The 119,325-nt window shown below is 49.1% G+C and overlaps 1 protein-coding gene and 1 pseudogene across 7 annotated transcripts; one reads left to right on the top strand and one right to left on the bottom strand.

The window, feature by feature from the left end:
• Window positions 1-11,739: 11,739 nt before the first annotated feature.
• Window positions 11,740-115,398, top strand: RAP1GAP (RAP1 GTPase activating protein). Of its 7 annotated transcripts, XM_053401187.1 has the most exons (26): window positions 24,044-24,152; window positions 31,727-31,762; window positions 59,398-59,497; window positions 71,381-71,416; window positions 73,754-73,801; window positions 74,991-75,029; window positions 76,632-76,817; window positions 83,442-83,545; window positions 85,697-85,775; window positions 86,694-86,747; window positions 87,811-87,894; window positions 92,037-92,137; window positions 92,319-92,448; window positions 92,704-92,859; window positions 94,692-94,763; window positions 96,354-96,440; window positions 96,610-96,750; window positions 98,783-98,914; window positions 102,724-102,801; window positions 105,269-105,378; window positions 106,526-106,639; window positions 107,763-107,886; window positions 109,143-109,245; window positions 112,530-112,633; window positions 114,050-114,098; window positions 114,594-114,694. In XM_053401187.1, the coding sequence occupies exons 1-25, from the start codon at window positions 24,109-24,111 to the stop codon at window positions 114,056-114,058; spliced, it is 2,271 nt and encodes a 756-aa protein (XP_053257162.1). In that variant the 5' UTR covers window positions 24,044-24,108; the 3' UTR covers window positions 114,059-114,098; window positions 114,594-114,694. The 7 variants fall into 7 exon arrangements, with proteins under 7 accessions (XP_053257164.1, XP_053257163.1, XP_053257158.1 ...); XM_053401189.1 differs by lacking the exons at window positions 24,044-24,152; window positions 114,050-114,098 and adding an exon at window positions 11,740-11,813 and having other exon boundaries at window positions 114,594-115,398; XM_053401188.1 differs by lacking the exons at window positions 24,044-24,152; window positions 114,050-114,098 and adding an exon at window positions 11,822-11,902 and having other exon boundaries at window positions 114,594-115,398.
• On the bottom strand, window positions 64,697-65,211 carry LOC128419913 (iron-sulfur cluster assembly 1 homolog, mitochondrial-like; annotated as a pseudogene).
• Window positions 115,399-119,325: the final 3,927 nt, after the last annotated feature.

The following is a 119,325-nucleotide window of genomic DNA, read 5'->3' as shown; positions in this document are numbered from 1 at the left end:
TTAGCACACTGAAGCTTTGGTTTTGTTAACATTGGAATAAAAATCGCAAAGCCTAGTAGTGAGTTAAGTGTGAGCTGCCTTCTCCAAGAAACTGCAGGCTAGCTTTTTGAAATAGTATATTGTTCAGAAAAGCGCACCCGAAATGGTCAAGGGAAGGGGGCGACACCCCTATGCGGAAAGGTTGCAACATTTTGGACCTTTTAGTTTAGAGAAAAGATGAGTAAGAGGCAACATGATAGAAGTTTATAAAATTATGCATGGCCTAGAAAGAGATAGAGAAAATAAAGTGAATAGATAAGAGTTTTTCTCCCTCTCTCATAACACCTAGAATTCATGGACATCCAACAGAGCTGAATATTGTAACACTTCACGCAGTGTAAACTATGAAACTCCCTGCCACAGGAAGCAGTGATGGCCACCAACCTAGATGACTTTAATGGCTATGCTCTGCCTCTGTGGTTGGAGACAGTGATGCTTCTGAATACCGCTTGCTGGAAACCACAGAAGAGGAGCAGGCTCTTGTGCCAGGTCCTGCGTACGGAGTTCTCCCCATTGGGGTATCTGGTCAGCCGCTGTGATAAGATGATGCTGGACCAGATGAGCCACTTGCCTGATCCAGCTGCCTCTATTATATGTCCCTGTATATGATGCAACCAAGACTGCATTGCAAATATGTCTGCAAACACGACAATGAAGTCTTGGCAACATTAACTCTCCTGTATGAGAATCCCTTGCAGACAACTGCAGTGCCTGGAGACAGGCAGTCAGGTTGTGTATCCACAACTGAATAGAGGAAGAATGACTCCTAGGAGGGGCGTAGAGAGAAGAAATGGCATGGTGTACCTGTAGCAGCAAAATTCTCCCCACCTGCAATAAAACAGGTCTCTCCTGCATCGGTTTCTACAGCCACAGCAGCCGCTGTAACTCTCCCAATGGTTTGACTTCGCCCTCAAAGGACCACTCCATTGTCTCTTGAGACGGATGGAGGCCAACAATGTCTAGGCCTGGTGGGAGTTGTACTCAAACATTGAGGGAAAGGCTGATTTCATTTCTGCTTGTTGGTTGTAGGTGACAAGGCAAGCCTCTTAATCACTCCATCCTAGTAGTGGATTGCATGCATGAAGAGTGGCTCATGTGCTGCCAAGATGCTTGAGCAAAAATCAAAATGACACGACTTATTCTGGTGGCTGTTTTGTGCTGCTGCTGGGAGTGCAAGTTTGCCTTCTGCCAGGATCTGTCGTACCTTGCCGATTGGAGTTACCGTAACTGGTTTGTGTTTTGTGCACTTTCCTGGAAAACGTTTTGGATGTTGTAAGCATCATGCATATACATACCCAAGGCAAAGATCACGCCTGAAAGGCGGAAGGAAGCAGCTTCTCTCATCCCTGTCGTCCTGCCTCAATGGTTTTATCAGCCTGAGTTACAAACTGCTGTGTGTGGATGAAGCAAAAAAGCTGCCTCTTATACTATGAAGGCCTTTCCTAGCATGAAGGTCAATTGCCCCCCTCTCTGTTACCCACAGTAGCCACAAGTCAACAGCAAAGCCCCATCGAGGGGTGGGGTGTTGTGTGGCCAGGATTTGGCACGGATTGATAGGAGTAAATGCAGAAAAATGTCATGCTGTCCCTTTTTAATAAACAGAACAACCTCCAGCACCATTTTGCTGTCTGTGATGCTGAAAGATTCCAGCCTCTGGCGCCATTATTTCCTCTTGACATTTGCCCTTTCTAGATGGTACCTTCTCAGAGCCTGCTCTCTTCATTTTCCTCTCTCCTCTCCTGCAGTAAAATTCCACTGCGATAGGTCTTCCACAGATGACCTGCATGATGTCTTTTTTTGTTCTTGCAGGAGCTGGTTTTTATTTTGGAGATTAAAAGGGGGATATTTGAATCATTGTCTGTGTTTGCCTGTACGAAAGTCCCCAGCACCAAGCTGAAAAAATGACAGTACTATTGACTGGCAGCAAGTGGTTCTCCGGGGTTTCAGACGGAATGGGATCTTTCCTCAGCCCTACCTGCACAAAAAACCAGGGACATTCTAGATGCAGAGCAGGTGTTCTGAGCTGCAGCTTGCCCTTTAAGACAGGAAATCCCCGTATACTGAATCAAGCCCACTGTACTGTTTACACTGGCTGGCAGCAGCTCCGCTGGGTTTCTGGCAAGGGCCATTTCCAGCCCTCCCTAGAATCATAGAATCGTAGAGTTGGAAGAGACCACAAGGGCCATCGAGTCCAACCCCCTGCCAAGCAGGAAACACCATCAGAGCACTCCTGACATATGGTTGTCAAGCCTCTGCTTAAAGACCTCCAAAGAAGGAGACTCCACCACACTCCTTGGCAGCAAATTCCACTGTCAAACAGCTCTTACTGTCAGGAAGTTCTTCCTAATGTTTAGGTGGAATCTTCTTTCTTGTAGTTTGGATCCATTGCTCCGTGTCCACTTCTCTGGAGCAGCAGAAAACAACCTTTCTCCCTCCTCTATGTGACATCCTTTTATATATTTGAACATGGCTATCATATCACCCCTTAACCTCCTCTTCTCCAGGCTAAACATGCCCAGCTCCCTTAGCCGTTCCTCATAAGGCATCGTTTCCAGGCCTTTGACCATTTTGGTTGCCCTCCTCTGGACACGTTCCAGTTGGTCAGTGTCCTTCTTGAACTGTGGTGCCCAGAACTGGACACAGTACTCCAGGTGAGGTCTGACCAGAGCAGAATACAGTGGCACTATTACTTCCCTTGATCTAGATGCTATACTCCTATTGATGCAGCCCAGAATTGCATTGGCTTTTTTAGCTGCCGCGTCACACTGTTGGCTCATGTCAAGTTTGTGGTCAACCAAGTCTCCTAGATCCTTTTCACATGTACTGCTCTCAAGCCAGGTGTCACCCATCTTGTATTTGTGCCTCTCATTTATTTTTTTTTATCTCAATAGGCCAGAAGTCTCTGCTTTTGCTGAAACGGTGCAGTGCTTAGCATGTTAGACTAGGCCCTGGGAGAGCAGGGTTCAAATTCCCACGCAGTCGTGAAGCTCGCTGGGTGACCTTGGACCAGTTGCTGCCTTCTCTCAGCCTCGCTTATCTTGCAGGGTGGTTGTGGGGAGAGAGGAGGGGGCGAGCCATGTACACCACCTTGGAGGAAATGTTAAGATCAAAATGCAGTGGAATCGTCCTGGAGGTTTTATTAAACATGATTAGAGGGGACCAGCTGGTTAAAGGGATTCAGGTCGGAGCTAAACAGTACAAACTGAGAGCATTTGCAGATGATCTAGTTTTAACTTTACAAGAGCCAGACACTAGTACGAGAAGAGTTTTAGAGTTAATACAAGTATTTGGTCAAGTAGCAGGCTTTAAGCTGAATAAACAGAAAACGAAAGTATTGGATAAAAATTTAACAAGTGTAGAAAGAGAGAAATTCCAGAATGATACTGGTTTATTGATAGCAAAGAAGGTGAAATACCTGGGGATAAATTTGACATCTAAGAATGTGAATCTATTTAAAGATAACTATGAGAAATGTTGGGCAGAAGTGAAAAAAGATTTAGAAATATGGTCAAGTTTGAGACTTTCCTTGTTAGGCCGAATTGCTGTCATTAAGATGAATGTCTTGCCGAGAATGTTATTTTTGTTTCAAACATTGCAGATTGTGGACAAAATGGATTGTTTCAAGAGGTGGCAAAAAGATATATCTAGATTTGTCTGGCAGGGCAAAAAGCCCAGAATAAAATTTAAGATACTAACTGACGCAAAAGAAAGAGGGGGGTTTGCCCTGCCGGACTTAAAATTGTACTATGAATCAGTGGCTTTTTGCTGGCTGAAAAACTGGCTGCTTCTTGAAAATACAGATATTTTGGACTTGGAAGGGTTTAATAATAGATTTGGCTGGCATGCATATATATGGTATGACAAGGTCAAGATCCACCAAGGTTTCAAAAACCATATTGTTAGAAAAGCCCTATATAATGTATGGATTAGATATAAAGACTTGTTGGAAAACAAAACACCCAGGTGGTTGTCACCGATGGAAGCTAAGGAAGTGAAAAAATTAAACATGGAATCTAAATGGCCGAAATATTGGGAAATTATAGAGTATGAGGAGGGAAAAGTTAAATTGCAGAGTTATGAGAAATTGAAGTCCAAAGTAAGAGATTGGCTTCATTATTACCAGATAAATGAAGTTTTTAAACAGGACAGGAAAATTGGCTTTCAGGTGGAAAGGTCGAAATTAGAAACAGAGCTTTTGGAACCCAGTACCAAGAATTTGTCAAGAATGTATAACTTGCTGTTGAAATGGAATACACAGGATGAGTTGGTTAAATCAGCTATGATTAAATGGGCACAGGATATTGGACATGACATTATGTTTGCTGACTGGGAACAGTTATGGACCACCGGTATAAAGTTTACAACATGTAATGCCTTAAGAGAGAATATTATGAAAATGATTTATAGGTGGTACATGACCCCAGTCAAGCTTGCAAAAATTTACCATTTGCCCAATAACAAATGCTGGAAATGTAATGAAACTGAAGGTACTTTTTATCACCTTTGGTGGACATGCCCAAAGATTAAGGCTTTCTGGGAAAGGATCTATAATGAAATGAAAAAGGTGCTTAAATGCACTTTTGCGAAGAAACCAGAGGCCTTTCTCTTGGGCATGGTAGGCCAATTGGTGTCAAAGAAAGATAGGATGTTTTTTATGTATGCGACAACAGCAGCAAGAGTACTTTTAGCAAAGTACTGGAAGACACAAGAACTACCCACACTGGAAGAATGGCAGACGAAGGTGATTGACTACATGGGACTGGCTGAGATGACCGGCAGAATCCGAGACCAAGGGAAAGAGACGGTGGAAGAAGACTGGAAGAAATTTAAAGTTTACCTTAAGAACTGTTGTAAAATTAATGAGTGCTAAAATGTTTTGAGTAATGCAAAATAGAATTGCAGCGATAAACAATTGGACATGGGAAAAAGGATTTAAAGGAAGTGCCATAAGTAAATAAAATTAGGGGTTGCTGGAAAAATTTAAAACAAGGATGCAGAAAAAGGAGGTATGGGGAAGTCGTTGAAAGAAGGTTTAAGGAAAAGAAGGTTAAGAAATTATACATGTGTATATGTTTGTTTGTTTTTGTATTGTTTTGTATTGTTATTTAATATGTATTGGAAAATTAATAAAAATTTATTTAAAAAAACAAAAAAACAAAATGCAGTGGAATCAATAATTTGCATGCAGAAGGTCCCAGGTGAAATCCCCACAAGCACAACCAGGTAGAGCTGGGAATGCCCCCTGCAGGAAACCCTGGTGCGCAGTTGCTGCCAGCCAGCGAAGACAGCACTGGTCTAGATGGGCCACAGGTTTGCCTTAGTATAAGCAGCGTCCTGGGTTCATTCCCAAGTTGGCCGGCAGATGGTTCAGACGGGGAGCAGCTGGCTGCGTGCCGCAGGGGTGACATGTTCACCCATTGAGGGAGATGAAATGGGAACAGGTCCTTCATCCTGTTGATTTGGCCCAGCAGCTTTTTCTGCTTGTGGGTGCCGCAGCTTCCTTGCTTCGAGTGGGGCTTGCCACCCCTTCGATGCAGCATATTGAGATCAGATGCTTTAGAGTGAAGCAGAAACGCCGCACAGCTGCCTTGGGAACAGTTGAAAGCGATCTGCCTGCGATTTGCATCTCATGAATAAACCAGCGCTCGTTTGCATGTCCCCTCTCCCACCTGACTGTCTCCCTTCAAAAGCGCCTCGCATTCCCATCCTGAAAAGCTTTGAAGCTGTTTTTTTCTTCTTCTTAAGCCTGCCAAGTGCTCTCCGTGTGGTTTTGATGGCCCATCCAGGCATCTTTGAGAAGACTGCCAGCGAGCTTAAGAAGAGGCAGGAGGATATATTTGGCCCCAGCGAGGCTTTGGTACAGGATGGAGAGAGGAGGAGACAAATTGACCATTTGCTCAAGAGGAGCCCTTTGATCTGAGGCTGCAGTTGCTGTGGATCGTTGCAAAGTGAGCACCTGCTTCTCCTGAGAGCATCAGGAGGGCCTGGCTGCAACCCACCCCCATCTATCTTCCCTCCCTCCACCCCCTTTTTTCTTTTCTTTTTTTCCTTCTCCCCCTAATGTCTCAACAAATTTTACAATCTGTAAAAATGTTACATGGAAAAAATACGAGGCATTACACTTCTGTAAAACAAGAAAATCCTTAATAAAATATACAAACTAACTGGGTCACCTCAAATTGGGGACCACTTAGCCCATGGGCCTAGTCAATCCGGCCTGTGAACGGTCCGGGAATCAGTGTGTTTCTACATGAGTAGAATGTGTCCTTTTATTTAAAATGCATCTCTGGGTTATTTGTGGGGCATAGGAATTCGTTCATTTCCCCCCCAGTATATAGTCCGGCCCCCCACAAGGTCTGAGGGACAGTGGACCAGCCCCCGCTGAAAAGGTTTGCTGACCCCTGACTTAGCCCAACCTCCTGTTCTCACAGTGGCCAGCCAGATTCCCCAATTGGAAACCCCCATGCACGACCTGGGCACAACAGCAGCAACTCCCCAGCTAAACCAAATGGCTGGGAGATTGCCTGCTCTTGATAGTGTTATACTTTCTCTCAAGGAGCAAATACATAGCTTGGGGGTCCTGGATCCTTGGCTGTCACTTGAGGTCCTGAAAGACCTACATTGGCTCCCAGTACGTTTCCGAGCACAATTCAAAGTGTTGGTGCTGACCTTGAAAGCCCTAAACGGCCTTGGCCCAGTATACCTTAAGGAGCGTCTCCACCCCCATCGTTCAGCCCGGACACTGAGGTCCAGCTCCGAGGGCCTTCTGGCAGTTTCCTCCCTGTGAGAAGCAAAGTTACAGGGAACCAGGCAAAGGGCCTTCTTGGTAGTGGCACCCACCCTACGGAACACCCTCCCATCAAATGTCAAAGAAATAAACAACTACAGTGGTACCTCGGGTTACATACACTTCAGGTTACATATGCTTCAGGTTACAGACTCCGCTAACCCAGAAATATTACCTCGGGTTATGAACTTTGCTTCAAGATGAGAACAGAAATTGTGCTCCGGTGGCAGCGGGAGGCCCCATTAGCTAAAGTGGTGCTTCAGGTTAAGAACAGTTTCAGGTTAAGAACAGACCTCTGGAACGAATTAAGTACTTAACCCAAGATACCACTGTATCTTACTTTTAGAAAACATCTGAAGGCAGCTCTGTTTAGGGAAGTTTTTAATGTTTGATTTTTGATCGTGTTTGTAATATTTTGCTGGGAGCCACCCAGAGTGGCTGGGAAAACCCAGCCAGATGGGCGGGGTATAAATAAATTATTATTATTATTATCAGCCATTGTGTAGTAAGATTAAAGCTTACTGGGAAATGATATACAATGAAATGAAAAGGATGTTTAAAATAACCTTTGTTTTAAAAAAAAACATACCAGAAGCTTTTCTTTTGGGAATTATACGGACAGAACTACCCAAACTGTACAGAAACTTATTCATTTATGCAACTACAGTGGCAAGAATGTTACTTGCCTCAAAATGGAAAAGAAGCAGAAGTCCCAGCAAAGGAAGAATGGATACAAAAACTTACAGAGTATGCAGAAAGGGCAAAAATTACCAGAAAAAAAACAAGAAATCAAGATAACAACCTTTTTATAAAAGAATGGAAATGGTTTATTGAATATTTACAGACAAATTGTAAACAGATAAGAACATTGGCAGGATTATTGTATTAACCTGCCATTTCATAAGAGTATATATTTAAAGATGTATAAATGAGCATATTAAGTTAGTTTGGATATGCAGGAGATATTAAAAATAAGTTTAAGGAACCGCAGAAGGAGGGGGAAGGAAGTCAAGTTTTATTTTATTTTATTTTAAAAAGAAAGAAACAGGTCAAATAGCTCAGTGGTGGACCTCAAAAAGTTCCAGGTTCAATACCTAGCACCGCCGAGGGAAACTGGGAAGGAGAGAGAGCTTCTGAAATGCTGGACAGCTCCTGGCAGGGCGGGCAGAGCTTAAGACCCATTAATGTGTGCTACGTGAGGACATTTCTCAGCAGTGAGGGCTGATGACCACTAGAGCAGGGATCAGCAACCTTTTTCAGCCATGGGCCTGTCCACCGTCCCTCAGACCATGTGGTGGGCCAGACTATATTTTGGGGGGGGGGGAGAGGGGGAAAATGAACTAATTCCTATGCCCCACAAATAACCCAGAGATTCATTTTAAATAAAAGCACACATTCTACTCATGTAAAATCACCAGGCAGGCCCCACAAATAACCCAGAGATGCATTTTAAATAAAAGGACACATTCTACTCATGTAAAAACATGCTGATTCCCGGACCATCCATGGGCCGGATTGAGAAGGCAATTGGGCCGCATCCGGCCCCTGGGCCTCAGGTTGGTGACCCTTGCAGTAGTGCTTGTGGGACTGTGGGCAGGGCAGCTGAGGGTTGGGGGACAGAGCTAGGAGGGGGTCATTTCAGACAGAGTCTGCTTATTCTGGTTTTCTCCCTTGGAAAACACACACACACACACACACACACACACACACACACACACACAGCAATTCTCAGATCTAGAGGAGAGAAAGTGGATACGCAGAGACCTCTCAGGTATCTAGGAATCAGTGTTGCGGGGGGTTAGAATGGATGACCCTTGGGGTCCCCTCCAGTTTTAGGATTCTAGGATAAATGCCTACACACAACTGTAATTTGATTACTGCTTATCTGAAGAGAGGTGGACAGGAAGTGCCCCAAGGAGTCTCAATATGACTCTGGGTCCACGTAGATTGGTGTTGTCAGTGCTGACCTCTGGCAACCCTCCAAGATATCGATATAAATATTATTATTATTATTATTAATAATAATAATAATAATAATAATAATAATAATATTTTATTTATATCCTGCCCTCCCCAGCTGAAACCAAAGTAACACAGCATTCTAAAATCAATTCATTTTAAAATCAATTCAGAATCAAATTAATGGCAACCATTGGGCTAGAGTTCTATAAGCATTACAGAAGGAGGGGGTCAGACTGTGCCTTGGCCAAAGGCCTGGTGGAACAGCTCCGTCTTGCAGGCCCTGCGGAAAGATGTCAAGTCCCGCAGGGCCCTGGTCTCTTGTGACAGAGCATTCCACCAGATCGGGGCCACAGCCGAAAAAGCCCTGGCTCTGGTTGAGGCCAGCCTAACCTCTCTGTGGCCCGGGATCTCCAAGATGTTTTTGTTTGAAGACCGTAAGGTCCTCCGTGGGACGTACCAGGAAAGGCGGTCGCGTAGGTACGAGGGTCCTAGGCCGTACAGGGCTTTAAAGGTTAAAACCAGCATCTTAAACCTGATCCTGTACTCCACCGGGAGCCAGTGCGGCTGGTATAGCACCAGGTGAATGTGACCCCATAAGGAGTCTTGCCACGGCATTCTGCACCCGCTGGAGTTTCTGGGTCAGTCTCAAGGGCAGCCCCACGTAGAGTGAGTTACAATAATCAAGTCTGGACGTGACCGTCACGTGGATCACAGTGGCTAGGTCAGGGCGAGAGAGGTAAGGAGCCAACTGCTTAGCTTGGCAGAGAAGTCTTCACAGCTCAACTGGCAGATACTGCAGGTGCGTGGGTGGAACTGTGGAAACACAACCCGAGCAGGAATCAATAGCCCAGATGGTGCCTGTATAAAAAGCTTAATGGGGTTCATTATGATTGTTAAGGCAAGCTAGACTTTGTCCCTATTATAAACCTGCCATGAGATGAAGTGGAAGGAAATCTGGGCAAAGGCCCATCTAAAGGAGCTTCAGGTTTTCCAGTGGTGGAAGCAAAATAATAAAATTCGGGGGAGGCTGGTCACAAGAATGTAGTGGGTCAGAGCCCCACGCTTGTTTCCTTCTGTCCCTTGCTACTTTTGGCACCCCTTTCTATCCCCGAGGAAAACCAGAAAGGTTCAGAGCCTTGGCAACTTATTCATACTGATATTTGTGGTCCAATTTAACCGATGTCTCATGATGGGGAAAAACAACAAAATGGAGAAACAGCTTTTTTGCCTGTATATGTTGCTGGTATAAATTTGGTTATGGAGAATAAGCAAGATTGTACAAAACTTGTCAAATATTTAAATGAGAAAGTTTAGAGCGTTTACATGCTAGATGAAAATGGATTGATTCAAATTGGGCACATTGAGAAGGGTATTGTAAGTAAAATACCCTATTTCGAATAGTAGAGTGCTTGGGGCCGAGTGTTTCTTCTTGTTTCTTGCCTCAGGTTGCTGTATTTCAGGGGTCAGCAAACTTTTTCAGCAGGGGGCCAGTCCACTGTCCCGGAGACCTTGTGTGGGGCCGGACTATATTTTTTTGGGGGGGGGAATGAACGAATTCCTATGCCCCACAAATAACCCAGAGATGCATTTTAAATAAAAGCACACATTCTACTCAGGTAAAAACACCAGGCAGGCCCCACAAATAACCCAGAGATGCATTTTAAATAAAAGCACACATTCTACTCGTGTAAAAACGCACTGATTCACGGACCGTCCACTGGCCGGATTTAAAAGGCGATTGAGCCGCATCTGGCCCCCAGGCCTTAGTTTGCCTACCCATAGTTTAGGCACTAGGCAGAACTGAGCTCAGGTCCCCAATAAAATATTTGAGGGGGCTGGGTCCCCCAAAGTTGATGGGTGTTGTTATTTAAATGGTGTCCGTGTGCCCCATCATGTGAACGATTGTGCAAGGCAGGGGTTACCCCCCCCCCAATATTTTATTCAAGTTGGCAGCCCTGCTGCCTAGCCTACCTGGCAGGGCTGCTGTGGAGATTAAATGATGTGGGGAGAGGAGAACCATCAACTCCACAGTTGAGTTCCTTGGAGAAAAAAAGGTGAGGTATCACAGCAGTCACGAAATTAAAAGACGCCTGCTTCTTGGGAGGAAAGCAATGACAAACCTAGACAGCATCTTAAAAAGCAGAGACATCACCTTGCCGACAAAGGTCCGTATAGTTCAAGCTATGGTTTTCCCAGTAGTGATGTATGGAAGTGAGAGCTGGACCATAAAGAAGGCTGATCGCCGAAGAATTGATGCTTTTGAATTATGGTGCTGGAGGAGACTCTTGAGAGTCCCGTGGACTGCAAGAAGATCAAACAGATCCATTCTGAAGCAGTGGCGTAGCGTGGGTTGTCAGCACCCGGGGCAAGGCAAGTAATTTGCGCCCCCTAACCCGTGGATTTGCGCCCCCTAACCCCCAGATGTTGCGCCGGTGCGGCCGGCCCCCCCCCCTGCACCCCCCACGCTATGCCACTGTTCTGAAGGAAATCAGCCCTGAGTGCTCACTGGAAGGACAGATCCTAAAGCTGAGACTCCAATACTTTGGCCACCTCATGAGAAGAGAAGACTCCTGGGAAAGACCCTGAAGTTGGGAAAGATGGAGGGCACAAGGAGAAGGGGATGACATAGGACGAGATGGTTGGACAGTGTTCTCGAAGCTACCAGCATGAGTTTGACCAGACTGCGGGAGGCAGTGGAAGACAGGAGTGCCTGGCGTGCTCTGGTCCAGGGGGTCACGAAGACTCGGACACGACTAAACAACAGCAACAAAAAATCAGTGCAATCCAATGCAACAAACGTGCGCGGCTGCTGTTGCTCGAAAGTGCGCGCATCTCCTGATTGCCGCCCGCGATCTCGGGATTTGCCTCCCCGCCTCCCCGCCTCGCCCTCCTTCCGCGGGCGGCCAATGGGAGCGGCGCACGGGCTGGTGGGCCTTGTGACGCCTCGCCTCGCCTCGCCCGGCGCTCACTCGGCTCGCCAGTGCGGCGGAGGCGAGCAGCGGGGAGGCGGAGAGGCGCCGCTCCGGTAAGCGCATCTGGGAGCGCGGGGGAGGCTCGGACGCCTGGGTCCTGCGGTCGAGGCGGCGGCTTGGGCCCCTGGCTCACTGCGCACAGGTGGGCTGGGGCCGACCTTGCGGACGAACGGGAGACACCCCTTACCCGGTCTAGCTAGCTCCGTCGCTGTCCGCGTTCACACGTGCAGTGGCGAGCGTGTCCCGCAGTCTCGTGTTTTCGAGGGCGAGCGGGGACTTGCAAGGGGCGCCCCTCCCTCTCTCATCTGGGATGCTTCCCTGCACGCCTCTCCTGGCCTTTGCCAGCGTCACGTCGGAACGCGCGCTGAGCGGGTCCGGTCAAGGAGACAGGCCCGCCGGCCTCCCCCCACTTCCCCGCTGCCTTTGAGCAGGGAAGGCATCCACTCTGCAGCACGGGGCTCATGGTTCCAGGATGGGGTCGGAGGGGGAGTTGGGCGAGAGGGTTCCTGAGCTTGTGCCAAGCGCCGCGGTTGGGGGTGTCTCTGTCCTCGAGGCCAAGACTGGCAAGGGGTTGCACCCCCCTCCGAGTGGAGGCTCATTCACTCCAATAGGTCTACTCTGAGTAGGGCAGGCGTCGGGTGCCACCCAGGGCCTCGCACCCCCCGCCCCTGCTAGCGATGAGCTCTTGGCCGCTTTCCCATTTACAAAATTGCCGAAAACCAGCTTAAGACAATGTCTTGCGTGCAGAAAGGTCTTTCCGAAGCTGGAAATGCGCCAAATGAATCAAATGGCTGGCTGTGACAATGGAGGGGTTGCTTGGAGGGAATGTTTCTATTTTATGCCCCCCCCCGCCCCATCCTTCCTCGTTTCCCCCCCTCCGCCCCCACCTTCAAGTGGTCCTCAAAGTCTGTCAAATCTCGTTAAGGCTGAGGGGAGGCCTTAAGAACGAAAGCTCTCCCCCCCCCGGCCCAGCTCCTTCTAAGCTGCAGTCTCCTTGCTGCGGGGAAGGATGGAGAGTGCTGGGAGGGATGCGTTGGGGGGGGGGGGTGAGAAGCTGGCAGGATGGCAAGCACTTCTCCATCCCCTATGGGGGTCCTGGGGGGGGGCCCGACTGCGCCTGACCTTGATTTGCGGGCCGACCTGCCGTGCTTTTCCAGTCGTCTTTTGCTTGCAGTGGGGGGTCGATGCTCAGAGGGAGACGTCTCCTTCTTGGACAGGAAAGCCCCCCCCAGCGTGACCTCCCTTTTGTGGGGGGCGGGCAGCTGGTGAACCAAATGGGGTCTGTGGCCAGAGAAGAATATTTGTTTTGGGGTGGACGCACCTGTCTTGCATACAGTTTTAATCCCAGGTAGGGGAGAGACTCCCTCCTGGAAACCCAGAGAGATGCTGCCAGTCAGTGTAAGCAGTATTAGGAGGACCCAGTGGCCTGACTCTGTATACGGTAGCTTCCTGTGTTGTGGTGATGATGGGGCAAATGTCAACAGAAGCAGGAGGACTTTAGTTCAGTGGTCTCTAGGTGACAATCTTACATGGTTAGGGACAACTTCTCTATTCTGCTCGTTCTGCAAAGGACCCTCTTGCTAGTTTTTTAAAAAATGTATCACATTTCTACCCCATCTTTTTCTCTAAGGCGGCATACGCTGTTATCTCCCTCCTTGTTCAAATTTACACAACCACCCTGCGAGGGAGGTTAGGTCAAGAGGGGCAGCTTCTGGCCCAAGGTCACACACCCAGTGAGCTTTGTGATAGTGGGGGACATAAATCCTGCTCTCTCCCAGGTCTTTGTCTGGAACTCTAACCACTATGCCATCCTTCCCTTTTGCTCTTCCAGCTGCTGGAGCTCTTCCAGCTTCTGGTGGCTCTGGAAGGAGGCTGTTGGGTTGCGGAAGCGGCGGGAGTGGCATGCGGGATTCTTGCTGGCTCATCAAAGCCACGTGTGGTTTCTGGTGGTAGCTGCTGGCGCCCCGGGTCTCGTGAGCCTGTGCAGGCCGAGGTGGCAGAGAGGACAAGCAGGGCCAGCTGTACCAGCAGGTCTCTTGCAGCTGACTCTTAGTGTCGCGACTGGGCAGCACAATCAATTCATTCTCATCATCGTTCGTTGCATTGGCTGCATTGACTCCCTAGGGCGCATGGGGAACCTGTGGTGCTGAGCATTTTGAGGTGCATGCAGAATGACCCAGGTTATCCCCAATGACAGCATCTCCATGCAGGGCTCCTGTGCATGAAACCCTGGCGAGTCATCGCTGCCAGTCAGTGCAGACAATATTGAGCTTGGTGGACCAATAGGAGGCAGCTTCCTTTCCTCCCATTCTAAGCAGCCCGTTAAAGTTAAAACAAGGATCTAGTTCTCAAGGTTCTGCACAAAGGGCTGATTTTATTAGAAAGCTGGAAGCTGTACCGATAGCTTATCATCGTCAGCAACAATCTGCAATGTCTTTCTGGGTTTGGGGAGGGGTTTTTACCCCAGCCCTACCTGGGGGAGATGCTGCTGGCCCTGTTCATCCCACACTTTCTGCCAAGGTCAGGACTGTATGCTTTCTGCTGCTACGGTTCCCCAAAGAGAGCCGTTTCCAAACAGGTTAGGCTGGGAGCAGTATATGCCTCTCATATCAGGCAGGTAAAGGGGCTTTGCTACACGTGTTTGTGTGTGTCCATTGCATGCGGGCAAGCACACGCCACGGGCATCAAAGCACGTACAGCCTATATTTGGCTGCATTGTTTGGCCTGGGAATGGCAAGAGTCCCCAGTGACTCATGTCTACGACGTGGGCAGGAGTGGGAGAGTCAGGGAGGGGGCAGGATGGCGTTTGTTCCAGCCGATGGCTGTGGATGCGGGAGAGATGGCTCATGTGAAAGAGAACTGTGTCTTCCTCTGTGTGCGTGTGTGTCTCTCCATGTCTGGGTTTGCTCTGCCTTCTGCCACGATTTTCAAGTCCCCTGCCTCCAACAACCAATCACGTGCCTCTCCAAGGGCTCAGCTCGCTTTCAGGCCACTGGTTGGAAGGCACAGAAGAGAGGCTCAATAGGTTTGGGGGCTCCAGAGCTCAGACAAAGGTCTGGGCAGAGGCACAGTGCTCCATTTCTAAATGGGGGTTCAGACCTGCGTCAAATCCAGGCAATCTGAGCCAGGGGCCTGATTCTTTAGTTTGCAACACCTTGGGAGGAGGAGTTTTTCAGCAGCAAGGGGGAATGCATTCTGCACATGCACAGAAGCCCTGCTGTTTTTTTTACTAGGACATATTGTAGGGACTGATCTCGGTGCCGGAATAAGGGGTGGGCTACATCTCTGTGTGTGTGTGCCTGAGGCCCCTTGGCAGTCAAACAGGAGGCAGTGCTTGGCCATAAGAGTCACGGGATTCTAGAGCTGGAACAGACCCCCAGGGGTCATCTAGTCCAACCCCCTGCAATGCAGGAATCTCAACTGAAGCATCCATGGCAGAAGGCCACCCAACCTCTGCTTAAAAACTCCCAAGGAAGGAGAGTCCACAGCCTCCCAAGGGAGACCATTCTGCAGTTGAGCAGCTCTGACTGACAGAAAGTTCTTCCTGACGTTTAGCCGGAATCTCCTTTCTTGTAACTTGAAGCCATGGGTTTGAGTCCTATCCTCCAGAGCAGAAGAAAACAAGCATTTGCTCCATTCAATTTTGTCTAATGCTCTTTTAAAGCTGGACAGGTTGGTGGCCATCACTGGATCTGGTGGGAAGGAGTTCCATAGTATAACTACGTGCTGCGTGAAGAAGTCAAGAAGTTGCTCTTGGTGAGAGCAGTGTTGCAGCCTCGTAAGAACATATCAAGCTGCTTTGGATCAATTCTGAGCCCTGGTCTTGCCATCTCAGTGTTGCTCCTTTTCCAGAGTTTCAGGCAAGGGAGCCTTTCCCAGACGTACCTGGAAATGCCAGGGCTGGAACCAAGGGCTTTTTGAATACTAAAGATGAGTAATGCTCCTTCCTTTTAAAAATAAACCAAGATTCTAGTCCACATGTTTCTGAACAAAGAGCTGATTTAAAGAGGAACAGGGAAGGTGTGTTAAATTGGGTCACACGTCTGGCCCACCTAACACAGGGTTGTCTACTGTGATTGGCAGTAGGTTTCAGGCACAGGGGCCATTTCCAGCCCAGCCGGTGGAGGTGCTCCCAGGGACTGAGCCTACAGCCTTCTGCATGCAAAGCACATGTCCTGCCACCAAGTCACAGTGGCACTTTCCCAAAACGTTTTGGCATTGTTGCCATTTGTAAGTGTGTGGCAAGTCTACCTGCGTTGTCCCTGGCTCTTGGAAATGACTGATGTCGCAAGGACCGTGGCTCAGGCGTGGTGGCTGCCTTTTCCCTCGTCGTGTGACTGGATGGCTCGTTCATTGCAAATGGCTTCTCCTGGAGGGTTGGCCACTCTACAGCATGACTTCATCCTGGCATTCCATCTCCCCTGCCTCTCCGCTGTCTGTTTGTTTATTTCAGCGCTCGGGAGTTTTTCTCCCCCTCTGAACTGCACATTGCAACAGCTGATGCTGTAATTAATGGCTGGATCTCTCTCTAGCTCCCAACTCTGCCAGATTCCAGAATCTGGCGTCCGCCTTAGTGCCTTTGCACCTCCCACCCGCCATCCAGAGCATGACAAAATCTTGTTGGCAGGTTTTCTTTTTCGGAGAAGCTGAAATATCTGTGCAAAAGGAATTGATGCGGCACAGTTGCTCTGCTCTGCGCGAACAGAGAATGAGTGGCATCTCTCTCTGCACCTCGGTTATTCTCATCTGTGATATGGGAGCGGCGATGCTAGCCTCCTTTGCATCGCTGCTGTAAACATGTGGAAGGGTCATGCCGGAGTAGCTGGAGAGAGCGGCGATGCGGGTCTTGCATCGCTTTGGCATTCGCTCGGGGATCCATGCAGACCAGGGGAGATGGCACTGTGTTTGAGGAGGTTAGCAAGGGAAGTAGGGTGAAACTGCTCTCAGGTTTAAGGTGCTGGTTTTAACCTTTAAAGCCCTATACGGCCTAGGACCCTTGTACCTTTGGGACCGCCTCTCCTGGTATGTCCCACGGAGGACCTTACGGTCTTCAAACAAAAACATCTTGGAGGTCCCGGGCCACAGGGAGATTAGGCTGGCCTCAACCAGAGCCAGGGCTTTTTCAGCTGTGGCCCCGATCTGGTGGAACGCTCTGTCACAAGAGATTAGGGCCCTGCAGGACTTGACATATTTCCGTAGGGCCTGCAAGACAGAGCTGTTCCACCAGGCCTTTGGCCAAGGCACAGCCTGACCCCCTCCTTCGGTAATCCTCACAGAACTCTAGCCCAACGCTTGCCATTAATTTGATTTTGAATTGATTTTAGAATGAATTGATTTAGAATGCTGTGTTACTTTTATTGTTGTTAGCCGCTGTGAGCCCGGCTTCGGCTGGGGAAGGTGGGATATAAATAAATTAATAATAATAACAATAACAGTTATTACTGCCTGACTGGAGAAACAGCTTGCTATCAGTCCCAGATGGGCTGTGCAAGCACAAATATATATAAAAAGTAGGGGGACTGAGCCGGCAGCAATAAGCAAGGCCACCAATAGCCAGGAAGGGTTGGGTTGGCAGCAAGCCTTCTTAGTGTATGTAATGCCCTTAGTATGCCAGCCTCTGCCCCTGGTCCTCCCTTCCCATCTGGCAATGGATTTAAAGAGTATGATGCCTTTGCCTGTGGTCTTAGATCAGACCCTCTTTCCAGAGAGCTGAGTTGTCTCTTGATGTTCCCCATGCTCTGTTAACTTGCTCTGTTAACTTGCACAATATGCACAGGATGCTGCCTTGTTTTTCACAATGTGGTTTCCTACAGCCAGTGGTTCGAAATTAGCCAGGCGCTAGGCGCATTTTGCACCTGGCTTTCAACTGCGTGAAGATGCCTGGGTACCAGGATGGCGCCTGATATCTCCATCATCTGGGGATCACTGGATCTGGACCGTTTTCACGTGCTAATATCCCAGAATTCTATCAGTTATATTTTATCGGAATGAATTTCTGGAACCAAAATGCTTTTTTTCTGTGCAAGCTGAGCAGGAGCGATCACCATTAGGAAAAAGTGGTCAGAACAGGCCAATAGATATGTGGACTGTCCCTGGATCAAGTGACTTTTCTTCTTTAAGTTCTCAAAACTCTTAACCTATCTCAAGGCAGTCATCTGAACTAGCCAGATGTTTAACAGAATCAATCACAGTTAATCCATCATTTGAAAATAAGACTTTAGAGCCATCTTGCCCCAAAATAGCAACTAGACATTCTGTTTTGGCAACTGTAACCTTGGTTTAAGGAGCCATTTGGCGCCTAGATTATATATCTGAGTTTCTAACACTGCCTCCAGCCCAGCTTTAGATGCTTTTTGACTAATTAGCCCTCCATGGAATACTACCCATTTTTCTATGCAAGGTCCTCCATCACAGCTGTTTGCTGGTGCTCTGCAGATATTTTGGACTACACCTACCAACAGCCCCAGCCTGTGTGACTGGAAATTGTGGGAACTGCGGTCCATAACACTTGGGGGCATCTATCAGTGGCTGTACAACTGTTTAGGCAATCATCTTTCTTTGTCCTTTTCCCAGAGATGTAGATGCTTGGACCTCCAGCATGCAAAGCATCTGTGCATCTGCTAAGAACACTCGTACGCTCTGCTGCGTTAAACCTTTGAGTCCATTTGGCTCTGTGTTGTTGGCACTGACTGGCAGCAGCTGCCACTTTCCATTGTCTCAGACAGGGCCTCTCTTCCCAGCCCTCCCTGGAGAAACTGCATTGGGGATTGAACCTGGGACTTCTTGCAATACAAGAAGGATTCTTCTCTTGAAGATTCCGAGCCAGATGTCTTGTCCATCTAGCCCAATATGGTCTACACTGACTGGCAGCAGTGGAACTTCAGGGTTTCAGGTGTTGCCAGCCCTAGCTGGAGTTGAAGCCAGGATTGAACCTGAGACCTTCTGCCTGCAAAAACAGATGCTCCAGCCCTCAACCCTCCCTTACTGAGAATTCACCTCCCCGTGACGCATAGCATTTGCCCATCTAGCCTGGCACTGCCTGCTTTGAGTGGCAGCTGCTGCCCAGCAGAGAGAGCCCTTCTCCCTCTCCCCTACCTGAAATCCTTTTTATCTGGAAGTGCTGAGAATGGGACCCATGCAGCCCCCTCCCCATTAAAAAAAGCGGCTTGCTTGGTTTCCTAGTCAACGCGGATGCAACTTGACCTTCCAATATTGGCAGTTGAGCAGATGGTTGCGTTTTGCTTGCCTGTTCTTTTTTCATCTCTCTCTCTCCCCCCCCTCCAGTCTCTGAGAAATGCCCAGAGTTGCAGCATCACTCATGGAGCCCACAGCATCTGAGAGGATGGCTGTGTGTTGGGGTGTGTGTGCGGTTCTGTTGGGTTGTGCGTGTCATCGCCTTGTGATTTATTCTAGGAGGACCAGGCTGTGTGTATGTGTGATGTACCCCAGCCATCTGACTGCGTTGCCCCATCCCAGTCCTTTTTTCTCAGTGGCCCCACAGATGCCCCATTGGGAAGACCCCCAAGCAGGACATGGGGGCAACCAAAACACTCTCCCCTGAAGGATTCAAGTGGCAAGGAAGGAGATTCCAATAAAACATTGGGAACAGCTTTTCTGATAATAATTTTTATCATCATCATTTTTAATTTGTATACCGTCTTTCTATCTTACAGCGCTCAAGGCGGTTTACAAGCTGAAGAAACAAAAAATGTACATCTTATAACAATCTAATGCAATACAAAAATGTGACAATGAAACATAACTTTAAAATAGGCAACCTACGTCAAAAGAGTAACATTCAGCAATCATTAGAATAGTATTAAATAATAATGATAACATAAGTTAAACAGAAATCCACTCAACAGTTTCAATAAATAATTTCTAAACTATAATCAATAAAACAGCGACATAAAATAACACAGTACAAATTGAGAAGCAGAGACTTGAGTGAGGCAAGGCAGGTGGAAGGAGGCCTTGCCTGACAAAGTCTCTCCCCTTAGTTTTCAATTACAATCCAATAATAGGCTCATTATAAAAATACCAATTTATAATACAATTATTAATACTAGTAGTTCAAATACTGAATTATATAATTTAGATAAGGTGACCCCCCAGGTGCTAGAATAGGGGCCTCCTTATCTAAATTATATAATTCGGAATTTGAACTATTGGTAGGAATAGCTTTTCTGAGTGTGAAAGCCATTTGACAGTGAAAGAGATGCCCTCAGAAGGTGATGGACGCTCCTTCCCTGGAGAATTTTTTTATATTCCAAAAAAGGTTGGATGTCACCTGTCATGGATTTTTTTAAAGCTTTGACTCATCCATTGCAGGGTGTTTGGGGTCCCTTCCATCTCTACAGTTCTATCATTCTTGTGCATAGCTGTCAACTTTTCCCTTTTCTTGCGAGGAATCCTATTCGGAATAAGGGACTTTCTCTTTAAAGAAGGGAAATGTTGACAGCTATGTTCTTGTGACACCCACCACAGTGAGCATAGGATGTGTGTGTGTTTTGCAATCCTAAATTGGGACACAGATGGAGCTGTAGTTTAAACCAGTGAGCCTCTCTTGGGCTTGCCGATCGGAAGGTCAGCGGTTCAAATCCCCATGACGGGGCGAGCTCCCGTTGCTCTGCCTCAGCTCCTGCCAACCTAGCAGTTCGAAAGCACACCAGCACAAGTAGATAAAGCGGTACCGCTGTGGAGGGAATTTCTGTGCACTCTGCTTTTCATCATGGTGTTCTGTTGCGCCAGAAGCTGTTTAGCATGATCCAGAAAAGCTGTCTGTGAGCAAACGCTGGCTCCCTCAGCCTGAAAGTGAGATGAGTGTGGCAAGCCCATAGTCGCATTTGACTGGACTTAACCGCCCAAGGGTCCTTTAAGGTAAAGGTAAAGGGACCCCTGACCATTAGGTCCAGTCGTGGCCGACTATGGGGTTGCGGCACTCATCTCGCTTTATTGGCCGAGGGAGCTGGCTCACAGCTTCCTGGTCGTGTGGCCAGCATGACTAGGTGAACCAGAGCAGCACACGAAAACGCCGTTTACCTTCCCGCTGGAGCGATACCTATTTATCTACTTGCACTTTGACGTGCTTTCGAACTGCTAGGTTGGCAGGAGCAGGGACTGAGCAACTGGAGCTCACCCCGTCACGGGGATTCGAACCGCCAACCTTCTGATCGGCAAGTCCTAGGCTCTGTGGTTTACCTTTACCTTTTTACAGTTCTGTCATTCTTGTGACACCCGCTGGGGATAGGATAGTGTGTGTGTTTTGCAACCCTAAAAGGGGAACTCCCACGATTGCTGTCCAGGGTGCTGAATGATTCCTACTGCCTCTTGCCCTGGCGAGGTTCCTGCTGAATGCTGTCCGTAGGGGGCGCTTTCTGACCACGGCTCAACCACCCATCCTCTCCTGACAGACCTCTCTCACCCTCCCTGTAAATGAGCAACCAATCCAATAGGCAAAGCTACTTTGCTAATCAACCAGGCATCTCCAGGCGCTCATGTGTGTTTGGGGGCTAAATTGGACCACCATTGGTGCATGATGGCAGATGTTCTTGGCTGTTTGCAAGGCTTGGAGATATCTCTGCCAGTCCACGACAAGCTTAATGCCAAGGAAGCTGGTGGCAGTTCAGAGTTGCATCACCTGTTAGGTTTGGCTGAAATTCTTGGCTGCTCAGTTTAGCCACAGGCTTGAATCAGGACACCTGTTATTATCTCATTTTTGGGTGATGCTCAAAGTTGGTGGCAGGTCCTGATTTCCTGCAGTAAGTGGCACAGGGGCTATAGGCTGCTTAGAAGACATGCCGCCTGCCATCGTCTAGATCAGGCATAGGCAAACTCGGCCCTCCAGATGTTTTGGGACTACAGCTCCCATCATCCCTAGCTAACAGGACCAGTGGTCAGGGATGGTGGGAGTTGTAGTCCCAAAACATCTGGAGGGCCGAGTTTGCCTATGCCTGGTCTAGATGCACCTTTGCCAACACTGGGTGCTCTATATATACTTTGGACTGGAGCTGCCTTCAGTTTCAGCCAGCACATGAAGGGAGTTATAGAATTGTAGAGTTGGATGGGACACCTGAGGGTCATCTAGTCCAACCCGCTGCATTTGAGAAATCACAGTTGTTGCTGGTAGCCGTTCAATGACAGAGGAAACACAATTTGTGCATTGTCAGAAAACACTTCTGAGATTTTTCATATGCCTCGATTGAATCCTGGTAGTAAACATGAGCTCTTTGAGCAAAATCCTGATCTCCTCTGACTCCAATTAGGCCCTGTGTAATGTTGTTTTACTTATTTGTTTATTGCATTTGTATCCCACTTAAAAAAAATTTTAAATATAATTTTCAGGTTTATGCATTTCAATAATTTTACAGTATTTTAACATCTAAAAACTTGACTACCTTCCCCCTCTTTCTGCAGTTCCTTAAATTTATTTTTAACACCTTCTGCATATCCAAATTAACTTAATTTGCTAATTTATTCTTCTTTAAATATATACTCTTATGAAATGGCAGGTTAATACAATAATCCTGCCAATGTTCTTATCTGTTTACAATTTGTCTGTAAATATTCAATAAACCATTTCCATTCATTTATAAAAAAAGGTTGTTATCTTGATTTCTTTTTTTTCCCCTGGTAATTTTCGCTATTTCTGCATACTCCATAATTTTTTGTATCCATTCTTCCTTTGCTGGGACTTCTGCTTCTTTCCATTTTGGGGCAAGTAACATTCTTGCCGCTGTAGTAGCATACATGAATAAGTTTCTGTACAGTTTCTGTACAGTTTGATTGCCTTTTCAATTCATTATATATCATCTCCCAGTAAGCTTTAACATTTGTATCCCACCTTTTGCCCCAAAGGAGCTCCAGGCGGTATACATGGTTCTCTCCCTCCTCATTTAATCCTAAAAACAAGCCTGTGAGGTAGGTTTGGCCAAGTGTGAGCGACTGGCCCCATCCAACCAGTGAGCTTCAGGGCCAAGTGGGGGATTTGAACCCTGGTCTCTCCCACGTCCTAGCCCCACACTCTCTAACCACTATGCCACATTGTGTCCTACTGGGAGTTAATAATAAACACAACTACCTTAAGTTTTTTAAAATAGTTTCCCTCCTCCCTGTTTTATCCTCCCAACAACACTGCGAGGCAGATTAGGCTGGGAGGCTGAGTGACTAGCCCAAGGCTGAGTGGGGAGATTTGAACCCAGGTCTCTCCCAGCTCTGAGTCCAGCACTCTAACCCACTACACCGCCACTGGCTCCTCCTAATTCAGGGGTGCCCAAACTTTTTAAAGGGTTTTACCCCAGGACATATACTGCCACAGAGGCTGGATAAAATCGACCAGCGGGCTGGATTAGGCCCCTGAAATGGACTTTGGACATGCCTGTCCTAATTGCAATGAATATACTCCGAGTAGAACTTAGTTGGGTGGCGGTGTGGGTTAAACCACAGAGCCTAGGACTTGCCGATCAGAAGGTCGGCGGTTTGAATCCCTGCGACGGGGTGAGCTCCTGTTGCTTGGTCCCTGCACCTGCCAACCTAGCAGTTCGAAAGCACGTCAAAGTGCAAGTAGATAAACAGGTACCGCTCCAATGGGAAGGTAAACGGCGTTTCCGTGCGCTGCTCTGATTCGCCAGAAGTGGCTCTGTCATGCTGGCCACATGACCCAGAAGCTGTACGCCGGCTCCCTTGGCCAGTAAAGCGAGATGAGCGCCGCAACCTCAGTGTCAACCACGACTGGACCTAATGGTCAGGGGTCCCTTTACCTTTACCTAGAACTTAGTTGGATCCACACGCCTCCTTTGCTGTGCACAGATTGCTTTTCCGGGGCGTAGAAAAGAGGCAGGCCTTTGGTCTGCAAAAGCGACATTTTGGAACATTTCAGTGAAGAGTCTCTGCCTCGCTGTGCCCACCTGCCTGGCACCTGTTGGCACGCACTTGCAGTCTGGCACCATGGCACTAACTAACCTGTCCCTGAGCCGGGCGCTGGCACCAGCACTGAGTGCTGCTCCTTGCACTGACCTGTTGCAGATGATAAGGCAGGCTGCCTGGCAGTCAATTTCCTGAGCTGCCCGTGCCAGCTTGTGCCCCTGCAAGACCCACTGGGTTGCTGGGAGCTACCCAAGTGCCCTCTGGGGCCTTGCTGGAGGAGTTTTGCTCCAGCCTGTGCTGGTTGGACAGGTTTGGTGGGGAGGAGGCGGGGGAAATGCAGGGCCCCTCCCTCTTTTCCTCCCTCCTTTTCTCCCCAGCCAGATTCTGCATGCTTTTGCTCCAGCCAGGCATCTGTGTTTCTGCTCCATGGCTGGCCTGATCCGCAGGCGCCTCTTCTGACTTCCCCTGCCCTCTGTTGCTGCCATGGGTTCCAGGAAGAGGAGCTTCACCTTTGGGGCCTATGGAGGGTGAGTGAGTGGCTGGGGGGCAGTTCTGCAGGCCAGTGGGAGGGAGCTGGGGGGTGGCTGGGGGCCAGTGCCGTAACTGGGAGAGGATTGGAGCAACACAGTGCAAAAGTGCATCTCAGTGTAACCTGCAGTTTCCTAGTAGTATATATTTAAAGTAGATGAATAAATGAGCAAATTAAGTTCATTTGGATATGCAGAAGATATTGAAAATAAATTTAAGGAACCGCAGAAAGAGTGGGGAGGAAGTCAAGTTTTGAAATGATAAAATTATTGAAATGTATAAACCTGAATATCATAATTTTTTTTAAAAGTGCATCTCAGTGTGACGTGATGGAAACTTGTAAAATGATGCACAGTGGATAGAGGAAAGGTTTCTTTCTCCCTCTCTTTTAATACCAGAACCTCCCGCAAAGCTGAACCGTGGGAGGTTCAGGATATACTTATTAATGCAGCCCAGAGTTAAACTGTGGAACTCCCTGCCTCAGGAGGCCAGGGTGGCTTTCAAAGAGTATGGGGCAAATTCGCAGAGTAGGAGAAGGCCATTGATGGCCACTACTTGCAATGGCTGTGCTTTGCCACCAGCAGCCCCCTTGCTATCTCAGTCTCTAGTGATAGAATCATAGAGTTGGAGGGGACTCTGAGGGTCATCCAGCCCAACCCCTCCAATGCAGGAATGACAGCTCGGTAATTCCTGACAGGTGGCCCCCTAACCTCTGTTTGAAACCCTCCAGTGAAGGAGAGTCCATTCTCTTTTGTTCCACTGTCAAACATACTCCTTCCTTTGTCAGCCTGGAGTGCAAAATTGTTCCAGGTTGCTGGACTAGAAAGAACACGGGGCAACATGTCTGTGTGGAGACTGACCACTTTTTTTGCAGGATGCAGCAGGTGCTATGAACGGGGGCAGGTGTGTGCTCAGGTGCGGCTGTGCTGGGGACTGAGTGCGAGTCATGACCTCCACAGAGTAGTGCCCATCTTCATGTTCCTCTTTCCAACTGCCCTCTGTTTTGGGTGAAATGCAGGCTTGGCCGTGTGAACGAACGAAGACTGCCTTGCACTAAGTCTGTTGCTTTGGTCCAGTGGAAGGGAACCTGTAGACCTCCCCCCCCCACAGGTGTTAGGATCATGGAATTGTGGAGTTGTAAGGGGTCCCCAGTGGTCATCTAATCTGACCCTGGCAATGCAGGAGTAGAATAATTGAATATGTTGAACTCCAATTCCCAGCAGCCACTGCGGCCAGTCGTCAGAGATGGTGGCAGTTGTGGAGAGTCACAGTTTCTTTTTCTCCACCCCTTCATTAAAGGAAGGCAGAGATTCCTACACTGCAGGAGGGGTTGATTCTATGAAATATGTTGGCTTTGGATTTCCTGATGAGAGTCAGATGGATGGGGGGGAGGGGTCGTGGGTTCTAATCCCACCTCTTCAATGGTCTTCTTGTGTGGCTTTAAGTGAGGTCTTCTCTCTTGCCTCCATCAGTAAAATAGACTCTCAGCTCACAGCTTCATCGAGGTGGTTATGTTTTGTTCTGTTGCCTTCAGCCTTGACCATGTCTTAGAAACCAGCTTTATACCAAATCAGTCCGTCTTGGTTTATGTAGCGCCGTCCTATCTACCCTGACTCACAGTAGGGACTTTCCAGGATTCCAGGAAGAGAACGTTCCTCCCTGGAGATGCCATTGGGAATTGAACCTGGAGCCTTCTGCATGCCAAGCCGAGACCCTTCCTCCTTTTTTAGGGCAGAGGGACTATTAATTCTTTACTGGCAGCCAACTAACGAACTTATGTGTTATTGCTGGGGTGAGCAGGAGCATCTGAATGCAACACCCCCCTTATTTAAAAATAGAATTTATAAACTACTTGATTGTCAAAAAGAAAATTCAGAGTGGTTTCTAAAGAAGAAGAAGAGAGTGATGAAATAAATACAAAGAAAAAAATAGCAATAAGCTGTATAAAAAGTTTAAGACTAAAACTCACATCGACTTGACTAAACATCTTTTTAAATACCCCTCCCACAAGCCTTTTAAAATTGCACACAGAGATATATGCATTTTGCAAGCTGAAAGTCTGCATTATTCTCCATTCTGCCCACCCTACAAATCTCCCTCCTCTGCTCAACTACATCATGGAAACATTCCCCTGTCTCCACGGCTGCCTTGATCCTTCTGCCCACTGAGTGTGGGTCACACTCTGCTCCTCCTCTGTGCCCATGGACACTGCCTCCCTCCTGTGGCTGCAGTTGCCCCTCCAGGGCAGGGACAAGGCTGCTTCTGTCCCCCTGGCCTTTAGGCTCCCAGCTTAGGTATTTCCCATGTGGGAGGAGGTTGTGACCTCCATGCCGCTGCAGCAGAGCCGGGAAGGAAAGCCCCCACCGCCCGGGAACTGTGGATGTGGCCTTGTCCTGGGAAGGGGCCAGGAGCACCTTCTAATGATGCTATCTGCGCTTTTGCAGCAAAAATTCCTGCATCATGGGGGTTGGAGTACCTTTGGGGTCCCTTCCAGCTCTACAACTCTGTAGCACAGGAGGAAGGCAGGGTCCGCATATATAAGCAACAGCAGCAACAAAGGCAAAAGGCAACCATGAAATGAGAGTGATTTATCGGCTGCCGTCCAGGAAATAATTCCCTGGTTTCTGAAGAAGTACAGAGCGAGAGGAGATCCCGGAGATCTCGTCAATTATCATCGGCATTGTTTTGCAGAAAGGAGACACAGCTTGGATTAATTCTGCACTCCGCGCATGTAGACCCCCCAGCTGTCCCCATGGATGTTTCAATCATCACTTTCATTGTCTCGCAACCTCACTTTGTCTTTCTGTAACTTAGACCTGCAGCCAAAGTCTTCTTCTGTCAAATGTTTGTATTTCTTGGTTGCATTTATATCCCACATCCCCCCCTCCCCCCCGCGCTGCAAGGAGTCAAGCTGCTGTGCGCACAATTCTCCCCTTCCTCATTTAAACCCCACGACAACAATGAGATTCCTGTGTTGCAGGGGGTTGCATGATGCCTTCCAGGGTTCTGTGATTCTACAAAGTGAGGCAGATAAGGATGAGTGGCAGCCTCATGGCCCAGTGAGGATTTGAAGCCTGGTCTCTCCCAGGTCCTAGTCCCACGCTCTAACCACAACACCATCAGATCAGAGCTGGATCTTCCGCCTCTTTGCACACCCATGACTTGTGGCTCTCATTGCCTGCTCTGCATTTTAGATTTCATTTGCAGAGAATTGCATGGGGAAGAAGGGTTTGTTGTTTTTTTAGCAGGGGCCGGAAAGAGTGCAGCAAAGGTGTCAATAGCATAGCTGTCAACGTTTTCCTTTTCTTGCGAGGAATCCTATTTGGAATAAGGCAATTTCCCTTAAAAAGGGGGGGGGGGAGTTGACAGCTATGGTCAATAGGCAGGGAGTTCCCAAGATTGGGTGCTGCTGCACTAGAAGATCCATCTTGGAGATGCATCACCACCACTGAATCCTTGACTTTCTCAATCTGCGTCGGGTATCTGAAGCCAGGCGGCATCTTGCCACCCTGCCATTGCACTCAGAATTTAATCGCTAAAACCGCAGCAGGTGGGAAACAAAGAGTCACAGAATGTAGAGTTGGACACGATCCCATTGAGAGAGTGTGTGTGTATGTATGGGGGAGAGCTGGGCTCCTTCTGGGCTTCCATGGCCGCTCCTCCTTCCCTCTGCGAGGCTGTTTGTTTAGATGGAATAATTCAATTAGGGACTGGGCAGTACGTGCCTGGCACCAGGCTGTGGAGAGAGCCTGGGGAGGAGGAGGTGGGGGAAGCTAGCTTCAGAGCAGCCCCAGCTCAGCAGCTTCCCAGCAAAGACTCCCTTGGCGTGATCTGATGGTTGAGCCTCTCCTCTCCGCATCCCTCCTCCGTCTCTCTCCACCTTCTCCCCATCTTCTTCAACACTAGCAAGTGGTTAAACTGTGAGATTGACCATCATTGCCCTTCCTGACATTTGCCTTTTGCTGTAGCCATCTTCCTCTCGAGTAAAGATGTAGGAGCCAGCTGTACCTCATCTGGCCTGTGTGACAGCTGTGTGACGTTAAGCCGGGCTCCTCTAAGTGCAGGGAAACCCATGCCTGAAACTGAATTTGCTCTGTGTTTGTGCGCTTAAGGGTTTTGTAAATATCGAATTTATTCTGCGTTTGCCAAATCGTTGATTTTTTGTCCTTTTCGGATTTGCTGGCTGTCATGGGCTGGCTGGATGCATCAGGTGGGGAACCCTCAAAGGAAGAAGGCTCAGAGCGGGGGATTGGTGATGGGGCAATGATGAGTAGTCACAGGGAGAAGACTGGGAGGAGGAGGTGTCAGAAACTGCAGAGGTAACAGGGTTTAGTGAGCAGGAAGAGGCTGTGGCAGAGAGCAGTCTGGAGACAGAGGCAGTAGCAGAGGCTGGAGAGGAGGGGGACCATGAGGCAGGCTGCTGAAGAAGCCAGGAGGTCTCCCACCCCTGCTGCGATCAGTTCCGTTTCCCACTGGTCTCTTGGAACGCATAGAGAAACGAAGAGGGCAGAGCGAGGAGATACAAGATGAAGGAACCTGAGATTGCTTGGGAAGTACCCAAGGGAGCAGTAGTCTTGGAGAGCTGTGGGAAACTTCCTCACTGGGGCAAGATCTACTGTGCTCACTAGGCCTGCACTGTTTTGCTTCCTTTGAAGAAAGAGTTAACTTCACGGACTCCGGGTCTTTTATTGCTGACCTACTCCAGACTTCAGCTCCTGAAACTGACTTCAAAGCTGGAATCAGCCGGTCAGGATGCTAAAAGGTCCCCCAGGCAATTGTGATTAAGAACATGGAACAAGCCATTGTCAGTCAAGCTAAAGAGGGTCCATTTATCCCCAGCCCACAGCCAGTGGGGTGTGAAGGCAACAGTCCTCCCCTGTTTTTCCCTCCTTGTCCCCTAGCGGCTGGCGTTCAGAGGTAGACTGCCTCCATAAAGCAAGGCTCCATTTGGAAGCGCCATGGCTAACCCAGGCGTCTCTGATGGATCAGCCCAAAGGCCTCTCCAGCCCAGCTTCCTGCTTCCAACAGTGGTCAGCCATGTGGAAGCCCCCAAGCAGAGCACAAGGTTGGGGGGGGGGGGAGAAGACTGTTTTGTCGTTGTTGTGTCCTTGTTATCGGAGGTAGACTGCCTCTGCACATGGAGCTTCCATCTCACTAGCTTAGATTCCACAAATTTGACCCTTTTCATAGGAACCTGATGAATCAGGCAAAAAAATGCTGCAAGCCAACCATCTCATTCAGGGAAGCTTGCAAACTGGCAGCCCTCCCTCTCCCAGCGACTGAGAGGCTGCCTGAGGGCCACCATCGCCCATCCTCCTGTTCACTGCAGACTAGGGGCTGCTGCCCCTAGAAATGGCTACATGAAGGCATAGGGGATGGGGGCTTCTTTTGTCCCCTGGAGGGCCTAGAGGAGCTGTGGGTGATGCTGGCTTGACCTCTCTCTCTGGTGACGAAGTGACCTGCTGCACAAGACTTGCTGCACAAGCCTTGTGTCAACCCCAAACACAGCAACCGGTTCCCCGGCCAGACAGACAGGTTTTGGACGGCGCAGGGAGAATCCCAAAACAAGCCTTGTTTTTCAGTTGCTGCTCCTCACATTTGGCCCACTTTGGGGTTGTGGCTGTTTTTGGTGGGGGGGAGGGGGGAGTTGGAGGCAGGGAGAGGCCAGGGAGGAGCAGAATTTGTAAACAGTAGGCCAGAGCTTTCCAAACTGTGTCTCCGTGCTCCTCCCGGGGCTGGAAAGGGGCACGTTTAGCCTCCGGTTTGCTAGTAAAAGTGAACCGCCGCGTCGTGAAATGATGCACGTCTAAAAAAGCATAGCTGTCAACTTTTCCCTTTTCTTGCGAGGAATCCTATTCGGAATAAGGGAACTTCCCTTAAAAAAAGGGAAACGTTGACAGCTATGCTAAAAAGCGTGTCACCAATATTAAAAGTTTGGAAAGCTCTACTGCAGGTCTAAATTCAGGACAGATAAGAGAAAGTACTTCTTTGCTCAGCACAGAGTTAAACTGTGGGACTCTCCCCCTTTCTGATAAGACTGTTCAGGTCTATTTAGAGTTGGAAGGGACCCTGAGGATCATCTAGTCCAGCCCCATGCAATGCAGGAATATGCAGCTGTCCTATGCGGGGATCGAACTTGCAACCTTGGCGTTATCAGCAACTAAGCTTGCTCTAACCAACTGAGCTCTCCTAAAAGCTTTCCCTCTGGCTTTGACAGAGGATCAGGCAAATTCTTGAGGAGGATAAGGCTCTCAGTTATGAAGGACAACTAGTCACAGTTGCAAGGGGGGGCGCAAGAGGGGAGAGTACAGTGGTACCTTGGCTTACAGATGCTTCAGGTTACAGACGCTTCAGGTTACAGACTCCGCTAACCCAGAAATATTACCTTGGGTTAAGAACTTTGCTTCAGGATGAGAACAGAAATCATGCTCCGGTGGCAGCGGGAGGCCCCATTAGCTAAAGTGGTGCTTCAGGTTAAGAACAGTTTCAGGTTAAGAACAGGCCTTCAGAACAAATTAAGCACTTAACCCGAGGTACCACTGTATTGCTATTCATTCATTCATTTTATTTGCTGCATTTATCTCCCACCTTGAACCACAAGTTCAAGAGTGCTTCTCCCCTCCCCCCTCATTTGAACCCCACAACAACCCTGTGTGGTAGGTGTAGCTGAGACAGCGACTGGCCCCCAAGATCACCCAGTGGAAGCTTCATGGCCAAGTGTGAGGTTTTGAACCCCTGGTCTCTCCTGGGTCCTAATCTGGCGCTCTAACCACTATGCCACACTGTCTCTCCAGGCGGTCCTGTGTGGACTTGGTGCTCATGCTGGACTAAGATGGGCTGCTTTTGGCCTGATCCAGCTGCTGCTGAGCCCTTCTGGTATTCTCACCTGTTCACACACTGCATTTCCTCCCAATGAAAACCCAGGACTGTGTGCAGATGGGGAGAATAACTGGGGGCAATCATATAGCCCCATACAACTTGGGACCTGTTTACCTATGAAATTGCAGGTACCTCGTTTTCGTCCGCTCAATTGCTTCGATCGGTGGAACTGGCCCTGTTCCAGGTGCCACAAAATACCCGCTCCACATGTGTAAAAACTCGACTGTTTGGAACTTTGGAACTCCCTGCCCACTGACACCAGGCAGGGGCCTTCACTGTGCTTTTTCGGGTGCCTGCTTAAAAAAAAAAAATTATTATTACTTAGGCAAGCCTGTCAAGATGCTTAGAAATTCTGAGGTGGTTTTTAATCTGGTTTTTAGTGTTTTGACTTTTTGTACATTTTAAAGTACGGTTGTGATTGTTTCTTGATTTTTCTTTTTCTGAGTCTCTCTTTTTTGCATTCTAGTGGTGTATCCATTTTATGAAATTATATACACACATGCATAAACAGGCACACTTTCAGAAAGACATCAGGCAGGAATCATGTGGCCACCCACCCTTGTCAGCCTTCCCCGAAAGCTCTGACAGAGGCAAAACTGTCTTTAACTGTTGGTGACAAGGTAAGATATGCCTGCCTGGTTACTAATCTGCCTGTGTCTTTTCTGTTTCCCCTTTCTCCTCTGTCTGTCTCCAGGGTGGACAAGACAACCGTCTATCACCGGAGCCTGCGGTGAGTGCAAATTTTGCCTTTTGACAGGTGGGGCGGGTTGGGGAGCTTGCCGGTGGAAAGTCACTGCCAGCCAGACAATGCAGAACTGCATGGTCTAACTCAGTCTAAGGCAGCTAAGGTAAAAGTAAAGGGACCCCTGACCATTAGGTCCAGTCGTGGCTGACTGGGGTTGCGGCACTCATCTTGCTTTATTGGCTGAGGGAGCCGGCGTACAGCTTCCGGGTCATGTGGCCAGCATGACTAAGCCGCTTCTGGCGAACCAGAGCAGCGCACGGAAACGCCCTTTACCTTCCTGCTGGAGCAGTACCTATTTATCTACTTGCACTTTGACATGCTTTTGAACTGCTAGGTGGGCAGGAGCAGGGACCGAGCAACGGGAGCTCACCCCGTCGCGGGGATTTGAACCGCCGACCTTCTGATCAGCAAGTCCTAGGCTCTGTGGTTTAACCCACAGCGCCACCCGCGTCCCTCCAAGCCAGCTACCAACATCTTAAAGGCTGCAGCTTAGTGGCAGGGCACCTGCTTGGCATGCAGAAGGTATTGGGCTTAGTCCCCTCCGCCTAGCACCTCCAGGTAGAGCTGGGAGAGACCCTCTATCAGTCCTTACCCCATATAGTTGAACCAGTGGTCAGACTCCTTATGTTTCTGGTTAAACATGAGGACTAGAATCTTAAGCTTTGATGAAGGTGTCGCAGGTCAGCAGCAGAGCACCTGTCTGGCATGTAGAAGGTCCCAGGTTCAGTCCCTGGCAGCAGCATCTCCCAGAATAGAATCAAAGAATTGTAGAGTTGGGAAGGACCCCAAAGGCTCCTCTACTCCGAACCCCCTGAAATGCAGGAATCAGAACAAAAGCATCCTTAGCAATGTGCACCAGCCTTTTGAATGGCCCCTGCCTGAAATCCTGGAGAGCCGTTGTTGCCAGTCAGTGCTGGCAATAGTGAGCTGGGTGAACCATGAAGGTCCGACTCTGTATATAGCAGATTTCCTATGTGTTCCAGGCTGGTCTCTGAAACTGAGGACTCTGCCCCCCTCCTTGGCACATGACCCGTGACTCCCGGGCACCCGGCTGCAAAACAATAGGAGCCACTCAGAGTCCCTCCTGGCACCGTGCCCGCTTTGCTTGCCTCCGCCTGGCGTGCTTGCCAGTCCTGGTCTGAAAGGAGCATTTGTTGGCACGCAGGGCCCTTGCGTCTGGAGGGCTCCTCGCCTTTCCCTCAAGGGCTCTCCCACCCCAAACACTGCCGCGTGTGAATAGCAAGGCAGCAATCCTCCTCCACAGATTTAATTTTGGGCGGCACAATCCAGAATGCTGCTGCAAGAGGCCCCCGCAAAGCCAATGAGCTCCTGGGTGAGCAAGCCAAGCCACGTACTCAGGGAAGGGGAAATGGGGAAGCTTCCGGGGGCAGAGAGACAGTTCCTTCCTGATCACCTATCATAGAATTGTAGAGTCATACTTCTGCTCCTGCCAACCTAGTAGTTCGAAAGCACGTCCAAGTAGATAAATAGGTACCGCTTCAGCGGGAAGGTAAACGGCATTTCCGTGCGCTGCTCTGGTTTGCCAGAAGTGGCTTAGTCATGCTGGCCACATGACCCGGAAGCTGTACGCCGGTTCCCTCGGCCAATAAAGTGAGATGAGCGCCGCAACCCCAGAGTCGGCCACGACTGGACCTAATGGTCAGGGGTCCCTTTACCTTTACCTTTACTTCACCGGATCTTAACCTATTATACCTCATGTTATGTTTGCTTCATGTTACGTTTTTTCAGGTTGCGTCCTGCGGCGACCCGGAAGTACCGGAAAGGGTTACTTCTGGGTTTCGCCACTCGCGCATGCACAAACACGCAAAATGATGTCATGCGCATGCGCAGAAGTGGCGAATCGCAACCTGCGCGTGCGCAGACGCGCTGCTGCGGGTTGTGTTCTTTTCATGTTGTGAACAGGCCTCCGGAACGGATCCCATTCACACCCAGAGGTACTACTGTATTTGTAAGAATGGATTCCAAATATTGTTGAATTTGTCCATGGCAAGTCTGCATTTATATGCAAGTTGTTCCTATGTTGCGAGTTTGTATAAGTCTTCTCTCCAGTCATAGAAGGGAGCTGCATGTTTATTTTTCATCTTTTTGCTGTGGTAAGGGCACAGAGAGTCCACTCATAGTGTCCTTTGGTAAGGTTCCATGTGCCAGGTACATACCGTAATTCAAGGTCAAGTACAATAACAACCTTGTGAAATACACAGTTTTGGGTTTTCCCCTACCGCCCTTTGTTTCCCCTTCTGCACAGGTTCTGTTTCTCTCTTACTCTTTTTTTCGTTTGCGTCTCACCATGTCTGGTGCACATATCGTTATGTACTTTTCAAACTTTCAACAAAGATGTTAGGGCAGCTAACAACAAATTCAAAACACTTAATTGATGCAACAAATAACAGCATAAAATACAGTATAAAACGTGAATAACAATAAATTCAGAATTCAAAAATCAATTTGGGGGGAACTCCATCCAATAAACATTAGATGATCACCAGGGCTAGCTGGCTAAATTATTCCTCTGTGTGAGAGTGCAGTTCAGTGGTCAAGCACCTGCTTTGCATGAGAAACGTCTCAGGATCAGTCCCCAGAAGCATCTCCCGGTAGGGCAGGGAACGTCCCCTGTGCTCAAAACCCTGGAGAGATGCTGCCAGTCAGTGCAGACAACACTGAACTAGGAGGACCCTCAGTCGAAGGCAGCCTCCCATGTTCCTCAAAGGCAGAGAGGCTACCTGGGCCAACTGGATAGTTTGATGCCCAGCTAGGAAACTGCCTTATATTGAGCCGTTCTGCAGTGGAAAGGGGTTCTCTCAGACTCCCTTCATTGGAGTTTTTCAAACATCTGACTGAGGTGCTTGAGCTGCGTTTTAGGAAAGTGTCGCTGTGACTTGGCGGCAGGACACGTGCTTTGCATGCAGAAGGCTGTAGGCTCAGTCCCTGGGAGCACCTCCACCGGCTGGGCTGGAAATGGGCCCTGCACCTGAAACCTACTGCCAATCAGAGTAGGCAACCCTGTGTTAGGTGGGCCAGACGTGTGACCCCAATTTAACACACTTCCCTGTTCCTCTTTAAATCAGCTCTTTGTTCAGAAACATGTGGACTAGAATCTTGGTTTATTTTTAAAAGGAAGGAGCATTACTCATCTTTAGTATTCAAAAAGCCCTTGGCATTTCCAGGTACGTCTGGGAAAGGCTCCCTTGCCTGAAACTCTGGAAAAGGAGCAACACTGAGATGGCAAGACCAGGGCTCAGAATTGATCCAAAGCAGCTTGGTATATTCTTTTTGTTGTTGTTTAGTCGTTTAGTCGTGTCCGACTCTTCGTGCCCCCATGGACCAGAGCACGCCAGGCACCTCTGTCCTCCACTGCCTCCCGCAGTTTGGTCAAACTCATGCTGGTAACCTCGAAAACACTATCCAACCATCTCGTCCTCTGTCGCCCCCTTCTCCTTGTGCCCTCCATCTTTCCCAACATCAGGGTCTTTTCCAGGGAGTCTTCTCTTCTCATGAGGTGGCCAAAGTATTGGAGCCTCAGCTTCAGGATCTGTCCTTCCAGTGAGCACTCAGGGCTGATTTCCTTCAGAATGGAGAGGTTTGATCTTCTTACAGTCCATGGGACTCTCAAGAGTATCCTCCAGCACCATAATTCAAAAGCATCAATTCTTCGGCGATCAGCCTTCTTTATGGTACAGCTCTCACTTCCATACATCACTACTGGGAAAACCATGGCTTTAACTATACGAACCTTTGTTGGCAAGGTGATGTCTCTACCTCTCAACACTGCTCTCACCAAGAGCAACTTCTTGACTTCTTCACGCAGCACGTAGTTAAACTATGGAACTCCTTCCCACCAGATCCAGTGATGGCCACCAACTTGTCCAGCTTTAAAAGAGCGTTAGACAAAATTGAATGGAGCAAATGCTTGTTTTCTTCTGCTCTGGAGGTAGGACTCGAACCCATGGCTTCAAGTTACAAGAAAGGAGATTCCAGCTAAACATCAGGAAGAACTTTCTGACAGTCAGAGCTGCTCAACTGCAGAATGGTCTCCCTTGGGAGGCTGTGGACTCTCCTTCCTTGGGAGTTTTTAAGCAGAGGTTGGGTGGCCTTCTGCCATGGATGCTTCAGTTGAGATTCCTGCATTGCAGGGGGTTGGACTAGATGACCCCTGGGGTCTGTTCCAGCTCTAGAATCCCGTGACTCTTATGACCAAGCACTGCCTCCTGTTTGACTGCCAAGGGGCCTCAGGCACACACACAGAGAGATGTAGCCCACCCCTTATTCCGGCACCGAGATCAGTCCCTACAAGATGTCCTAGTAAAAAACAGCAGGGCTTCTGTGCATGTGCAGAATGCATTCCCCCTTGCTGCTGAAAAACTCCTCCTCCCAAGGTGTTGCAAACTAAAGAATCAGGCCCCTGGCTCAGATTGCCTGGATTTGACGCAGGTCTGAACCCCCATTTAGAAATGGAGCACTGTGCCTCTGCCCAGACCTTTGTCTGAGCTCTGGAGCCCCCAAACCTATTGAGCCTCTCCTCTGTGCCTTCCAACCAGTGGCCTGAAAGCGAGCTGAGCCCTTGGAGAGGCACATGATGAGTTATGGGAGACAGGAGAGCGAGGGCAGAGGACAGGGACCCCGCTCTGATGCCCGGAGGCCAGCTGCTGTGAGCAAGAACCTCTTCCTCCTCTTGGGATAAGAATCCTGCCTTTGCAAAGCATGATGCCCTGGGGCTCAGCTTCTGCCCGGGGGCTTTTGCGGGGGGGGAGGGTGTCTTCTGGCACAGGCATTCCTCTCCTTTCAGGTTGGGGAAGGGAGAGTGAAAAAGGCAAAATCCATGCGAGGGATCATTAGGTAGGGAATTGAAAATAAAACTGCCAGCGTTATAATGCCATACCTCGCTCGAAATAATGCGGTGTGCAGTTCTGGATAAAAGGTAAAGGGACCCCTGACCGTTAGGTCCAGTCGTAACCGACTCTGGGGTTGCGGTGCTTATCTCACTTTACTGGCCGAGGGAGCTGGCGTACAGCTTCCGGGTCATGTGGCCGGCATGACTGAGCCACTTCTGGCGAACCAGAGCAGCACACGGAAACACCGTTTACCTTCCCGCCGGAGCGGTACCTATTTATCTACTTGCACTTTGACGTGCTTTCGAATTGCTAGATTGGCAGGAGCAGGGACCGAGCAACGGGGGTTCACGCCTTCGCGGGGATTCGAACCGCCGACCTTCCGATCAGCAAGTCTCTGTGGTTTAATCCACAGCAGATTGTGGAGCTGTAAAAGGTTCCAAAAAGGACAATGGAAATATCAAGGGGGTGGAGGGACTCCCCTGTGAAGGAAGGTTGCAGCATTTGGGGCTTCTTAGCTTAGAGGAAAAGTGACTCGGAGGAGGCAATACAGAAGTTTATACAATTGTGGACTGGGAAAAATGGAGAATAATAATAATAATAAATAATAAATTTTATTTATATCCTGCCCTCCCCAGCCGAAGCTGGGCTCAGGGCGGCTAACAACAATAAAACAATACAAAAGTACAACACAAACAACACTCTAAAATCATTCATTATAAAATTAATTAAATTCAAGCCACTGGCCACCATTGGGCCAGAGCTCCGCGAAGATTGCCGAGGGAGGGAGTCAGGCTGTGCCCTGGCCAAAGGCCTGGCGGAACAGCTCTGTCTTGCAGGCCCTGCGGAAAGATGTCAAGTCCCGCAGGGCCCTGGTCTCTTGTGACAGAGTGTTCCACCAGGTCGGAGCCACAGCCGAAAAAGCCCTGGCTCTAGTTGAGGCCAGCCTAACTTCTCTGTGCCCTGGGACCTTCAAGATATTTTTATTTGAAGACCGTAAGTTTCTCTGTGGGGCATACCAGGAGAGGCGGTCCCGTAGGTACGAGGGTCCTAGGCCGTATAGGGCTTTAAAGGTTAAAACCAGCACCTTAAACCTGATCCTGTACTCCACCGGGAGCCAGTGCAGTTGATATAGCACCGGATGAATGTGATCTCGCAGCGAAGACCCCGTAAGGAGGCTCGCTGCAGCATTCTGCACCCGCTGGAGTTTCTGGGTCAGTCTTAAGGGCAGCCCCCCATTAGAAGAGTTTTCTCCCTCTCTTCTAATGCTTGTGGGCATGCAATGAAGCTGAGTGTTGCAAGATTTAGGACAGTTAAAAAGATGTCCTTCTACACAGGGCACATAGTCAAATTATGGAATTTGTTCCGGCAGGAGGCAGGGATGCCCACTAATTTGGATGGTTTAAAACATGGATAGGCAAACTAAGGCCCGGGGGCTGGATCTGGCCCAATCGCCTTCTAAATCTGGCCCACGAACGGTCCAGGAATCAGTGTGTTTTTACCTGAGTAGAATGTGTGCTTTTATTTAAAATGCATCTCTGGGTTATTTTGTTCTTTTTTTTCTTTCAAAATATAGTCCGCCGTCTGCCCCCAAGGTCTGAGGGACAGTGGACCGGCCCCCTGCTGAAAAAGTTTGCTGACCCTTGGTTTAAAATGAGGTTTAGGCCAATTCATGGGGGAGGATGGCTATTGACAGCTGCAAGCCACAATGGCTATTCCCTGCGCCCAGAATCAGAGGCAGGAATGCTTCTGAATACCAGTTGCTGGAAATCAGGCATCTGGTCGGTAGGGCTGGGCAACATCTGGTTTTCAACAGTGTGATATATCACCAGCTAAACAGCTGTATTTTGATGTATTACGATGTCTGAAATAAGGATGGAGCTGTGTAGAGACAGTGGCTGGCTCTACTTTTTATTTTTATGCCAACGCTTGCTTTTGTGATTTGCTGCTCCCTGCATGAGGCTGGGGAGAGCTGAGCCGACGGAGGCTGCAGGAATCAAGAGAAGCATTGGCCGGCTTCACGGTCCCCCCCCCCATTCATTATATGATGATTCATTATATGCTGCCCGGTCAAAAAATATGAAACCGATATCACGATAATGGACTTCAAACCGGTTTGGGGCAGTGTATCGATATATTGCCCAGCCCTGCTGGTCGGCCAATGTGGGAACAAGATGCTGGATTAGATGGGTCGCTGGTCTGATCCAGAAGCCTATTCTTATGTTAAAAGGTGATCATTGCATGGCCTGCAATAGGGGCTTGTTTGGACTCCCCCCCCCACACACACATTTGCAAAAATCCTTGATGTGCCGGGTCAAGGCCTTTTCACTAGTTGCCTTCCTGGCTTATGCTTTCTGCCTTTTTGATCAAAGCACCGGTGGCAATTATAACCTGAAACATCTGTGTGTGTCTCTGTGTGAGGTTGGCTATCTCAGCTACACAGCAGTCAAGCCCACCTGCCAGGTGGCTCCAAAACCAGCTTCCTCTCCTGGGAAGGAACCTAGAAAGCTGCTGTATATATTGAGGCAGGTCACTGGCCCACCGAGCTCAGTAATGTCTACACTGACCGGCAGCCAGTGGCTGTCCAGGGCCTGAGACAGTGTGGGTCACACCTGGAGATACTGCTGCAAGTTGAGCCTGGGACCTTCTGCCACTGAGCTTCGCGCCTCTAGAAATAAAATAAGTTCCTAGTCCTCATAGTTCTGAGTAAGGGGCTGATTTAAACGGGCCTTCTAGCAACTCAAAGCGTCAGACCATCCAGCCATCCAGTGAGTCTCAGAGAGAGAGTCTTACTTGGAGATGCTGCCAGCCTGAGACCTTCTACATGCCCAGCTGGTGCTTGTATCTACTGAATGGACTCTTGCCCAAAGCTTCTCCAATTCCTGCCCCACCTTGGGCAGGTGCAAAGGAAATGGCCTGGGCAGGGAGGCGTTGGTGGGGAGTCAAATGCTATCTTCAGAACCAAGGACAGCTCCTCTCCCAAGAGTCGCCTGTACAGCTCATGCAAACAGCATATATAAATATATAAAATTTATTGCGATTCTATTCCACCTCTTTCTCCAAGGAGACCAAGGTGGCATTTAATCATCATTTAATTTCCACAACAGCCCTGTGAGGTAGGCTAAGCCAAGAGATAAGAGTGGCTGGCCCAAGGTCAAACAGTGAGCTTTGTGGCAGAGTCGGGATTTGAACCCTGGCCTCCTGGGTCTTAGTCTGACACTCTAACCACTACACTGTGCTGGTGGTTTGAAGTATTCGGCACCCTTTTGCATGTGTTACCTCCACAGTCCTGAAAACCAACCCTGCAATGTAGGCCAGTGCTATCTCCATGCTGCAGGCGCAACTCCTCTATGAAAGAAAGGTGGCCGTGTTTGGGACTTTTTGGTTTAGAGAAAAGGCAATGAAGAGGCGACGATAAAGGCCTGTAGAATTGTGCACATCGTGGAGAAAGTGAATAGAGGAAAGTTTCCTCCCTCTCATAACACTGGAACTCGTCGACAAGTGACAAAGCTGAATGTTAGAAGATTCAGGGCAATGATGAAAGGAAGTCCTCCTTCGCACAGCGCAGAGTTAAACTGTAAACCAGCTGTATGGCAAGTTGTGCCCTTTACGCATGAGGAACGGTTGGGATCGTTTTCAGATCGGCTCAGTGGGTTCTTGGATGCCAACTTGCATTGTGACACTCTGCCTTCTCGCTCTTGCCGACGCGGGCAATTGGCCGTCCAAATCTCACTGCCGCGGCCGCCATGCGACAGAATTGGCCGCCCTCTCATGCTGTTTTGCGTCGCTGGCGCACTCAGGCGCACTGGAACTCGTGTACGCGGGCCAGCCGGGTTTGGCAATGCGCAGGTGCCCTTTTGCTGTCGCTTCCGCTCCCGTGCGCACGCAGGGAGAAGCCGAGAGAGGACCCTGTTGATGCCCCGGTGGCAGCCTTGTGGCCGGGGCCCTGGGCTCGTGCGACAGAGTGGAAAAATTGGCGGCGGCTGCGCTTAGGAAACCGAGGCTCCCTGATGAATTATTCAATGCCAGCATAAATAATGGATGGCTACATGAGTCACTCGGTTTGTTTAATTTTGCAATTTGCTGCCTCGCCTTGGCTGGTTCCTCGACTGCGAGGTGCACTGAGGCCCAGATCTTTGGCACCCGAGGGTGAGTTTGGAAGCGTGGAGAGTGGGTGCCTTTGCCCTGGGCAAAGCTGGCATAGAGGTCAGGGAGCAATGAATGATGTGAACTAAATTGGTTCAAAGAGGCCTCCTTGGCTGGGGGAGGGCACCCCAGGAGCAATCTCTCCTGACCCGCTGCCCAAGCTGATCGGTAAGCGTTGGGGTGAAGCCCCCGCCTGATCTTCCGCAGGTCATGGAATCGGAAGATTCACGTAGCACATAGTTAAAACTGTGGAACTCTCTGCCACAGGAGGCAATGATGGCTACCAACTTGGGTGGTTTTAAAAGAGGATTGGACAAATTTGCAGAGGAGACTAGGCCACAAAGGCTCTGCTTTGCCTCCATGGTCAGTGGCAACAATGCTTTTGAATACCACTTGCTGGAAACTGCAGGAGGGGAGAGGGCCCTTGTGCTTGGATCCTGCTCGACAGTTTCCCATAATGGGCTTCTGGTTGACTGCTGTGAGAACAAGATGCTGGACTAGGTGGGCCATTGGCCTGATCCAGTGGGCTCTTCTTATGTAGGTCACCAGTTCAGAACCACAATGTTAGGTGTGCGTGCAGGAGCCAGACCCTGTGACCGATAGGACTCCGCAGGTCTGGGGCTTTCCTAAGTTTGTTCTGAAGAGGCAAGGCGCGGCCACACAGGTGAGGCCGATTGGTAACTCACAGCACCTGGTGGCAAGTAGATAAATAGGTACTGCTCCGGCGGGAAGGTAAACAGTGTTTCCGTGCGCTGCTCTGGTTCGCCAGAAGTGGCTTAGTCATGCTGGCCACATGACGCGGAAGCTGCACGCCGGCTCCCTCGGCCAATAAAGCGAGATGAGCGCCGCAACCCCAGAGTCAATGGTCAGGGATCCCTTTACCTTTTTAATATTCTGTTGAGAGCTGCCCAGATTGGCTGGGTAGAAGTAAATTATTATTATTATTATTATTATTATTATTATTATTATTATTTATTAATTAATTCCCTCCTCATTTGGAAGCCACACTCCCTCTGGGAACCAGGGGAACTGGCAATGCTGGTTTTCTGCAAGGCTTCCATAGGAGCAGTTAAGACCATCCTACTCTCTGTTGTGTTGTGTTGAAGCAAAGGTAGGGGAACATCTTTGGATGCTGCTGGGCTGAAACTCCTTGACGATTGGCCATGCTGGCTGGAGTGGGGGGCTGCTGGGAACCTGCAGATCCAACGTTCAGTCTGTTGATGTCTTGGGCAGAAGGAGCTGCTCCAACCATTGGTGCACCCAGCCCAACCCATGTCTTCTGATTGGCAGTCACTCTCCAAGGTATGAGAGAGGGCTTTTCTGGCTGTGAAGCTGTGACTTCCTGCATGCAAACCTGGCTGGGCTATGACAGTGAATACTGGACATTTGCAATGCTTCAAGAGAGAAAATAGTGCCTAACAGAATACTACCTCTTCACCCAGAACTAATCTGAATGTGTTATCCTGCCAGTTATTTGTACGGGGGTGGGGAGAGGCATTTTCACTTCCAAGCCATAATTAATATATTAGTATAATTAGTATATATACAGTCATGCCTCAGAAGTTGAAGTCAGGAGTGCCTGGCATGCTCTGGTCCATGGGGTCACGAAGAGTCAGACACGACTAAACAACAACAACAACTTTGGAAGTCAAACGAAATCCGTTCCGGAAGTCCGTTCGACTTTCATAACATTTGGGAACCAAGGTGCGGCTTCTGATTGGCTGCAGGAAGCTCCTGCAGCCAATCAGAAGCCACGGAACCCACATCGGACGTTCGGGTTCCAAAGAACTTTCACAAACTGGAACACTCACTTCCAGGTTTGCGGCGTTCGGAAGCCAAAACGTTCGTCTCCCAAGGCATTCGACTTCCAAGGTACGACTGTAGTAGTATAATATATAATATATTCATTGTTGGACTAAAGACCTGGGTGCTGCATTTTGCAGACCCCTTGTGAAGACCAAATGTCACCTTTATCAAGATCACTGGAGGAGGTCAGTGATTCTTTTGAGCAGAGCTGGTTGGAGGGTTTCCTGCTCTGGAGGATAGGACTCGAACCCATGGCTTCAAGTTTCAAGAAAGGAGATCACGACAAAGCATCAGGAGGAACTTTCTTAGAGCCAGCGCTGTTCGACAGTTGAATGGTCTCCCTCGGAAAGTGGTGGACTCTCCTTCCTTGGAGGTTTTTACGCAGAGGTTGGGTGGCTATCTGTCAGGGATGCTTTAGCTGAGGTTCCTGCAATCCGGGGGTTGGACTAGATGATCCTTGGGGTCCCTTCCAACTCTACTTTGACCTTTGACCATGACCTTTTCTGGCTTAGCAATCTACAGGTAACTATTACGTATATGAGACTGGTGTCGATTACCCAGGAAGGATATTCTTACTGATTTATATAGCAAGTTGTGGGTTTAAAGAAAGAAAATAGAGGAAAAAGCAGGACATTAAAGAAAACATCACCTCACATTAATAATACAGCGACAATCAATACATCCATCTCAGAGCAAACATATAAATCGATACATATTGCCTTGCGAAAAGTCCAGATAGGCGTTCAAAATAAATGGCCATCTGTAAGAAATGGGTTCAGACGCAGGAAGGGAAGCAAGCCTCTTTGATCTATGGGCACAATTCCGAGCACAATTTAAAGTGTTGGTGTTGACCTTTAAAGCCCTAAACGGCCTCGGCCCAGTATACGTGAAGGAGCGTCTCCACCCCCATCGTTCTGCCCGGACACTGAGGTCCAGCGCCGAGGGCCTTCTGGCAGTTCCCTCATTGCGAGAAGCAAAGCTACATGGAACCAGGCAGAGGGCCTTCTCGGTAGTGGCGCCCGCCCTGTGGAACGCCCTTCCAGCAGATGTCAAAGCGATAAACAACTACCTGACATTCAGAAGACATCTTAAGGCAGCCCTGTTCAGGGAAGTTTTTAATGTATAACATATTAGTGTATTTTTGGTCTTTGTGGGAGCAGCCCAGAGTGGCTGGGGAAACCCAGCCAGATGGGCGGGGTACAAATAATAAATTATTATTATTACTGTGAGGTGAGAGAGGTTGGCTGTTTTGTCCTTCCAGGTTCAAGGCAAAAGTCTTGGGGCCACCAGAAGGACTTGCAGCCCCAACACTTCCGTTGCCCAGCCCTTATCTCCCAGAACCGCGGGAATATAATTCGAAAAGATGCAGGTACTTGCAAATGTCAAGGATTTCTCTTAACGCAAGGATTTATCCCGTAGTCCGTCCCCCACGACATCACCAGGGGCTGCCCCCAGGTCGCATGTCTGGGCCCTGAAAACCTGTGGCCTGGGATGTTCAGCCCTAGTGGTGAGGCCACTCACTGTATCTCAGCCTGACCTACCTCTCAGGGTTCTTGTGTGGATAAAATGGTGATGAGTTCAGCCACGTACACCGCCTCTAGTTCCTTGCAGAAAAAGCCGGTGTATCAATCAATCAATCAATAAGTAGTCCTTAGTTTTGGAAGTGTAGCAGCTCTCCATCTGCTGGAGTTTTTTATGCTGTTTGCTTTGGTCTCGCTCCTTAACGTGGCTTGTTACTCTTCCCCACTTTTTATCGTGAGGTTTCCAGAGAATGGAGGTTATTGGGCAGCCTGCATAACTGCATAACTGCAGCAGCAAAACAATTATTATTATTATTATTATTATTATTATTATTATTATTATTATTACCATTTTCATCAACTGGGCACATACGTTTTTAGCCTCTCAGATCTTTTTGTCTGGGGTTGTGAGAGTGGAGACAGTGATAGCATCTGATAAATTTAAAAGATGTCTTTGTTGACCATAAATGGATCATTTGGGTGTCCTCAGGCGGGGGGAGCGGTTCTGGGCTGCTGATGGAGGGGACAGCGACCCCCTCCTCACTGCCTCTCTCCAGGCTCCTGGCTCCTGAGAAGCGATTTCCACCCAAGCGAGGAAATCTCTTATCAGTTCTTTAATCGGGGGAAATGGATCTCTTCATTAGGCATTAGGCGCTGCTCCTAAGATGCTATAATATTTAGCCAGCAGACGGATGAGTTGGCTGCAGTAATGATAGCAAGGGGTGGAGAAGCTGTGTTTTGACTTACTCTTGGCTTCACAAATGTTTGAAAGGTGCTGTGTGTTCATGCACACACTTAAAAAACAAAAACCTCTTGGGACTAAGTTTTTGTGGGGTGGACTTGCTCTGTTGCAAGATGGGACTGAGGTCTTCTTCTTCTTCTTCTTCTTCTTCTTCTTCTTCTTCTTCTTCTTCTTCTTCTTCTTCTTCTTCTTCTTCTGCGATCCCTCGTAGCCAAGGAAGATTGTCTTCCATGAACATGGTTTTAACACTGAGTCCCTAAGTGACCGTGGAGGCCAATTCTGGATCCACACGTCCTTCCACAGTGGGGACAGAGGTTTCCAGGCAGGAGTTGATCACGGTGAGCGTTTGCGAAGCATGCCTTCCTCTTAACACGTTTCTCCCTTTTGTCCTGAGTTTGAGCATCTTCAAAGCCCACAACACCTTTGGTAAAGGCTGTTCTCCAGTTGGAACGGTCGCAGGCCAGTGTTCCCCAGTTGTCGGTGTTTATCCTACTTTTTTAAAATTTGCCTTGAGAGAGTCTTTAAACCTCTTTTGTTGACCACCAGCATTACACTTTCCATGTTTAAATTGGGAATAGAGTAGTTGCTTTGAAAGATGATAATCAGGCACCCTCACAAGATAATAATAATAATAATAATAATAATAATAATAATAATAATAATAATATTTATACCCCGCCCATCTTGCTGGGTTTCCGCAGCCGCTTTGGGTGGCTTCTAACAAAACACTAAAATACAATAACCGATTAAACATTAAAAGCTTCTCTAAACTTTTAATGCTTTTTAACTTTTAAAGCTTCCCTAAAAATGACTAGTCCAACAAAGTTGATGTTGAAGAATCATTGCTTCGACACTGGTAGCATACAGCAATAGTGGGAGGCAAAATGATGTTGGGCTCCAAATCTGTCATGCCTGGCCGCTGAGGCTGATGGGAGTTAAAAGAGTCCAGGAACCTCTGGGAACCAGCAGGTTTCCCTGTGCTGAACTTGACCATCACTTGCCTTCACTGTCCCTCTCTCTCTCCATCACAACTCTGCCTTCTTTTAAGGTAGAGACGGGGAACCTGGCACTTTCCAGTTGCTGCTGGACTCAGAACTGCCATCATCATCCCTGGCCGATAGGGACTGAGTTAAGACACTGGCTGGCAACAGCAGCAGCAGCAGCAGCTCTTGGAGGTTTCCGATGTGGAGTCTCTTCCCAGCCCTTTCCTGGAGCTGCTGCTATTGGGGATTGAACTTGGGGCCTTCTGCATGCCAAGCAGGTGTTCTGCCGCTGGGGCATGGCCCTTCCTCAGTGCAGGGCCTGGCTCTGCAGCTGATAATACATTTTTACCCCAACCCCAAATCATGCAGGCACATATGCTGCAAATGCACCCAGCCACGAGATGCTCTCAACCTCTTTCCCAGCATAAAAGCACTAACTTGGGAATAATATGGGAATAACACTAATTGGGCAATAAGGATCTGGAGATTTTGGAACTCAGGATAAAGCCTTGTTTATTTATTTGTTGTATTTTTTATCCCGCCTTTCCTCCGAGAAGCTCAAGGCATGCTTACCTTCCTCCCTACTTATTTACACGACAAGCCTGCGAGGCAGGTTAGGCTGAGTGACTGGCTCCCAAGGACACACCCAGCTGTGTGGCTGGATGGGGACTTGAACCCTGATCTCTCCCATGCCGTAGTCCAACACTCTAACCCATGGGTAGGCAAACTAAGGCCCTGGGCCCGGATCTGGCCCAATCACCTTCTCAATCCGGCCTGCGGACGGTCCAGGAATCAGCGTGTTTTTACATGAGCAGAATGAGCTCATGTAACACGAGCATTTTATTGAAAATGCATCTCTGGGTTATTTGTGGGGCCTGCCTGGTGTTTTTACATGAGCAGAATGTGTGCTTTTATTGAAAATGCATCTCTGGGTTATTTGTGGGACATAGGAATTCGTTCACAATTTTTTCCCCTTCAAAATATAGTCTGGCCCCCCACAAGGTCTGAGGGACAGTGGACCGGCCCCCTGCTGAAAAAGTTTGCTGACTCCTGCTCTAACCAATACACCACCGCTGCCTCTCTTAAGAACACACGCCAGGAGACACCCCTTCAGAGGGGGCCCAAGCTGTGGTCTGTTCTTCTGGAGAAGTTACTTCTTTATCATTCCATTAACTTTTTCTCCCAAGAAACTCGGTGCGATGTGCATGATTCTCTCCTCCCCATTTCCCCGCTTTAATCTCACAAGAACCTTGCAAGGAAGGTTAGGCTGAGTGACTCTGCCAGGCCCCAGGCCACCCACCAGGCCCTCACAGCCTAGCAGGGGATTTGAACCGGGGTGTCTCCCATGTCCCAGCCCAACCCTCTCTTCCCACTATACAGCACTACCTCTCCATATGCCAGCAGTGCCAACGCAGTGCCCCTTTGCCCTTCAGTAAGGGAGAAATCTGCTCCTGGCATTAAGCAGATGATAGATATATCTATCTATCTGCCTCGAAGAGAAGAATGGACTTTACCCTAGTTTCTGGGTAACGTTTGCCAAGAACTGTTCCCCCCCCCTTCCGCTGTGGGCAAATGATGATGGTAATTATACAAGATCTGTAGTCATTTCCCGCCCCCGCCCCCCCTCTCACACAGATACACAAACACACAAAGCATGATTTTCTGAAGAAAGTAGGAATTGTGCAAGAAGGCTCCAGGCCTGGATTTGAGATGTTCTGACGGAGCCCATTAAGCATCACTGCTTCCCATCTACTGCACTTCCAAGATCCTTTTAGGTAACTCCTGGAGGGTATGTTTCTAGTGCCCAGAACATCTTCCGTGTCTGTGTCTTGAGATGTGGGGTGTGGGTGTGTGTGTGTGTGTTTATCACCAACTCTGAACCTTGTGCCAAAGGTGGTTTTTGCATAAATTGGTGCAGGAGGGCACAACTCATGGGCAGTTTGGCTAGCTCCCTTCATCTCAAAATGAATTCTCCTATTCTCCCTCTGTTCTGGTGGAGGAGCAAGGACAGGAAGCAAGGAGCTGAAATTTCTACAAATACATCATGATTCTCCAACAGCTCTCCAGATTTTCTTCTTGTTTTCCGTTCCGCAATCTCCTTCCACTTGCATAGAAATGTCGGCTTTCCCGGCCATTGCTTTTAATAAGTCAAAGGAACTTAGTCCTGTGCAAGAAACCCTCTTCGGACAAGATCAGAGAATATAACACAAGGAGCCAGTAAACTGGTGGCCCTGTTGATGTCGGTCCGGAATATGAAAAAGGCTTGTGTGAACAAATGGTCAAGCTCCAGCGGTTGTATGGTGGTGGAGATATGACCAAATTTCCAGAATTCAAATTTCAGGATCCCAGACTTGAAGAGGAACAGAAGTGATGTGATAGAAAGTGGGACCTGCCTTCCCTCTCCCCCTAATTAACCTCCATCTCCAGGGGGGCGTTGACCTCCTTGGGGCCTGTGACATCACTGCCCTCTTCCCTTCCTCTCTCCCAATTAACCACCTCCCACAGCCCCCCCCCCAATGGCGTCACCAGGGGCTGCCCCAGGTCTCAGCCCTGAAATCCCAGGGTCTGGGGTGCTCCTGACCTGTCAACCCCAGTGGTGAGCCTTTAAGGAGAGTCAGTGTGGCATAGTGGTTAGTATGTTGGAGGGTGGCGTTGTGGTCTAAACCACCGAGCCTCTTGGGCTTGCCGATCAGAAGGTCGGCGGTTCGAATCCCCGTGACGGGGTGAGCTCCCGTTGCTTGGTCCCTGCTCCTGCCAACCTAGCAGTTCCAAAGCACGTCAAAGTGCAAGTAGATAGATAGGTACCTCTGTGGCGGGAAGGTAAATGGCGTTCTGGTTTCTGTCACGGTGTCCGGTTGCGCCAGAAGTGGTTTAGTCTTGCTGGCCACATGACCCAGAAAGCTGTCTGTGGACAAATGCCGGCTCCCTCGGCCTGATAGCGAGATGAGCATCGCTACCCCATAGTCACCTTTGACTGGGCTTAACTGTCTAGGTGTCCCTTACCTTTGTGCTATAGTGTTGGATGATGACCTGGGAGAGACCAGGGTTCAAATCCCTGCTCAGCCGTGCCTCTCAGCCCGATCATTGCCTCTCAGCTGATTCCCAACAGGGTTGTTGTGGGAATGAAGAGGAGGAGAGCCACGAACACTGTCTTGAGCTCCAGTCATGGCCGACTCTGGGGTTGCAGTGCTCATCTCGCTCATCTCGCTTTATTGGCCGAGGGAGCCGGCGTACAGCTTCCAGGTCATGTGGCCAGCAGGACTAAGCCGCTTCTGGTGAACCGGAGCAGCGCACGGAAACGCCGTTTACCTTCTTGCCAGAGCAGTATCTATTTATCTACTTGTACTTTGATGTGCTTTCAAACTTCTAGGTGGGCAGGAACAGGGACCGAGCAACCTCCCCGTCGGGATTCGAACCGCTGACCTTCTGATCAGCAAGTCCTAGGCTCTGTGGTTTAACCCACAGCGCCACCCACGTCCCTTGGAGGAAGGAACGTGTGATATAATACAGTAAACGAGGGGAATTAAGACTAAGAGAGCTGAGTGGGGGGTGCTCGTGTAATCTCACTGTATACAAGTTGTACAAGTGACAATAAAGTATTTCAATTTCAGTTCAATATAAATGCACTAAATGAGGGGGGAGGGCTGTTGATTGATTAATAAATAAGCTGTTAACCGTCTTGCTTTTCCAAAAGGTTTGCTTTCCAGCCGGTCATGATAGAGGTTCTGTCCGAAAGGGAAGGGCCTTCTCCAAAGGGAGCTGTGCACTACAACGCACATCCTGCAATCCTGTGGGGGGGGGGGATTGGTCCCTCTCCACTCCCCTGTCCCTGGGTAAGGCGAAGGCAGGGAGCCTGGGAGCACACGGCCAATGCTGGCTGCTCGGAGCTGCAGTCCAGTGTGTTGCAGGCTGGCCAGAAGGCTGCTGTGCTTCTCAGAGCTTGGTTCCAACCATGATAACTGCACCTTGGGAGAAGCATCAACCCGGAGCATGAGAGGCAGAGCAGCCTGGCTGTTAATGCCGGAGGGTCCTGGTTTTGTTTTGCTTTTGGCTGAGCAATTGCTGTTGACGTTTTAGAATTCTTTCCTCCAACCTTCAGGTTTGGGGTGGAGGGACGCCACCTGGTGGCCTCTTGTGGTTACTGCAGGTAGTGTTTTTCAGGAGCCGGAAGAGATTTTGCAGCCGCCGAAGCTTTTGTGGAGTTGCCGGTGTTTATCCTCAGCTTCTTAAAAAGCAGAGACATCACCTTGCCGACAAAGGTCCGGTGTTTATCCTCAGCATCTTAAAAAAAAAGCAGAGACAAAGGTCCGTATATTTAAAACTATGGTTTTCCCAGTAGTGATGTATGGAAGTGAGAGCTGGACTATAAAAAAGGCTGAACGCCAAAGAATTGATGCTTTTGAATTATGGTGCTGGAGGAGACTCTTGAGAGTCCCATGGACTGCAAGAAGATCAAACCTCTCCATTCTTAAGGAAATCAGCCCTGAGTGCTCACTGGAAGGACAGATCCTGAAGCTGAGGCTCCAATACTTTGGCCACCTCATGAGAAGAGAAGACTCCCTGGAAAAGACCCTGATGCTGGGAAAGATGGAGGGCAGAAGGAGAAGGGGACGACAGAGGAGGAGATGGTGGGACAGTGTTCTCGAAGCTACCAGCATGAGTTTGACCAGACTGCAGGAGGCAGTGCAAGACAGGAGTGCCTGGCGTGCTCTGGTGCATGGGGTCACGAAGAGTTGGACACGACCAAACGACTAAACAACAACATCCTCGGCCGACACAAGCGTCTCTGGAGTGCGGGCCTTTTGGCCGCTGCAAACTTGGCTCTGTCGCCACAGTCAGAGAGAGGCAGCAAGGCTTCCGATTATCAGTTGCTGGAAACTGCAGGAGGGGAGTGTTGCTTTTGAGTTCGAATCCTGCTTGCAGGCTTCCCATAGGCCTCTCGTTGGCCAGTGTGAGCAGGAACCTGATTCGCCCCAGCCTCTGTGCACCAAAGGCTCTGTGCGCCTACAGATGGAATGCTCTGGTTCAGAGAGAGAGAGAGAGAGAAAGACAGGGAGAGAAGGGATAAATATAAACCGTCCCAGCTTCCTTGAAGGGCTGTGTCTTGCTGCTTCTCTTTCACTCCTGTCACCAGCTGTAACTAAATGCATCCATCTCTCTGCTTCTCTGCATCCAACATCTTCCTTGCAAATTATAATTCCCCCTCCAGGATCTCTCTCTCTCTCTCTCTCTCTCTCTCTCTCTCTCTCTCATGTCTTCCAGGGAGCATGCCTGGTCACTGTTCACGGCCTTTGCAGAATTAGCTCCAAATTTGCATGAAATTTGAGTGAGTGAGTTTTATTTAATGCAAATCGAAATTTGCTGTGTCTGCATCAGGCCTTTTACTTGTTGGTCTTTCCAGGGGAGGGGAGACTTTGTGATGGTTTAGAAACACATTTCCCACCCCTAAGTTCATTTTCTCCTCCATCCTGTGGATTTCTTCTTCATCTTCAAATCTCCACCACCATTTAAGATCTCATTTCACCTTCAGTTTTATTAATATAGAATCATGGAATTGTTGGAAGGGATGCAATGCAGGAATAAAAAAAATTTTTTAAAGAGAGGATTAGAGCGATTCATGGAGGAGAGAGCTATTGATGGCTACTAGCCACGATGGCTGTTCTCTGCCTTCACGGTTGCTGGGAACCCCAGCGGGGGAGAGTGGCCTTGCGTTCAAATCCTGCTTGTGGGTTTTTGCTTGGGGGCACCTGGTTGGCAGCTGTGAGTAGATGGACCCAATAGTCAAAAAACAAATTTAAACACAGGGTTGTCTCCAGCTAAACGCTTGGGCTAGACCCCTTGAAGTGAATGGACCTAAAGAAAATCATGTTCATTAATTTCAGTGGGTCTACTCTGAGTGCAGTTAACACAGCCCACTGTCAATGTAGTTTTTTGGATGAACACAGTAGCATGTATATATTTGTTCTGTGTTGTATTGTTTTAATTATGACCCGATTAAATTTTATTTCCTTTCTAATGCAAATTGAACTGAAGCCTCCATCGACTGTGGGAAGCGATGAGCAAAATTAATAACCTTCCCAACTCAAAACTCTTGCTGCCCAGAGATGCAGGCATTGTCAGAGTTCCGGGTCACCTGGCCAGCAGGTTTAACTCTGAAGGTGTTTTCCCAATGAACGTACACTCCCCCCCCAAGATAAGAGAGGCTGTGGGTTCAAGAGGTGCCTTTGCTATGCAGAAACTTTTTGTAGCCTTGGGAAGGAGTTGCACTGGGCCTGCATGAGCTCTGGAGTGGGGAAGCAAGGTTATGGGGCAGGAGCCTGGCTCAAGGCGAGGCAAAACTGCCTTTCCCTCTCCTCGGGGACTGAATCTTCAGTGTGTGTGTGTGTGTCACCATGAGGCTTAAATCACATGATGTCACAGCAGAGTGTTCCTGAGCACATGCAGATAACCTTTCGCTTGCAGTCAAGCCTTTAAGCTGTGATTCCTGCATTGCAGGGGGTTGGACGAGATCAGGGTTCCCCATACTCGGGTCTCTGGCTGTTTTTGGACTACAACTCCCATCATCCCTAGTGGCCAGGGATGGTGGGAATCATAGTCCAAAAACAGTTTGGGAACCCCTGGACTTAGATGGGTTCCCTTCTGATTCCATGATTCTTTGGTTCTGTTGCTCTGGGACTGGGTGACAAGCTCACACAGACTGGGGCCGTGTGTACATTGAAAGCACAAGACTTTCGCTCCCAGAAGACTCTTGGGAACTGTAGCTTGCTGAGGAAACCGGACGCTGCAGCTCTTGGGGGGGTGTATGATAAACTACAGTTCCCAGCATCCTTTGTGGGAAGCCACATGCTTGGAAGGGACCCAGAGGGTCACCTCTGCAATTACTCAGCCATTTTCAGGAATTAAAGCAACAGGGGCAGCAACCCAGTGTGCCAGGATCTGTTTTGATCTGAGGATGCTGAGTGCCTGAGTGAAAGGAGAAAAGGGAAAGGGGCTTGACTGCCTCCCCCTCTGCGGTGCATGATTCTTTGGGAGAAGACGGCCCCATGATGGACCTGAAGGCAGAAACCCAGGAGGCAGTTTAAAAAAGAAAAATTGTTGTTTTTCTCAAGGACACCCCTTTGCTCTGGTTGTCACTCTGCCACCCTGACAGCGTGAGCAAACAAACAAGGCTCCCCTGTCAAGCTCATCTGCATATCCTGCATATGCAGGGCAGGCAGGTCTCCTGTTTTGCAAAAACAGAGCGGGGATTTGATGCTGGGGGAGTCAGCAGCCCCCAGGAGGAGGGGAGAAGCCCAGCTGGTGAGATCGAGGCCTCCCGGGAGCAAAAGAGGCAGGCAGCCTGGCTGGAGCCGCACACAAATAAATTTCTGCCTTCGCTGAAATGATTTTAACAAAAGATCGCAATAATAATAATAACAACAGGACTCTAAATCAATAACAGTCAAATTCGTGCAGGAGGAAGCTATCGGTGAGTCAGAATGGCTGTTGCCAGAGGCAGTGAATGTCGCTGGAAATCAGAAGCTGGGAGTGTGACCGTTGCGTTCAGCGCTGCTTGTGGGCTCCTTCCCTTTGGGGCATTGTGAGAACAGGCGGCCAGGCAAGATGGGCCAGTGGACTGATCCAGCAGGATCTTAGTTTCCTTTTGATTCCCAAATGGAGCCTCCATGGACAGAATCAGTCTACCTTAGAATGGTGATTGAGAATGAGAGATGGCTCTTGCTTGGGAGCTTCCCAGAATGGACAGCTGGTTGGCCACTGTGAGGACAGTGATACCTTGGATGATATTATTATTATTATTATTATTATTATTATTTATTATTTGTACCCCGCCCATCTGGCTGGGTTTCCCCAGCCACTCTGGGCGGCTTCCAACAAAGATGAAAAATACACTAAAATGTCACATATTAAAATCTTCCCTAAACAGGGCTGCCTTCAGATGTCTTCTGAATGTCAGGTAGATGTTTATCGCTTTGACATCTGGTGGGAGGGCGTTCCACAGGGCGGGCGCCACTACTGAGAAGGCCCTCTGCCTGGTTCCCTGTAACTTGGCTTCTCGCAGTGAGGGAACCGCCAGAAGGCCCTCGGCACTGGATCTCAGTGTCCGGGCAGAACGATGGGGGAGGAGACGCTCCTTCAGATATACTGGACCGAGGCCGTTTAGGGCTTTAAAGGTCAGCACCAACACTTTGAATTGTGCTCGGAAACGTACTGGGAGCCAATTATTATTATTATTATTAATATGTGGACAAAACTCTGATCTCACATAACTGGGACAGGACAATGGTGGCTGCTTCTGTGCCAGCATAGGGTTTTGGGATGTGTCAGATGCTGGCAACACCCGAGACCTGTAGGTTGGCTTATGTAACGGTGCCTACTGCCTGCCCCTTGGTCTCTGACGCCCGAGGCCTCTGCCTCAGGGTAGGGCCGGCCCTGGTGGTGGACGACAGGAGCAGCAGGCACCCAGAGCCTTTGGAGGGAGCGGCGGTTCGAGGGCTCCCTCTGGTGGGCACAAGGAGAGCCTGGGTTGCCAGGAGAGAGGATTCATATTCGCCTCCTCCCTCCTCTGTGCGGGAGGCTGGAGTTCAGAGCACGATTTGTCACCATAATTACCCGATTACCCTATGGTAATTGCCAATCAATTACTTGAGCCGCCTCCTCCTTGTCCCTCTCTCCCCAGCATCCCGTTGCCATGGAAACTCTTGAAGCAGCATCTTGGGTCCCTCTTCTGCCTTTCTCTGCCACGTAGGCCATGGTTGCTGCTGCTGCTGCAATGCCAGGGGCCTCTCAGGCTTCAGCCGGCCTACCCCTGGCCATGTGGGCACCGAGGTTGAATCCTGAGCTTCGGAGGGAGGGAGGGAGGGAGGGAGGGAGGGAGGAAGAGAGAGAGAGAAAATGTTTTTTTTCTATTTTTTTTTATTCAAAATTAAGACAAAACATATTATCCAAAAACATATCATCCTTATTTCCCCCCCCCATTTCCCCCACACACAACCCCCCCCCGGCTTCCCTCAGTTCCAGTCTTTGGTTTCTCTGAGAATGCTGTTTTCTGCATGTTACAAAGTTGTATAGATCCTCAAACTATTTAGCTGATTATTATCAATAAAAAGTTTGTGAATGTTTATTCAAAGCCTGCCAAGGAGTCCAGTTCATTTTGTTGTTTCTTTAAATACTTTGTAAAGGGTTCCCATTCATCTTTAAAATCACAGTTATCCTTGTCATGTAGTTTGTGTGTCAATTTTGCCAATTCTGCGTAGTCCATCGATTTCTCTTGCCATAGTTCTTTAGTCGGGATTTCCTCATTCTTTCATCCTTGTTCTATTAAGACTCTTGCCGCCATTATCACATACATAAAGATAGTTTTCAATTTCCTTGGCAGGTCTTTCCCTACAATCCATAACAAAAATGCTTTAGGTTTTTTAACAAATGTTAATTGGAACATTTTCTTCAGTTCGTTGTATATCAATTCCCCCCAAAATTAATTACACCACCACATATGATAAAATGTCTCCTCCTTTTCCTTACACTTCCAACATATATTTGAACTAGTAGTTTTGTACATTTTGTACCCATCTATGGCACGGGTAGGCAATCTAAGGCCTAGGGGCGGGATCCGGCCCAATCGCCTTCTAAATCCAGGTCTGGAAATCAGTGTGTTTTTACATGAGTAGAATGTGTCCTTTTATTTAAAATGCATCTCTGGGTTATTTGTGGGGCATAGGAATTCATTCATTTTGCCCCCCAAAATATAGTCTGGTCCCCCACAAGGTCTGAGGGACAGTGGACCGGCCCCCTGCTGAAAAAGTTTGCTGACCCCTGTTCTATGGCATGCAGCCTGAACTTTGAATTTCACTGTTGCTTGATGTTTAATGGTGCCACTGGGTGGCGTCCCTTTCCCAGTTAGGAATCTCTGATGAAAATCCAATTAACAGAAAACCAGTTGAGGTGAGATGTGTGTTTTTTAGAACTCCAAGTGCTTCTTAGATATGTCACAAAATCGTAGATTTGGAAGGGGCCTCGAGGGTCATCTAGTCCAACCCTCTCCAATTCTAAAGATTTAAACCTTTACTATTCTGATTTTTTTTTTTTACTATTATGATTTTTTGGGGGGACGCGGGTGGCGCTGTGGGTTAAACCACAGAGCCTAGGACTTGCCGATCAGAAGGTTGGTGGTTCGAATCCCCGCGACAGGGTGAGCTCCCGTTGCTCGGTCCCTGCTCCTGCCAACCTAGCAGTTCGAAAGCACGTCAAAGTGCAAGTAGATAAATAGGCACCGCTCCCGCAGGAAGGTAAATGGTGTTTCCGTGCGCTGCTCTAGTTCGCCAGAAGCAGCTTAGTCATGCTGGCCACATGACCCGGAAGCTGTACGCCGGCTCCCTTGGCCAATAAAGCGAGATGAGCGCCGCAACCCCAGAGTCGGTCACGACTGGACCTAATGGTCAGGGGTCCCTTTACCTTTACCTGTTACGATTTTTATTAAATTTTCTGTTTTACAATTTCAAATACTCATTTTACATCCTTAAATTATCAGTGACTTCCCTTCTCTTTCCATGGTTCATTTTACATGTCTTAAATCCCTGCATATTTTACAAAAACTATACCAATCGCTTTTCCATTATTGCATCCATCAAAACTTATTTACACTGTTGAATTTATCTTAATGGAAAGAAGATAAAGTCCCTCCCAGAGATGAAGGCAGATTAAGTTGATGGATTATGCTGAAATGGCTAAAATGACTGGAAGAATCAGAAATCAGGAAGATCAAAATTTTAATAAGGAATGAAAATTTATAATCTAAAAAACCATTGTAGGCAGCTGAATTGGAATTGGAATAACACTTGCAGTTTAATGGTGAATTTTGGACACAATGGATTTGGATGATCATAAAAGATGAAGAGGAAATATAGGACCCACAAAGAGGAGGAGGGAAGTTCAGGAGAATCTTTGGCATTTTGTTTCTATGTTGTATGTTGGGTATGTGATTGTAAAACTTTAATCTGAAAAACCAAATAAATATTTATTTATTTTTTTAAAAAAGAATTTATCTTAACGTTGCCAGCGTTTTCAGCTGTATACCATTATTTCCCATATATCCCATAAAAGTTTTCCAATCTTCTTTTAACGTATGCTCTTCTCCTTCTCTTGTTGTGTACGTTAAGTTTGCAAGTTGTGCATATTCTGTCAACTTAAGTTGCTGTTCTTCTTTGGTTTGGACCTCGCAAAGGGTTAAACCTTGGTTGGGGTCACATCTGTGTCCCTCCAGATGTTGCTGGATGCCCTGGATGTCCCTAACCATTGGCTAGGATGGCTGCTGTACAATGCGGGAGGGGGTCCTCCAACATCTGACCCCCCCCCCCCAGCACTGATCTAAGACCTCGTCAAACTCCACATCAAGAGGCTGTTTCATGTTTCAAAGCCGGGAATGTCTGACCTGGCAATGGCAGCACTGGCCGAGCACATGCAGAGTGCCTTCTGCCAAACCCCTGTGAACCCTCCTTCACTCTTTCCATCTCTTCCCATAATCCTTTGCTCCAGCTGCAGGCAGGTTCCAAAGCAGCTGCTGCTGCTGCAGCAGCAAAGGATTCTGGGAATCACCTGTTTGCCCAACGGTCAGTGAGGTGGGGTTCGTTGAATGGTTCCTTTTCCCCTCTTCCGTTTCCAAATATTGGAAGCTGTCCTAGGTGGCCCACAAAGCTCCTGATTCACCTTTATAGCCAGGATGAGAAAAATAGAAAAAACAAAGGCCAATGTCTCAGTGAAGGGGAAAGGTGATTCACCAATTGGGACGATTGAATTGCAAAGGGTTGGGCTGCATGACCCTTGGGATCCTTTCAACTATGACTGTCGCAATTCTATGATTACAGTGGTACCTCGGGTTACATACGCTTCAGGTTACGTATGCTTCAGGTTACAGACTCCGCTAACCCAGAAATAGTACCTCGGGTTAAGAACTTTGCTTCAGGATGAGAACAGAAATCGTGCTCCGGCGGCGCGGCAGCAGCAGGAGGCCCCATTAGCTAAAGTGGTGCTTCAGGTTAAGAACAGTTTCAGGTTAAGAACAGACCCCTGGAACGAATTAAGTACTTAACCTGAGGTACCACTGTACGGTCCCCGCTTTTAGGAGCCAGGAAGCTTCAAAGAGTTTGGGTGTAATCCTTGACGCCTCCCTTTCCATGGAGGCGCAGGTTACAGCAACAGCCGAGGCGACATTTTTCCACCTTCGCCGCATCAAGCAGTTGGTCCCTTACCTTTCCCGCCCCGACCTGGCCACAGCGATCCATGAGACGGTCACCTCCAGGCTTGACTACTGTAATTCGCTCTACGTGGGGCTGCCCTTGAAGCTGTCCCAGAAACTCCAGCGGGTGCAGAATGCTGCAGCGAGGCTCCTCACGGGGTCTCTGCCATGGGAGCATATTCACCCAGTGCTTTTCCAGCTGCACTGGCTCCCGGTGGAGTACAGGGTCAGATTGAAGGTGCTGCTTTTGACCTTTAAAGCCCTTCACAGCCTAGGACCCTCGTATCTACGGGATCGCCTCTCCCAGTATGCCCCCCGGAGGACCTTAAGGTCAATATATAGCAGCACCCTTGAGGTCCCGGGCCCTAAGGAAGTCAGATTAGCCTCAACCAGAGCAGGGCCTTCTCAACAGTGGCTCCGGCCTGGTGGAATGCTCTGTCTCATGAGACCAGGGCCCTGCAGGATCTGATTTCTTTCCACAGGGCCTGTAAGACAGAGTTGTTCCACCTGGCCTTTGGCTTAGAATCAGTTTGATTCCCTCCCCCTATTTCTTTTTCCTTTCTCCTCCTGTGATGAGGCTGCATTTTAATGTTTTAATGTTGTATTTTAATCTTGTTTTTTAAGTTGTATTTTAATCAATTTGTTTTTATTATTGGTTTTTAGCCGCCCTAAGCCCGGTCTTGGCGTATAAATAAATAATAAATAAAATTTATTATTATTATTATTAAAGGTTTTAACCCTGGTGAGCAGCTGCCAGCCAGTGTAGAAATATTGAGGCAGATGAAGCCAATGTCTTGGTAGAAGGCACCTTCCTGTGTTTTAAGAGAAGGGCCCTCGCTCAGTGGAAGAGCCCCTGCTTGGCATGCAGAAGGTTCCGGGTTCAATCCCTGCCGGCAGCATCTCCAGGTAGGGCTCCCTACCTGAGACTCTGGAGAGCCGCTGCTGCCAGTCAGTGCAGACAGTACGGGGCTGGATGGGCCCAATGGTTTGACTGGATAGAAGGCAGCTTCCTAGGTTTCTATTCAAATCAGCCCTTGATTCAGAACCATGAGGACTGGGATCTTATTTTATTTTTAGAGGACGGAAGCTCGTGTGCCTTTGCTTCTAGAAGGTTCCGGGTTCAATCTCTGGGGAAGAGACTCCTTGTCTGAAGCTGCTGCCAGTCATTGCGGGCAATACTGGGCTAGAGGAACCAATAGTCCAGCTGGGTGAAAGGGTCGCCTCCACATTCAGATCCGCTCCGGACGGCCTGGACGTTTTCCATCTCTGCTGAACTCGAACCTGCGACCCTTGGGCTCCTGGACTCTGTCCCCTCTTCTAACAGGACTTTCTCTTTTTCCCCAGCAAACACAGTGATGGGCCAGCCAGCTTCTCCTTCAGCGGCCCCTTAGAACTGCCTTCTCTTGGCGCCAACCTCCCTCACGCTGCTCTCCGCCACCCCAAGGTAAGAGTCCCCATCACTTTTCACTTTCGGGGGGAATTGTAGAGTGGGGAGGGACATCTGAGCTTCATCTAGTCCAACCCCCTGTAATGCAGGAATCTCCTTTTCCCCCCGATGTGGTGCTTGAAACTGCGACCCAGAGATTAAGAGTCTTGTGCTCTGCCAACATAGCCAACGGCCTCGGTCCAGTATACCTGAAGGAGCATCTCCACCCCCATCGTTCTGCCCAGACACTGAGGTCCAGTGCTGAGGGCCTTCTGGCGGTTCCCTCATTGCGAGAAGTAAGGTTACAGGGAACCAGACAGAGGGCCTTCTCGGTAGTGGCGCCCGCCCTGTGGAACACCGTACCATTCAAATGTGTAGGAAATAAGCAGCTATCTTATCTTTAAAAGACATCTGAAGGCAGCGCTGTTTAGGGACGCTTTTAATGTTTAATAGGTTACTGTATTTTAGTGTTCTGTTGGAAGCCGCCCAGAGTGGCTGGGGAAACGCGGCCATATGGGCAGGGTATAAATAAATTATTATTATTTTATTTTATTTTATTTTATTTTATTTTATTTTATTTTATTTTATTTTATTTTATTTTATTTTATTTTATTATTTCACCGGCTCGGCAAAAGTGCCCAAGAGTAGCCTCTCGCAGCCCCTTCGCTGCCCAGCTGCGACACAACACCCCTGCAGGGCTGCCAGTGCGTCTTGTTCTCTGCCACCAACCTGCCGCTTAGGCAACAAACTGCAAGGAGCAGATGGGCTTTATTTAAAGCCTCTGCCCTGCCCTCAAACTGTGGGGCAGGAAGATGGCTGGTTCTGTCATCTAGCCCAACCCCCAGCTGCATCACTTGCCAGTCAGCACAGAAGGCCCCAGGTGCCATTCCCTGGCAAAATCTCCAGTCTTTCTGCTGCCAGTCCGTGTAGGCAATACAGAGCTAGGTGGTCTGACTCTGTATCAGGCCCCTAAGTATGACGATCAGCCCTTGACTCAAATCCATGAGGACTAGAATCTTGCATTATTTTGTGGGCAGAAGACCTGGAGTGCTGTAGGTGGGCACCGAGCGGCTTCTGGTTACGAAGCAACCCAAAGCAAGCTCCCTTCTCCACAAAGGTGAGTAATGTCAAGGGAGACCAAACCTGTGTGTCTCACCCAGCAAGGCAACCTGGAGAAGGAGCCTGCCAACTCCACCTGCCTCTGGTTGCATTATTATTATTATTATTATTATTATTATTATTATTATTATTATTTTATTTATATCCCACCCTCCCCAGCCAAAGCTGGACTCAGAGTGGCTAACAACAGTAAAATAATACAGAATAATAATAATAATAATAATAATAATAATAATAATAATAATAATTTATTTATACCCCGCCCATCTGGCTGAGTTTCCCCAGCCACTCTGGGCAGCTCCCAATCAAGTGTTAAAAACAGTACAGCATTAAATATTAAAAACTTCCCTAAACAGGGCTGCCTTCAGATGTTTTTTAAAGATAGGATAGCTGCTTATTTCCTTCACATCTGAAGGGAGGGTTTACACAGGGTGGGTGCCACCACCGAGAAGGCCCTCTGCCCGGTTTCCTGCAACCTCACTTCTCACAATGAGGGAACCGCCAAAAGGCCCTCGGCGCTGGATCTCAGTGTCCGCTCTGAACAATTGGGGTGGAGACGCTCCTTCAGGTATACTGGACCGAGGTCATTTAGGGCTTTAAAGGTCAGCACTAACACTTTGAATTCTGCTCGGAAACGTACTGGGAGGCAATGCAGATCTCTCAGGACTGGTGTTATGTGGTCTCGGCGGCCACTCCCAGTCACCAGTCTAGCTGCCACATTCTGGATTAATTGCAGTTTCCAGGTGAGCTTCAAAGGTAGCCCCACGTAGAGCACATTGCAGTAGTCCAAGCGGGAGATAACTAGAGCATGCACCACTCTGGTGAGACAGTCTGCGGGCAGGTAGGGTCTCAGCCTGCATATCAGGTTGAGCTGATAAACAGCTGCCCTGGACACAGAATTGACCTGCGCCTCCATGGACAGCTGTGAGTCCAAAATGACTCCCAGGCTGCGCACCTGGTCCTTCAGGGGCACAGTTACCCCATTCAGGACCAGGGAATCCCCCACACCCGCCCGCCCCCTGTCCCCCAAAAATAGTTCTTCTGCCTTGTCAGGATTCAACCTCAATCACTTCATTATAAAATCAGTTCAAATCAAATTAATGGCAACCATTGGGCTAGAATTCTGTGAGGATTACCAAAGGAGGGGGTCAGACTGAGTCCAAACCAAAGGCCTGGCGGAACAGCTCTGTCTTGCAGGCCCTGCGGAAAGATGTCAAGTCCCGCAGGGCCCTAGTCTCTTGTGACAGAGTGTTCCACCAGATGGGGGCCACGGCCGAAAAAACCCTGGCTCTGGTTGAGGCCAGCCTAACCTCCCTGTGGCCCAAGACCTGCAGTTCATGCCCACCACATCCAGCTCACTCCCCAAGTTGGGGGTCTTGTTACCAGGCAGGTGGGGGAAGGGGCTCACTGCTTCCTGAGGCTTGCAATGCTTTGAGTCGTCCTCCATGCACAACTCCCCCCCCCCGCCCGCGTGTGTGATGCATAGCTCCAGCTTGTGGGTGGTCCCCATGGCAACGGAGGCGCCCCCGCAGGTCTCTGGGGTGAGGAGAGCCTGAATCATTAGGGCTCCTGAGGAGGAGGAGGAGGAGGAGGCGGTGCCCTTGGCCCAGCAAGGGGCCACTTTGGCATTTGGGGCAGGATTCCTGCTTGGCCGCCTTGCTGCCTGGCAGCGATGGGCACCGTCCCTCCTCCGTTGTTCGAGGTAAATGAGCTGGTGGGCATCCCGTGAAACTGTTTGGGGTTGAGAAAGAAAGGGGTTTCTGCACACAGCACAGACTGGATGGCTGCCAAACCCAGTAAAGGTAAAGGTACCCCTGACCATTAGGTCCATTTGTGGACGACTCTGGGGTTGCAACGCTCATCTCGCTCTATAGGCCGAGGGAGCCGGTGTACAGCTTCCGGGTCATGTGGCCAGCATGACAAAGCCGCTTCTGGCAAACCAGAGCAGCGCACGGAAACGCCGTTTACCTTCCCGCTGGAGCGGTACCTATTTATCTACTTGCACTTTGATGTGCTTTCGAACTGCTAGGTGGGCAGGAGCAGGGACCGAGCAACGGGAGCTCACCCCGTCGCGGGGATTCGAACCGCCAACCTTCTGATCGACAAGCTCTAGGCTCTGTGGTTTAGACCACAGCGCCACCGGCGTCCCAGAGAATTGCCCAAACCCACGTAAGGCTGTCAGTGGCTACTGGGAGGTACTGATGCTTCTGAGCAAAACTTGCTGGGAACTGCAGAAGGAACGACTGTTCCTGTTGCCCTCAAGGTCCTGCTTGCGGGTTTGGGCAATTCGCAGGGTTTGGCCCCCGTGAAAACATGAAGCTGGACCAGATGGGCCGTTGGCCTGATCCAGCAGGTTCCTCTGATGTTCTTAGCATCTTTTCTTCCATGCGCTTGGCATTTATCCTTCAAGGGTGGTGGGGAGTGCAGAGCAGGAAATTCATAGAATCATATAGTTGGAAGGGACCCCAAGGGTCATCTAGTCCATCCCCCTGCAATGCAGGAATCTCAACTAAAGCAGCCATGGCAGATGGCCATCCGACCTCTGCTTAAAAATCTCCAAGGAAGAATAGTCCATTATCTCCCGAGGGAGACTGTTCCACTGTCAAACGGCTCTGACTGTCAGAAAGTTCCTCCTGATGCTTTGTCGGGATCTCCTTTCTTGTAACTTGAAGCCATGGGTTCGAGTCTACCCTCCAGAGCAGGAAACCCTCCAACCAGCCCTGCTCAAAAGAATCACTGACCTCCTCCAGTGATCTTGATAAAGGTGACTAGAAGCCATGGGTTCGAATCCTACCCTCCAGAGCAGGAGAAAACAAGCTTGCTCCATCTTCCATTTGACAACCCTTCAGATATTTGAAGGTGGCTATCATATCTCCTCTCATTCACCTCTTTTCCAGGCTAAACATACCTAGCTCCTTCAGCCGTTCCTCATAAGGCTTGGCTTCTAGACCCTTAATCACCCTAGTAGCCCTCCTCTGCACATGTTCCAGCTTGTCAACATCCTTCTTAAATTGTGGCACCCAGAACTGCACACAGTATTCTAGGTGTGATCTGACAAAGGCAGAAAAGAGAGGTACTATTACTTCCCTTGATCTGGACACTAGACTTTTGTTGATGCAGCCTAGAATAGCATTCACCTTTTTTGCTGCTGCATCACACAGTTGCCTCATGTTAAGCGTGTGGTCCACTAAATCTTTTTCACATGTTCTACTAGTAATTTTTCCCCATCTTACATTTGTGCATCTGGTTCTTCTTGCTGAAGAGCAGAACCTTACATTTGTCCCTATTGAAATTCATTTTGAATTTCATTTTGAATAATCCCAATTCTGTCTTCAGAGGCATTGGCTACCCCTCCCCGTTTGGTGTCATCTGAAAATTTGATGAGCATCCCCTCAGTTCCTTCATCCAAGTCATTTCTAAAGACGTTGAACAACAACGGGCCCAGGACAGAAGTCTGCTAACTTTTTCCCCAGGATGACGAGGAACCATTAATGAGTACTCTTTGTGTTCAGTCAGTCAACCAGCTACAAACCCACCTAATATTTATCTCACCCGGTCCATATTTTACCAGCTTCTCTGCAATAATACCATGGGGGACTTTGTCAAATGCCTTACTGAAATCAAGATACACTATGTCCACTGCATTCCCCTGATCCACCAAGCTTGTAACTCCATCAAAAAAAGAAATGAGATTCGTGTGGCATGTCTTCTTTTTGATAAACCCAAATTATAATTTTAAAAACCGGAGTGTGTGTGTGTCAGAGGGTGTACCACTTCAGGGCCTGCCTGCCTGCAGAGGCTGTTGCTTCTGACGTCCATCTCCAAATCCTTGTTTTAGACCAGGGGCCTGCAACCCTTTTCAGCCATGGGCCGGTCCACTGTCCCTCAGACCATGTGGTGGGCCAGACTATTGGGGGGGGGATGAACGAATTCCTACACCCCACAAATAACCCTGAGATGCATTTTAAATAAAAGCACACATTCTACTCATGTGAAAACACCAGGCAGGCCCCACAAATAACCCAGAGGTGCATTTTTTTATTTTTAAAAAACACAGTACTTTTATTCTGCTGGAAAGGCAGCTGCATATTACAAAGCCTAAAGCTGTGAAAATGCACACACTGAGTGATTACTTCAGAAACCAGTTTTGTGGTCTTAAAAGTGACAATCCTGATGTTTTAAATGTTAAAGCTTTCTCCACAACCACATGTTCCTTTGATGTTTGGGTTATTGAAAACAAATTCAATGGACAGTTTGTCTTCTATATAGTCCATTTCAGTTCCTAGAAGTGTGAGTTGCGCTTTCTTTTCGATAAACACTCTTAACACCATCCTGTACTACTTCCTCATCAGAGTCCCCCTTTGATTTTGTGTATTCTAGTGTATAAGAAAGCCCATTACAGCCTCTTGTACGGACACCAACTTTAACGCCTGCATGGTCAGGTTTGTCTTTAAGCAGTTGTTTTATCTTCTGTACAGCAGATGGGGTCAGTGTAAGGGCGGCTCTAGTGGCCTGAATCTTCCTCTTGCTCATGGCCAGCTGAATGGTGGCTCTGACCATGGAAGAGGCCATCTCTCCCACTCCACCCTTTCAGCCCCGTCCTCCGAGGTTGTCCATGGACACGGTGCATGGAGCGACCCAAGAGATGCATTTTAAATAAAAACCATATCCTACTCATGCTGGTAGCTTCGAGAACACTATCCAACCATCTCGTCCTCTGTCGTCCCCTTCTCCTTGTGCCCTCCATCTTTCCCAACCTCAGGGTCTTTTCCAGGGAGTCTTCTCTTCTCATGAGGTGGCCAAAGCATTGGAGCCTCAGCTTCAGGATCTGTCCTTCCAGTGAGCACTCAGGGCTGATTTCCTTCAGAATGGAGAGGTTTGATCTTTTTGCAGTCCATGGGACTCTCAAGAGTCTCCTCCAGCACCATAATTCAAAAGCATCAATTCTTCGGCGATCAGCCTTCTTTATGGTCCAGCTCTCACTTCCATACATCACTACTGGAAAAACCATGGCTTTAACTATACGGACCTTTGTTGGCAAGGTGGTGTCTCTGCTTTTTAAGATGCTGTCTAGGTTTGTCATTGCTTTCCTCCCAAGAAGCAGGCGTCTTTTAATTTCGTGACTGCTCTGATACCTCACCATTTTTCTCCAAGGAACTCAACGTGGAGTAGATGGTTCTCCCCTCCCCGTGTCATTTAATCTCCAGGCGACTCCCTGGAAAGACTCCCTCGAAAAGACCCAGATGTTGGGAAAGATGGAGGGCACAAGGAGAAGGGGACGACAGAGGACGAGATGGTTGGACAGTGTTCTCGAAGCTACCAGCATGAGTTTGACCAAACTGTGGGAGGCAGTGGAAGACAGGAGTGCCTGGCGTGCTCTGGTCCATGGGGTCATGAAGAGCCGGACACGATTAAACAACTAAACAACTCATCTAAAAACACACTGATTCCTGGACTGTCCGCAGGCCAGATTTAGAAGGTGATTGGGCCGCATTTGGCCCACAGGCCTTAGGTTGCCTACCCCTGTTTTAGACTCAGTTTCCCTCCTTTTTGAAATGGGGAGAGAGTGCTGTTCAGTCAGTGCTCCATCCCTGCAAGGAAGAGGAGCAGGAGCAGGAGGCAGCCTCTGCACAGACCCAAAGGCTTGCTTCTCTTCTCCCTTCCTCCCTCCCGCCTCTGAGATGCAAATGAGGCACACAGAGAGGTGAAAGGGCTCCTTGTTTGGGGCTCCGAGAGCGGCTGCCAATGTCAATGGAGCAGAGTCCTTCGGCAAAGGAAGTGCCCGCCTGGAATCTCCTGCCCCCCTCTACCTTCCTCCTCTGGGAGAGTGGGGGGCTGGGGGGGGGGGAATAGGCTTATGTGAAAACCACCAGCAGAAATGCAGGGAGGAATCCCAGCCCCAGCCCCTGCCGCCTTAGTGAAGTGACTTCCCCAGGGCACAAGCCTGGGCAGTGTGTTTGGAGGTACTGGGCTGCCCAGACGACAGGACTTGCTGATGGGTTGCAAAAGAAAGCAGAGCAATATGTTTGGTACCATCCTGGCAGCAGGAGTCGCTGGGAGGAGGTGTACAAGGCGCCATCCAACCACCTTAGGAACCCCACTTCAGATTTGTGCGAGATTTACTCCCGAGCCTTCTTTTCTCTCAAATATATTGCATAAGGCAGCAGAGGTTTATTTTATTATTTATTATTTTTATAGATTTCTTTATTTGGCTTTTCAAATTAAAATTTTACAATCACAAACACACAGCGTACAACATAAAAACAAGATTTCACAGAATCTCCCAGACTTGCCTCCTCCCCTTTATGGGTCCTATTATGAATCATTTCCTCCTGCATCTTTCATAATAATCCAAATCTTTTATATCTCCATTATATCCAAAATTCACCATTAATCTGCAAGTGTTATTCCAATGCTACTAACGATTATAACTGTTTACAGTGGTTTTTAAGATAAATCATAGATTTCCCCCATTCCTTTTTAAAATTTCGGTCTTCCCGATTTCTGATTCTTCCGTTCATTTTTGCCATTTCGGCATAATCCATCAACTTGATCCGCCATTCTCCTCTGGTCAGGACTTTGTCCTCTTTCCATCTCTGGGCTAGCAGAGGTTTAGGGTCAGAGTTTTCCTTCTCCAGTGGATGAGCCCCTCTTGCCCCTCACTTGGTATGTTCCCTTAACACTCCGTACACCTTCCCCAGGATTTGAATCTGTGTTTCCTTAGAACCCAGCTTGCCTTTGTTCCAAGCTGGGGAGAGCTTAGAGCAGCTGCTTGGCATGCAGAAGGCTCAATCCCCAGGGAGAGACTCCCCAACTTGAAATCTTGGAGAGCCTTTGCTGCCGGTCCGTGTAGGCAGCACTGAGCTAGATGGACCAGTCTCCTGTCTCAGTCTAAGGCAGCTTCCTGCTTAAACCAGCCCTTCAGAACCATGAGGACTGGGATCTTGATTCATTTTTTAAGGGAAGGACCGCAGCTGCATGCTGGAGCCCCTGCTGGGCCTACAGAAGGAAGGCCCCAGGTTCAGTCCCCGCTGGCAGCATCTCCTGCCCGAATCCCTGGAGAGCCATTGCTGGTGCGGGGCAAGACCTGCCACTGGGCATTGGCCTAATCAGCACTGGCACGACACCAACATCTCTGTGAAACAGAAGATTTAAGAAATGGGTCCTCAAATGCATGTTTGTTTGGGCTCAAAGAAAGATGGAAGACTCCTAGTATTTAAGGCAATATTGCATTGGAAGATCCGACTGTGAACAAAACACCTTCCTATGTTTGTCTCTGGAGGGCGGCTTTGCTTGCTGGTGGTGAGGGAGGCACTTGGCACATGCTCAGAGGGCCATGCCCATCATGGCTCCATTTGTGCCGGGCTTAAGAATCCCGAGATTTGAAAGAGATTCTGGCCCTGGTGTGTGAGAGAATCAACTCCACTCTGAGAAGAGGGGGAAATGAGAGAGGGAGGGGGTGGTCTTGGGCTATCCTCATGAGACCTCCATGAGGCCTCAAGGACCTGAGAGTCTATTGAGGATCTGCTGTCCTCACTTTCCCCATATCAATTAAAGGATCAATTAACTGGTTAAAAGAGCACTCTTAATTCTCTCTAATTAACTTGCTTTGATGGCCTTAATTGCAAATACAGACGAGGTGGTTGGGGGCGAGGGGAAGGCGAGAGAAGGAGAGGTTATTATTATTTCCTCAGTTCTGCTTTCACAGAGTTATGGCTGGAGGCTGTGCCACGTGTGTGTGTGTGTGTGTGTGTGTGTGTGTCCGTGTGTCCTGGGTATCTGAGAGATCTTGGATTCCTTAAGAGAGAATGAAAGTCTGTACCTTGAAGAATCATAGAATTGCACCATTATTACCGATAAAATAGAAACAGCTTAAAACATGGGGCAAAGACACGCATTAGAAAGCAATCCAAACCTAATAAAATCAAAGCACACAAACATATATCAGACTTATTCAAAAATACAATAAGAACACAGCAGCCTTTCCTTAAAACACAGTTGTAGAGTTGGAAAGGGGACCCAACCTTATTGTAATTTTAGGCCTTTAGGCCAAGCTTTGCCTTGTTTTATATGTTTGTGTGTGTTTATACACAGACACACAAAACAACAACAACAACATATAAACACACAGAATTATGCATTTGCAGCTTACAAGCATGGAAAGAAAATAAAGTCCCAACCAATCGCTTTTCCATTATTGCATCCATCAAAACTTATTTACATTGTTGAATTTATCTTAATGGAAAGAAGATAAAGACCCTACCAGAGAAGAATGGCAGATTAAGTTGATGGATTATGCCGAAATGGCTAAAGTGACTGGAAGAATCAGAAATCAGAAAGACTGAAATTTTAATAAGGAATGGGGGGAATTTATGATTTATCTTAAAAACCACTGCAAACAGTTAAAATCGTTAGTAGCATTGGAATAACACTTGTAGATTAATGGTGAATTTTGGACATGATGGAGATGTAAAGGTTTGGATTATTATAAAAGATGCAGGAAGAAAGGACTTAATAATAGGACCCACAAAGGGGAGAAGGGAAATCCAAGCAGATGCCTTGGAATCTTGTTTTTATGTTGTATGTTGTATACGCGATTGTAAAACTTTGATTTGAAAAAGCAAATAAATTAATAATAACAATAATAATACTTCTGAATGGAACAAAAGACCCCCAAACTATAAGCATTTAAATAAAACAATTTCTCAATGCCAAATGATAAATTTTGAGAAATGATGGGAGATCCTCCTCGCTTCCTTCTCCTCCGCCCTCTTCTTCGCTGCTGTGAAACTTTGCCTTCTCCAGATGTGAGTCCTGGAGAGAGAAGCTCTTTTTTCCTGTTTGGGGGCGAGGGGAATCCTAGCAGCGACGCGCCTCCCCTCCACCTTCCAGACTCCCTCTCTCCTCCCATTCATCCCCCTCAAGTGTAGGCCAGTTGCCATGGCGACCCCAGTGGTCCAGGCCCCAGCCAGCCAGCTTCCCTCGCTGCCTCCCTCCCCCATCTCTCTTACACACACGCGCGCGCACACACACACCCGGGAAGGGTTGCATCCGGCTGCAGGGACCTGCCTCTCCTCCGGCAGCACCTGGCTCCACGCCCAAAGAGTACACACAGCGCAGCAGATCCCAGCAGATCCGCCAGGCGGGCAGGGGATAACCCCTGGAAGGCTTGCAGAGCTGGCTTCCCTCCTCTCCCCGCCGGGCTCCTGCGACCAAGGAGGCGGAAGGGAGCTTTCGCCATGGAAGCTGCCCATCCCGCGGCAGAGGCACAGAGCCTCCAGCGCCCCGGGCCGGGTGTGGGCAGGATCTGAACCCGAGACCCACGAAGCAGCAGCAGGAGAAGGAGGAAGGCTGATGGCCGAGTGGCAAGCCCTCCCGGGGAGCCCCGGGCTGCCCCCTCCTCGGAGGAGGGAATCCGTAGAGGATGGCTGGAGCGTGAGTTAACCCCTCTATGGGGGGCTGTGTCTTGGCTTTAGGGGGTGGCGGCTGCCACAGCCTCTGGGGGGGGTCTGGGGGTCCCTGCTCCTGATGACCCTTGACTTAGGGGGGCAAAGAGAGCAGGCCATCAAGGTGGGTGGGGGGAGGCAGGAAATGTACAGGAGTTTGGTGGTGGTAGAGCAAGCAAGGGGCTCTATCTGGTGTTAGTCCTACTCAGAGTAGACCCACAGGGTTTCCCACTGGGTGGCCGCAGTGAGGGCAGGGTGCTGGGCGTGATCCGGCTCTTCTTGCATTTCCATGGAACTTCCAAGTCCAGAAGCAGTCTATCGAGATTCTTAGGTTCTTAGGGGTATTTGGCGAGAATGCTGGACTAGATGAGCCTGTTTTCACTCATTCAAGTGGATGTGTAGGGCCGTTGATTTCAGCGGGTCTACTCGGAGTAGCCAGATCCAGGGCAGGCGGAGTTTGTTTGTTTTTTTGTTAGGGTTTTTTTTTTTTTTTTTTTGCAAATTCAGAAAGCAGAGTTGTCTTGCCGGGTCCCTCTCTCTTTCTCCCCTGCCAAGCGCTGACCTCCTTCCAAGAAAAGTCATTAAGCCAGCCTTGTGAGGAAAGAGCCTGTTAACCCTTTGTGCGCTGCGCTTCTGGGCTCTCTCACCTGCTGCTGCTTTGTGCAAGGGGGGGGGGCGGGGGAGGGCGACACTGATCTTCTCCTGGTGAAGCAGCCATGTTTGTGGGCACGGGGTATGCCCAGGACCCTGCAGATCTGACAGCTGGGGAGGGGTGAAGGAGGTACAGCTCTTCTCTTGAACCCTATCTCTGCCGCTGCTGTGGATTCGCTACATAGACCCTCTCTCAGACTCAGTGCCACCTCTGTGAAATGGGAAGAAGGCCAGCCTACCCCGTGGGGTTGTTGTGGAGGACCGTTAAGATCCTTGCCAGGGTTAGTGTTAGGGGATGGTCTGAACCCTTGGGGTGTTTTTCTGGTTCGAGGACATTGACTGGGCCCAGATCCACTAACCCTCTGACCCCCCAGTGATGCTTAGATGCATACCCCACCACCTTAAAATTTCCCTGGGTGACCTTGGGGCCAGTCACTGCCTCTCTCAGCCTAACCTACCTCGGAGGGTTGTTGTGGGAAATTGCCCACAGTCTTTTGAATACCCCTGATTCTTGCATCGTTTTCAAGTGCCTGTTTAAAAGTGGATCTTGCCAACTCTCAGGCTGGGTTTAAAGCCTCTTTTTTGGGGGGGGACAGGGGTTTTTTTTTGGGGGGGTGACTATTTCTGACCCCTTCCATGCAGCCAACCATCACCCACTACTTGCTTTCTCCCCCATCTCTTGCAGAACACAGAGCTGTTTGAAATGATTGAGAAGATGCAGGTGAGTCAAATTTACTTGGCAAGACCTGCCTGGACTTGCACCCGGGTCTGACAGAGGTAGACCGGAGGGTGACCAGACACTCGGGGGCAGTCTAGGGGGAATGTGGGCAGGGCAGGGGCTCCTTCCTGCCCCAGGGGATAAAGGTGTTTTTAGGACAAGGAGATATTTGGGCTAGAAGCAAGGAAGGCAGGGAGAAGCAGCTTTCAAGAATGGCCTTCCCCAATTTGGCAGGATTTGTGTGTGTCTGTTTTGGATTGCAGCCCCCAGCAGACAGCGCAGGAGATGGTCAGGACTCTGCACTTGTAGAGTCGGAAGGGTCCCCTAGCGGTCATCTAGTCCAACCCCATGCAGTGCAGGAATCGCAGCTCAAGAATCCCTGATAGGTGGCCACCCGACCTCCGCAGGGCCTGTAGGTAAAGGTAAAGGTACCCCTGCCCATACGGGCCAGTCTTGACAGACTCTAGGGTTGTGCGCCCATCTCACTCAAGAGGCCGGGGGCCAGCGCTGTCCGGAGACACTTCCGGGTCACGTGGCCAGCGTGACATCGCTGCTCTGGCGAGCCAGAGCCGCACACGGAAACGCTGTTTACCTTCCCACTAGTAAGCGGTCCCTATTTATCTACTTGCACCCGGGGGTGCTTTCGAACTGCTAGGTTGGCAGGCGCTGGGACCGAACAACAGGAGCGCACCCCGCCGCGGGGATTCGAACCGCTGACCTTTTGATCGGCAAGCCCTAGGCGCTGAGGCTTTTACCCACAGCGCAACCCGCGTCCCTGGCTTTCAATTTGAACTCAGCCTGATCTTTTATTCCCCTTCCTTCCCTCCCACTCCCCTTTTTATGAAGATTATCCGCTCTGGGATCCCACAGCTAATTCTCCCCTGGTCTCCTTGCTGGCCCAAATAGGCCTAATTTAGCCAGCTAGCCCTGGTGATCATCTAATGTTTATTGGATGGAGTTCCCCCCTAAATTGATTTTTGAATTCTGAATTTATTCTTATTCCTATTTTATACTGTATTTAATGCTGGTTTTGTTGCATCAGTTAAGTGTTTTAAATTTGTTGTTAGCCGCCCTGAGCCTGGTTTTCTGAACCGGGAAGGGAGGGGAGTAAATAAAAATTTATTATTATTATTATTTATGAAAAACCTCCAAGGAAGGAGAGCCCACTGTCTCCCGAGAGAGTCCATTCCACCGCAGGGGTGTGCGCATATGTGCGTGTGGAAAAAATGCATCTCTTTGTGCTACGTGATGCAAATTTATACAATTAGTCATTGCACGAAGACGGTGGATTTATCTAAAGTGTCTTCTGTGGAAGCTGAATGATAGAAGATTCAAGACAAATGAAAGTCCTCCTTCGTGCAGTGCATCGTTAAACTGTGGAACTCCCTCCCACTGGAGTGATGGCTGCCAACCTGGATGGCTTTAAAAAGGAGAATTAGACAGATTCACTAGCCTTGACGGCTATGCTCTGCCTCCTTGCTGGAAACCACAGAAGGAAGGGTGCTGTGATGCTCAGATCCTGCTTAAAGGATTCCCATAATATGCACCAGGTTGGCCGCTGTGGAATTAGGATGCTGAACCAGAGGAGCTGCACCCTTCAGCCTGATCCAGGAGGCTCTTCTTACATAAGCTGCTCTGGGAAATTCTTTCACAACAAAGCACCAAATGACTCACAGGAGCCTGGCTGGTTGTGGGGCAGGACAGGCTGGGGGGCCGGATGGGAGACGGCTTTGGTATTGCTCAGTAAACAGAAGAAAGGACCCCAGATCTGTGCATGTGAGAGAGAAAGAATCTACAGTTGCAAAGGGAAGAGACCTCTTGTTTCTCTGCCCCCCCCCCCGCCCGCCACCTTTTCAGGGATTTAATCCGCAGGAAAAGGTGGTGTTGGAGGATTCTGAAATCTCAGCTTCCTAGAAACTGTCGCTGAGGCATTGGGGGATCCACGCTCTGTGTATGCTCAGAGGGGATTTTCAGAGAGGGGCTGCCCCAGCTGAGAGAGAGGCGATCCTTGATGTTGCTTCTAGGCCTGAAATGTGGAGGAGCTTTGACCTGACCCCCCAAATGCCACAGACCTGGCTGTCTTTTAAAGCAGGGAAATGGGCAAGCGGCTTTAATCCACATACAGAAGCGTCCTCTCAGAACCGCCTCTCTGTCAACATACTCCTTTGTCCTGCAAACATCATTGTCCCGTTCCGCCTTGCCTGTCCTTGTGCCAAGCAGGATGTGTCGTCGCCGTCCTCCCCGCCCCCCCCTGTTCTCCAAAGCAAAGGTGCTCTTGGCTTGCACGGGGGGGGGGGGCATGGCCAGGTGTTGACTCTGGCCCATCCATGTCTCTTACAGGGCAGCAGGATGGATGAACAGAGATGCTCCTTCCCTCCTCCGCTGAAGGTATGTCCCTCCTTTCCTCCTCCTCTCGGGTACCCGTTGGGCATTGGGGAGAAGAGGGCAGCCCCAGGCAACCCGGGCCTTCCTGAGTGCTGCCCCCCATCTGCTGGGAAATGGGGTCTTGCAGCCTGGAACGGGTGGGCGTTTCTGCAGTGGGTATCCTTTAATAGGCTAGCCTTCCTTTTAGCTTGGATTTTGGGGGCTCCAGCCTGTGCTTCTGCCAAGCTCTGCACGACTGGCAGAGACCCCTCTGTCCCCTTCCCCTCTCAACTCTGGGAGGTCCAGCCAGGAAATGCAGCAATGTTTGCAAGCCGCTGTGTGGGGCTGTCACCCGGTGCCCCAGAGAGATCTGTCTTGCCTCGGATACTTCCAAGGAGTGGGGCTGGAGTTGTATCGCCTTCAGGCTTAGAGCCTGCACTGCACAAGGTCTCCCACTGGCAACATCTTCAGGTAGGGCAGCCTGAAATCCTGGAGTGCTGCTGCCGGTCAAGGTAGGCAACACTGAGCCAGATGGCCTAGTGGTCATAAGGCACGTCCTTATTTAAATCAGAAACATGAGGACTAGAATCTTACTTTGTGGGGAGAGATGCTGCCAGCCAGTGTTGGCATTGCTGAGCTAGATGGACCCAAGGGTCTGTCTTGGCATTAAGGCTGCTGCTTCCGTTCTGGCATCCTGTTCTCCCCACCCCTGCAACCCACACACACACACACATAGCCTAAACAAAAAAATTTTTTTCCTTCCAGTAGCACCTTAAAGACCAACTAAGTTAGTTCTTGGTATGAGCTTTCGTGTGCATACACACTTCTTCAGATACACATGCACACGAAAGCTCATACCAAGAACTAACTTAGTTGGTCTTTAAGGTGCTACTGGAAGGAAAAAATTTTTTTGTTTTGACTATGGCAGACCAACACGGCTACCTTTCTGTAACTGAAACACACATGGCCTGTGACTTTTACTCTAGGTAGAGCCCAGCTGGTACCTCATTCTGCCTCGTTTCACCTCCCGATCCTTGCGGCAAACCCATGTGGCACAAGTCAAGGTGCCTTTGAGGCTTCCTTTGAGGCTTCCTTTGAGGCTTCCTTCAAATTGTGCAAGGAGCCGTTTTGGTGAATTTTTACACAGACGTGCCCGCCCTTGTTTCTCCTTTCCCACAAGTTGGTTAACCCGACTCTGCTTTGTGTTTTGCAGACTGAAGAGGACTACATCCCCTATCCCAGCGTCCACGAGGTAAGGAGTGGGCGGTGTTGCAGGGAGAGAGGGAGGTTTGTCTTCTGTGGGCTGTGGTGGTTCTTCCACAGGCAGGAGCAGTCTACCTCTGGCAGGGTGGTTGCTTGGAGCAAGCAAAAATAAGTGGGCAGGTGGAAGCTGTCTCCTTCGTACCCAGAAGCATCAAGTTGGAGTTGGCCGCTTCTGGAGAGTGATGTGTTCTACCCAGCTCAGTTTGGCTCGGAGTAGATTTTGAAGGAACGTTCCTACATTAGTGATGGCCCTGGAGTCTACTCTGAGTCATACTGGTGCCGGATGCTGCCCAGTAAGTGGGGCCATAGCTGTCAACTGTCCCTTATTTGTCGAGAAAGTCCCTTATCCCAGCGCCGCGTCCCGCTGCTGTCCCTTATTGATGATGTCCCTTATATTTCCTGGGTTTCAAAGGAAGCAGCTCCTCTCCCTCCCTCCCTGCCGGCCAGGGAGGAGGGAGGCTCCAACTGTGTTGCTTGGCTGCGTTGCTCACCCAATAAGTAGTCTAAGAAAGATTGGGGGGTGGAGCTTGCATGCCTTGTGCTGATCAAATCGGCCGCATTGCCTGGGGACTGGTCTTTGCTCAGCGCTTCCCAGCGGAGAGGTGACGGTGGTTTTCCTTGCTGCATCCCCTTTGCCGGGTTACTGCGCTGTGGGAACCACCGCTTGAGGCTTTGTTTGGCTGCTGGCTGGGCCTTCTGCCTTTGGCTCGGAGGGGCTCAGAAGCTGAACATACCTGTGCTTGGAAAATCCCTTATTTTGGCTGTTGATCCCTTATTTTCAAGGCTACTGGTCCCTTATTTTCAAATCTGTAAGTTGACAGCTATGAGTGGGGCTTTGGTCTGAAGCAACGGTGGCTCGCTGTGACTTGTCTGCAAAGCATTTTGAGGATAAAATCGCTTGCTTCCACCGGGATCTTGACTTGGGATCTTGTTGCAGCAGATGAATCTCATGGAGTGTCCAGAGCAAAGTCTAGTCCAGTTGTGTTGGATGAGGTGATTAGTGCCTCCTTGCGAGAGGAGGTGGTCAAGGAACTCTTCCATCAGCTTCGGCTGGAGGCCCAGCTGTGCCCCTATCTGGACAGGGATAGCCTAACTTTCTAGGTTAGATTGCTGCAAGGTGTTAGACATGGGGCTGACTCTGAACACCGGAAACTTCAGCAGGTGCAGAAATCAGCAGCCATTTGGCTCACCAGGGCAAGACAGTTTGACAGTATAAGTCCAATCCTGGGGAACTGCACTATCTGCCAATTAGCATCTGGTCCCAATTCAAACTGCTTTGAATGGCTCCGGACTGCAATACCTTTCTCCATATGAACCAACCCAAACCCTGCGATCATCATCTGAGGCCCTTCTCAGGGCCAGAGGGTGGAAACACAAGAACGGGGCCTTTTCTGTGGTGGCTCCTGTTTGTGGAATGCTCTCCCCAGGGAATTGTGTTGCAAACTGCCCTGTGATCCTCAGATGAAGGGTGGTACAGAAAAGTAATTAAAAAAATTAAAAATTAAATAAAGAGGCACTTGAGAGGCAAACCCCCAACGGACCATTCCTGGTTATCTACAGGCACCTCGATCTTCTCTCACCCCTCTTCCAGGTTCTGGGCCGAGAGGGCCCCTTCCCCCTCATCTTGCTGCCCCAGTTTGGGGGCTACTGGATCGAAGGCACCAACCACGAGCTGTCGAGCATCCCTGAGACAGAGCTGCTCCAGTCCCCGACTTGCAAGGTGAAGTTGGAGAGCAACCACACAGCCCGGCTCTACCGGAAGCACTTCCTGGGCAAGGCAAGTCTGTGCCCCCTCTGCAGGTGACGGCGCCCTCCCTAACTCCTTATGGTTCCCACCCGCTTCCTTGACAAAATGCCTGAGCAGTTCCGATTGGCCAGTTTCCATTCCGTTCTAAGCTGCACACACACACCATGCATTTAAAGCATGTGACTCCCCACTCCCTGCCCACCAAATAATAACAACAGCAGCAGCAATAACAATAGCAATAATAATAACTTATACCCGCTTATCTGGCTGGGCCTCCCCAGCCACTCTGGGCGTCTTCCAACAGAATATTAAAAGCACAATAGAACATCAAACGTCAAAGGCATCCCTAAACAGGGCTGCCTTCAGATGTCTTCTAAAAGTCAGATAGTTGTTTATTTCCTTGACATCTGGTGGGAGGGCGTTCCACAGGGCGGGTGCCACCACCGAGAAGGCCCTCTGCCTGGTTCCCTGTAGCTTTGCTTCTCGCAGTGAGGGAACCGCCAAAAGGCCCTCGGCGCTGGATCTCAGTGTCCGGGCAGAACGATGGGGTTGGAGACGCTCCTTCAGGTATACTGGACCGAGGCCGTTTAGGGCTTTCAAGATCAGCACCAACACTTTGAATTGTGCTTGGAAATCATATTGTTAAAGATGCTAGTAATTGTAGCCTGGTGAGGGGCTACAATTATCCAAGGTTTTTATTTATTTCGTGTTGTTTATTGCCACAATTCACCCTAAGGTCCCAGGGCGGGTTTAATTCAAAAAAATAAAAAATAAAAAATTCAAAGCAACTTGCAGTTATAAAACCAAAGGGGCCCTAAATACCATTTGATTGTAAAATAATAATAATTCAAAGCAGTTTACAAAGAAAATAAAACATTAAAAATTTCAGGAAGAACAATTAAAAAAAAGATTTAAAACTTTTTCAAAAATTAAAATCAGCAGTATATTAAGAACAGGTTAAAACACACATCAACATTCTACATGCCTGGACAGACTTTGCCTAAACTAAAAGGTTTTTCGCAGGTGTCAAAAAGAGCACAGCGAAGGCGGTTTCCTGGTGTCATCAGGCAGGGAGTTCCAAAGTTTTTGCGCTGTCATACTGAAAGATTGATTCCAGCTTGCAAGCTTAAGTCAGGTGGTCCATAGCGTGTTTGTGGATTTGTGTCCAAAGACAAGGAGACGGCGCATCCTTTGCATTAAATTATATTGATTTTTAATTGTATTTTTATTGCTGCTTTTAGTTTTAGTGTATTTTATTGCGTTGCAACTTAAATTCTGGAGTTCAAAATTTTAAATGCAATATATAAGAAATCGAAGGGGGCATTAAAAGCGCAAATATAAATCCTACAACATTTGGCTCAACAGGTTACAGTTGCTATGACAGGCAGCCAAATTTTTACATGGTTCGTCAAAACCCTTCATAATTTCCAGGTGGTCCGGGGCCCCTTGGTGTGTGTCCCCAAAGCAGGCAGCACATAGCAATTGGTTAATCTGTGGGAAAAATAAACAATCCGAGCTAAAAATTCATATCAAGGAAAGATAGCCAGTAACAGAATAAAATAAATTCTTTGATAACCTCTGCATGAACAATCTGACATCCAGGCGACTGATAAGCGTCAAGGCAGGGAATCTTTAGCATCGAATGAATAAGTTAATGCAAGACATAAACATTTCCATAAATTGACCATTGTTAAGCAGGGAGATTAGGTGCAGAGTCCCACTTGGGGGCCAAAACTAGCTGGGTTGTTTTTGGGGGGGAGCAGGAGGGAGACATCTCAGCTTGGCATCTGGAGCCTTCAGCTAAGGCAGGTGTGGGGAAGCTTTGCTCCTCTGAATGTTGCTGGACTACAACTCCCATCATCCCTGACTGCTGCCTGGCCTTCCCTAGACCGATGGGAGTATGTCTGGAGGGCAACAGGTTCCCCAGCCCCGAAATAGACCATCACACACCTTCACTGCCCCGGCTACCTTCCTCGGCACTCTGCCTTCTCCTAATGCTCGGAAGGGCAACCTGTGACCCCCAGATGGTGCCACACTCCATCACCCCTGTTAGCCATACACCTGGAGGACCAAAAGTTGACCACATCAGAGGTGAGGCTTCTCTTCCTAATCCTCTTCCTCCTCCTCCTCCATTCCTGTTCCAGTCCCCTTTCCATGTTCTGTTTGCCAACAAATTGTTTTGGAGGGCTTTAAGGGGCCAGCTGGCAGGCCGGCTGGGGTCACCTTCCTGGCCCAGCAGGTCCGTGGCGACATGGGGGTGAGCTTATGAGGGTTGCCCTCCAAGTGGGAACCAAGCCCTTCTTCTCTGGGCATCGCCAAAGTCCTCTGAGCAGGCTGACTTGCATTTCAACCTGTTGTTTTCCTTCTTTTTTCTTTCCTCTTTGCGGTCCTCGCCAAGCGGGAACTGCTCCGTGTGTGCCAAGGGTGGGGCTCTGGGCTGTGCCAGGGACGGCCTGGGTAGCTTTGTGCCACCCTGGGAGGGCAGAGCATTTATCGCTCCAATTTCCCCTTTTCCTCCTCTCCTCCAGCAAACACAGGTCCCAAAGTTTTTTTTTATATATAAAATTTTTATTAAGATTTTTACATTACAAAATAGAAAAAGAAAAAAGAAGAAATACAAAATAAAAATAGTTAAAAACAATCAATCTTTTCATCACATTATTTTTCATTTACTTGGTTCTCGGACCTCCTCATACCTCCCTTTTTTGTATTCCAGTTCAATTTATTAGCTCAGCAGTTTTCCCCTCTTTATTCTACCCAGATCTTTAATCTTAAATTATTATAGCCTTAAATTTGTACTTATAAAAAACCATTTTTTCATATTCTTTTATACCATTTCAGCTAGAAACCACTTAATTTCAATCCAACATCATTCTAACATTCATTAATTTTACAATGTCTCTGTAAATAGTCTTTAAATTTCTTCCAGTCTTCTTCCACTGACTCTTCTCCCTGGTCTCGGATCCTGCCAGTCATTTCCGCCAATTCCATGTAGTCCATCACCTTCATCTGCCATTCTTCCAGGGTGGGTAGATCTTGTGAGAGGGGGGGCACCCCTCTCTCCTCACCCTGAGAGATTTCCTCTTCCCTGTCTCTCATACAGGGACCTGTTCCTTCTGTTCAGCACCTTAATCTGCATGCAGTTCTTACCCAAATAAAGTGAGATAAAATATTAAGAGAAGCTGTTATGTACTGAGTTGAATAGGATCCAAAAGGCAGCCGTCTGATTGGTCCTAGAACAATAGGATTCAGAATTCAGCAGTCTGATTGGTCCTAGAACAATAGGATTCAGAATGCAGCAGTCTGATTGGTCCTAGAACAATAGGATTCAGAATTCAGCAGTCTGATTGGTCCTAGAACAATAGGATCCAGAATGCAGCAGTCTGATTGGTCCACAGGAGCCACCCAATCCAGTTCCAGGTGGAAGGGAATCCGCAACCTGATTGACCTACAGGAGAATCCCGGAATTAGCCAATCACGTGGGGCCATTGTGTAAATAATGTATATAAGGCAGACATTCTGGGGGAACTTCCATTCCTCCTCACCACTATGAGCTGAATAAAGAGCATGAAATCCACTCTCAACCGAGTATATTTCAGAATACTGAGAGAAAGAGAAGAGTAATAACAACATGGAAACCTTCCTTTGAGGATTTTAAGCAGAGATTGGAGGGCCACCTTTCAGGAATGCTTCAGTTGCGGTTGCTGCGTCACAGAGGGTCAGACTAGATGAGCTTTGGGGATCCCTTCCAACTTTACGGTTCTATGGCTCTCTCTTTTCCTCTCATGAAAAACATATCCCTCCTCCCTGCCCCGCACCCCTCCTCCAGCTTGCCTTTACACAAATCTGTGTGCTGTTCTTTAGTAGTAGTAGTATTAGTAGTAGTAGTAGTAGTTGTAGCAGTAGTAGTAGTATTTATTGAATTTCTGGCTGGGGCCTTGTCCATAAAGGTTAATGGAGAGATGGAAAAGTTGCTGAAAGGGGCAACTGAACAATCAAGGTGACCCCCCCCCCATGAGGGAAAGTTTGCAGCTTTCGGGGCTTGTAAGATTAGGGGGAAAGGTGGGGGGGCACGAAAGGGTGTTTATAACATTGTGTGTATTTTCAGGAGTCACCTTATTTCTGTGACGGCAACGTGTGTTTTTTTAAAACTGCTTTCCATATTGCATTTTAATTGCGGCGATTGTTCTCATTACACATGGGATAGGGCAAGTGGGAGCTGTTCTCCCTCTCTCAAAGCACCAGTGTCCCATGGCCCCATTAACTGAGACTGGAAGCTGGAAGTTCCTGGGTAGACTAAAAGAGGGTCTCCTCTTTTTGTGCTGGTTTTGAACTGTGGAACTCAGGCACCAACTCCTGGGCGGACAGATTCAAGGGAGAAAAATTTGCCTCTCGCGCATGGAGCCTCCAGGCTCATGAGCAGTTTACCAGTTGCTAATGGGAAAGACAGCAAGTGGAGACTTCCTGCTTTGTCGGCTTTCCCAGAGATCATCTGGTTGGCTAATAATAACAATAATAATTTATTTATACCCCGCCCATCTGGCTGAGTTTCCCCAGCCACTCTGGGCGGCTTCCAATCAAGTGTTAAAAACAATACAGCATTAAATATTAAAAACTTCCCTAAACAGGGCTGCCTTCAGATGTCTTTTAAAGAGAAGATAGCTGCTTATTTCCTTCACATCTGAAGGGAGGGCGTTCCATAAGGCGGGTGCCACTACCAAGAAGGCCCTCTGCCTGGTTCCCTGTGACCTCATTTCTCACAATGAGGGAACTGCCAGAAGGCCCTCGGCGCTGGACCTCAGTGTCCGGGCTGAACGATGGGGGTGGAGACGCTCCTTCAGGTATACTGGACCGAGGCCATTTAGGGCTTTTCAGGGCCAAGTATTCAGGGCCAAGACATGCGACCTGGGGGCAGCCCCTGGTGATGTCGTGGGGGACGGACTACGGGATAAATCCTTGCGTTAAGAGAAATCCTTGACATTTGCAAGTACCTGCATCTTTTCGAATTATATTCCCGCGGTTCTGGGAGATAAGGGCTGGACAACGGAAGTGTTGGGGCTGCAAGTCCTTCTGGTGGCCCCAAGACTTTTGCCTTGAACCTGGAAGGACAAAACAGCCAACCTCTCTCACCTCACAGTAATAATAATAATAACAATAATTTATTATTTGTATCCCGCCCATCTGGCTGGGTTTCCCCAGCCACTCTGGGCGGCTTCCACAAAGACCAAAAATACACTAATATGTCATACATTAAAAACTTCCCTGAACAGGGCTGCCTTAAGATGTCTTCTGAATGTCAGGTAGTTGTTTATCTCTTTGACATCTGATGGGAGGGCGTTCCACAGGGCGGGCGCCACTACCGAGAAGGCCCTCTGCCTGGTTCCTTGTAGCTTTGCTTCTCGCAATGAGGGAACCGCCAGAAGGCCCTCGGCGCTGGATCTCAGTGTCCGGGCAGAATGATGGGGGTGGAGATGTGCCTTCAGGTATACTGGACCGAGGCCATTTAGGGCTTTAAAGGTCAGCACCAACACTTTGAATTGTGCTTAGAAACGTACTGGGAGCCAATGCAGATCTCTCAGGACCAGTGTTATGTGGTCCTGGCGGCTCCCAGTCACCAGTCTAGCTGCCGCATTCTGGATTAATTGCAGTTTCCGGGTCAGCTTCAAAGGTAGCCCCACGTAGTGCACATTGCAGTAGTCCAAGCGGGAGATAACTAGAGCATGCACCACTCTGGCGATTCAGTTCGCAGGCAGGTAGGGTCTCAGCCTGCGTACCAGGTGGAGCTGGTAGACAGCTGCCCTGGACACAGAATTAATAATAATAATAATAATAATAATAATAATAATAATAATAATTTATTATTTATACCCCGCCCATCTGGCTGGGCCTCCCCAGCCACTCTGGGCGGCTTCCATAAAAACCAAAAATACAGTAAAATATCACACGTTAAAAACTTCCCTGAACAGGGCTGCCTTAAGATGTCTTCTGAATGTCAGGTAGTTGTTTATCGCTTTGACATCTGCTGGAAGGGTGTTCCACAGGGCGGGCACCACTACCGAGAAGGCCCTCTGCCTGGTTCCCTGTAGCTTTGCTTCTCGCAATGAGGGAACCGCCAGAAGGCCCTCGGCGCTGGACCTCAGCGTCCGGGCAGAATGATGGGGGTGGAGACGCTCCTTCAGGTATACTGGACCGAGGCCGTTTAACTTGCACCTCTATGGAGAGCTGTGAGTCCAAAATGACTACCAGGCTGCGCACCTGGTCCTTCAGGGGCACAGTTACCCCATTCAGGACCAGGGAGTCCCCCAAACCCGCCCGCCCCCTGTCCCCCAAAAACAGTACTTCTGTCTTGTCAGGATTCAACCTCAATCTGTTAGCCACCATCCATCCTCCAACAGCCTCCAGGCACTCACACAGGACCTTCACTGCCTTCACTGGTTCTGATTTAAAAGAGATGTAGAGCTGGGTATCATCTGCATACTGATGAACACCCAGCCCCAACCCCCTGATGATCTCTCTCAGCAGCTTCATAGAGATATTAAAAAGCCTGGGGGAGAGGACGGAACCCTGAGGCACCACGGAGATGGGAGCCTGCATTGCAGTAGTAGTTTTCCTCCATTCTTATATTCACCTTTTTCCTCCCCACCACCAACCCAGGAACACTTTAACTACTACTCTGTGGACGCGGCGTTGGGGCACCTTGTCTTCTCACTCAAGTACGACGTGATTGGAGATCAGGAGCACCTGCGCTTGCTCCTGCGGTGAGTGGGAATAGAGGGGGAGCTGTGAGGGCAGGACAACCCAAGTCTTGAAACCCAGGGCAACTGTTGCTGCCACTGAGAACTGATCTCAATGGACCAAGGGCAGCTCCCTGTTTAACTCAGAACTTCATTCGGAATCATGAGGACTAGAATTTTTAATTTTGTTTTAAGTGTGTTATCTTTCTCTCTCTCTTTGTTTCTTTCTGGTGAAACTTACTGGGAAAATAAGAAATCTAGATAACAAATCTTTTTATAAAAGAACGGAAATGGTTTATTTAACAAACAAGCTGCAAACAGATAAGAACATTGGCAGGAAGTATTTACCACAAAATGGGAAGTCTTTAAAGTGTATTTGAAAAACAGCAATGACAGTTTGAAGTATGTGGCAGCATTTGAATAACTTCGGAAGGAGTTTTAAATCTGATGGAAAACCTAGGACAGAATAAATAACATTAAAGTCAAAATATGCTATAATATGGCAGTGAATAACGGATGAGAAATAGAAGTAAGGAGTAGAAGTCAGCTATATAGGAAAAAGTCATTTTTATGTTAAATGTATTGTGAGTAATATTTAATGTATTGGTGGTGTTCTTGTTTTTATTTTCTTCTTTTTATTTAGTTGTTAGGAGGTGATGGATATTTGTGTATCTTCATATTTTCTTTTTGTATGTGGTGTATTAAAATGAAATAAAAACTTTTTAAAAGAAAGAGAGAAAAGAAAAGAACATTGGCAGGATTATTGGAATAACCTGCAGCTTTTCATAAGAGTATACATTTAAAGTAGATGGATAAACGAGCAAATTAAGTTAATTCGGATATGCGGAAGATAATTAAAAATAAATTGAAGGAACCGCAGAAAGAGGTGGAAGGTAGTCAGGTTTTGAAATGTTAAATTGATTGCAAAATTAGTGAAATGTATAAACATGAAAGGTATATAAAGATAAAATGAAATGAAAAAATAAAATAAAAATCCCCAACTGGCAACTTCTCCTGGTAGGCCTGGGAATTTCCTCTACCTGAAATACGATGCTCTTAGCCACAATGGCTTCTGAATCCCACTTGCTGGAAACCACAGAATGACAGAGTCTGGTCTTGTGTTTGAATCCTGACTGCTGGTTTCCAATAATGGGCATCTGGTTGGTCACTGTAAGAACAGAAGGCTGGACTGGATGTTCCTAAGCCAGGGGTCGGCAACCTAAGGCCCATGGGCCGGAAGCAGCCCATGGAGGCCGTTTAACTGGCCCCCGAGCCGCCCCCGAACCGAGCCGCCTGCTTGGTGAGTCCCTGCGCGCTACGCTAGATCAGTGCAGCACGGCGTGGGGACTCTCTTCCCCGGCTCCAGAAATTGTTTCTGCACATGCCCAGATACCAGAAATCGTGTCTGTGCATGTCCGGGGCGCCGGAAATTGCTTCTGTGCATGCCCAGATGCCAAAAATTGTGTCTGTGCAGAAGCAATTTTTGGCGTCTGGGCATGCGCAGAAGCGATTTCCGGCGCCCCGGACATGCACAGACACGATTTCCAGCATCATGTTGTGCTGGCCTGGCCCATGGAGGATCTCTGCGGGAGTGATCTGGCCATAGCTGTCAACATTTCCCTTTTCTTACAAGGAATCCTATTCGGAATACAGTGGTACCTCTAGATGCGAATGGGATCCGTTCCAGAGCCCCGTTCTCATCTAGAAGCAAACGTAACCTGTGTCCGCGCATCTGCGCGTGCGCGTGATGTCATTTTGAGCGTCTGCACATGCGCAAGCAGCAAAACCCGGAAGTAACGCACTCTGTTACTTCCGGGTTGCTGCGGAGCGCAACTCAAACGTGCTCATCCTGAAGCACATTCAACCCGAGGTATGACTGTAAGGGAATTTCTCTTAAAAAAAGGGAAACGTTGACAGCTATGGATCCGGCCCATGCCCAGTAAGCCTTGCCGACCCCTCTTGCTAAGCCCTAGAGAGCCGTTCCCAGTACGTGAAGACAGTGCTGTACTGCACTAGATCAGTGTTTCTCAAACTTGGGTCTCCAGCTGCTATGGGACTTCCCACTAATGCTGGAGGCAGAAAGGGGAATTCCCCCTCTCTTCCCTCAATCTTTTCTTGGGAGGTGGGATCTTCTGCCTGGCTTCCGCCCATCTCCTCTGCCCTCTTCCCCCGCAGGACGAAATGTCGGACTTACCACGACGTCATCCCCATCTCCTGCCTGACCGAGTTCCCCAACGTTGTCCAGATGGCAAAGGCAAGTATTGGGGGTGGGGGTGGAAAGGGTGCGATGGGAGGGAGGGAGATGCCTTCGGACCCTTGCCTTGCAAAAGCACTGGTGGCGTGACCCATGGGTAGGCAAACTAAGGTCCGCGGGCCAGATCAGGCCCAATTGCCTTCTCTATCTGGCCCGCGGGTGGTCCAGAAATTGCTGCGTGGATCGCAAGCACGCACTTTCTTTGCCTCTCCCTCCCACGGCCGCGGTGCCGCCTCCCTCCCTCCTCCTGGCTTCTCCCTGCCCTGCCTAGAGGAGGAAGGGGGCTGGGCCTTGTTGGTGCCAGCAGCAGCAGCGCTCGAGCGGCCGCCATTTGAAGCAGCCCCTCTCCGGAGCCCTTTCGAGTGCCGCTCATTGTCCCGCCGCCGCCACCAGCCCCTGCCACTCGCATGACACAGCTAAGCAGCCACCGGGGCTCATAGTGCTCTTGCATCTCTCCCCCCCCCCCAAAAAAATATAGTCTGGCCCCCCACGAGGTCTGAGGGACAGCGGACCGGCCCCCTGCTGAAAAAGCTGGCTGTCCTGTGCTGTGACCCGTCGGTCAAGGCAGAGACCGCCCCCCAGGGGACAGGGGTTGTGTCTGGACCATTGATGGATTCAGCCCGACAGAAAGTGCAATTCAGTGGGGGCGACAGTGGGGAACTGCAATCTCTCACACACCCCTCAGTTATTGCGGCACCACGATGGCAGAAGCTGCACCTGTTGGACTTCTTCTCTGCCCCCAAAAGGAAAATGGCTGTTCTGTTAGCAGAACGGCGGCAGCAGTGGCCTGGATGGAATTTCCTCTTGTGCCTGTGCAAAAGGAACCAGTTCCTTTTGTGATCCTGGAATCCTAGAAATGTAGAGTTGGGTCCAACCCCTTGCGACGTCTTAGTGTCTGTCTGTCTCTCTTGGCTGCAGTTGGTGTGCGAGGACGTCAACGTCGATCGCTTTTACCCCGTGCTGTACCCAAAGGTAGGAGCGAGGAGGAAACTCGCTGAAATATGGGTATTTATTTGGTTTCTTGGATGCCTTCTCCTGAAAATCAGTCTTGAGGTAGTGCTCAACAACCTGGATGCTGTCTTAAGGGAAGGCTAAAGCATTTTGTAGTATTCGGAATTAACTGATCTGATATAAAAGCTCTGTGGCTGCCTCAGAGTTAATTTATAACAAATGTCTCAGGACTGCAATACCTCAGGGACCACCTCTCTCCATATGAACCTACTCAGACCCTGAGAGCAAGAGGTCCAGAGGGTGACACGACAAGAACAGGGCCTTTTCTGCGGTGGCTCCCCTTTGTGGAATGCTCTCTCCAGGGAGCCTCACTGGGCACCTTCATTGCATATATTTAGGCGCCAGGCAAAACCGTTGCTCTTTAACCAGGCCTTTGGCTGGCTGGCATCTAGTGCCCTTTTAAAATGTGTTTTGGAGGGGGGGGGAGTTAATGGGTTCTCTTGTTTTTGTTTTTATTGCATATTTTGTGTTTTATATTTCCTCAGGAGGTCCATTCCTCACAGTCTTTCCATCCTATATATATATATGCAGAAAGTATTAAAAATAAATTTGAGGAACCGCAGGAAGAGGAGGAAGGAAGTCAAGTTTCAAAATGTTAAAATGACTGTAAAATTATTGAAACTGAAAACCAGAATTTTAAATTTTCCATCTCCTATCTCCTTCCTGCTCTACAGAAAAGCTGGGTGCTGTGTTTTCTATACAAAGCATCTTATTCTTACCTAATAAAATACTTCAGCCAGCTTTTCTGAAGCTGCAGAGCAGGAAAGAGAGAGGAGAAGGTAAATTTAAAAGCCAAGAAAGGAACTTTTGGCGGGGGTGAGATGTGTCGGGAGCCAGGGGAAATGGGGTTTCCTGTGGCCCCCATGCCTCAGGTTCCCCTCCATGTGTGCTGCAGCAGGATCTGGGGGAATCCCTAGTTCCCAGGGAATGTTTGCACCAGGTAGATATGGTTGATGTCTGAGGCTCCGCTCGCTGAACTCACCAGATATTCTCCGCCCCCCGCCCCGCCCCGCCCCACCTCCAGGCCTCTCGACTCATCGTGACCTTTGATGAACACGTCATCAGCAATAACTTCAAGTTCGGTGTCATCTACCAGAAGCTGGGCCAGGTGAGTGGGTGGGCTTCATGCCAGGGAGGCAGGTGAGATCTGGAGGCGTGCGGGGGGGTGGGGGGGAGAGAGAGAAATACCCAGGAGGTCCTGGACCAGAGGAAGGCACCTTCTTTGAGGAGGAAGCAGTGGCAAAACAGATCTGCAGCTGAATCATCCCAAAGGGGGCCTATATAGTCTAGCATCCTTCCCTCGCGGTGGCCGGCCGCAAAGGGTATCCTGTAATAATAATAATAAATAATAATAATATATTATTTATACCCTGCCCATCTGGCTGGCCCCGCCCCCAGCCACTCTGGGCGGCTTCCAACCAAATATTAAAATACAGTAATGCACCAAACATTGAAAGCTTCCCTAAACAGGGCTGCCTTCAGATGTCTTCTAAAAGCCTGGTAGTTGTTTCTCTCTTTGACATCTGGTGGGAGGGCATTCCACCGGGCGGGTGCCACCACCGAGAAGGCCCTCTGCCTGGTTCCCTGTAACTTGGCTTCTCGTAGTGAGGGAACCGCCAGAAGGCCCTTGGCGCTGGACCTCAGTGTCCGGGCAGAACGATGGGGGTGGAGACGCTCCTTCAGGTTGACCCTTCAGGATGACCCAACTGCAGCAGCCCTCTCTCCCCCTGTGGCTTCCAGCAACTAGCATTCAGAAGCATCACTGCAGAGCATAGTCCTTTACTCGGAAACTTGAAGGCTGGAATTTTACTTTCTTTTGTTTGGAAGTCCCTATAGCTTAGTGGCAGAGCATCCATCCTGCCTGCGGAAGGTCTCAGGTTTGGTCCTTCGATTCCTGCTTTGCATGGGGTCAGACTAGATGGCTCCTTGGGGTCCGTTCTCTCCCTCTCTTTTTTTATAAAGCGCCTTTTTTTTACTCGTTTTCAGGACGTTCAACTTCCGAAACGTTCCAATCCCGAGGCGCGGCTTCCGATTGGCTGACAGCTAGGCTTTTTTTTCAGATCGGAAGCCGCATCGAACGTTTGGGTTTCGAGGAACGTTTGAAAACACTTACTCCTTCTTCTTTTTCCAAAAATTTTACTGATTTTCCAAAATTTATAAACAAACAAACAAACAAACATAAATCCTAACTGTAATTATTCCACTCTTAATAACATTGTTACGTGACTCCCTCGAACCCCCCTGGCTGAGTTTCAGTATATATCATTGTAACATTTTTCCAAAACAAATTTCTCATAAAATTTACTTAATCAATTAACGTCTTTCTTTCTTTTCATATTAAATTTAAACATGTTATTCTGTAACATCACATATTTAAATCCTAAGCCTATCTAGTGTTTGCAAGTATTTCTATTTAAATTATCTTAGCATATTTAACTAAATAGTCTTTAAATTTCCTCCATTCCTCCTGGTACTCCTCCTCCTTCTGGTCGCGGACTCTTCCAGTCAGGTCGTCTAGCTCCGAAAAGTCCATCATATTCATCTGCCATTCCTCCACTTTTGGTACTTCTTGTGTTTTCCAATTCTTGGCCAACAAAATTCTCGCTGTAGTTGCGGCATACAGAAACAGTCTAACATCTTTCTTGGGCAATTCCAAACCTGTTATTCCAAGAAGAAAGGCCTCTGGTTTCTTAATAAATGTATATTTCACCATTTTTTTTCAATTCATTATAAATCTTCTCCCAGAAGTCTTTCATCTTGGGGCAGCTCCACCACATATGATAAAAGGTTCCTTCTTTTTCTTTACATTTCCAACATAGGTTATCACTATTGTGATACGGAACACTTACTTCTGGTTTTTCGACGTTCAGGAACCGAGCGGTTCAAGAACTGAGGTTCCACTGTATTAGTAGTTCCCTGTGGAGTGCCCTGCCTCGGGTTTGCTGGCGGGAGGGAGCCACTCTGCACCAGCATTGGAGACCCCCCCCCTTCTTCTCCCCCTGAACAAACGGCAATACCTCTGCGCTGCTTCAGGGTTGCTGGATTCCTCCCCATTCACATCCCCACCACCACCTCTGGCTCCTTCACACCCGAGAAATCAACTCGGAGAAGGAGAGGGGTACCCCCCCCCCCAGGCAGCACACAGCTGCCTCCCCCTCCAGAGCATGCAGGAGGGCCTCTTCTTAAAAAGCTGAGCCAAATTGAGTGCTCCCGTGCCTCCTGCGCAGCTTTTATCTTGAGGAAGTCATGACAAAGCTCTGATCCTTTGGGGTGGGGTAAAAAGGTGCAGTCAATTGACAAGTGATTCTCAGGGGATGAAAAGGAAAAGTGGGGAGGGAGGGAGAGAGGCACTATGATCCAGCTTTCACAAAGCCACCCACCAGCCTCTCTATTTAAAATGTTTGCATTTTAAGCCTGTTAAAAGGTATGGTTTTGCCAGGTGCCGTGAGCTCCATCTAGCGGCCCAGGTTGCGATCGAGACCTCTTGAAATTAACGGACTGAAGCCGTTTCCCCTGATATAGACACACGTTTTTGCAAGACATTTCCCCCCAGATGCGTTTTTGCTTGTTATTTTTTTTCACTGGTACATGCATTTTATGTCCACTTTCTCCTAATAACCTATATTTTCACACCCAACAATTTTATCCCCCCCCCCCCATCTTAGAGAGCTGCGCTGCAAAATTTAGAGAAGTGCGAGCTTCGAAAGATAGCTGAGTTTGGCATTATTCTTTCAGAGCGTAAACTGCCCCTGCTTGGTCTATACAGTGGGACCTCGGGTTAAGTACTTAATTCGTTCCAGGAGTCTGTTCTTAACCTGAAACTGTTCTTAACCTGAAGCACCGCTTTAGCTAATGGGGCCTCCTGCTGCCGCGCCGCCGGAGCATGATTTCTGTTCTCATCCTGAAGCAAAGTTCTTAACCTGAGGTAATATTTCTGGGTTAGCGGAGTCTGTAACCTGAAGTGTATGTAACCTGAAGCGCATGTAACCCGAGGTACCACTGTAGATTATTTGACCTCTCAGCCCCCCTCAAAAGGGTGCAGCACCCACAGATTTAAACCAAATGAATTACAACCAGCATGACTTCAGATTTGTGGGGGTTTTCCTGCAACCGTGAAACCTACCAGCCTGAAAATGAAATGAAATGACAGAGTGTCCTGCAGAATCTGGGCGTGGGGTTTTTGTTTCCCATTCCAGAGCAGAACTTGAACTGGCCGTTCTTTCTTCGCACTTGCAGGCTGCATTCTTCATCTCAGCACCCCGGTTTGAAACTTGTAGGCATGGGGGGGTGGGTGGAGAAGGAGACTTGTGTTGCTGTTGTGACCCAGTTGGGAGCCTGTGAGAATAGCCCTCCTGCAGATCCCGCAAGATCTACCAGTTGATTCTGATCTACTTTCTGCCCACTCCTGAATTTGGACTTAGAGATTGCAGCCTGATACTTTTCTCATAAATATATCCATTTCTATAATTCAGGGGTCAGCAATTTTTTTCAGCAGGGGCCCAGTCCACCGTCCCTCAGACCTTGGGGGGGGGGGGAATGAATGAATTCCTATGCCCCACAAATAATCCAGAGTTGCATTTTAAATAAAAGCACACATTCTACTCATGTAAAAACACCAGGCAGGCCCCGCAAATAAGCCAGAGATGCATTTTAAAATAAAAGGACACATTCTACTCATGTAAAAACATGCTGATTCCCGGACCCTCCATGGGCCAGATTTAGAAGGTGATTGGGCCAGATCCGGCCCCCAGGCCTTTATTTGCCTTCCCATGGTCTATATCATCTCTCTCTCTAAACTAAAAACTAAACTAAACTAAACTAAAACCGAAGCGCATCCTTCTCCCTAAAAGCAAAAATGGTCTGTCTCCACAATATGGATGGCTTTAGAAGACGAATGGTCAAATTCATGGAAGGGAGAGGGCAATTGCTGCAATGCTTTTGAATCCCAGTTCCTGGAAACTACAGGAGGGGCGAGAGCTCTTGTTCCTGGGTACCATTTCAGTAGCTGCTTGACCACCTGAGGACAGGATGCTGGAGCGCCCATTGGCTGAACCCAACTAGTACAGGAGTCTTCTTAAATTAACTGGGATGCTAACGGGAGAGGGCTGTAAGCTCTTACGTCTGGCCAGTCCTTTCCCCTTCAAGGTGGTCTGGGTTAGGGATGCACAGAGACCTCCCCCCCACCCCATGGCTGTAAGCCAAGCCCTCTCTTTGAGCATCAACACACATAACTCTGCCTCTTCTCTGCAGACTTCAGAAGAGGAGCTCTTCAGCACCACGGAGGAGAGCCCAGCATTCGTCGAATTCCTTGAATTCTTGGGCCAGAAAGTCAAGTTGCAGGACTTCAAGGGGTGAGTAGAGTCGGGACAGAGGGAGAACAGGGGGCTCCTTTACGTCTGCCCCCCCCAAGACCCAGCTGCATGCCAGGGAGGAGGGGCACAGTTGTTGTTTTTCACTCCTGAAAACACTCAAAGCTGTTGGCAGCACAGCCCTCGATCTGGTCTCAGGCCTGTGTCTTTCTGTGGGGTGCAGGTTTCGGGGGGGCCTCGACGTGACCCACGGGCAGACAGGGACAGAGTCGGTCTACTACAACTTCCGAAACAAGGAGATCATGTTCCATGTGTCCACCAAGCTGCCCTACACGGAGGGGGATACTCAGCAGGTAGGGACGTGGCTTCAATGGCGGAGGAAAGCGCAGCCAGGAGGGCAGAGGAAAGGCGTAGCCGGCAGTGCACCGGTGAAAGCACCGCCTTACGAGCTGCTGGAGCTCACAGCTTGCCTGGACTTGGTTGCCTCCTGGCCTGAAACCCCCTTTGTGTGTGTGTGTTTTTCCTCTCCCCCCACCTCCTGGGTGAGCAAAAGCGAGTGGGACTGAAACAATGACCCTCTCCTCTCCTCTCTCTCCTCCTGCTCATAGCTGCAGAGGAAACGGCACATCGGGAACGACATCGTGGCCATCATCTTCCAGGACGAGAACACGCCCTTCGTCCCGGACATGATCGCCTCCAACTTCCTGCACGCCTACATTGTAGTTCAGGCCGAGAATCCCTGTACGGAGAACACACTCTACAAGGTAGCTGGGCTTTTATTGGTGGAGTCAGCTATCTCCACGTGCTGGAACCTGGAATGGCGATGGGTGGTTGGGGGGACTTTACTATTATTACCATTAGCATTATTGATTCAATTGATTACCCACCTTTCACCAGCAGGTACAGTATTTTTCGCTCTATAAGATGCAGCAGATCATAAGATGCACCTAGTTTTTGGAGGAGGAAAACAAGAAAAAAAATACTCTGAATCCCAGAAGCCAGAACAGCAAGAGGGATCTGGCTTCTGGGATAGCCTCTGCTGTTCTGGCTTTTGGGATAGCCGCGTGAAGTCTCTCCCAGGCAGCGGGATGAAGGCTCCCCCTGCCCAGAAGAGGCTGCGCACGGCTAAGCTGCCCTCTGTCCCTTCCTCCACCTCCCACAAAAGCCAGCCAGGAGCCGTGCACTCTTTAAAGGGAGCACGGCTCTTGGGGGCTTTTGTGGGAGGTGGGGGATAGCCAGGGACAGCTGCGCGAAGCCTCCACAGGGCAGCCGGATGAAGCCTCCCCACTGCCCTGCGGAGGCTTCGCGTGGCTAAGCCAGAAGCTAGAACAACGAGAGGGAACGCTGCGCAGCGCTCCCTCTCGCTGTTCTGTCTTCTGGGATAGCCACGCAGCTTGCATTCACTCCATAAGATGCACGCACATTTCCCCTGACTTTTTAGGAGGGGAAAAGTGCGTCTTACAGAGCGAAAAATACGGTAATTGACAGCAATTAAAAACTGAAAACAGTTAAAGCAGGCTACAGTCGCAGAAAAAGGGTGGGCCCTATAAACACCCAGGGCTGTCAGAGGCCAGGGGAAAAGGGTGTGTTGTACAGTGAAGGTGTCCGGCGGACCTCTCTGGGGTGGGAGTTGCACAACCTAGGGGGTGCTGGCTTAGAGAAGGCTCTGTCTCAGGCCGCCACCACCCAAACTTCAGAGGGAGGTGGAGCGACAAAGGGGGACCCCGCTCTGCTGATACTTCACACCCTGGAGGGTCCATAAAGAAGAGCTACCAGGCACTCAGTGTCGCCGTTAAGCACAGAATTATAGAATTGTTGAGTTGGAAGGAGTCCCGCAGGGCTCATCTAGTCCAACCTCCTCTGCAATGCAACTAAAGAACCCCTGACAGGTTCAACCTCTGCTTTAAAATCTCCCAACGAAAGAGGGACACACACACACACACCCCTTGCAAAGGAGTCCGCCCCACCGTCGTACAGCTCTTATGGCTGCAAAGTTCTTATGAATATTACATCGGAATCTCCTTTTTCCACCATCTTAATCCACCTGAGTTCTCTGCTCAGCTCTCAAAAAGGAGTGGTGCAGACTAGGGCCGAAGGCATTTTAAAAATAAATTTATTTTTTAAATAAATTTATTAGTTTGGTTTTTCAGATTAAAGTTTTACAGAGATATATCAAACATAAATCGTAAAAATAGGGTTCCAAGGCATCTTCTGGACTTCCCTCCTCCTCTTTGTGGGTCCTATTATTAATCATTTCCTCCTGCATCTTTTATGATGATCCAACTCTTTTACATCTCCATTGTATCCCAAATTCGCCCTTAAACGGCAAGTGATAATCCAATCCTACTAACCGTTTTAGCTGTTTATAACGGTCTTTAAGATAAGCTATAAATTTTCCTCATTCCTTGTTAAAATTTTGGTATTCCTGATTTCTGACTCTTCCGGTCATTTTAGCCATTTTAGCATAATCCACCAACTTCATCTGCCATTCTTCTCGGGTAGGGACTTTGTCTTCTTTCCATCTCTGGATAACTTCTAGGCAGCTTCTGGAGCTTCCTGGTTGCATCTCTCTCCCACCCAATCTCTTTCTCTCCAGGTCTCTGTCACTGCCCGGGACGACGTGCCTTTCTTCGGACCTCCGTTGCCCAACCCGGCCGTTTTCCGAAAGGTGAGTTTTCCTACAGCCGACCAGCTGGGCTTCAACGCTCCTTCCTCCTTCACCTCTAGGCTCCCCCGGTGTCAAGGAAAGTGAAGGAAATTGGGGGTACCTCCCGGTACCCTCTGTGAGCATCAGATGCCACTGCCTGTGAATGAGATCTCCAGACCTCCCACCACCACTGGCCAATCAAGCCTTGGAAGAGGAATCATATGCAGCCACGGCTAATGTACTGAGCGTGGTGCATTCATGAGAATACCCTCTTCAGTCTGAGATTGTCATGTAATTACCACGTGCAAAAAGACCCAGGTTAATTTTATCCAGGGTTAACAGGAGTTGCTTGCAACTTAAAACCTAGGCGGAGAGAGAGAGAGAGAGGTGTTATGTCTGAATCAGGCCAGAGTGTTTTTCCGCACAGTGTTTTCCAGTTTGGTATTTTCTATCTAGGGGGTTAATTTAGGTTGGCGGGATTCAAATGAGTTTTATTCTTCATGGAACAAGATTCTCCCCTGCCTTTGTGCGTGTCCAGAAGCCCTAAATCTGCTCTGGAGCACTGGGAGAATTTCCAGTGCAGGTTTATGGGGTACACAGTGAGAAAATAGAGAGGGAAAGCCCTATTTGGGGGGGGGAGAGATTATTGGGTTGTTTTTGTTTTTATTATGTATTTTATGTTTTTATATTGTGATTTTATGTTGTAACCGCCCTGAGACCTGCAGGTGTAGGGTGGCATACACATTTAATAAATCATCACCATCATCAGCAGTGGGTCATCATTTGCCTTTACCTGTCGTCAGGGAAGGGGCTATGGCTTGGTTGCAGGAGTACTTTCTTTGCCTTTGCAGAAGGTCTGTGGCATGGGCTAGGCAAACTAAGGCCCAGGGGCTGGATCCAGCCCAATCACCTTCTCAATCCGGCCCGTGGATGTTCTGGGAATCAGCGTGTTTTTGTGCTAAGTCTGGATGGACAATTGCCTTCCTACATGAAATTATTTTAATTTTTTAAAAAAATATTTATTTATACAACAGGAAAAAAAACACACAAAAAAACCCACAAATACCAAATTACACACAAATTACAAAAATAACCATAGACACATAATTTTCTTGGCAAACAATAAAACATCTATTGGTCTTAACACGAAAGACCCAACTTCCCGTCTATTCCATATTTCAAATTCATATTACTTATTGCCAATGCACATTTTTTTCATAATTATTCTCAATAAATCTAATTTCTTCTATCTACCTAGCAACTATTACTGAAGTTCCTCGAATCTAGGGAACTTCTAGGGAAGCTTTTAATGCTTAACAGACTACTGTATTTTAATACTCTGTTGAAAGCCGCCCAGAGTGGCTGAGGAAACCCAGCCAGATGGGCGGGGTATAAATAATAAAGTATTATTATTATTATTATTATTATTATTAGTGGGGCATAGGAATTCGTTCATTTTTTTCCTTCAAAATATAGTCCGGCCCCCCACAAGGTCTGAGGGATGGTGGACCGGCCCCCCGCTAAAAAAGTTTGCTGACCCCTGATCTATGGGTTCAGTCAGGGTAGCGGGAGCTGCGCTCCGTTTCCCATCTTCCCGTTTTCCTTGCTCAGGGCCCCGACTTCCAAGAATTCCTCCTAACGAAGCTGATCAACGCCGAGTACGCCTGCTACAAGGCGGAGAAGTTTGCCAAACTTGAGGTGAGGAGCTACTCAGCTGACAGGGGTTCCATTGCTTCTTGCCAACTTCCAGGTGGTGGTGGGGGGTATTGGGCTAGTCTAGACCTCCCCGCCCACCTCTCTTCCAAGCTTTCCCCGTCCCTCTCTCCGACCAGCCCTAAACCCCACCCCGGTTCCCTCCTGGCTACAGGAGCGCACGCGAACAGCTCTGTTGGAGACCCTCTATGAGGAGCTACACCTCAACAGCCAGTCCATGATGGGCCTTGGGGGAGATGAGGACAAGATGGAGAACGGCAGCGGGAGCAGCGGGGGCTTCTTCGAGTCCTTCAAGGTGTGTGTGTGTGTGTGAGCAGGGGCCACCCGTGAGGTAGATGCCTCAGGTGGTGGAATCCAAGGGGTGGCTCTGTGGGCCCACCCCAAAAAAAAAACCCAGAGAAGAAGCGGCTGCATCAGCTTTTATGTTTGGCACGATGTCACAGATGTCTCCGCTCTAGAGAGATCTTGCCGCAAGCCGCAGCTAAATGAAGCTCAGCGGAGGCGGCAAGGGGTGTGTGCATGGCGCACGCACAGAGCAGCACTTTACCATGTTGCCCCAAGCTGTGAGACAGGATGCGTCACCCCCACCTGTGCGAGAGAGGTGTGGGGAGCAGGGGACGTCACCCAGGGTTGAGATGAATCCCCCCAATGCCTCGTTTGGGGCACGGGGATTTCCGCACATGGTCGCTGGCTTTGGCCGGCGGTTCCCAAACTTTTTGGAGGCCCCACTGCCCCCTTGGTTCCATAAGTACATCCCTATAACCTTCTACCCCATCAGAAGCATCCCGATACAATCCAATACAGTCTTACCTCGGCTCCCAAACGCCTTGGGAGTTGAGCGTTTTGGCTCCCGAAACCGGAAGCAAGCGTTCTGGTTTTTGAATGTTCTTTTGGAAGCCAAACGTCCGACGTGGCTTCCAATTGGCTGCAGGAGCTTCCTGCAGCCAATCAGAAGCTGCGCTTTGGAAGTCGAATGTTTCAGAAGTCGAATGAACTCTGTTCGACTTCTGAGGTACAACTGTACAGTGATGGTTGACTGCATGTGTATTCCTAATCTAGCTATTTGATTTGAGTAATTCAAGGCAACCAATCAGCTGGTTCCTGCCATACTAGATATTGCACAAGAAATATTTTTGCGTGTTCTTGTTAACCCAAACAAAAGGGCGAGAGAAATTCATGGCATGAAATTATTTCTAAATAAGCTGTAGAAGCTTTCCCCCGCCACAGATGTATGACAGCTACTTTGAAATAAAATCAATAGCTGTTACCAGTCTACTCAACCCTCTGAATCCATAACAGCATCTTTAGTTAGAGCCAGGGATGTCCCCTACCTGAAACTCTGGCGGGGAGTCATTATAATCCTGAACTAGGTAGATCCAAGGAGGTTGGCACCATAAGAGGCAGCGTCCTCTTTACAGCTGCCTTTTTTGTTCACAACCATGAGGACTAGGAACTTGTTGCCTTTTTTGTAGGGGGAGGGGGGAAGGGTCACAGCTCAGTGTCAGAACACCTGCTTTGCATGCAGAAGGCCCCAGGTTAACAATCCTCAAAGGTAGCATCTCCAAGTAGGGCTGCCCCTAAAAACCCTGACTGGGAGTGGCCGCCGAGACCATATAACACAGGTCTTGAAAAGCCTACATTGGCTCCCAGTATGTTTCCAAGCACAATTCAAAGTGTTGGTGTTGACCTTTAAAGCCTTAAACGGCCTCGGCGCAGTATACCTGAAGGAGCGTCTCCACCTCCCTCGTTCTGCCCAGACGCTGAGGTCCAGCTCTGAGGGCCTTCTGGTGGTTCCCTCACTACGAGAAGCCAAGTTACAGGGAACCAGGCAGAGGGCCTTCTCGGTAGTGGCACCCGCCCTGTGGAACGCCCTCCCACCAGATGTCAAAGAGAACAACAACTACCAGACTTTTAGAAGACATCTGAAGGCAGCCCTGTTTAGGGAAGCTTTTAATGTTTGGTGCATTACTGTATTTTAATATTTGGTTGGAAGCCGCCCAGAGTGGGGGAAGCCCAGCCAGATTATTATTATCCGTTGCTGCCGGTCAGTGTAGACAATCGCTGAGCTACATGGGCTATCCCTATAAAGCAGCCTACCTGCGTCGCATTGAATTTTATCAAAGGATCATAGCACTGCAGCTAAAGAATTACGAAGTTTTGGCGGGTGGGCGGGAATATCTGCGTCTGGGCAAAGGCCTTCCACTCCCCCAGCCCGACCCCTCTCACTTCCCTGCCCCATTGCCCAAGGGCTGTAGGGCCGGGAGCCTGGCTGCGAAGGTAAAGAGGGAGGGCTCCGGTGACACGACATCCGTTTCCCCCCTTTGCAGCGGGTGATCCGCAGCCGCAGCCAGTCGATGGATGCCATGGGGCTCAGCGGCAAGAGGCAGAACACCGTCTCCACCAGCCACAGCGGGAGTTTTGGCCACAACAACCCCGACATCGCCAAAGCCGCAGCCATAGTGAGTACCCCCCCTCCCCAAATCCCCTGGTTTCCTCCCATGTCCCTGTATTCCCCACCCCACCCTTCCCCCCTCCCGCCACATCTCCTCCCTAGTAACTCTTGCCCCTTCTTGACCTAGCCGCTCTGAACGCCTCATTCCTCCTCCTCCTTATCTGTGCCCCCCCCAATTAAAAGTCATTTCCCGGGTTGACCTTCCCGTCCCCTTGCTTCCTGCACTGAGCTCCCTCGAAACGAGTTCATTAATAACCGGCCAAGTTTGCCAGCTCCTCACCCATTCAGCAATACATCACCACTTTGGGGAGTGAAATTGACTGGACCAGATTGCAAACAGGGTTTTCTCCCCACCCGGAAGTGAAATTGACTGGACCAGGAACTCCTGGTTATCTGGTCCAGTCAATTTCATTCTTGAAGTGGGAGGGCAGGGAGGAGTTGCTTACGATGTGGTCCAGTCAATTTCACATTATTTGACCATTATGGACTTCTGTAATGGCCTTGGCTCAGTAGTAATGCTATCCCGGAGTCATAGAATCATAGAATGTAGAGTTGGAAAGGACCATGAGGGTCATCTAGTTCAACCCCCTGCAATGCAGGATTTTTTTGCCCACTGTGGGACTCAAACCCATGACCCCCAGATTAAGAGCCTTGTGCTCTGCCAACTGAGCTACCTGCTTTGTGTGCAGAAGGCCCCCAGGTTCAATCCCCTGCAAGCATCTTCAGGTAGGGCTGGGAATCTCAAACCCTAGAAAGCTGTTGCCAGTCAGAGCAGACAGTACTGAGCGAGGTGGACCCCAAAAGCCTGGCTTAGTACAAGGCAGTTTCCTACACAAAGAGCAGCCTTTAAGAAGGAAGGGGAAGGGGCAGATTAAATGTGCTTTTTCTCCAAGCCACCCTTGCAGTGAGATTTCCATAAATCCATTTGGCCCCCCCAAGCAGCCGGTTCTCATTGTGGCTGGCGGCAAAGTCATGGCCAAGAGCAGGCACACTTTGGGTGCGGTGCTTGCGAGTGGCCAGTAGGTGGCGCTCACACTCCAGAGCTGGGGCAAAGTTAAGAAATGAAAACAGCTGGGAGTCTCCAAGCAAGACCATGATATTTCCATGCGGCCCACCACCAACAAAAATAAAATAAAAATGAGCAGGCGGGGGCGGCCTGTTTGGTTCTTATTTTAGATCCAGAGACCTAAGGCTTGCACGTTCCGTTGCTCTGAGCCGATCGGCACAAGATAACCTTAGTCACACGCGGCCCCCGCCTCCCTTTCATGTACTTGCAATCGCTAACTCAAGTGCGTGTACCTCCGAAAGGGTGCAAAAGTCCAATTATTCCACCTCCTGTCTGGGCTGCAAGGACAGCAAGCTGTGGGGTGGGCCTGGATCAATGTGGTCACTGCCACGTTCCTGCCCTTGCGCCAGAAGAGGTGGGTACAGGGGGAAGACGCTTGGCACTTTCATCCTACAGTGCCCTGGTTAGGAACAAGTGGGGGGTGTTTTGACCCTCCAGATGTTGCAGAGCTCCAGCTCCCATCATCCCTGCGGTGGCTCCTCTTCTGCTAGTAAAGTGTGGGTCTTACAGTGGCTCTAGGTGCCCCACTCCCGTCATATTGCAGCGGGGTTGGATGCGGGTGGCACCGTGGTCTAAACCACTGAGCCTCTTGGGCTTGCCGATCAGAAGGTCAGCGGTTCGAATCCCCGTGACAGGGTGAGCTCCCGTTGCTCGGTCCCTGCTCCTGCCAACCTAGCAGTTCAAAAGCTCGCCAAAGTCCAAGTAGATAAATAGGTACCGCTCCAGCGGGAAGGTAAACAGCGTTTCCGTGCGCTGCTCTGGTTCGCCATAAGCGGCTTGGTCATGCTGGCCACATGACCTGGAAGCTGTACGCTGGCTCCCTCGGCCAATAAAGCGAGATGAGCGTTGCAACCCCAGAGTCGTCTGCGACCGGACTTAATGGTCAGGGGTCCCTTTACCTTTACCTGGACTCTTATTCTTATTCTTCTTTGGCTATCCCTCAAAGCTGGGTAAGATTGTCTTCCATAAACACGGTTTTAACAGCGAGTCCATAAGTGACAGTGGAGGCTAATTCTGGATCCACACGTCCTTCCACAGTGGGGACCTAGGTTTCTGGGCGGGAGTTGATCACGGTGTGGATTTGCCAAGCATGCCTTCCTCTTAGCACGTTTCTCACTTCCGTCCTGAGTTCGAGTATCTTCAAAGCCCATGACACCTTTGGTAAAGGCTGTTCTCCCATTGGAGCACTCGCAGGCCAGTGTTTATACTACATGTTTTTTTGATTTGACTTAAGAGAGTCTTTAAACTCCTCAACTCTACAATCTTATGATATATGACCTCTGGCCAGGGGCCATGTTGTTTGGAGCTCTTGGGAGTTGGGAGTCCAACCTGGAGGGCCAAATTTTCCCCATCCGTCGACTAGACTGTTACTTGCCTTCACTGCCCAGACCAATTTCCATCACAGCTCTGCCTTCCTCTAATGTAGAGATGGAGGACCTCTGGCTTTTCAGCTGAGCTTTGACTCCCCAGCTGGTGGCAGGGGCTGATGCGAGATGTACCGTATTTTTCACTCTATAAGACGCACTTTTCCCCCTTCAAAAATTAACGGGAAATGTGTGTGCGTATTATGGAGCGAATGCAGGCTCCTTGGCTTCAGCGATAGCAACGCGAAGACTCCGAAGCGCAGAAGGAGAGCTCCCCCCGCGCTCCAGAGGCTTCGCGTTGCTTTCGCTGAAGCCCCCGGAGCACTGCAGGAGTTCCTGCGGCGCTCCGGGGGCTTCAGGCAGCTATCCGTAAGCCTTGGGAGCACAGCAGGAGTTCCCGCTGCGCTCCGAAGGCTTGCAGCTAGCCTCCTGAAGCCCGGAGAGCGAGAGGGGTCGGTGCACACCAATCACTCTTGCTCTCCAGGCTTCGCTTCGCTGGAGAGGCGCTGCACAGTTTTCCCTCTCTGCGCAGCACCCCTTCAGCGAAGCGGGAGGAGAAATGGAAGGGGCTCCATTTCTCGTGCCACTTCACTGAAGGGGCGCTGAGCAGAGAGGAGGATAATTTCCCCCCCCCCCTGTTTTCCCTCTCCTATGGTCCGGTGCGTCCTATAGAGCGAAAAATACGGTGCCGGTAGTTCAGCAGCCTCTGGGGGGCCTGAGATTCCCGGCCATGTTTTCCTAGTGGTTGGGGTGGGTAGGTAGCCCAGCTTAGCAGCGGACCGGAGTCCCACGGAGGCACCACGAACAAGGGCGCTAGGATCAGGCGGAAGGCTGGCTGGGCACAGATCAGGACGAGGAGCTTGGCGTATGGGGCGGAGAAAAGGGGTCCCTGCTGCCCTATTCCAGACAATACCCGCAGCTGCTCCCCATTGCAGACCGCGGGCAAAATCCAGCCAACACAACCCCCCCCCCCCAAAATTGCTATTCATACCCCAAACTGACCTGCTGTGACCCAACACGGGGTCCCCCAAATTGCAGCATTTTGCTCCCTGCTTTCTACCCATGCCATGGCCGATTCCATGCCCACCCCCTCCATCTGGGGACCCCGGCATAGCTGTCAACTTTTCCCTTTTCATGCGAGGAATCCTATTCGGAATAAGGGAATTTCCCTTAAAAAAAGGGGGAAAGTTGACAGCTATGGGCCCCGGCCCGCCTTTTAGCTTTAGCCATTGTTATGATGACCTGGCACCATTTTGTTTTGCATGACCTCTCTCTTTCTTTCTTCCTTTCTTCCTTTCTTTCTCTTTCTCTCTCATTCCTTTGTTCCCCCTCCCTTTCCTCTCCCTGTCCTTTTTTTTCTGCGCTCTCTCTGCCCGCTTACCACAGTCATTGCTTGTCCCCGGAAAAACGCCAACTAGGTACGGACGACGAGGCAGTGCCATAGGCATAGGAACCATAGAAGAGGTGGCTAGTTTTTTTCTCTCTCTCTCTCTTGGTGTCTCTCTCACTGCCTCTTGCCCTGTGGCTGCCCCCTACCCCCCCTCCTGCATGTTGGAGGGGCACACCCCACCCCTGGTACTCCGCATCGTCCCTCTAGACCTCCGGTGGGGGGGGGGGGCTAGGGTGCAGGAGGGAACACCCAGGTTAATAATTCTCGCTCCCTCCTGCAAAAGTATTTTGGTGAAATCGAAAGCTTGCTCACTACTGGGTAGCTTTTCAGTCAGTCCTAATAAAGGAGCAGTGCTACTGCTGCTGTTTTGATTTTACTTATGTTTTAATCAGCTTTTGGGGTGGGAGTAATTAACGACAATTTCTCAAAACAGGATGACAGTACTAAGGTTGTATTGTTATTGTTGTTGTTGCCATAATTATCCCGCCCTCCTTCTGAATCAGATAAGGGGAACCTTCTCGGGAGGGCCTTCTCGGTAGTGGCGCCCGCCCTGTGGAACGCCCTCCCACCAGATGTCAAGGAAATAAACAGCTATCAGACTTTTAGAAGACATCTGAAGGCAACCCTGTATCTGGAAATTTTTAATGTTTTGCCATTTTTTATGTGCTGTAAGCCACCCAGAGTGGTATAAAATTATTATTATTATTATTATTATTATTATTATTATTATTAGTTGTTGCTGAACTACAGTTCCCATAGGGATTGCCCACCCTCTGCTAGCAATGAAGGGAGCTGTAGTTCAGCAACATCAGGGTGGACCAAAGGTTCTCCCCGCCTGCTGTGTAGGAACCCAGTCTCCCAAGTTTTTCTTGTTAAAAATAAATAACTGAATAAAAGGATTGTGTGAGCTGATGGTGGCGTGAGGAGGATGCCAGCCCCACAGAGCACATTTGTGCCCACCTTGCCATGCTTTTCCATTCACTCGAGCCACATCCTGCCTGACCCTGACCCTTCCTTTTTCCCGAAACTAGGGAGTTCCCCGTTGTAAATGGAGGCACTCTGCTGCATACTGTCAAAGTGAAGTCTAGATCCGTCTTGCATGACTCTCTGTTTCCCCAGCTCAAAAGTGTCACGGAGGGTGCTATAAGATTTGTAGCTGCCTTTGCAGATCCTTCTCTGTATATTCTGCGCCAAGCTTTACCCATATGCCTTTACTCAAGGCTGTTGGGTTGCAGGGACTAACCTTCATTGGCCCCGGACTGGCTGAAGCAGACAGAGACAGCCATCTACATTGCAGCCTTAAACAGGCTAAAACTACAGTGGTACCTTGGTTCTCAAACTTCATCCATTCCGGAAGTCCGTTCCAAAACCAAAGCGTTCCAAAACCAAGGCACGCTTTCCCATAGAAAGTAATGCAAAATGGATTAATCCATTCCAGACTTTTAAAAACAATCCCTAAAGCAGCCATTTAACATGAATTTTACTATCTAACGAGACCATTGATCCATAAAATGAAAGCAATAATCAATGTACAGTGGTACCTCGGGTTACAGACGCTTCAGGTTACAGACTCTGCTAACCCAGAAATAATAAGAAATAGTACTTTGGGTTAAGAACTTTGCTTCAGGATGAGAACATAAATCGCACGGTGGCAGTGCGGCAGCAGCAGGAGGCCCCATTAGCTAAAGTTGTACCACAGGTTAAGAACAGTTTCAGGTTAAGAACGGACCTCCAGAACAAATTAAGTTCTTAATCTGAGGTACCACTGTACTGTACTATAAAATAAATAAGACAGTATTGTAGATGATTTTAAAAAATTAATTATTATTTTTTACCTGCACTGATGATACTTATTGTTTGAATGGGGGGCTTTTATCCATTTCCACAGTCACACAATCAATCAATCAGTAGCTGAACTGGGTTCTACACAGTCACAAAAACAAATGAACCGAAAAAGCCTCAGAAACGAAAATACAAGATAAATAGCAAGAACAAAAGCGCCAAACTTAATCCGTTCTGGAAGTTCGTTTGACTTCCGAAATGTTTGAAAACCAAGGCGCAGCTTCTGATTGGTGCAGGCGCCCCGGAAACAATAGCTGACAGCCGCGTCAGACATTCGGCTTCCGAAAAATGTTCAAAAACCGGAAAACTTACTTCCAAGTTTTCGGCGTTTGAGAACCAAGGTGTTTGAGAACCAAGGTACCACTGTAGTTCCCGTGGCTCCCACGCCAGGGAGCCATGGGAACTGTAGTTCTGGGAGAATACCATTTTGGGATCCCTGCTGGAAAACATGGTGGTAGTTATCCCTACCTATGACTCTAGCGTAGAAACACCTGCAAAGGCCTGTGATGGTGGCACCCTCTTGCCCACAAGCTCCTACCGTACCTTCGTTTCTACGGCAGCCATTTTGTGGTGGCCAACTCGGTCCCAGTCGCTTGCCCTTTTTGCACCCTTCTCTGCCAGTGCTCTGCTTCCCTCCTTTTAGGAGCGCATTGCCAAGTTTCTCTTTCTCTCTGCCTGATGGGCTTGCCTCTCTTCCAGTCCCTGATAGTTCCTGGAAAGAGCCCGACGCGGAAGAAATCGGGGCCCTTCAGCTCCCGGCGGAGCAGCGCCATCGGGATTGAGAACATCCAGGAGGTCCAGGAGAAAAGGTGGGGCGTGGGGGGGGGGCAAGTGAGGTGGAAGGGATGGAGGTGGGCAGTTTTGCTGCTGCTTCTATTTTACTAACAGGTTCTTCTTGTCTTGTCATTTTCTTAACTGTTTTTCAATCTAAACCTTGAGATTTATTTTTTTTGTCCTAAAGTTCATCCAGGTTGCACTTTCCAAAGCAATACGAGAACCGCAACACAAAACCAACTTTTAAAATTTAGTTGAGATTCCTGCATTGAAGGGGGTTGGACTAGATGACCCTCCAAGTCCTTTCCAGCTCTGCAAATCTATGAAATCCGCAATTCTCCACATTTCGCAGGGCAGTTCTCCAGCCACGTAATGTGTACATATATATTCTGCATATCATTGCGTTAGGAGACGTCCCTTTGCAAAAATGTGTATATTGGGCACAATTGTGTACAAATGTGTGTATTTTAGGAGAAATTCACACTAACTGCTGTGCCAAATTTTAAATGCCCGGTGAAAGCTTTCCTATTGTATACAGGCAATTAAGAATACTGTGGAACCTCGGTTTTCGAACGTAATCCATTCCAGAAGACTGTTCTGAGTTCCAAAACGTTTGAAAACTGAGGCGCAAAGGGCAGTCTGCAAATTCAATAGAAAAAAATGGAAAAACACACAGCGGAAGCCGTTCAACTTCTGAGGAGCATTCAAAAACGGAAGCAATTACTTCTGGGTTTTCCAGCTTCCGAAACGTTCGGCTTCCGAGATGCTTGAAAACTGAGGTTCCACTGTACATCCTTCTGCAATGGTTAAATTATGCCTGTTTTTTAAAACTTTTTAATACTTTTTTGTTGCACAGTTTTACAATTTAACTGCTGTAAACTGCTGCGATGCTTTTTAATGGCGTAGCTGTATATAAATATTTTTTATTTTTAAAAACCCCACAACTTTTCGAAATAATAAAAATTCCCAAATGTGGAGAACTGAGCTTAAGAGTGGGAAAAAATGAGAAATTGAGGAGGAGTTCCAAAATTGACAGTGACTGTTTACCTTCTGCTAACTCCAGCCATGCTCCCATCAGCGCCCCACCCCCCCAGCATCACATGATCGTGGCAACCAAGTCCTCCTCCCCACTCCCAAATTCTTTTGACTTGACCAGCAAAGCCAGCTGTATGTGCCCCACAGGGAAAGCCCCACCGGGACCCAGAAGACTCCGGACAGCAGCCATGTACCTCAGGAACCCAAGTCGGAGAACTCATCCAATCAGAGCTCTCCAGAGATGCCCACCACCAAGAACAGGTTGGCACATGTCTCTTGGCATAAGGTTGGCTTGTTGGGGGCGACAGGAAGGGGAGCGTTTCTCCTGTGTTTGGGTCTTAGTGGGAGCTTCCAGTCAGGGCATCTGGTTGGCCACTGTGAGAAAAGGATGCTAGACTAGGTGGGCCATTGGCCTGACCCAGACAGAAGGCTCTTCTGCTGTTCTTCATGCAGTGGGACGCAGGTGGCTCTGTGGTCTAAACCACTGAGCCTCTTGGACTTGCCAATCGGAAGGTCGGCGGTTCGAATCCCCGTGACGGGGTGAGCTCCCATTGCTCTATCCCAGCTCCTGCCAACCTAGCAGTTCAAAAGCACGCCAGTGCAAGGAGATACTGTATTTTTCACTCTATAAGATGCACTTTTCCCCTCCTAAAAAGTAAGGGGAAATGTGTGTGCGTCTTATGGAGCGAATGCAGGCGGGAGGCTCTGCTCAGTGCTCCCTTTAAAGAGCCGCGTGGAGCATGTGTGCGGCTCTTGGGGGCTTTTCCCCAAGGAGGGAGAAGGGCTGCCCTTCTCCCTTGGGGAAAAGCCCCCAAGAGCCGCACACACACTCTGCACTCTCTTTAAAGGGAGCACGGCTCTTGGGGGAGCCTTAGCCGCGTGCAGCCTCTCCTAGGCAGCGGGATGAAGGCTCCCCTTGCCCGGGAGAGGCTACGCGCAGCTATCCCATAAGCCAGGACAGCAAGCGGGATCGCTGCGCAGCGATCCCGCTTGCTGTCCTGGCTTCTGGGATTCAGAATCCCCCCCCCTTGTTTTCCTCTTCCAAAAACTAGGTGCTTCTTATGGTCTGGTTCGTCTTATAGAGCGAAAAATACGGTAAATTGGTACCACTGTGGCGGGAAGGTAAACGGTGTTTCTGTGCGTTTCTGAAGCGGTCTAGTCCTGCTGGCCACATGACCCGGAAAGCTGTCTGTGAACAAACGCCGGCTCCCTCGGCCTGATAGCCAGATGAGCGCCACAACCTCATAGTAATGCAGTGGTACCACTGTGTGTGTGTGGGGGGGGAGATTTTGCACAGTCAACTCCTGAACCAGATTACCTTGGCAGATCATGACAGATCACTGTCTTTGTTCTCGATGGGCCTTCTTTCTCTCTCTCCTTGCAGACCAGATCCTGTAGCCCCCAAACCAGACGCCCTGCGCGATTTCTCGCATTCCTCCTCCAGCGCTAGCAGCTTCGGCAGTGTGGCAGAAGAGCAGGAGGGGGCCCACGATGAAGACACTGGCATGGTAAGAGGGTCTCGACAGGCCAGAGCTCAGTAAATGCAGGGAAGCTGCGATGGCGCTCCCAGCTGTTAAGGCTCAACAAAGCCCCGCTGCCCCTCCGGCTCACGAGGAGACCCTCCTTGGAGCCCGAAGAGGATGTCCTCTTCAGATTCTGGGGTGGGTCTCCTCGCAAGCCACTAGGACTCTCCAGGGGGCTCCCCAGCTCCAGGTTCCACTTCTGGGTTCCCAGCACCAGATGCACACCATTGCATAATGCATAAATGCAGAGTTGCTTGGTTTTAAGTTCTGTGTGTTTGTAAGGTTGTCAGTAAGCACTTGATTTACTGTATTTGCCAGAATACAAGCCACACCTTTTTTCCAAATTCCAACCGTGAAAAGTTAAAAGGGCGGCTTAAATCCGCGACCTTACGAAAATTGGCTTTTATGATATCGCTGCTGAAACAGACAAGCGGTAAAACGGAACAAAAAAATTGTTTTATTGCCGATTTGCAAGCTTGAGACCGTTCATTTGCCATTTACGGGTGTGAGTACCTGAGGAATTGTAGCAACTGAACAGCGATTTGCGATTTTAGCGATTGTAGGCTAACTTTTGTGGGCTTGCGAGATCAAAGGCTTAAATTGGCTCGGAGTTACAATTCTACCAACTGCAGCGATTTTCAGCCTGTAACCCAATTTTAAGGGAGAGGCTTATATTCGGGTATTGTCTCCCCCCACCCTTGAATTCTAAAGGTGCGGCTTATTTGCGAGTGCGGCTTATATTTGGACCAATACGGTATATTGTTTATTAAGAATAGTGCAGTAATTTCCCTTCTGTCTCCAGTCAAAGCAGCCACTATGAAGAAATTATCTTAACACTCTAGACTGAGGTATACCCTGTGGATGGGAAATTAATAACATTTTTCAAGTCTGTTTTGCTGCCATGTGGATAACCACAGACAAGGCTTAACATCTGTTCATACATTGGTCCTGGAAGACAACACTTTGCGATGGGTAATTGTTTTAAACGTTCGTAATAAATGAATAAAAAAGTAAGAACTGAGATCGCAGGGAAATGGACTGGAGAACACACAAGTAGTGAGAGTTCTGTTACGTCAAGGATGTTTGCAGAATAAATGCCATCGATTACAGGTGATAAAATGAGGAGTTTGACAATGCTTCCCTCTCTCTCTCACGTGCCAAGGAAAAGGCCGACATTAGCTACCTGACCCCTTCTCCCCCACCCACCAACACTGTCTTCCTTTTTGTGTCCACCCCCCCAGGAGAGCCAGTCCTCATCAGGCACCCCCCACAAGCGGGACTCCTTTATCTACAGTACCTGGCTGGATGACAGCCTCAGCAACACCAGCGGGGGCAGCTCGCCAGGTACCGGATTCCACTTTAACACCCCTCTCCGTTCTGCCCTGTGCAGTCCTTGCCTTGTCCACTGCAACACCCCTGCGAGGTGGGCCATCCGACCCCCATTTTGCATGTGTCAATCAGCATTAATCACCACTTAATTATCTCTGTCGACAGAGTCTCAACAGAGACGACTAACCAGCCGTGTTGCCTCCCCGGAGGTCCTTAGTGCTCATATCTCCTAATATGCACATTTTTGGCAAGCTAAATTTTTGGCCCAACCCTTCCTCTCAGCCTAGCCTACCTCACAGGATTACCGTGCAGATTAACTGAGCTTTTTCTCCAAGGTGGGATATAAGTGCAATAAATAAAACAAATAAATGAAATTTATGTTCAATGCTAGTCCTACTCAAAGGAGACCCACTGAAAGTGATGGATGTGGCTAACTTTGATTCATTAATTTCAGGGTGTCTGCACCGAGTAGGACTTATTTGAATGAACTTCCATATGATACATTCATTAATGTCTGTATGTTGATGCCCATTTTCCCCAATATATCTTGATTTATTCTTTGTATTCAAGTCTCACCTTTCCCTCCCCCCAGCCCCCGACAAAGGAGCTCTTTATTTAATCCCTACAATGACCCTGTAGGTTAGGCTGAGAGGCAATGGCTGGCCCCCAAGGTCACTGAGTGAGCTTCATGGCTGTGTGGGCAATTTGAACCCTGGTCTCCCAGGTCCTTCATTACTCTGGCTCTTTAGACACATCGTCTGGCTGGAGAGCTGAATTTGGAGAAGAGCAAAACCCAGAGAATAGCTGTGTTTCCCTTTCACGCATTGCTGAATTAGGTAGGCCCGTTCTTAAAATGCAAACCAGACCGAATTTCTCCACTGCTCCCATCCGGGTTTAATTAATCGACGATAACGAAAAGGAAGCCTACAGGTCTCTCTGTGTGTTATACATTACAACCAGATGTTCACAGGTCCTGATGCTGCTGTGCTTGCCTCTCCCTTCTTCCCATCTGTTCTTCCTCTCCCCTAAGGCACAGAGCTCATTGGCCTGCGTCATTGCGCTTCCTTTCCCAGGGATGGGGGAAGATGTTCTGCTCACGAATCAAAGCATCCTTTGCCTGCCTCTTGCTCTCCTCTTTGCTTCTTATTCTAAGGTTGCCAGATTTTTTTCAAGGAATCCAGGGGCACTTTTTTTTTTGAAAAGTATTTTTAAAAGTTAAAAAATAAGTAATATCTTCTCTTCTGTGGTCTCCTCTGTCGCACGGCCTTCCACTGGGCCTCAGCCTGTTCTCTTGAAGCTCCAGCCACCATGGAGTAGGCTCTGGTTGGGCCTGGGCTCAGCAACGTGTCCTTGCCCTCCCGGTGCTCTCCCTCCTCTCCTTCTCAGCGGCAGCGGTGCGGCAAGGTCAGGGCCTCCCTCTTTTTCCTCCTTCCTCTTTCTTTCTCCTCCTTCTCCTCTTCTCCTTCTCCCTGCATCAGCTCCAGGGGTTTTACTGGCCCCAGAGTGTCGCTGGGCAGTTGACCAGGTGGCCAGGCACTCTCGCTACCAGCTCGATTTGGTTGCGGGAGGGGGTCAGCGGTTCCCCCAGTTGACGCACCAGATGTCCCCGGTTCCTCCTTGGAGGCGGCAGCGGCAGTCTCAGCAGCCCGGAGCCAGCCTGGTAGCACAGTTGGCTCTGGCTGGCTTCAGGAGCTGCCCACTGCCACGGCGTCCGCCATTTTGCCTCGCTGGAAGTCCCCATCTGATCTGTCTTGCGCCGTTGAACCAATCACACAACATTCATTCCCTACTAATAAATCTGCAACACTTAAAATATAAATCCGGGGACATTAAATGAAATCCGGGGACAGATTTTGTCCGGGGACAGATTTGTAAATCCGGGGACTGTTCCCAGGAAATGGGGACATCTGGTCACCATATCTTATTCTGGAGGATCAATGTCAACTGACCATGCTGGTTTTGTTCTGCTGTAACACTTTAAGGCAGCGATGCTTCTGAATACCCATAGCTGGAAACCGCAGGAGGAGAGAGTTGCTCTTGCACTCGGGTCCTCTGTGCAGACTTCTGGTAGGGCAGAAGTCTTCAGCCTTTTTTAGTCCACAGCTCCCTTGACCAACTACATCCTTTCTGTGGCACCCCAGTGGGGCTCAGGAGCCCAGTTAGGTCACACCTTGCCTCCCGAGCTGCCAGCCTCTTGCCCTTTTTTCAAACACCTTCCGTTGTGGAGTGTTCCCTAGGCCTCCTCTCCTCTCCCCTCTCCTTGGGAGTCCTCCAGGCAGCAGCCGCAGCCACCCCAGGTCTCTGAGCCACCTCAGCTCCTACCAGCCAGCTCTTCTCTCTCTTTGGCTATCCCTCGTAGCCGAGTAAGATTGTCTTCCTTAAACACGGTTTTAACAGTGAGTGCGTAAGTGACTTTGGAGGCCAGTTCTGGATCCACATGTCCTTCCACAGTGGGGACATGGGTTTCCAGGCGGGAGTTGATCACGGTGAGGGTTTGCCAAGTGTGCCTTCCTCTTAGCATGTTTCTCCCTTTCATCCTGAGTTCAGGCGTTTTCAACAGTGGCGTAGCGTGGGTTGTCAGCACCCGGGGCAAGTAATTTGCGCCCCCTAACCCATGGATTTTAGTAGGGGCAGAGAGCTGCGAGTGCGAGCGCCCCCCCCAGATGTTGCGCCCGGTGCGGCCGGCCCCCCCTGCACCCCCCACGCTACGCCACTGGTTTTCAAAGCCCATGACACCTTTGGTAAAGGCTGTTCTCCAATTGAAGCGCTCACAGGCCAGTGTTTCCCAGTTGTCGGTGTTTATCCTACATTTCTTCTTGGGAGAATCTTTAAACCTCTTTTGTTGACCACCAGCATTACACTTTCCATTTTTAAGTTCGGAATAGAGCAGTTGCTTTGGAAGACGATAATCAGGCATCCGCACAACATGACCAGTCCAACGAAGTTGATGCTGAAGAATCATTGCTTCGACCCCTGGCCACCCCCAGAGGGACCATTTGCCTGCGGAGCTTGAAGCCGGGGCTGCTGCAACAAGCAGCCGTGAAAGCCTTTGGGAGGCAGAGATGCAAGAGGGCATCTGAGGAGGGAGGGAAGGAAAGAGGGACAGAGGCCAGTGTTGCCCATGGTATCCCTGACCATCATTCAAGGCAAGCAACATGGCACACTGGTTAAAAATCACTGCCGTAGGGGAATCCAGTTGGCCACTGTGAGAGCATGGTGGGTCCCCATTTAGTCTCTTCCTGGTAAAGGCTATACTTAAGTTGTTATTTCCTCCCCTGTCCCATTCTCCATCTTTCCAGGCCCTTCTCGCTCTCCGCAGCCAGACCCCAGGAAATCTACGGACCCCTCTTGTCCAGAAATAAAAATCCAGCTGGAACAGTCCGAGCGGCAACCTCCCCACTTGGTGAGTGTGTGAGAGGGCCGGGTATTCCACAAACCCAGTCTTCCAGTTGCAGGGCAGAGGCCTGCGAGTGTCTGAAGCCGGGATATGGGAGGAGGCGAATAGGAGGCTGTGGCATAAGGTGGGGATGTGGATTATTTTCCTGTGGGTGCGTTAGGAAAAGGACCCCCTTCTGGGGTCTGTGGGACAGGGGCTGATCTTGCAGATGAAAGTGGTGGCTGACACATGCATGCAATCAACCAACACAAAGTTAAACTACGGAATTCCCTCCCACTGCATGCAGTGCTGGCCACCAACCTGAATAGCTTTAAAACAGGGTCAGACAAATTCAAGAGCTATCGATGGCTACCAGCCACAATGGTTCTGCCTCCACTGTTGGCAGCAGCAGTGCTTCTGAATCCTGGTTGCTGAAAACCACAGGAGGGGAGAGTGTTGCTCTTGCACCTGAATCCCGCTTGCTGGTATTGCATAACGGGCAACTGTTCAACCACTGTAGGAACAGGATGCTGGACTAGTTGGACTATTAGCCTGATACAGCAGCCGGGCTTTTTTATGTCCTTATGGAACCTCCGGGTTCAGAGGCAGTCTGTCTAGATTTCTAATAATAATAATAATAATAATAATAATAATAATTTATTATTTATACCCCGCCCATCTGGCTGGGCCTCCCCAGCCACTCTGGGCGGCTTCCATAGAAACCAAAAATACAGTAAAATATCACACGTTAAAAACTCCCCTGAACAGGGCTGCCTTAAGATGTCTTCTGAATGTCAGGTAGTTGTTTATCGCTTTGACATCTGGTGGGAGGGCGTTCCACAGGGCGGGCGCCACTACCGAGAAGGCCCTCTGCCTGGTTCCCTGTAGCTTTGCTTCTCGCAATGAGGGAACCGCCAGAAGGCCCTCAGCGCTGGACCTCAGCGTCCGGGCAGAATGATGGGGGTGGAGACGCTCCTTCAGGTATACTGGACCGAGGCCGTTTAGGGCTTTAAAGGTCAGCACCAACACTTTGAATTGTGCTCGGAAACGTACTGGGAGCCAATGTAGGTCTTTCAAGACCAGTGTTATGTGGTCTCGGCGGCCGCTCCCAGTCACCAGTCTAGCTGCCGCATTCTGGATTAGTTCTAGCTTCTTAGGGGTATTTGGCCACTGTGGCAACAGGATGCCGGACCAAATGGACCGTTGGCCTGATCCAGCAGGACAGTTCATATGTTCTTAAGCAAGAATTGATACAGCCGCTTGTACCCATGGAAAAGTGCGTCAGTGGGCAGAAGGCACGAGGATTAGGGCAGTCTGGGAGGAGGTGGTGGGGCTCTGCCACTGAGGTTTCCCCCTTGCACGAGCTGATCCGTTCTGTGGTTTCCCTCGACTCCCCTTGCACGTGGCCTTAATGTTCTCTTCCTTTCTGTGTGTCCCCCGCAGAGCTGCTAGCCCTCCCTGCCCAGCCTCCGTGGATGCCTCTCCCCAAAAGGTCAGACCCTCTTTTGCGTCTCGGGGTTCACCCTGGCTCCCAATGCAGTGAGCAAGCCAGCAGGCTTTGAGCAAGTCTTCCCAGCCCCTCTCAGAACAAGACCTATATTGCTCCAAGTCGTAAAAGGGAAAGGAGTGCCGCTGCTTCCTGCCTTCCACTTATTGCCTTGGTGGGGCTGGCATTTCCTGCCCCAAAGAACCCTGCCCCTCCCCAGGGGCACCCCATAAACACCCAGCCCCTTCCTTTGTGCCACCCTCTTGTGATGACCATGCGCACGTAAGGCATGTTCTCGAACTTAACCCTTCTGTGCACTTCTGTGCATGCACGACTGCCGAAACCCGGAAGTAACCTGTTCCGGTACTTCCAGGTTTCGGTGCGTCCGCAACCCAAAAAAAGACAACCTGAAGCGGCTGTAACCCGAGGTATGACTGTACTGCATTTCCCATCTTTCCCAAACTGACTTCCTCCTCTTCCTCATCCGCCCTTCCCCTACAGCACACGGCGAAGAAGCACAAGCTGAGGGAATTGCGGAAGGCCCCCATCTTCGTCACGGCACAAGACTACTGCCCGGCCAGCAAAGCTGACCTGCCCAAGCCACCATCTTAAGCAAGCAGCTGCCTCCCCCATCTCTCCTTCCGGTCTCTTTTGGCAGGACAGCAAGGCATGCTGGGACTGGCCAGGCCTTGAGAAGAGGCTCTCGAGGTCCCTGCCTAATCCCCGTCCCTTCCATGAGCTGTGCTCAACACCCCCCATCTCACCCCATTGTTAGCTCTGGCCCTCCGCGGACGACGTCTCGCAGCCAGCAGTGATGCCTGCCAGGCCCAACTGTGAAGCCAAGATGAGGACGTGGCACCCTTTGAATCAAAACATGGACAATCACCCAACCACATCCAGATCTCCCCGGCCCTTTTCTGCGGTGGAGATGTCTGTTTCGCTTGTCTCTAGAAGCAAGGGGCCGCCGGGTGGCTCTGTGGCTCTCGCATCGCCATCAGACTACCTTGGGAGAGGGAAACCAGCATAGAAAACGAACCAAGAGCTCAGCAGTCTGGGTGCTTCGAGGGCACCTAAGAGAGGGGAGAGCTCCGGATCGGGAGCTTGGAGAGAAAAACGAAACCTTGGGAAGATTCTCCAGCATTTCGGCACACCGGGGGAGCGGAACCGGAGACCCTGTTCCGGAAGTGCTGTGGCCGTGGAGTCTAAGCCGTTTTGTGGTTCGCTAGAGGCTGGGACAGATCAACCACTCCTTTCTCCGTTTGTATAACAGCCATGCTCCCTGTTCCTGTGTATATATCCTGCCATCAGCTGCTCTCCATCAGAAGTGGCACTGTGAATCCCGCCCCCCCTCTCTCTACAGCTGAGCATTGCTGCTGTGCTCATCCACACAGTCCGAAATCCTTTCTTTCCTAGTGGCACATCTGGCAATAACAGGAGCCAGGGCAGAATCGGAGGCAGCGTCCGGGTAACTTTGCAGAAGCGTTCCCAAATATACGAACCCCCAAGACGGGGTGCATTGGCAGGGTTTGGGGGAACCCTCGTCCTCCCAGGCAACGTGTGACTCTCTCTCTTTCTCTCTTGTTTTTTCTCGAAGTTTATCCCAAAGAATAATTGACAATTGACTCAATTGTCAGCTGACGTCCAAGGCACTTAGAAGAACAGCCAGTGAACTGCTTCTGTCCCATTTATCTCTCTTTTTGGTGGGGGAGCAGCAGCCCGTTCCACAATAACACCCTCCTCTTTGCATGCTGCGTGTGGTCTCTTCATCAAGAAAAACCAGATAGAGCCAGACAGAGATTGCCCTAAAGAAAGGGGGGAAAGTCGGGATACGGGATAGGGGTTGCATCGCCATATTCCCTAATGGGAGTTTATTGTTCCCTCCAAACTACGGCCAGTCTGCATCCATGCTGTACAGTTTTTCGGGGTGGGAGTGGGGATGCATTGTTCCCTTGCAACCCCCTTTTCTGGCTCTCTTCTCCTGAATCTGCCAATGTGCAGGACCAGAGAAGAACATGTGCCCGGATCCCAAAGTACTTAATTTCAACCCGCCTTCTTGTGACTAGATAAATCCTGTGAACATCTGGGCCCATTTGCCATCTGTGTCACGTGTGTGTGTGTGTGTGTGTGTGTGTGTGTGTGTGTCCCCTCCCTCCCATCTTGCCGTCCTCTGTTTTTGTTACTTTATTTTTTAAAGATGCACAAAAATCCATGAATTAATGTTCAGGAACTAAGATTTCCTTCTCTCTCTCTCTCTCTCTTAATTTTTAAGCTCCAAGGTTGTGTTGGTGTTTCCAGTGACATATGTATAAAAAAAAAAGACAAAAATGAGAAATCTATTTATCGCTATTGTAAGAAGACTCTATTTGTAAAATGCTTTTTAAGATATACAGGCTGTAAAATAAAACAAGAAATCCATGCATTTCAATCGCTGACAGAGCTGGTGGGGCCTTGTGCTTAGTGTGTGTTTGTGGGGAGAGGGCAGGTGTGGGGAGGGAAACCTACTTATTTATTTTATTTCACCCAAAAAATAATGTGCCGCTTGTTAGTAAAAAATTTTTTTTAAAAGTCCTCAAAGTGGTTAACAAAAAAAGAATAAAAACTATGAAATCATCAGTTAAAGACAAGGATTTAAAAGTAGAATTGAAATCATCGATAAGCTAAGAAAAATATTAACACACATGCCAACATTCTACAGTATGTTTGCCTAAGCAAAATTGTTTCTAGCCGACCCTAAAAGCACAGCAAAGGCACTTGCCTAATGTCAATAGTCAGGGAGTTCCAAAGTGAGGCTGCTGCCACACTAAAAGATTGGGTCCTTACAAAGGCATAATGGGCATTTCATGGCAGCTGTAACAGGGCTTGTTCTGCACTTCCAAAGGGTTTTGCTGGGTTTCCACAAAGAGAGCTTTGTCGCTACGAACCAAAAGCCCCGCTTAGTCAAGCAGCCACCTCTAGAAGTCCAAGGGTGGTTGCCATTCCCTGTGGTTTGGCTTTTGGGATGATGATGATGATGATGATGATGATGGTGATGGTGATGATGATTATTACCCCACCCATTTGGCTGGGTTTCCCCAGCCACTCTGTGAGGCTCCCAACAGAATATTAAAAACAGAATAAAACACCAAACATTAAAAACTTCCCTAACCAGGGCTGCCTTCAGATGTCTTCTAAAAGTCAGATAGTTGTTTATTTCCTTGACATCTGATGGGAGGGCATTCCACAGGGCAGGCGCCACTACCGAGAAGGCTCTCTGCCTGGTTCCCTGTAATCTCACTTTTTCTTCTCACAGGGAGGGAACTGCCAGAAGGCCCTCGGAGCTGGACCTCAGTGTCTGGGCTGAACGATGGGGGTGGAGACGCTCCTTCAGGTATACTGGGCTGAGGCAATTTAGGGCTTTCAAGGTCAGCACCAACACTTTGTATTGTGCTTGGAAACATACTGGGAGCCAATGTAGGTCTTTCAAGACTGGTGTTATGTGGTCCCGGCGGCCACTCCCAGTTACCAGTCTAGCTGCTGCATTCTGGATTAGTTGCAGTTTCCGGGTCACCTTCAAAGGTAGCCCCACGTAGAGCGCATTGCAGTAGTCCAAGCGGGAGATAGCTAAAGCATGCACCACTTTGGCAAGACAGTGTGCAGGCAGGTAGAAAGAGTGCCTCTGAGCATATGAAGTGTGCGACATCACACACATCTTTAGTATGTATTTATGTATTTATTACGCATTCATACGTAAGACATTACAGTAATGTTCCCCGAACTTGTGTCCTCTTGCACCATCAGGGGTTCCAATGGTCCTTCGTGTCCCTTCCATGATACTGCCAGCCCTAGGTGGGGCGGTTGTATTCACCTCGGCTGAAGGTGCAAATTGTAGTCCCCAAACACCTGGATGGCAAAGGCTGGTTTAGGAGAGACCAGTTAGCCTCAAGGCAGCAGGAGGTGGGGAGAGACGCCTTTGGCCACCCCCAGGACTGAATCTCAACCACCCAAGGTGCAAAAAAGCAGACAGAGCCTGCCGAAACTTTTAAACCTTGACAACGAAGCAAGCAATCGAAAGGCGTCACTCAGGTAAGCAATGAGCCCAGCAGTGGGGCTAGGCAAAAGTGAGTGGGATTTTACCTGTGCAAAGCAGGCTAGTTTATACAGACATCCATCCCTCTCTAACCTCCAAGGAAGGGACATGATCAGAGTTCAGGGACATGCCCCGCTCAGGCAAAAATCATTTTATTTTATTCGAATTTTAAAATCAGTTTATTTTCAAAACATTCCATCAATACTGATTTATGAATTCTGCACAGAACTGAAGGTGCTCAGTTTTTTTCCCTTTTAATTATTTTTATTTTGACAAAGTAATAATCACAAATAAACAAGAATAAAAATGTGCACCCTACCCCTGAGACCATTCCATTGTAACTATCCAACCTCCCAAAATTCCAACACCTCTTGTGATGGTTTGAAACCCTGAAACTCATTCTAAACGAGTTGCTTTATAGATGATTTTGAATGGTTTTCCCTCTTGTCGTTTCCTGTGCTTGGGCTCCCTTGGGTGAGATGTAAATTCAGAGTTGAATTCAATGTTAAAGGGATCCGTCTGTCAACACAGAGATTACCCTCTGCTGGTTGCAGAGGGAGCCCCACTGGACTACTGGAACTGCTGGCTCCTGTTAATGCAACTATTTAGTTGAATTCAGCCCTTAATAAATAAGATAAATAATAAATACTTGAGGCTATGACTAGGGAGGCATATGGAGAGCCCCCAAAGGCCTGGGCTTGGGGAGTGCATTTGACCCTTTACCCCAACACCTTAGGTTCCCCTCCTAAACTTTGGAACTCCCTGCCTATTGAGATTAAGCAAGTGCTTTCAGTGGATGCTATAAAAATTCTTGGTTAGACGAGCCTCCCTAGATGCTTAGAGAGTTGATGTGAGTTTTGTAGAATCATAGTAATTTTTAAAAGTCAGTATAAATTTTAACTTGTTTAGTATTTCAACTTTTTGTACATTTTAAACTACTGTTGCGTTTTTTTCCTTAGAGGTGATTTTATTCTTTTATCTCTTTCGTAAACAGCTTTGAGGGTTTTTTCCTGCAGTATACCTTTTATGAATTAATTAATGAATAAATAAATTTCAGCTGGAATTTCACCCACCCTCCACTCCCACTGCCTTTACTCAGACATGCACAGGAACCCGTGAGTTTCCGTAACCAAGATGAAGTCAGGCAGGACCTCAAGGGGCTTGCCA

This window comes from Podarcis raffonei, chromosome 8 (assembly GCF_027172205.1).
Source record: "Podarcis raffonei isolate rPodRaf1 chromosome 8, rPodRaf1.pri, whole genome shotgun sequence".
In the NCBI taxonomy this organism is placed as follows: Eukaryota; Metazoa; Chordata; class Lepidosauria; order Squamata; family Lacertidae; genus Podarcis; species Podarcis raffonei.
The sequence above is the reverse complement of the archived record's forward strand: the minus strand, read 5'-3'. Positions and strand labels throughout refer to the sequence as shown.

Bases quoted from the DNA above. Each gene is read 5' to 3' on its own strand.
- RAP1GAP (XM_053401183.1), top strand. From the start codon at position 24,109: ATGGGTTCCAGGAAGAGGAGCTTCACCTTTGGGGCCTATGGAGG. The intron at 59,498-71,380 runs GTAAGAGTCCCC...CATCTCTTGCAG, and splicing joins CTGCTCTCCGCCACCCCAAG to AACACAGAGCTGTTTGAAAT. The intron at 75,030-76,631 runs GTAAGGAGTGGG...CCCCTCTTCCAG, and splicing joins CCTATCCCAGCGTCCACGAG to GTTCTGGGCCGAGAGGGCCC.